Source organism: Lactuca virosa, chromosome 6 (genome assembly GCF_052849685.1).
Source record: "Lactuca virosa cultivar CGN04683 chromosome 6, Lactuca_virosa_CGN04683_v6, whole genome shotgun sequence".
Classification (NCBI taxonomy): Eukaryota; Viridiplantae; Streptophyta; class Magnoliopsida; order Asterales; family Asteraceae; genus Lactuca; species Lactuca virosa.
Genome location: NC_136431.1, coordinates 46427465 through 46567650, shown reverse-complemented (window position 1 = coordinate 46567650; position 140186 = coordinate 46427465). Strand labels below are relative to the sequence as shown.

The window sequence follows — 140186 nt, the reverse complement described above, 5'->3', positions numbered from 1 at the left end:
TATAACATCGAGTTACCAATGCGTTTTCGTGCAATCAATGCATAACCAACTTATAGGCAACAAATCATATCTCTAGGTTTGAAGACTTATATGATATTAACGTCTCACGATCACTCGAGATAAATTCCATGAAGTGATACAAGTGAGCGTGGGTTGAATCCAATACTCAGAACTTATGAGCACTCATGAGTGCTGTAGCCCCGCTTTGTCTAACATCTTAGACCTCTACAAGCCAACCCATGACAGTCTTGATTCATATCTACTTCCAACATATGACCGACTGTGGAGAGTTTGAATAATATGATATAAACCATAACATAATTATTCTGGAAGTCAAAACATGCAAAAAGAAATAATAGTAAACGATTGACAAGAGATAACAACACTTTACTCATAAATAACAGATTTTATTTATCATCAAATGTCAATTACATTTTACAAATTTCAAGATTATCTAACTACTAAAATTAATATCATCCTTCAGCCCTATGCTCCGAGCATGCTGGAGATGCTTAGCCCGAGTCAGTCCCTTCGTGAGGGGATCTGCTGGGTTCTCATCCGATGATACCCTCTTTTCCACGAGGATTCCTTCTTCTATTCGATGTCTGATGAAGTGATATTTTCTGTCAATGTGTCTGGATCTCCCATGATCTCTTGGTTCCTTGGCTAAGGCAACCGCACTATTGTTGTCACAGAAAATCTCCATTGGCTCCTTTATAGCTGGTACAACTCCAAGGTCTCCGATGAAGTTCTTTAGCCATATAGCCTCCTTTGCTGCCTCGCTTGCTGCTATATACTCTGATTCACAAGTGGAATCAGCCACTGTCTCCTGCTTGGAACTTTTCCAAGTAATTGCCCCTCCGTTTAGAGTAAAGACCCAGCCCGACTGAGAGCGGAAATTATCCATGTCAGTCTGAAAGCTAGCATCACTGTACCCTACAACTCTCAAGTCCTCACTGCCACCGAGGGTAAGGACCTAGTCCTTAGTCCTCCGTAGGTACTTGAGGATATTCTTTACCGAAGTCCAGTGTGCCTTGCCAGGGTTCCCCTGATACCTGCTAACCATGCTCAAAGCAAAGGCTACATCAGGTCGAGTACACGTCATAGCATACATGATCGATCCTACAGCTGAAGCATAAGGTATTCGACTCATTTCTGCTATCTCAGCCTCAGTACTAGGGCTTTGTGTCTTACTCAATCTGGCGTTACTCTGGATGGGTAACTCTCCTTTCTTGGAGTTATGCATGTTGAACCTTTTCAACACTTTGTCCACATAGGTGCTTTGACTAAGTCCAATTAGTCTTTTACTCCTGTTTCTCAAAATCCTTATCCCTAGGATATAGGCAGCTTCTCCAAGGTCCTTCATAGCGAAACACTTCCCAAGCCAGGACTTTACTTCCTGCAGGGTTGGGATGTCATTTCCTATGAGTAGTATGTCATCCACATACAGTACCAAAAAGCTGACTATACTCCCACTAGCCTTGATATAGACACAAGATTCATCTTCACTCCTTGAAAAGCCAAATTCTTTGATTTTCTCATCAAAGCAAAGATTCCATCTGCGAGGTGCCTGTTTTAATCCATAAATGGATTTCTCGAGCTTACATACTCTACTGGGGTACTCTGTACTGACAAAACCCTCTGGCTGAACCATGTAAACATCTTCAGGCAACTTTCCATTAAGGAAAGCGGTTTTGACATCCATTTGCCATATTTCATAATCATGAAATGCAGGAATGGCTAACAGAACCCTAATAGACTTAATCTTGGCCACTGGTGAAAAGGTCTCATCATAATCAACTCCCGGAGTTTGAGAATAACCCTTTGCAACCAGTCGTGCCTTATAAGTGTGTACATTACCATCCATGTCGGTCTTCTTCTTGAAGATCCATTTGCACCCAACTATCTTACGATCAGGTACATTGTCAACCAAGTTCCAAACTTGATTGTCATACATGGACTGTATCTCGCTATCCATAGCCTCTTTCCATTAAGCAGCCTCAGGGCCTGCCATGGCTTCCGTGTAGCTGTTAGGCTCATCCAGATTTATCAGTGTGTTATCACTGATAAGTGTCTCACCTTCTGCAGTAATATGAAAACCATAATAATGCTCAGGTGCATTCCTAACTCTGGTGGAACGCCTCAGAGGTATAGATTCTTTAGTCGGCTCAACAGGAGTTTCCTCCTCAGGTTGAGGGCTAGGGTTTGAGGTTCCTTCACCACTTGACTCTTGAATTTCCTCAAGGTCAATTTGCCTCCCACTGTCTCCTTGGCTCATGAATTCTCTCTCTCGAAAGAATCCTCTTCTTGCTACAAAGACCACATTATCACTGGGTCTATAGAAGATGTAACCAAAGGATTTCTGTGGGTAGCCGATGAAAATACACCTTTCGCTTCGGGGTTCGAGCTTATCGTGAGTCTCGCGTCTCACGAAAGCCTCGCAACCCCAAATCTTGATGTGGTCTAGATTGGGAACTTTTCCAGTCCACACCTCGTGAGGTGTTTTGGCAACCTTCTTTGTAGGGACTAGATTAAGGATATGGGCGGCAGTCTCTAAGGCATACCCCCAAAATGAGATTGGTAGCGAATCTCGACTCATCATGGAACGAACCATGTCCAACAAGGTCCGATTGCGTCTCTCAGCTACACCATTCAACTGTGGTGTCCTAGGAGGTGTCAATTGTGAGACAATCCCACATTCCTTAAGATAGTCAAGGAACTAAGTACTAAGATACTCACCACCACGATCGGATCGAAGCATCTTAATGTTCCTGCCCAACTGATTCTCCACTTCTTGCTTAAACTCTTTGAATTTCTCAAAGGTTTCTGACTTATGCTTGATTAGGTAGACATATCCATATCTACTAAAATCATCAGTAAAAGTCACATAGAACCGATTAGCATCTCTTGTGGCGGTTCTGAAGGGTCCACACACATCCGTGTGTATGAGGTCCAACAAACCTTCACCCCTAGCACAAGTGCCAGTAAAAGGTAACTTTGTCATTTTACCAAGCAAACAATATTCACAACTATCATCTGACTTTAGGTCAAATGACTCCAAGACTCCATCCTTTTGGAGTTGGCCTATGCGTTTCTTGCTTACATGTCCAAGACGACAATGCCATAAGGATGCTTTATCTAAGCTAGTGGAAGAGTTAATACACAATACATTATTTCCTAGATTATCTACAACAGATACAGTTTCATACACGCCATCACAAGGTAATGCTTTAAAATAAAGAACATTATTAAAGAAAGCATCAATACTACCATTATTATTATCAAAATAAAAGGTAAAACCTTGTTTATACAATGCATGAAAGGAAATAACATTTCTTGCCATTTCTGGCGAATAATAACATTTATTCAAATCTAATGTAAACCCACTATTTAGCACTAAGGAATAAACTCCTATCTTGGTGACAGGTGAAGCTTTCCTGTTTCCCATGATCAAGTTTATCTTTCCCTGCTCCACATTCTCACTTCTTTTTAGTCCCTGCAAATCACAACATATGTGAATACCACAACCTGTATCAAGGACCCAAGACTTAGAATGAGGTGGGTTATTAGACAATATAGTGTATATACCTGCATGGTTGGGTTTTACTTTCCCATCCTTCAAATCTTGCTGGTACTTTGGGCAGTTTCGCTTCCAGTGTGACTTTTCATGGCAATAGAAGCATTCAGCCTCATTAGGGTAAGCAGAAGGAGTGACAAAACCTTTCTTGGTTTTGCTTGAAGAGGAGCCTTCAAGGGTCTTACCCTTGGTACCCTTAGAAGGGTTCTTTCTCTTCTTCCCTTTGCCATGCCCGATTTCCAAGACATTGGGCGCAGTTGGAGTAGGAGTAGGAGTAGTAACAACCGACTTACCCTTTAGACCACTTTCGGCGGTCTTCAAGAGTCCTTGAAGTTTGCTGAGGGTGACTTCTTCCTTGTTCATGTGATATGTCATGCAGAATTGATCATAACACGATGGCAAGGAGTGAAAAATGATGTCTATTGCTAACTCCTCAGGGAAGTTCACATTCAGCTTCAGTAAACGATCCACATACCTTTGCATTTTCTGCATGTGGCCCGTGATGGGTTCACCATCCTTCATTCGGGTTGTTATCATGGAGGAGATTATTTCATATCGCTCTTGACGAGCACTTTGATGGTAGCGGTCCATCAAGTCCTGGTGCATCTCAAAAGGATAATAGTCCTCATAGGACTTTTGGAGCTTGGCTGTCATGGTGGCCATCATGATGCATGCCACTTTTGTAGCATCTCTTTCATGTACCTCGTATTCAGCAAGCTCTTTAGGAGTAGCAGTTGGCTCGGGTACCTTCAGCTCCTTGTCGAGAACATATTCTTTGTTCTCATACCGAGTGACCATCCTGATGTTTCTGATCCAATCTGTAAAGTTGGACCCATCAAAGATGACTCTCCCACAAAGATTCATGAGAGAGAAGGAGCTAGTAGGGTTTGAGCCTGAAGCATTGTTATTGGAAGACATCTGAAAAGAAGAGGGAATAGATTAGATTAGATATAGAGATAGTCCTTAACAAAACACCCAAATGTAATATTAAGGCTAGGACCCAACACAATATTTTATAACTTAGAAGAGGGATGTCGTAATCTAAGTTATAAGATATTTGAAGGTAGGTGAATGACGATTCACCAATTTCCACCATGAAAAACGAAATATTTAATTAGGTTTTAATTGGTTTAGAAACTCCTAGATTCTTTGAGATTCATTGAACTTTCTTCAATGGCATGTTTCAATCTCGAGTGTGCCCTTCAAGTTTTGTGACTGGGATGCCGAGGATCACAAAACAAGGTGTGAAGTAACCATGCAAATTACTTGGTACCCTTAATGTATTACCCCTCAATCGATGTGCCGGTTAACCACACACGCTCCATCGATACTATGATAAACATTAAGTCACCCTTTACCTACCTTGTTAAGTTCAAGTTAGTGTGCCGGTTAACCACACACGCTCCACTAACGACTTAAACAAAGTGTAAAGTGTAATTTCATGGATTAGCACCTTATTCACATTTTCCTAAAATAACTAAGATTGGGAATTCAATAAAGTTTAGTTACTTTAGTATTATCATTATACTTTTAATGAGAATTTATAAGTCCTTGTCCTACCCGTTCGGCTAACGACCCTCCACCGATCAAGGAAGCGGTGGGTGAGAGTGGACACCCATTAAGTTGCCATTTTATAGGCAACAACCTTATACCCCCCTTATAGACCGGCTTCGTGAATGAGGCGTACTAGCGGTAAGACGACTTGATCTTATACATATATAAATATTATTAAACTTATAATATTATAAAGTATAAGGGTTGAATTTTAACTTTTAAAATTCTAGGGGTTGGAACTAAAGTTTTTAATATGACTTTACATGTTCCAAAACTTGAGGGCAAGTTTTGTAAACTTTCAAAACTTTTCATTTCTCATAACTTATGAGTTAATGGTTATTAAAAATGAAGACTCTTCATTTTTTGTAACCTATGTGTTCTTTTAATGGTTATTTATAAATGTGACTTTTGGTTAACCATAACTTAAGAACTAGTTATGGACTCCATTAAAACACATAAAGATCAAGAATTAATCTAATCAATTGTTAGCACATAATTTCTATGATCTTCTAAACTCATATGTTTATGAATGTTCATATCAAAAATTTCAAGAATATCGTAAGTACATATACAAAACTTGAAATTTTGATACGAGCTTTTGAACAAAACTTCGATTTTCAAGTTTTTTTTTTTTTTTTTTTTGCATCAAGTATCAAATAAACAAACCAGGCTCTGATACCACTGATGGGTTTTCAGCATTCTAACACTCCTATGGTGTACATGCAACCCTAGAAAACCTTGGATCTATGTTTGACTAAGATACATGCAAATAATTATTTTTCCAAGGTTCTTATCCTAACTAGCATGGCATGGGGTACTTGAATCAAATAAAACTAGTAGAATTACTTACCTTGTAGTAGTAGTTGATTGCTTGGAGTTTGAGAGCCTAGCACCAATAATGTGGATGCCTCAAATGAAAGTCACAAATCACCACAAACTTGGAAACTTTAGAGAATAGTCAAAAACTTCTTGAAATCGGCCCTCTTAGTTTACACACATCAACTAGTGCAATTTCAAGAACCAAAGCCTCCTTTATATAGTGTGGTGGATTAGGGTTACATCCATGTAAACCCTAATACCCATGTCTTTTCATTACCATGAGATCCATGGGTTAAAGCTCCATAGAGTATCCATGGACTTTCCATGCAAGCCTAGCCCATTCCAAATAAGCATTAGCCTACACTATATAAATACAAGAGCCCATATTTAATTAGTCATACTTTTGATCTCTAAATTAATTCTAAATTAATTATAGATCAACACTAATTAAATAATATGATTTTATATTAATATATTAGAACTTATAATATATTAATAAATCATAACTTATACTATTCTCAAAAGATTATCCGTAAATTGTTCGGGTGAAGTGCAACCCAAATGGACCATGCCGGGTCGGGTCAAGTACATACCAAATATAGTTATGGACTTAGACACTATCTCCAACAAAAACACCTCCTAAACATGTGTGAGAACCTATACAAATGGTACAAAGTGATTTGGAAAAGGGTCTTCAAGAACTACGCAAAGTATAGTGTTATATTGAGAAAAAACGAGTTTTGTGTGTGGACAGACAAGGAAACACGACCAGTGTTAATGCAAGCTTAATTAACACGGCCCGTGTAATCCCCTGATTTTTGAGATTTTCTTGTTTTCTTCATAACTTTTGCATACGGACTCGAATTTATGCACGGTTTTCGCCTACATTCATATTTTGCATGAGGAATGATGTAAAACAATAAAATTTAGTATTTGAACCTTTGAGGGGTATTTTGGTCATTTTAATGACTTATCTCCATATATGGTGTAGGTAGTGTTTGAAGAGGATTGATCTAGGGAAAGGAACTACAAGAGCATTAGTTAACCTACGTGTGATTAAGGTGATTATGTGTTGGCATTTTCCCACTTTGGGGTACATGGAAAAATGATTTTTATGATAAAGAAATATTAATTATTTGATATACTAAATGTTTTTGAAATGAAAGTATTAAATGCTTTTGAAAAGAATGTTTTGAAAGAATGCCTTGAAGGCAAGGATGTTTTTGAAAGTAAAGAATGTTTTAGAAGATCTAATGTTTTGACAAAGTGTTTGAAATGTTTTGAAATATAAATGCTTTACTTTTGAAACGAGTTTATGATACTAATGCATGAAATGTGTAAAGCATGGAAAGTAATGACAAGAAATGTAAAGTAATGAAAATGAATGGAAAGTAATGAAAGGAATTGGAAAATAATGAAATGAAGACTGCCCGGGCCATGATACCTCGTAAGAGGCACTGGATGAATCTATCGGGGTGGCGCCTCCCCTTCGCGAGATAGATGTCCTAATGGAAATGATGCCTTGGTGGATTGATTTGTTCTTTCCACCTTGGTCTAGACTTGGGAGTGGTTCCTTTATTGGACGTACACCCTAAGTATAAAAATGGCAACGGTTTAATACCGAAATTAGCCCTTAATGATAAAAGAAAATGAAATATGGGAATATGGTTTTTGAAATGAAATGAAAGGAAATGAAATGATAAGATATGATATGATAAGATATGAAATGATATTTATGACATATATGAAACAAGTTTTCCTTGAAAATGTTTGAAAATGTTTTGGGGTCTAAAACTATATTGTGCAAAGATGAAATGTTTTTGGTATAAATGTGATAAATATTTTGGGTCACAAACCCACGTAGCTCACGAGACATTATTGTCTTACGTATCTATTTTTAATGTCATTTATTCCAGGTTGCAATTAAGGAGAAAAATGATAGATGGAAGTTAAAAGATTAAGAGATAGACAATGGAGTGTAACTTGTTAAGTTCCTTATTTAATGATATTGATGTAATTCATATTTGCTAGCTATGGTTGTATGATGCTTAATGGTAACACCCAAGGTTTTAACTGTAATTGTTTTGTGGGACCAATTTTATGTTAAATGGGAGTTAATACCCAAATGTTTTTATAACCATAGCATTTGAAAAAGTTTTTTAAAAATTTGGGGTGTTACAGTTGGTATCAGAGCCATAGTTTAAGCGAATTAGGATTGGATCATTCCACTCCTAGGCTTAGACTTTGGTTATGAAAAGTGTGAATGAGTATATGATTGCTATGCCTTAGATAGAATCTCTTGAAACATATGTTAAAAAGGAAATACCATGCTAGATGTTTATGAGACCCTAGATAAGTTAGATGTACTTGTAGAATGCTACATTGTGTTCTTTTAGAGTGACTAATGGACAACTTAAACCAATGGATCAAAATATCCCAAGTGGTGAAGTCAAGGTCGGTGATGTATGATGTGGTTATAATAGTATATGGCCCATACTATTATAAACACATGATACATACTCGAACTTGGTGGAACCATGAAAGGGTTTTATGAAATGTGGTAAAGATTCGAGTGTATTATTTCTTAATGAACACATATCTTGTGTCAAATAAGAGTGGTGAAGGATCTTAAAGCATGTTGATGGATAAAGGAAACAAATTTTGACAGCTTTGACTTTTCTGTCAAAGTCAAACAACTAGTATAAAATGAAAATTCATTGGTGTACATTTAAGACATGTTGGGAATTGAGCTTGTATCCATTAAGTACTACTGGTAGTGAGTTAGAAACACCAAGGAACGAAACAAATTAAGTTTTTTTAAAGTTGTTAGCAAACAGTTAGCTAAAAAGGAACATTGTTGACTCTTGGTAAAAGTCTAAAATAGGACAAGAATTGGAACTCCATAGATATGATTAAGATACTAGCTGAAGTTACTAATTTGGGACAAGTTTATGCTATTACATAAGAGTGATAACTTCAAATTACAAACAAGTTGATTGAGAAACGAATGGAGTGGAATCATGAATTCCATCTTTAGATGAAAGTAAATACTCGGATGTGATTGACGACACTAGAAGGTGAGCCAATGACCTAATTGGAAAAATTGGGATATGGTGATGAAAGCGAGATAGTACTAGAAAGCGCGGTTGAGACAACCTGGGAAGGAGTATGATGTTGTTGACTCAATGATATCTATTGGGGTCGTAAGGAGTTGACAACCAGATGACAACAATATTGAGTGTCGAGTCACGAGTGTGATGATAACCGTGGAAGAAGGGTGTCCTTGTGAAACCAAGACACTTGTAAAATGCGCGTAGCGGTGCATTAACCTAATGCACTAGTCTGGTGAGTGAAATCACTACAAGAAAAGGAGGATAGTGTGAAATACCTAAATCTATTTATTGAGCCTAAAAGAAGACAAACAATATGAAGACCGCCTTGAATGGTAAAAATAATGAAAACTAAAAGAAATGATGATATGTCCATGAGAGTACCTTACCTTAGGGTGCTAGACTATTATGATGAAAAGTTTAATGGAAGCAACTTTGTAAGCCCTACTTACAAGTTCTGTGACGTGTGATAAAATGTTAAGATTTCATAGAGAACATGACGAAGGCGACAAAAGAAACAAGACTCCAAAGTGTGATAGTTTGACGGTGAAAGAGCGGTATCTAGAAGGTGTTCCATGATCGATAAAGTAAGAAGACGTTTCCACATGATGGAATATCAAAGGATGCAAATTAAACATCAGAAGAATTTACAGTACTGAAGGTGTGGACAAGAATGAACACCTGAAGTTCATATAAAAGGGATGTCAAGGAGACGATGATGAGTAAGGAAATTTTGAAATTTCCATGGACAAGTTAGAGAAATGAATAACTACAGTGTAAGAATAAAAGAGTGACTTGGACCTTAAAAGAAATGCCCTCATTTCTTTTAAGGGTTAGATGGTAAGAAGGATAGAAAGTGTGATGATGTAATGTACAAGAGCTCACAATAATCTTTAGGTTGAGTAAGCTCAACACGTGATGCTTGGAATTATGAGTGTCATAAACGAGCCAAGGATACAAGATTTAGAGTTGCCAAATTATGCAACCTGATGATGCGGACTAAGCACACTCAAGTACAATTGAGTACTAGAGTTATGTATTGTTGCTGATCTGGGTTCGACAACCAGGAAAAGAGCGAAAGACTTATGATAACATGATTTTTTTTATGATGAGCCATTTAGGAGATAGAACATTGACTCATAGCATTATGGGTCACTCGACTGTTAACAAAAAGAACATGGAAATCAAGTGATATAATATTTGGTTGCGTATTCATAAAGAAGAGAGAAGAAGTAAAAAGAGGTAAAGTATGCCGATATTTGAGAAGTTAAACTAACAAAGTACAGCATGGAAGAACCAAGTACTCGAATATCAACGTTGAAGGACACCTGAATGATGAAATTTAGATAGAAGCTATGGGTGATTAATGGTGTAAAGCCAAGGTGGAACTTGAATACCATAAGGAGTAAATGTGAGGCAATGAGCTTTCTGCGAGGAAATAAATGAAACATCTTGCTACATGATGAGGATCATCTTGTGTTTTACCCTTAAAAGAAATGCCCTCATTTCTTTTAAGGGGTAGATATTTGGGAATAATCAAGTTACAAGTGATGAGATAATTTAGAACTAAAAGGACTTTGAAAATTGAAATGAAACAACACTATGTCTTTAGGGCTTCTGATCATGGTGTGCTTAGGTTTGCAGGCCCAAGAAATGCGTTAACCCATGAAATGAGATTTTAGGTTTGACACATCAGTCAAAATGAATGAAAATAGATAGTGACAAGGTTCAAGAAGTATTTATAGATTTTAATGGTATGGTACATGTTGGTTCAAAGGTAATAGACAAGGAAAGTTATACATGACTGGATCATCTTGTTGATAACGCTAAAGGAAAACATCGTTAGTATAAATTGACTTGCGAATCTTGTTGAGGGTAAAGCGTCTTTTTTATGAATTTAAAGTAATACATTTGAGAACAAAGGTACATGTATTAGTAAGAGTTAAAGTGATAAAATAGGATGGAGTGGAAGTTTAAAAGTAAACTTAGTTTGGAATGTGTGATGTACTAAGGTGTAAGCATCTTGTATTATGCTTAAGATCATAATAGAACACAAGGAATAGATGATGATTAGTATGGAAAATAAGGAAATAATATTGGCATGCTTGAGCACGAAAGGATGTAATTAAGCAACTTAGAATGCCTAAGTGTAGGAATGGTCGAATGATGACTTAAGGATTGGAAGGACCCGATAAAGTTTCATAAATGACTTAAAAATTATTGTTGCATGTTGGGATGTAATATTAAAGGTTGGATAACCTTATTGCATGATATTGTTTAAAAGTTCAAAAATAGATAAAGGGTAAACGTGTCCAAGAGGGTTAATAACCCATAGTAGCGTATTATTGATTATTAGGTGGTCGACAAGTGTGACAAAATGAACAAGGTGATATGGTTATCGAATAAATTGAAAAGTGATGGTATGATGTTCTAATGAGATGGCTTATGACATGATTCCGAGAACGGAATCCTTTTAAGGGGTAGATAATTGTAACATCCTAAAATTTAAGACCGGGTTCTTAAATTAATCAATTAAATAAATGAAAAATGATTTATATAGTTAAATCATCAAGGGATAATCATATCATTAGTTGATATGAAGTTTGGAAAGTTATAAGTGAAAATAGTAACATTTTAAAGTTAAAAGGGTAAAATTGTCAAATTTGTGAAGTTAATTGACCAAAGGGTTGACTCAGTTAGTGGAAAGGACTACTAAATTGATATAATGGATGGAGGAGGAGCTAGTATGTCAACCTTTTATATAAATGTTAAAATAATTGAAGTAATTCTAAATTTGACAAAAGTTGTAAAGTCGAGGGACTAGTTTCGACAAATAGAGAACTCTGTGACTAGTGTTAACATAGTCATTTGACTAATCAGATAAAATGAATTATTTTGAGGTCAAAGTGTGAAAGATGTAAGTTTCCTTTTATTTATTGATCAAGTGGTGTTAAATATGAAAAGAAGGAACGTTAGGGGTCATTTCTGCCAATTGTCGAAAGTAGTCACTAGTTAGATGGGGTTCTCTTCATTTGAAGAGAGAAGAAACAAGATTGAGTGAAAGGAACAAGGAAATGGGGATTTATATGACACAAAGGAAGATTTAGAGTAGTTATTGAGGAATCAAGCTAGGAATTGAAGATATGAAGCAACATCAAGCTTGAGAGGGATAATTTCTCATCCTCTAACTCTATATTTTGAATTCAAGGTTTGGGGAAAGCTCCAATGTCGAAATTCGTTTGATTCATGGATTAGAGTTTTGGTTTCTAACCTCCCTTTAGTTGTTTTGATGATCCCAATCTCAATCCAATCATCCCATTGGTGGATTTGAGGATTTGGGTGAAAACCCTTATGAACCCTAGAAACCCAAATTGGTGATGTTGCAATTTATGATGAAATGAGATTGTATTCTATGACCTAGATGATATTTGATAGCAATAAAACCAATTGGAAAGCTCAAATTCATCCATGATGGTAGAATCAAAGAATAAAGATGGTTTTAGATGGTTATGTGAGAAATTGTGACGAATACAATGAAATTCTTGGAATGTGAACATTTGATGAGTATATGATACTCATAATCATGAGTTGATACTAACAATATGATTAGAGTACAATAACATGAAGGCTTGAGTGATCTATAGTTGAATTTATGGAATAATTGGCCATAAGGGCATTTTGGGAAATCTATTGATAATTTCATAATGAATCTCATATAAGAAGTGATTGATATTCATGAACATGAATTGACACTCAAGAGGTGATAGTGAAACATAAACATGAAGGAATGTTAGCAAATATGCATCTCTAGTGATTGTTATGACCCAAGGGTAATTTTGGAACATGGAATGGAATTGAGAATTCCATAGTTAGATTGGGCATTTCCAATGAGATTAATGGGGGTTTTATATGCTTGACAACATTTATTTGAGTGTTCAATAAGTTGGGAACAAACCTTGTGAGTTTTGGAATTTTCAAGTGAAAAATGGACTAGTCTACTCTTCTTCTAAACACTTGAGGATCATCATGATCTTAAGGTTTCAATGAACACTTAATGGATTAAGTGGAGTGTTTTAAGATGATAAAACACCTCCTAAACATGTGTGAGAACCTATACAAATGGTACAAAGTGATTTGGAAAAGGGTCTTCAAGAACTACGCAAAGTATAGTGTTATATTGAGAAAAACGAGTTTTGTGTGTGTACAGAAAGGGAAACACGACCCGTGTTAATGCACGCTTAATTAACACGGCCCGTGTAATCCCCTGATTTGGAGATTTTCTTGTTTTCTTCATAACTTTTGCATACGAACTCGGATTTACGCACGGTTTTCGCCTACATTCATATTTTTGCATGAGGAATGATTTGAAATAATAAAATTTAGTATTTGAACCTTTGAGGGGTATTTTGGTCATTTTAATGACTTATGTCCATATATGGTGTAGGTAGTGTTTGAAGAGGATTGATCTAGGGAAAGGAACTAGAAGAGCATTAGCTAACCTACGTGTGATTGAGGTGAGTATGTGTTGGCATTTTCCCACTTTGGGGTACATGGCAAAATGATTTTTATGATGAAGAAATATTAATTATTTGATATACTAAATGTTTTTGAAATGAAAGTATTAAATGTTTTCGAAAAGAATGTTTTGAAAGAATGCCTTGAAGGCAAGGATGTTTTTGAAAGTAAAGAATGTTTTAGAAGATCTAATGTTTTGACAAAGTGTTTGAAATGTTTTGAAATATAAATGCTTTACTTTTGAAACGAGTTTATGATACTAATGCATGAAATGTGTAAAGCATGGAAAGTAATGACAAGAAATGTAAAGTAATGAAAATGAATGGAAAGTAATGAAAGGAATTGGAAAGTAATGAAATGAAGACTGCCATGGCCATGATACCTCGTAAGAGGCACTGGATGAATCTATCGGGGTGGTGCCTCTCCTTCGCGAGATAGATGTCCTAATGGAAATGATGCCTTGGTGGATTGATTTGTTCTTTCCACCTTGGTCTAGACTTGGGAGTGGTTCCTTTATTGGACGTACACCCTAAGTATAAAAATGGCAACGGTTTAATACCGAAATTAGCCCTTAATGTAAAAGAAAATGAAATATGGGAATATGGTTTTTGAAATGAAATGAAAGGAAATGAAATGATAAGATATGATATGATAAGATATGAAATGATATTTATGACATATATGAAACAAGTTTTCCTTGAAAATGTTTGAAAATGTTTTGGGGTCTAAAACTATATTGTGCAAATATGAAATGTTTTTGGTATAAATGTGATAAATATTTTGGGTCACAAACCCACGTAGCTCACGAGACATTATTGTCTTACGTATCTATTTTTAATGCCATGTATTCCAAGTTGCAATTAAGGAGAAAATTGATAGATGGAAGTTAAAAGATTAAGAGATAGACAATGGAATGTAACTTGTTAAGTTCCTTATTTAATGTTATTGATGTAATTCATATTTGCTGGCTATGATTATATGATGCTTAATGGTAACACCCAAGGTTTTAACTGTAATTGTTGTGTGGGACCAATTTTATGTTAAATGGGAGTTAATACCCAAATGTTTTTATAACCATAGCATTTGAAAATGTTTTTGAAAAATTTGGGGTGTTACATGCGCGTACACTGCCCGGTCCCCGATCATGGCTCGGTTGGTGGTAAGTTGGGTGTACCCAACTCGTACGCTGCACGTACTAGGAATCCTTGAAGAACGTCGGGCGTAAGCCTGAGTACTCCGGGCGTACTCAGTCGTCGTTGACTTCGGTTGGCTTTCTCGGTTTGGGCCACTTTTGGACTATAAGGGGTTTTGGGCCTTCTTGGATTCGGTCTATGATGGGTTTTGGGCCCAATTAGAAAGTTGGACCTTATTGGGCTTTTGGTGCTATTGGATTGGGCTTTGGTTTTAGGTCAAGTGAGGAAAGGATAAAATAGACTTTTACCCTGAGGGTTGGACATCAGACTTGGATTTCGGTTATGGGATGTGGACCAGTTATTAACTGGATATTATTTGATGGTGTTAGAGCGGGATTTTTCTGTATTAGCAGTCCGAGTTTTCATCTGAGATATTCAACAGCTAAAGGTGAGTCTTTTCACTATATTCATGGATCGAAGACACAAATGTTGGCCCATTACTTGTTGTGTGGAATGCTAGCTGTCTCCATAATACTTGCATAAAAGACCAGAATCTGACCTCTGGCTATTATATGAAAGACCAGGATCTGGCCCTAACATCTGTATGAAAGACCAAGATTTGGCCCCTGACAATCGCATAAAAGACCAGGATCTGGCCCCTGACACTCGTATGTAAAACTGGGATTCGGCCCTCGTCATTGCAAGGAAAGATCATGGGGGTAGTCCATGGCTCCTGTACGTTTTGGTATGCCGTATTTTAGGGAACTCACTAAGATTTGTGCTTACGGTTTTTAGTTTATGTTTCAGGTACTTCTGTTTTCAAAAGGAATTGTCCGTCTTGATCACAGCGCATCCACCAATGTTTCGACAATCAACGTGGTTATTCGTTTATTATTTAAATACTACAAATAAAGTACTTCATATTCAAAATTCACGTTTTTTAATATTGGAAGTCTGGAATGACCGACCGTGCTAAAAAAGCATGTATCACATAAATGTCGTTTAATCTATTTGCCTCGAAACTTTCTATCATTATGTTACTTTAATTTAGAGATAAAACTTAAAAGTAAAGAATATCAACAGACGTTAATTGAATTATTCTCTTTTCTAATTAAAATATTGTTTCTTGAAGTTTTTATTTAATTATAACAACATCGTACAAATATAAAATAGTTATCGTTCATATAACTACGTAGATTTAGCTCTTATGTCAAGATGTTAGCCATCTCATGGGCAGATGGACATTTTATTTACATTTCATGAAATGTTCAACTCTTTTATAAATATAAAAAAAAATATTATTATATAATTTTGTAATAGTAAAAAATTAATTGAAAATATTTTATTTTATTACCTTTTAAAATCAAACATCATCCAAGAAACATAGTAAAAAGATACAATAAAGAAAGAGATTTGTTGATCCGATAAACGAGTGGTCCCTTGCATCAGAACTAAACCGTGGTGTCCATGTGCTGCCTGGGCGTGGTGCTGTTTATTAATTTTACTTTTTTTCGTTATGATGCATACATGTTAGAAATTAGAATAAAAACAGTTTATTAAACGTAGTCATCATTTTATTATTAACACATAAAGAAGTTAGGAATATTTAATATATTTCTAAAAAGTTATTGGTTAATGTTATAAACTACCTCCTAAAACTCAAACGATTAGATTGAGGGAAAAAAAATAAAAGCTGGAGTTTGGTGATTCTAATTATATTTATCTGGTTTATAATACTTTTTATTACATTAACAACAATGAAAGAAAAATATTTTATGTATCATATCATATCATCATATCATCATTATCATTATTATTATATACTTATAAAGAAAACATTTTTCCTTTCACCACATTCATTTGAAACTCCCATTCATTTTTCCTTTCACCACATTCATTTGAAACTCCCATGACTTTTCAATTTCTTTCTAATAATGATATATGTTGTTTAATAAGGTTAAATAAATATCAAACTAAATGTGTAATCATATATAAACTAAATTTCAATATTAAAAAAATGTATTTTCTTCTACTTATAAAGTTATGTTTTTAACTATTAACATATTATACTTAATTTATTAGGTTGTATGTAAACCATTATCATTAAGCTACAATTTTTGAAAAAATTGTATAAAATACTTAAATTGTTAATTTAAATATGACCTTACAGGATCAACTTAAATATAAATTTTAGTTCAACTTAAACAACCCAAAAAATATTTTGTAAATAGTTAAAAGTGATAAATTGTAGTGTCTTTCTAATAATGATTATAAGTTGGTTAATAAGGTTAAATAAGTATCAAACCTAAAGTGTAATCATAAATAAACTAAATTTCAATATTAAAATAATATTTTTACTTTTACTTATAAAGTTATGTCTTTATTTTTTAATATGCATATTATACTTAATTTATTAGATTAAATATGTTATTGTATGTAAACTATTATCAGTTTAAAGCTGCAACTTTTGAACAGTTTGTACAAAATACTTAAATTGTTAATTTAAATGTAACATTATAGGGTCAACTTCAAATAAATTTCAATTCCACTTAAAAACTCAAAGAATATTTTGTGAATAGTTAAAAGTGATAAATTGTAGTGGTAAATTCAAAAACTAAATTGTAATATCAATTTAACTAAAATATTTCCTAAATATATTTTTATAATCGTTAAAAGTTTTCAAAGAAGTAGGTTAAAATAACTTACAATAACAATAGTTAAAAATAACTCTATATAAATAATTATATTGTTACTTTTAAAATAGAAAAAAATGTTTGATGTTTTAAATAATTATGATAGAAATTAAAACGTTAAGCAAATAAATTAAAAAAATTAATTAACAATAACAACAACTATAAATAACATTAAACCATATATTATATTTACTTTTATTCATGAGTAACCCACGGGTAGAGGTTATTCAAAAAATTGAGATTATGTAGTTTTAATAGATGTATATATTATCATATAGTTCAAAATAATGAATATATTATATCAACTTAGTATACGAATTATTATATCAAATTTAACAACAACATTATTGTTATATTTAAAAAAACATATGTTTGTAAAGATCTCAGCTTTATAGATATAAGGGTCGACGTTTTAAAAAATTTTGACAAAAAAATGGTAATTCATTTAAAAAAAATCCCTATACATACAAAAAAAATTATAAAAATGGTACTTATAAAAACAAATTACAAAACTCTCTACAAACCTCGAATTTCTAGGTCGGTGAAGTCAAAGATATCTGGAAACTCTTCGTCGGCTTCCAAAAATTAATCCTTGATTTCACGTTTTATGCAGATGTGTTCCTCCACCAACTCATGTTGGCTTATGAAGAGTCTCTGTTACGAGATTTTCCTCAGGAGCGTTGTGTTACAAATCAGTCTACCATTTCCATTGTTTTTAGGGTTTATGATTTGGACTTCGTCGTTTTGATGTATCGATGTGATTTCTACTAATTTCTATCTGAAAGAATTGCACTTGATCTTTAGATACCTCCAGTTGTTTCTTCTCGCATGTTTGTTTTTGCTTTGCCATTTGTCTCCGTCTGTGAACCTTTGTTTTTGCCTGTTTTCATCATCACCTTTGTCATATCTGTTGCGCTTCAGGAAACAGGTACCGACAGACAGAGAAAATTGAGAAAGGAAGCATATTATATGGATAGGAGAACCCGGGAGAAAGTTGAATTGGTTACGATCTCAAATATCAGGTGAAAATCGATCACACAAACCCCCTAAAATTCCCCTTCAGTCGATCTATATTTCACCATATTTGCCCTCCAAATTCTTACTCATTACATCAGCATTAACTCGAATTCTGAGTTTTGCTAACAGGCAGGATGTATTTCGGATGTGAAAGACGATACAGATCACACCAATTTCCTTGCTGGTACTCTCAATCTCAAAGAAGAAAATGAGGTTTGGAGTTGTTTATATGAGGGTTTTGATTTTCGTCAGTTATTATCTTTCTTTATTTCAGTCTCATCTGATTAGGCTTTCATCAGGTGGGACCTTCCTTTTAGACCTTTTGAACACCGAATCTTCTGTATCGTTTCTCTTCTGGTAAGTAATTGATTCTCTGCTTAGTTTTTATTATGATCGTAACTTTTATTCGATTTCATTGTGAGGTTAGTTGATTATATGCAACCTTTATACAAAAGAAAGGATTTATATATATTATTTAGTTTGATATTATTAATTATAAAGCTTTAAGGTTAATCCATTGTTGTTACCTGTCATACATACTTATAAAACTAACATTTTTTCTTGAATCTCACGCATTTGAAACCCTATTTTTTAACTTCCTCAAACCACATTCATTTGAAACCCCCTTTTTTAACTAATGCAACTCAAAAGTTTTCTTAATTATGATTTAACACTCAAAAGTTTTATAACTTATATTATGTTTAATTAGCATTTAGTGAAAAGTTTACTATAAAAAGGCCAATCTTTTGTGTCTTTTGTGTTATATAAAATCTTACATGTAAGAATGATTTGAAGATATTGTGATTCAAAAGTTTTCATATAGTTGTAGCATTCACGATCCAAATATGATGATTTGAAGAAATGGGTTATGTCACATCGATGCTAATTGTAATATGATTTTTCTTTCAACCAAAGCAAATGAAACTTTTCTATTCTTTCTTTATATTCAGTTTCTCATTTAATCTTTATATGTGATTTGTGTGTATTACTCAATCTTGAATGTGACTCTCCAAACATCAATGTTTTGCTTGGAACATCTTTCTGATTCTTCTTTTTCAAGAAAAAAAATTTGATTGCAGGTTAGTGAAGAATTGTCATCAAGTTTCTATGGCTGAATGGTGTTAAATGAAGAAAGAAGATTCATAAAATGGATATAGGTTTTCTTGTTTGAGCAAAGTTGACGAATGTTAGTTTTTTCTTTTGATTTAAATGTATGTTTATGTAACATCTTTATTTATATATTCAATCACTCAATGCTCTTATTTATTTGATTGTAGTTTTCCTATTTTGATTATGTTTATTTTCTATTATTTTTTTGTTGAGTTATCCTACACAACATATTTAAAAGACAATATTTAAAAGATAACATAATTTTGAACATTTGATATGTAATTATGATAGACTTATCATGATATGTTCTTCATATGAAAGTAATTTATCCATATTACTACGACAAGAATTACATATGACATTTACGAATATATATATATATATATATATATATATATATAATATATGATTTGTTTAACATGTATATGCACCTATATATGTTATAAATTTATAATTAAATATTTTTATGTTTAATAATTGAAGGGATTAAAATGATGCATCAAAACCAATTATTTAGACGAATATAATAATAATAATAATAATAATAATACATTTCCAAGTACCGCATTCATTTGAAACTCACACTACAACTCAAGAGTTTTCTAATTTATGTATATTTATTAGTTACAACTCAAGAATTTTTAACTTATGATTATTAATTAGTAATCACTAATAACTTTTTATTTTCCTTTCTTTTATAAGGTTGTAAAATTTTGCTCATTAAAAACATTAATGTATTTGAAGAGATTTGTGATTTAAATATAAAGAGTTAATATAAATGTTATAATAGATGTTTTAGTGTTTTTATGTTATTAAAAGTTATAGTGTTTATTTTTCATATTTTTTATTATTCGTTGTATATATATATATATATATTTTAATACAAATGTTATAATAGATGTTTTTCTATTTTTATGTTAGTAAAAGTTACAGTTCATATTTTTGTTCATACGTTTTTTTACCCGTTATATTATCATTCATTTGATATATAATTTACACAATTTTAAACGGTTTATAAAATTATCAAATAATTTTATATATCATAATGACTTAAAAATTAAACTATAACGTTTAATGAAACTAATATGTTAATTATATGTTTGCTTTACTACTAACATTTTGTTTCAAAGTAGAAATATTAAATAATAATTTGGTAAAAGTTATTATTTTAACTATATAATTCTATTCTCGCGCAACGCACGGGGATTCGCCTAGTACTATATTATAAATAAATCATTTTTCCTTTCACCACATTCATTTGAAACTCCCATGCATTTTTCCTTTCACCACATTCATTTGAAACTCCCATGACTTTTCAATTTCTTTATAATAATAATTATAAGTTGGTTAATAAGGTTAAAAAAAATATCAAATCTAAAGTGTAATCATATATAAACTAAATTTCAATATTAAAATTATATATTTACTTCTACTTATAAAGTTATGTTTTTTAACTTTTAACATATTATACTTAATTTATTAATTTTAATATATTGTTGGATGTAAACTATTATCATTTTAAAGATACAATTTTGGAACAATTTGTATAAAATATTTAAATTATTAATTTGAATATAACATTAGGGTCAACTTAAATATAAATTTTAGTTTAACTTAAACAACCCAAAGAATATTTTGTATATAGTTAAAAGTGATTAATTGTGGTGTCTTTTTAATAATGATTATAAGTTGGTTAATAAGGTTAAATAAATATCAAACCTAAAGTATAATCATAAATATACTAAATTTCAATTTCAAAATAATATCTTTACTTTTATTTATAAAGTTATGTCTTTAACTTTTAACATATTATACTTAATTTATTAGATTTAATATGTTGTTGTATATAAACAATTACCAGTTTAAAGCTACAACTTTTGAACAATTTGGACAAAATAGTTAAATTGTTAATTTAAATATAACATGACAATGTCAACTTAAATATAAATTTCAATTCTACTTAAAAAACTGAAGAATATTTTGTAAATAGTTAAAAGTGATAAATTGTAGTGATAAATGCAAAAACTAAATTGTAATCTCAATTTAACTAAAATATTTTCTAACGATATTTTATAATCAATAAAAGTTTTCAAATAAGTAGTTTAAAATAACTTACAATAACAATAGTTAAAATAATTTTATATAAATGATTATATTGTTACCTTTAAAATCAAAAAACAATGTTTGATGTTTTAAATAATTATAATGATAGAAATTAAAACATTAAGCAAATAAATTTTAAAAAATTAATGAAAAATAACAACAACTATAAATAACATTAAACCATATATTATATTTAATTTTATTCATGTGTAACTCGCGGATAGAAGTCATTCAAACGATTAAGATTATGCAGTTATAATAGATGTATATATTTTCATATAATTCAAAATAATCAATATATTATATCAATTTAGTATACGAATTATTATATCAAATTTAACAACAACGTTATTGCTATATTTAAAAAAACATATATTTGTAAAGACTTCAACTATATAGGTGTTTCTGCGCAACGCGCGGGCATTCGCCTAGTATACTTATAAAAAGTATGTTTGAATCGTCTATTGATTTTAAAGGGGTTTAATGAGATTAAAGATTGACATATCTCTTCAAATATAATATGGGATTAGACATGAAAGAAACAAGTGAGATGATCACATCAACAATCCATTTAACCCATAGAAACATGAGATGATCACTAGAATCTCCATTAAACCGTTCAATGGGGATTAAACTAAACACTCTATCTTCTATGTTATATTCAAGTTTATTCTATTGAACCCTCGTTGCGGATGCCCTTTATGGTGTAAGGATGAAGAAATATCCGAGAAGAAAGTGATGACAATGTTAGATATGAATGAGTAGTTGTTTTTTGCGACTTTTTTTTTGCTGAACGACCTTACACACCCTATAAATCTACATATTTATCTAAAACATGACTTAAACCCTTAATATGTTATTGTTGACTGAGAGACATATTTCTAACAATTCATGATATTGTCAGCCCATAAATGTTTGGTTGTTTTTAAGGGGACATTATCTTAGATAAAAAAAATATGAATGTTTAAAATCATGATGGTCGAGTAATACATGTTATTGTTTTATTTCATATGTTTGTGTTTTCTCTACAATATACACATTTTTATTCTTAACCCACTTTTGCTTTCGGTTTATATTTTGTATATACTTTTTTCTTTACCCCATATTCACAGGGGTAGTCCTAAGAGGATGCGAGAGGTGCGACCGCACAGGGTCCGATTCTAAACTAATTTAACTAGTTAATATAAAATATATATTAGTTTATGCAAACAAAAAACAAAAACAACTTCTAGTTAAGATGGCTGGAAAGCGTGTACTGAATCCAGTTTCTCTCTACTGATCCGTGTATAACTTCCAATTATTATATTTTTTAACTAGTCCCACTTTTTAGAAGGTTTTATTCCTCATTTTCTTTTCAATTTGAAGATTCATTAATGGTCCCTTAAATATTGATTTTTCATTTGTAATTGCCTGAATTTACAAATCACCTCCCTCAAGTCTCCAAATACACATTTAGATCATTGTATATTATTATTATGTAAACAATTCTCGTAGCATGTTCAAAGTTCAAAATGAATAACCCATCGTTCCTTTGTTTCGATTGTTTTTATAACATTTATAGATTTACCATGTTATTAGCAAATCTTATTTGTAAGAAAAAATTATACTTAGTGGCCCATTTTTATTTTTCGTATAAGGCCCTCAAAATTCACGGGACGCCCTTACATATTCATGGTTGTGGGCTCATATTTCATATAATCAGAAATAATTCATCGAAATAGTCACAAATGACATACGTGTTATCTCCCCAATACAACATTAATATTATGAGGCTTGGCTCTTATAGTTGTGTCTGTTCTTTAATGTGTTTTCTTTGGCGATAATTTTGTTAAGCTACAATCAAACATACTTTTAATATGTAATGTGGTGAAACCCCAATTTAATCATTTGGTTAATTCGATTCCATATGAATTGGACATCCGCCAAAAGTGTGTTTAAATAATTAGAAGTTTCAGTCTGTCGAACTAATGTGATTCATATTAAATGTTATATTCTTAAATAATCAGGTAACTTATATTAATTATTTACAAAGTTAAGAAACATATAAAATTTTACATCGATCAACCAATTGTTGTCAAAATCGCGATCCTGATCGTAGGACTGTACGATCCTACGATCCTAACTTGGTAATCGATCCCGATGTTACTGGGATCGTTTTTCGGTAAGATCGTGGTAGGATCGTAAGATCGTAAAATTGATCGTAAGATCGTAGGATCGTGATTATTTTTTTAAAACAAAATTGTAATATTTTTCATGGGCTAACTATGTAGACTACCAATTTTGAATTGTTTATCACTAAATGATGTATTTGATATGTCTTTTTTATGTTTTAAATAAATTATTGTTAACTGATTGGTTAACAGATGAGTGAAAATATATTTTTTATGAATTAAAATGCTTTTGGTAGGATCTTACGATCCGTTTCGGTCTTACGATCACGATCTTGCAAAGCAAAAAACGATCATATGAAAGATCTCGATCTTGATAATCTTGGATCAACCTAATCAATTAGTTTGATTACTGAAAACGTATTAGATATTTATTTTTATTTTTATAATAAATATATGCATTATAGTAGGGATGTTGAAAACTATCATCTTAAATTTGGATAGATTGGAATAGTGATTTTTCAATTGTGGCTGTTGAATGAAAACATATTTTTAATACTTTGATTTTTATTTGTGCTTCAACTATGAAAATGGATTAAGTTGGTTCCCTAAAAAAATAGGTTATGTTTTTTTAAAGAATCAATGCCTCTTAAGCAAATGTCTTTCATTTCATTTATCTTTAGATAAAAAATGTCACAAACTTTACCTAAAAAAAAGAGTGTTTTTTTTTTAGAATCAACATCTCAAAAGCAATGCAATGTCTATTTCTTTTGGGAAGAACATCCCATTTCCCAAAAAACTTTTATTTAAGGAAACTTTATAATTCAAGAACTTCTATTTCTATAAATCTTTATTAAACAAGAAATATAATTTAGCGTAAAAATGAAGCATCTTAATGAATCATCTAATCAGTTGTTCTTTAAGATTGCGGATCAAGCTACTCGGTATGCTTCTCACACCATCGACATGATGTTGAGGTGGAAACTCTTCTTAGACGTGGACATCAACCCCACATGCGAGGTGCCCCTGTGGTGTGGTGACCCGTGAACCCACTAACACCAGACTATCTTTTTTCTCTAAAATCAATTATATAAATATCAATACAATCAACCAATTTTATTTACAATTCATCAAACTTCTATATTTTTCTCTCTTAAACTTAGGTGTTGTTTGTTTTTCCGAAGCAAAAATTCATGAAGTGTGCGGACCACCTCTGCAACCATCTACAGCAGAAAAGGTGGACCGAACGACTGCAACCTGTAATAAGAAGTTTGTTTGTTTTTTAATATCTGCAGACTGCTGCAATAAACTGATTTTACAAACTGAAAATAGTTCTCAACATTGATATTTTAATAATTATAGTCTTAAAACATTGAAAGAATACTAAAAAAAATATAAAAAAAACAAAAGTATAAAATTTCTAAAAACAAATCTAAAAAATATATAAGAAAAAGCTATCAGTTATTTACTAGAAAAAACTAATTTTAAAGAACATAAAAAAATTATAAAAAAATTAAGAAAATATTACAAACAATGTATAGAAGATTTGTAAAAGAATCATACATGTTAAAAAAGATGCATCCGAAACTGAAAATATTATTAAACGAAAGGGTAAAAAAAATTTAAAAATCAAAGTTTTTTTTTAATCAAATTATAAAAAATTGTAGAAACTATAAGAGGAAATTGTATCCAAATCTGCAAATCAAAGTTTTTTAAAAAAAATCAAGTTATACCAAATTTCTAAGAAAAATCATTTGGAAAAAATGAAAGTTGAAGAGACAAGTCAAATGTTGCGTCACGCAAAACACGCACAGACGTTTTATAGTCTGAAGACTTCCAAAAATCAAACTGTTGCGAGAAGGTACGTGTTGTACGTGTGCTGTGTCGCGTAGTAAAAATGGTCTTAACAGTTTTTTCTAAGATAACAAACAACCTCTTACTTCCAATTTTCTTACTTTCACAATATGTATCCAAACTTCAACAACCTAACACCAAACGAAATTCATTCCACAAAATTCAACCACGACAAGATCTGATAACCTTTTTGCACTAAACAACTCATCACCACTCTTTTATTAGTATGACTAGGTGTGAGACCCATGTACTACACGGGGTTATTACAAGAAATGAATATTTGCATTTTTATCCCTTAATAGCATCATACTTTCATTTGTATCACATAATACATTATGTGATACAAATACATAATACATTATGTGATACAAATGAAACTATGATGCCATTAAGGGATAAAAAGGTAAATATGATGCTATTATGGTGTAAAAACGAAATATGAATTATGATGCTACATTACACAAATTCACAAACAAAAACAACAACAGCGGCAGGGGTAGGCATGGGTAAATAGGGCAATTCCATTGAACAATTGAATTTGCAATGTAACATAATAAAAAAATTACAATAGTAATGAAATGTCGAACATGGAAAAATATTTGTGGGTGTTTTTAGAAATGGAAGGGGAAATGTGGTAAGTCGATTATACAATTGGAGTAATTTGAGGTTTACATAAATATTAAATAATTATGTTATTTAAGAACTGCAAAATCATAAAACACCAATAAACAATTTGAAACATATTTACTGATTCCAATAAACTATAACTATTATGTTTTATCTTGAACAAAAAAAATACACAATCAAATTTATTTTGGCAAATGTAACAATTTTCTAATATTTTCCAAAACCGAATGTATACCAAAAGGTCCCTGCTTTTCGATCCACCATAGAACCATCATCACTTTTTATTTAAAGGATGAATTTGTTTAGATGAAGTGATCCTCACAGATACAGATGCATACTTGTATGCAAAATGAGATGAAGAAGAATAACAATGACAGACGTCTTTGCTGAACTTCTTTAGATGTTGCAGTCGACAAGGATGATAGGTTACATATGTCGTGATAGTATATGAGAAATCGTATATTTAGGAAATTACATCAGAAAGAAATCAATTTTAGAGTTGTCATTAATTATGGCATTTATTACATTACAAATATATCAATTCTTTTTCATCGAAGCATTTATTTCTTGCAATATTGTAACCGAAATAAGTTGTGAGTATGTGAACAAATCAGAAAATTACATTTGGAAATAAATAAATTCTAAAAATCTATTAAAATGCCATGTGTCCAAAAATCAATGAGGACATGACATGTGACAAAAAATGGGTTTTATTTATTAGTATAGATATAGATTCCATTGTATTCCTTTCACCATAGCTTACTTTACCAACTTACTTCACACCTTTAATCGACAGTGGCTATAAAAAAGTTAGTTAGAGATTAATATTTATAATTTTTTTATGAATAAATAAAACATCTTTAATTTTAATTAATCTTGTATTTAAATTTGTTTTATATATTATATGTATTAAAACTTAACAATTTTGAAGTGATAGAAAGTGGTGATAAGACTCGTGGGTGTGGTGTCACACTTGTCATGGTCCACATCAACGTCATCTAAGATTTGTCACACTCTCTAGTTTTTGTCATTTACATGACGTTGGTTGTCACATTTGGCATACCATTTTTTTTAATAATTAATATAAAAAATAAACATTTCAAATACTTTTTTAAAAAAAAAACTAAAATTTCATTTAACTAGAATAATAATTATGATTTATAAGTTAAGGGTTGATTTTGTAATTTCACAAAACTATTTTTATAGAGGGAATTTAGGGGGGGGGGGGGGGGGGGGAGGGGGGTATGTTTTGTTAGTTGACCTAACCCTAGGGTCCTTTATGTCAAATCTTGAAAAACTTGTTATCTCTCCCTAAATTTGGAATACGAGTTTCTTCCATTTTTGTTGACTACAGCCCCGGTAATCAAAAACAAATCCCTTCTTCCTATCTATTTTCCCCAAACCATACACTATCTCTCACCGACACATTTCCACCAAGTTGCCGAGCCGAGCTCGGAATGCCGAGGTATCCGAATGGTTTGCCAAGACCACTCTGAGAGTAATAGAAAGGGAAAATTGATGCACCTTTAAAATGACACGCTAATATGGAGTGATGAGGTATGACATATAACATAGCCTTATTGGTGACTTCTTGTTATGTAGACATTTTAATTTAAAATATACCATGTCTTTTTATTGTTTCTTAGGTCACATTAAAACATCAGTTTTTTTAATTTGCAAAATTACAAAGATGGTCATATTTAATGGTAAAATTACAAAAAAAAAAAATGACATTATGTAATAGCAGGAAACAAAAATTATAATAATAAAATTATAGAAATGATCTATATGCAATAACATGGAATATGGAATGGTCTATATGTTCGTAAAAATTTAAATATTACAAAAATGGTTCCATGTGTTTATAAATTGGTGTTTGTTGTGTTGACTTCATTACACCATTCAAAATACTCTCTAATTTCAAAAAATCGATTATTTTTGCAATAACACTATCTTGTTTTGTTTACCTCTCTGCGAAATATGTTGATGCTTTTAGCTCTAATTTTGAGGTATTCTCATTATGTTTTATATTGAAAATCTCGATTTTTTTACAATAAAAAAATGGCATATGATATTGGCCATTCGCAATATTTTTCATCAAGGGAGCTTTAACAACCATCACTTCAATTGTCAAAGTAGTGTAAGGAATGTTGTTGAAATGTATGAAAGAACATATTGTTCTCAAAACCAATCTCGATTCATATTTGCATCTTTATATTAACAACTATTTGCTTTTTTTTTTTTTATAAAACATACAGGGTTCGGAATTATGGTAAAAAAAAAAAAAGTTGGAAAGGACCATTTTTGAAACACGTAATGACTTCAAAATGAAACACGCAAATATGACAATATCTGGACTTGTGTGAAATTTCGTCAGAAGAAATTGTCAATGCAAGAAATATGATAAATTCTTTAAGGAATTGTGAAATTCCATATTGAAAACACACACACAAATATATTATGCGAAGACTATAAAATTTAGTCCCAAACACCACTTAAAATTTAGTCCCAAAGTTCCAAATACTACCTATTAAATTCCATTTGGATCTATGAGACAAAATTATAAAAGAAAATGATGATGAATTAATTCAATAAAGTCGTCGACATGGAAATGCAGTCTTGGACGACCCGCGGGCCACGGCCCACTTAAACCGACCATTAAAACCCAATGGAAAAATGTTGGGCTTAAAGTTGGGCCTTAGTCATTAAAATTAAAACAAAAAACGTACCATCTTTGATCTTTCTGCTTTCTAGAACTTCTAACAAAATCTCAAACGCATGGTTGGCTGGGTGAAGGCGTGAAGCTCTTCCAGTTTCCATCCATGGCCACTTATTGCTTAACCTCAACCTCATTACATTCGCATCCGTCTTCTTCCTCTCAATCCTTCTGTAAATCCAAATCCAATCCCACAGATTCTTTAATTTCTTCAAATCGCTGCACTTACAGGAAAGATACATACTTTCTGAACTCCCAATTGTCTTCTTCGTCTTCCTCTTTTACCCTCTGCCCCAAAAATCCGGCTACCAGTAGGGACGTTTTCACTGTTTCAGCAGTTGTTGAAGGTGAACAACAACATTTTTCTTCCGAACCCGCCATTACTGGAAATGGGTACAGCTTGCAAGAGGATTCCAACTTCAGAAACTCTTTTAAACCATATGAATTATACGTTTGTAATCTCCCCAGAAGCTGTGACATCCCTGAGCTGCTTAATCAGTTCAAAACCTTCGGTACAGTTCAGTCCGTTGAGGTACTTCTTTCTTCCTTGAGTCCTTCTTCAATCTCTTTAACATAGTCCTCCACCTGTTCGACGAAATTCCTCAACCAAACATGATATCAATTATTTACAAAACAAATCATGCTTGCTTCGTCCCACAAAACTCAATATAATTCCAACACTACTTTTCAATCTTCTTACTACATTCATATGTTTCTAGTTCCTTTTCGTTCAAAAATGTCATCTACGATGATAATAATCAGGAATGATCCAATTGTTTTTGGGTTTATTAAGGTGTCAAGAAATCCCGAGACTGGGGTAAGCAAGGGATGTGGGTATGTGACTATGAGCTCACTCCAAGAAGCCAAAGCTGCCATTGCTGCACTAGATGGATCTGTGAGTTTTCTTTTTCAAAAAATCTTTTACTTTTTACATGATAATTTTGTCGATTTTGAAGTGAATAAGTTGCATATCATTAGGATGTGGATGGACGTGAAATGCGAGTGAGGTTTTCATCTGACATGAATAGTAAATATGGAAGCAACGAGTCACTGAGTTCACGACCTCAAAAGAACTTAGTATTTGAGTCGCCCTACAAAGTTTATGCTGGGAATCTTTCATGGAGTGTGAAACCTGAGGATTTGAGAAATCATTTCAGTCGATTTGGTAATGTGATTAGTACAACAGTGTTGCATGATCGGAAAGGTGGAAAGAATCGTGTTTATGGGTTTCTTTCATTCTCAACACCTGAAGAACTTGAAGCTGCAATGTCTTTGAATGGCACAGTTTAGTCTATTTCCCCTTTATTTATTTATTTATTTATATCCAGTTTTATTGATTATAATTAATTGCTAGTATTCTCTTTGTTTATTGTAGGAATTTAGTGGTAGAATATTGAAACTCCGGGAAGTTATAAAGTGGCCTGAGCAAGAGCCTTGATTGGAGTTTGATGCATGATGATGATGATGATGATGGTGAGTTATTATTACATGAATTAAGCTTATTTTTGACAAAATGTTTACATACATGATACATGTACGTATTTTTCATATTATTTGAGTTGTTGATAACTTGCTATCAGTTTTGTAAATCACTATTAATTGATTTTTGTTTCTATAAAGCATGTCTTGGTTTTATTGAATTTTATTTTGGATATTTTACAAATAGTAAATAATCTCAAAAGTGCTTATGCTATGCTATGAATGTATTATATCTTATTAGAAAAGTTTTGATGATGATGTTAGATGAATTATATCCACATTGGTGACAAGGTGTTAGTTATTATTTAGTGAATTTGTTTCAAATATGATGTATAAATAGGTATTAGATGTGTTGGTTTCATAACATCACTCAAAAACGCTCTTTATAGTTTATTCTCTCAAAACATGATCCCACTTACTACACACAGTTTCTTTACTTCTCTTTGCAAGCAATGACATCATATTGCGGTCTCCATTAGAGTTGTAGCTTCATCAAACAATTATAAATGGTTGTCAAAGTTAATCCTACAACATAGAACCTTAAATTTTGACAAAATTACCGACTTGTTTGAAATGTCTTTCGGCCCAAAGAAAGCTCGATGCAAGAAATGCCATAACTTCTTTAAGATGGAAATACCACATTGAGAAACCACTTAAATTTATATTGCAATGTGCTGAATTTTAGTTTGAATCAAGGTTAAGCAACTATGGCGAATCAATAAACCATATGGGCATACAATCAAAGTTTAGTTGGGAAAAAGATGATAGTTTATGATTAAAAAAAAAATAAAAAAAATTTCGACTATTTCATCGCGGATCTAATGCTTTGGGAGTGGGGGGACATGCCCCAATTGGCTAAAAAAAAGTTTGCATATAAATAATCTAGTTATTTTAATTTTTCCTTGAAACCCCTTTATGTTTTTGAAGAAATTCAACAAGTGCCCCCAACAAAAAGAAATGTTGGAATCGCCACTGATCTCATCCAAAAACTCTTCAACCATGTTATCGTCGAGTAAGCCGATCGTGACACACAATACAAAAGCAAGAATAAATGAATATTGAAAAGTGATTATATTATTGAATTCAATAGGCTTACAAAATCCATTTATACAGACAGCGAAATGTAGCAAGTATTGTCAAATTTATAAAACTTAAACCGGCATAATTTTCCTCTAATTAAGCTCCTAAATAAATAACGGAAAAACATAATATTAAGGAGAATATATATCCTGTTATTGAAATAGAATAAAATAAAGGAAATAAGTTGACACTGTGGGAAGCTTAAAATTGAAGGCCTAAATAGATGTTATTCATGAAGATGGGTGTGCAAACCACCTTGGGCTAATAATATTTATTAGGAGCTTCAGAAGAGAGCGAGCTTTTAGGCGATATAAAGTGGGGCTCCAAACTCCCGACATATCAAAAGTTACGTCTATTCTATTTTATGTTGGAGATCAAAACGAAAAGAAAAAAGAGTATATGTGGTCAAGGTGGGTGGTGGGTGAAGAGTCCGGTGCAGACTTCAATGTGTTGAGCTAACATACTACTTGAAGTTACCTTACTTGACAAATTCGGTGGAGAAGACTGACAAAGTCCACGTCCATTCTCCATCACAAACTTAAGTGCTTCATCGGCGACCGATCATTTTTTCCTTTAGTGAAAAGTTAAGTGGCTAGAACACCACCGATTCTTGATCCTGCAACAACATTGAAGAAATCTGCAATGTGGGCATCTGGTTTCCAGTTTTACGATGGAGGGAGGGATGATTCTAGATGGAGAATTGATTTGGCGACTAAGATACCGTCGGTGGCTCCACCTCCATCAATGGAGAGAATTCTGATTTTCCCGGTGAGGGATTTGCTTTCTTGTCGTAACTGAATAAGAAATTGTTTTCGAGAATGGAGAACATATCGAAGGTGAGTTTTTCCATATGAGAGTTGGAATTGATCATGGAGAGTGACGCCATTTGAATGTAGGTGGAAGGAGATATTGGGACGGGGAGAATGAAGATGTAGGGGTGGCTATTGATGACACGACACAACAAAAATACACGACATGAAACGAAACTGAAATTCGAATTCGTGTTCGTGTCAAGTGTAAAAAACACGACGTCGTGTCGTGTTCGTGTTCAAAATTTGACACGAAATTGACATTTTTTTGTCGTGTTTTTCGTGTTATGTATGAATAAATATTAATTAAATACATTAATTGTTATTTCATGTTATCTTTGTCGTGTGGTGTTGTGTTTGTCGTTTTTTTTTGGGTTCGTTTTCGTGCCAGTTAAAAAAAACCCGAGATCGTGTCGTATTCGTGTTACATAAAACATTGTCGTGTCGTGTCAGACAAAAACACGACACGATGACCCGATTTGCCACCCCGAGGAAGATGTGAGGGTGTTATGTATTTAAGAGAGAGAGAGAGAGAGAGAGAGAGAGAGAGAGAGAAGTACGTCGGCCTATTTTTATATTTAATAATAATAAAATAATTTTAAAAAGTAAAAAAAATGAAAAATAAATTCATTAAAGATATAATAGTTTTTTTAGTTTGGACAGGGATCAAAACTTGCGCTCAAAATGAGATCAACCCAAAAAAGTTAAGGTTTGGACTAAAACCGGAAAGAATACATACCACAGAGACATTTTTGCAATTTTCTCATATAAATATATCTTTTCATCAAAGAAAAGAGATATACACCATCACAAATAGTTTGTTTGGAGATGTCTTTACCAACACTTTGTTCCTCTTGTCTATTTGGGTGGACAAAAAAAATCAATTTTCGTCCCATTAACAAGCGTATCAATCCAATGCATGTCAAACACAATACACATGCTCATGTGTTGTTGTGTCTTGTCATGTCCTGTCTGAAATATTGGCCTATGTGAGACGTCTCAATAGATTCTTTAAATTGAATACCACTCAAACCTTTCCCGTTCCTAATTTAAAATTTTCATTTACCCGAGCCTTCCTAAGTAAGTATTTTTGTAAATCAACACCCGCATCCACTATTCTTGTATTCGGCTGGATTTCAACCTTCAATACTTTGTCTAATCTTTCACTCTCCACCTCACAAACCCTATTAACAACATCCATCCATGTTTCAAAATGTGGAGCTTCACCACTCTTCAACATCCCCTCCAAAACACAACACGCATCCTCAATCTTCCCAACATTACATAACCCATTAATCAAAACATGCAAAACCGATACATGAGGAGAAAACCCCTTTGAAGTCATCAAATCCAAATAGCTTTTAGCCTCATTATACAAACCTTGATTACATAAACCACCAACTAAAGTCCTATAAGACACCAAATTCGGCAAGCAACCATTTGCAGGCATATCCTCGAGCACCTTACATGCATCATGTGCACGGTTTTCCCTACAGAACCCTAAAATAACAGTATTGTAATGGACGATATCAGGGTTGCATCCTTTCACTTTCATCCTACATAGAAGCTTATATGCCTCCCTAAGCTTCTTCTTTCTACACAAACTGTTTAACACAGTGGTGTAAGTTAGAGAATCGGGTACAAACCCTTTGTTCCACATGTCATCTAATAACTCCACAGCTCTATTCACTTGACTCTTTCTACACAAACCCTGCATTAGAATCCTGTAAGACTCAACATTTGGAACAATATCTCTCTTTGGCATTTGATTGAACAGGTTGTAGGCAATGCTAAGATCGTTGTTAGAACAAAAGGCACGCATCAAGATGTTATAGGATTCGACATTGGGAGAAACATCATACCGATGAGCAGACTTGAATAGATCAAACGCAGGGCGAAGATGGGTCCTCTGCGAAACTAAAATTTCGAGGATTACATTCAGTTGCTTCGTGTGTGGCTTAATGTTGAACTCGAGGATTGTGTAGAACGTTTTGAGCGCTTTATCTGGTAAATTTGCGTCGCCGTATATGCGAATGATATGCGTGAAAAGGGAAGGAGTAATCGTGTAGCCACGATCAGATTTAAGGCGGGATAGAAGGGAATTCATGAGGGTGAAATGGCGACAACGACCGAGTTTAAGGATGAGGGTCTGGTAAGTTGCGTAGGAATGGCGGAAACCTGGATGTGCATTTGAAGCTAAATCGAAAATCTCTTTAGCTACAAGTGGGTCTGATTGGGAAGCTATAAGTTTCTGGATTCGAGATGGAGATGGAACCCCAGTTGCTTGTTGATTATGGTTCAAGAGAAGGGTTGAAGAGGAGTGGAAGGATTCCACAGATTTTAGGGTTCTAACAGAACAATTGATGATCTTGTTGAAATGAGAGAAAAAAGACGGCATCACTAGGTAAAATTTGCTCTCGATTATTCAGAAATTTGATTGTTAGATGCTAGAAAAGTAAAGATTTCAACAACTGTGATTCTGCCTTAGAACCCTAGAATTGAATTGAAGACAAGTTTTGGGGCTTCAAACCTTCATGTTCATCACTTCCACTTAACAATTTTCGCTCTCAAAATCATCAGGCGAATGTTGTCAAAATTGAGATAGCTATTTGGATCGTTTTAGTATTTGTAAAATCGGGATCCTTTAATCGAATAGTAACCGTAAGATTTTATAAAACAATGTAATTATAAGTTTGACACATGAAAAATATATCTTCATCCATTGGTTGATTGTCTATGAGTTCTAAAAAATTCAAAACATTTGTGATAACAAATACATATCATTTCCAATCTAATCTAACATAACAAAGGATGCATCCACATGTTCTAAAACATTTAAAATTTTGTTTATGACATTAAAAGTTAAAATTTAATAGTTTTCAACCAAAGTAATATAAAAGAAAGTTGTCATTGACTCGAATACGAATTCATAGACATAAATTATAAAGATCATCAAAATTCAAGTACATATGAAGAATTTATGGTCATCTGAAGTTGGAAGGTAAAGTACATTGTTCAAATGAAAAAAAAAAGAGGCGCGTCGGAATTGAAAAAAAAAATTTGTTTCCTTCTTTTTTGCTGTAATATTCCGACGCCGACTTTCCCTTTTCTTTTTCTACTTCACACGACACCACTTGCTCCCTCCCACTGCCTCCTCGATTTGCAACCCTTCGTCATCAGTTGACCACCGCCTCTGCCAGCGTAGCCACTTCCACCATCGCCGCCCTCTAGCTCCCTCAAAGTCGTCAACAAAGACAACCTCTTGGTAAGGTTTTTTTATTGCCTTAAAACTCGATTATTTTCACTAGAACGGTTATTATGTTTGTTGAATCGTTTTTTATTTGTCTCTCGCTTTGGACAATGTTTTTTGCTTTACAATTCTTGATCTAAATTTATGATGTTGTTGGGATGATTTTTTGAGATAATGTTGGTGTAATGGTTTTTTTGAGATTAGTTGGAATGTTTGGTATTATTGAAATGTTTAGCATGTTATCGTGGATTTGGAAATATTTATGTTTGATTTGGATTTGTGTTTAATTTGGATTTATGTTTAGTTTAGATTTTGTATGATGTTTTAATTTTCCTTTTATAATTATTCAAAAAGTTGGTTAGGTTATTTTATAAAACAGAAATATTTAATTTAGTAATACATAAAAGTTAAATGATCATTTTTATCATTAAACTTAACAATTCACAAGTTCAAACAAATAATATTTTAAAAATGAGAAATTAAATATTTTTCTACTTTTTTTCCTACATATCATCATATCCAATTAAATGTTGACATGTATAATATTTAAAGCTAATTTAATGAAATTTAATGATATTTTAATGAGTATGACGATTGGTAGGAAGAAAATGTAGGAAAATATTTAATTTCTCTTTAAAAATTCAGATATTTAAAAATTCAAAACCTCTTAAAATTTAAATATTTTAAAATTTTAGATCTTAAAAAATAATATCATGCAATACCCTAACTCCCAAATTATATCTCACATTTCAACAAAAGATTTGTTGAATGGGATAAAAATAGGAATGTTTTGTAGTAGGTAAAATTACCTAACTTTAGAAAAATATTGCGAAATGAACTTATATTTAGATATTTGTCAAAAAGTGAAAAATGACTATTCTAGATTTGATGAAGTGTATAATAGGTATTTTTTTATTTGCAGAAAAAAAAATTTAGAATTTGGAATTTCTAATTTAACTGTATTTTTTTTTTCGGTCAAATGTCATATTTTATGTTTTCCTATTGCATCTATTTCTCATACGCTATTTTTCTTTTTCTATTTTTGTAGATTTTAGTAGGGATGAGTGTGGGAGGGAACCGATACCGTTCCCAATTTTTCCGAAAACCGAATTTGATCGAAAGTCAATCTCGAATACCAAACTGAATTTGCATTACCTGTATCAGTACTGGCAATGGTACCGGTTTTCGGTACTTTCACCATACCGATGGTACTAAATCTCGAATTTCATGATTTTAATGTATCGAGTACCATCTCATATAATTAAATTCGGTACGGTTCGGTATCAGTTCCGGTACGGTACCGATACGGGATCAGAATTTGGTAGTAACTATTCATCCCTATACTTTAGTAAAAATGATGCATATTTTCGAAATTCTAAATTTGTTTATCGAATTTTCAGACATATTTTGTGAAGTTTGTAAATATTTATATATTTTTATCCGGAATCTAGAATTTGAATCCAAAATGTAATTCTTTTTTCTTTAGAAAAAAATATTTTTAATATGACATAAAACTAGTTTATAATAAATTCCAAATTATTGATGGTCATTTTTCAAAAATAGCTAGTCATTTTTTGTTATTATTTCATTTCTATTAGTTATATTTGCAAATAGATACTACTTATTTTTTGATGTAAACATAAACATTTTTTCCGATCTAACTAAAAAGAATGTCTAATCTTTTTGTTTTGGCATTTGGTTGTCATGTTATCTATCAATAAAAAAAAGTTTTTTCAAACCAAATTTCACAAAACGTGTCCCATAACCAAAACCAAAACCAAAACCGGTAGTTTCAAAACCAATCACAATGATTCCTATATGTTCTCTAAAATTTGAACTATTTTAGTTAAACATTTAATAGAAACCCATAAAATTAGTTTTTAGATGCCTAGAAGGTTCGCATGGATTTATAGAGAAGAACTCATGAGTTCGTTCGCTTAATGAGACCATCTGTGATGAATTGTTTTCAATACTTGAGTTTTTACTTGCCTTCTAGCCTCCAAATAACATGTTGAAGAAAAAGTTCCAAAGCACTCAAATCGTAGCAAACACGACCATATCAAAACATAATGTCTGAGTTGAGTTTTATTTAGGGCACATGTCTCGACACAAATTAGTTTATCAATAGTCAAACCACATATGAGATTGTCAATATCCCGCCATCTAGCAATCTACTTACAAATTGATTCTGCAACAAAACAAAATTTTAGAAGTTGTTCTTGAGTATCGACGCTATCACGCTAACATCACATAACATACACAATAAAAAGCCAACCTCAACTTCTATACAAAACAAATGTCCAACCCAATATATTGGTCCTTATAGGAGGAGTTAGGGTTTTAATTATGAGTTGGTGATGTTTATGAATAAATAAAATTCCTAGTCGACCCAACCTAAAACAAACCATCATATCTAAGATACCAAATCCACGAGCTTGATTGATTGCACACATTTATATGTTGAATAACCACTTGCAACCCGTCCCATTGCAATGACCAAATCCCTTCTCGAAGAGATAACTCATATCACCATTTACCACCCGATCTTTGACAACACAACATTTTTCAACCTCCAACACATAAACTCTAGAAAAATGATTTTTAAGAGATATATCACCATATCATATGTCATCCCAAAAACTCGTAGAATCATCATTTCCCACATTTCTTTGAAAAAAAGAATTAAGATACATATCTTTGTCTTGAAGATTTTTAATTGAAGTAATAGCATTAGTGCATTACTACAAATGCCTGAAGTATTTACACGGAAACACACACCATCTAGACCTCCAACATCACTGTGAATAGCTTTCACAACTTTCATAACCAATCCCACAAAGATGTTGACTCGATATAAAATCTTCATAGTTCTTAACTTCATATCCACTTGAAAGAAGCGTCCATTTAAACACAAAAGTCTTACATCTTCTTTAGAGACTAGTGTCACAGGATGTTTCAATCACCGTGTGCCACTTAGTGTTTCTCCGACTAAGTCAGTCTAACTTCGATGGCTCAGATGTATTAACGATTAAAGGAAGCAAGAGGAACGACAAGAAACACTTCTAAGAAAAGTGCTTCTTTATACAACTTAACTTCTTACAATGGAACTTCTTCGATGGTTTGGACAAATGAGTCATCCCCCTATTTATAGGCATCCTACACCTCCTCAAAGGGAAGTTTCTAGGTTTCGAATATTCCTGAGTATTCTAGATCGTTCTAACAAGATCCTTATCTATATACAAATTTCTACACAATTCTATTATATACTTTTGTGTCCTAGAGAATTCTAGGTCGTTCTAGGGACTTATGGTAGATTATTACTTATTCTACCATCTTCTTGATCGGTCTGGAAAATTCTAGAACCCCAATTCGTGACACCCTCCCCCACTGAAATCCTTGACGTCCTCGTCAAGCCTGGGACTTGTATGCTTCGATCTTGTCTTTAAACAACCACAAATCTTGTTCTCGTTCCCAACTGGATTCAGTATCGGGTTGTCCCCTCCATCGAACATAGTACTCAATCCAGTTTGGTGATCCTCTTTTGCGGATTACTCTATCGGCTAGAATTTCGTCTACTTCTTTATCAAAGGAGATCACGTTTGCAACTGGAGCCCGATGGGATTCACTCCTAGAAGGGTCCTCTTCATCTCTATTGTAAGGTTTAAGGAGACTTACATGGAATACAGGGTGGACCTTCAAGTGTGATGGTAAGTTTAGCTTATATGATCTAGTCCCGACCTTTTGCATCACCTGATATGGTCCTTCATATCTTCGTGTTAAACCCTTTGTGCACTTTTCGGGTGGATTTAAACATTCTTTGTGGGAATTTGACCATTACCTCGTCGCCCACTATGAATTCTCGTGGTTGTCTTTTCGTATCTGCCCATTTCTTCATACGTTTAGCTGCCTTTGTTAAGTATGATATTGCTATATCACGTTCTTCGTTCCATCCTTTTACGAATTTATATGCGGGTGGGCTAGACCCTTTATAAGCTTTAGCCAACTCTTGAGGTGTCAATGGTTGTTGTCCCATTATGATTTGGAAGGGACTTTGCCCTGTAGCCTCGCTTTGCTGGAAGTTATACGAAAATTGGGCGACGTCTAGTAACTTCGCCCAATTCTTCTGATTAGCACTAACAAAGTGCCGAAGGTAAATTTCTAGAAGATGGTTCACCCTTTCCGTTTGGCCATCCGTTTGTGGGTGAAAGCTTGTTGAGAAGTGGAGCTCCGATCCCATGAGTTTGAATAACTCCTTCCAGAATTTCCCTGTGAATCTCGAGTCTCGATCACTGATAATGCTACGAGGAAGTCCCCAATACTTTACTACATGCTTGAAAAATAATCGACCGGCTTCTTCGGCGGTGCAATCTCGTGGAGCAGCAATGAAAGTCCCGTACTTTGAGAAGCGATCTACAACCACCATTATCGAGCCGCGTCCTTCTGATGTGGGTAGAGCCGAGATGAAATCCATGATGATACTATCCCAAGGATGTTCGGCGATCGGTAGTGGTTCTAACAAGCCGGCTGGCTTGCTTTGCTCTACCTTGTCTTGCTGACATATAAGACAAGTTCGTACATAAGCGTCAACATCATCTCGCATTCTTGGCCAGTAATAACTTTGTTCTATGATGGCCTTGGTTCGGTGTGTCCCTGGATGCCCTGCCCACTTTGAGTCGTGACATTCTCTTAAGACTTCCCTCCTTAAGCTTTTCCACCTGGGAACATACATACGATTTCCGACTGTGAGTAGAAGTCCGTCTTCAACCCAGAACTTCCTGGTTTTCCCTTGCGTAGCCATTTCCATCAAACTCTTGGTTAGTGGATCGTGGTTTAATCCTTCTCTAATTCGGTCAGAAAGATCACAAGTTATTCTGGTGATGTTTGCAAACTCCGCTTTGCGACTTAGTGCATCTGCGATCACGTTTGTCTTCCCTGGCTTGTACTCCATAACATAGTCGAATTCAGCCAGGAAATCTTGCCATCGAGCTTGTTTGGGACTAAGCTTCTTCTGATTCTGAAAGTAACTCGTGGCAACATTGTCGGTTTGGATTACGAATCGGCTTCCAAGTAAGTAATGTCTCCATACACGAAGGAAATGAATAATGGCTGTCATCTCCTTGTCATGAACTGGATATCTTCGTTCCGTCTCGTTTAGTTTTCGACTTTCATATGCCACAGGGTGATCGTCACATATTAATACCCCCCCCCCCCGGATAGCAAAGTCAGAAGCATCAGTTTGTACTTGGAATTGTTTGGAATAATCTGGCAGCTTCAAGATTGGTCCTTCCATAACAACTTTCTTCAGGTCTTCGAAAGTCTTTTGGCACTTTTCCGTCCACTGCCAAGTCATTTTTTTCTTTAGGAGCTCTGTCAACGGTGTTGCTCTAGCCGAGTAGCTGGATATGAACCTTCGATAATAATTAATTAGCCCTAAGAACGATCGTAGTTCAGACATGTTCTTTGGTGCTTCCCATTCTTTGATAGTGCGTATTTTGTCTTTCTCTATATGGATCCGTAATCTTATGCCCTAAAAAGGATACTTCAGGTTGGGCGAAGGAACACTTCTCCGCTTTTACATATAGTTGGTTTTCCTTGAGTACTTTGAAAACCGAGCGTAGGTGTTCGACGTGCTCCTCTAGCGACTCTGAGTACACTACGATGTCATCTAAGTACACTACCACAAATTTGTCCAAGAATGGGTGGAATATCTTATTCATCAAAGTGCAAAATGTGGCAGGTGCGTTAGTTAAACCGAAGGGCATTACTAAGAACTCGAATGATCCGTACCTTGTCACGCACGTCGTCTTCGGTTCGTCTCCAGCTGCTACATGCACTTGCCAATATCCTAATCGCAGATCTAACTTTGAAAACCAACGTGCCCTTACTAGTCGATCAAATAGATCGGCTACCAAAGGTATGGGGTATTTGTTTTTCACAGTGACTTTATTTAGTGCTTGATAGTCGATGCACATTCTCAAGCTACCGTCATGCTTCTTCTGGAATAACACCGACGCACCAAACGGGGCTTTGGAAGGTCTAATGAACCCAGCGTCTAGTAACTCTTTTAACTGTCGCCTTAGTTCTTCTAACTCTGGTGGAGCCATTCTATAAGGACACATCGCTGATGGCTTGGCTCCGGGTTCAAGTTCTATTTCGTGGTCAACCTCCCTTCTCGGTGGTAACTTCTTTGGCAACTCCGGTGGCATTACGTCTTTGAACTCTTCTAGTACCTTCTTGATTTCCTTTGGAACTTCCAACTTGGAGAGTTCAGGTTCTTCTTTTAATGTGGCTAAGAAGGTCGTTTCGCCCTTTCGGAGTCCTTTATTTAATTGCATGGCGGAGATAATTCGAGATTCCGTCTTACTTCTTTCCAAGGGTACGATGTGAATCGTAGAGCCCTTGGTGAGATGCATGGTTTGGTCTTCAAAGGAAAATGGGCGTACTTCGTCTAGAAACTCCATCCCTAGCACAATACGATAATCGTCCATAGGGAATACTGTTAATTCTATGGTGTCTTTCCATCCTCCTATCTCGATGGGCACGTTATGAGCAACTCCAAGGATTGGCTCGGATGGGGAGTTTACTGTTTTCAACCATCCTTTCTCTTTCGTATATTGAATATTCATTTTCTTTGCTTCGTCCTCAGCAAGAAAGTTGTGAGACGCACCTGTATCAACTAGGGCTCTTGTGGTTTCTCCATTTACTTTTGTCGTTACGAACATGAGGCTTCCTCCCTTCTTTGGTTTTGTCTCTTCCTTAGCCACCGAGTTGAGGAGACGCATCGAGCTTAGTTGCACTTCGTCCCTTTCTTCATTTTCATCTTCAAAGACCATGGCGTTGAAACTTTTCTTCTTGGGACAATCTCTTATTAGATGGGGACCGTCACATAAATAACACTTCACCTCCTTACGAGTCCCTCCTTCGATCGCCTTTCCTTTGAAAGTTGAGGGTTTGACAGCGGGTCTATCTTCCCTTGGTGACGGCCTTGTTGCGACTTTATCTCCCCCACTGGTCCTCCTAATCGGGGCATCTCTTCGGAAGTCCATAAGGTCTTCCGCTACAGCAATAGCTTCGTCAACGTCTTGGACACTCCTTCGCTTGAGCTCGTTATAAGCCCAAGATTGTAGTCCATCTTGGAAATAAAATAACTTGTCCTTTTCTTGTAATTCAGGCAACTCAAGCATTAAAGCAGTAAATTTTGCCACATAATCTTTAATCGACCCAACGTGTTTCAGTCCCCGAAGCTTCTTCATCGCTACATCTTCGACGTTATAGGGACAAAACTGCTTCTTGAGTTGCCTTTTGAACTCATCCCATGTCTCTATGGTGTATAACCCTTTTTCTATGTCGTTATGCTTCCGCCTCCACCATAGGGCGGCGTTCTCACATAGGTATAGGACGGCCGTGTCTATTTTAGGCTTATCGTCCTTTACCCCGATTGCATTGAAATAACATTCTATGGACCAGAAAAATTCTTCAAGAAGTTTAGGGTCACGCTTACCTCCGTACTTCAGGGGTTTAGGTGCATCGGCATGTGGCGTCATCTTTGTACTTGCTCCTCCAGCAATTGCGGCTTTGCACAAATTCACTTCGGCTTCTAGAGTAGCAATCTTCTCACGGAACTCATTCCGCAGGGTGTTAATAAGTCCAAGGACTTCTCCCTTGATGACACCGATGGTCTCTTTCAATCCATCGCTCGTGTCACTTATCTTGGCAACGAACTGATCGACGGTATCCTTCCATTCAATGATCTCACCGACATTAATCTCTATCCTTGTAAGCTTGTTCTCTAAGTTTGCCAAGGCATCTATCGATTGGTCCCTCTTCTTGGACTTTCTTCCTTTCTCCTCGACGACAGGAGGCACGTTTGCTACTTCACTACTTCCTCCTTCCGTAGCCATGATCTCTTGCTTGTACGAACTCTGGCTCTGATACCACGTGTCACGGGATGCTTCAATCACTGTGTGCCACTTAGTGTTTCCTCCGACTAAGTCAGGCTAACTTCGATGGCTCAGATGTATTAACGATTAAAGGAAGCAAGAGGAACGACAAGAAACACTTCTAAGAAAAGTGCTTCTTTATACAACTTAACTTCTTACAAGGGAACTTCTTCGATGGTTTGGACAAATGAGTCATCCCCCTATTTATAGGCATCCTACACCTCCTCAAAGGGAAGTTTCTAGGTTTCGAATATTCCTGAGTATTCTAGATCGTTCAAACAAGATCCTTATCTATATACAAATTTCTACACAATTCTATTCTATACTTTTGTGTCCTAGAGAATTCTAGGTCGTTCTAAGGACTTATGGTAGATTATTACTTATTCTACCATCCTCTTGATCGGTCTGGAAAATTCTAGAACCCCGATTCGTGACACTAGGGACTCATTCTCATCCAACGGAAAAACGTTTTCACTTTCCAATTAGACAACTTCTTCATGAAGCAATCAACAATAACTTTCCACCAATCAATCCTACTCATATCGGATCCTATTGGCAATCTAAGGTACGTAAGCCGAAATTTTCCCAAACACATGCAATGATGACGGCTAAACCGTCAACCTCATGACTCCCAACACCCATGCCTACTAAACTAATTTTGTGCATGTTAATCTTCAAGACGTCATATAAAAGGAAAGAATGTTGCCTTGACAAAACTCTTTTTTCAATTTTTTGATTGAGCGAGTCTTTGGAATTGTTTTTCTGAATTCCAAAAATATTTTTGGATAAAAGTGTTTATTGACTTATGACGGTGAGAACAAGATTTTTTTTAAATGTTTGAATTAGTTTTTACTATGACAAAAACCAATAAGTTGATAAGTTAAAAATGTGTTTAACTTAAAATCTCATCTTTGAAGCTATTGTAGTTAAAAAAAACTAAAAACATTTAAAAAAACAAGTTTTGGATTCTTTTGGAAATCTCGTTTTTGAAGTGTATTAAGAAGCTATCTTAAAAAGTGCTTTTGAAATTGTCAAACATTTTTTTTCACTTATTGGCTTTTCAAAAAGTCAATAAGTCAAATGTTTTCACTTATTGGCTTTTTAAAAAGTCAATAAGTCGATAAGATATTTTGAAAAACAATCATAAACATCCCTTGAAACTTAGTTGAAGGGCTTCCGTTAACTAACATTGAAACCATGAAGAAATGAGACAAACTTTAATCCATTCCCTCCATTTCATTTCGAAGCCGAGATTTGCAAGCATGTCATCCATGTAACCCCAACATACATAAAATTCGTAAGCTTTTTCAAAATCCACTTTAAGCCATTTTTTTTTTCTAATGACAATTTGGTCCTAAACCAAACCAAATGTTTGAACGTTTGAACAAACAACAATCCAATCTATTTCCTATTGTTTTTTTTTGCTTTCATTTCACTTAATTTTTATATAATACAATCTCTAAAACACCCTAATGTGATTTTCTACCATACTTGGGCAGCTATTGTCAATATCTACGTTCAAACATATTTTTAGTCAAAAAAAAATTATATTTCTGTCTTATGATATCGAAAAATAAATGAAGAAAACAAGTTTGGAATTCATGTTGATGGATTTGGTCATTTTATACCTTGCCCTTCATCATATCAAAACAGAAAGTTACATTACCTCTGGAGTGGATAAATAGACAACATCTTGTGTTTGTTTGTTTGTTTGTTCATCTTGTTTTTATTTCTACAAATTAAAATCTCAAACAAAAAGGAATCAATTCAAATGGCTTTCTCACCAACAAATCAGTATCCCCAATAATCATTTCTGATTTCATCATCAAATTTCTTCTTCAACTCTGGGTGTTTCTCAAAATATTCATCTGCTGTCATGGTGCTAAGTTTTTTCTGTTACAATCACATCAACAAACTCATTTCACACACAACCACTTATATAAATTACTTTATTCTTGAAAGAATATAAATATATTATTTATTACCTTCAGATCCTGGACATCTGCAATTTCTTTTTCCAATCTTTCAGATTCCTTGAGGGATTTCTGCTCAGCCTCTTTCAATTCCACCAACTGTAAATGTAATTCAATAGTTCATCTTTTCTTCAACCAATTGAACAATAATAGGAATTCTCAAAACCAAAAAAAAAAAATCAAAACTTTTTTTTATGTAAAGTAGGAATTCTGACCAGTGCATCAAATTTAGGTTTGTACTCAGGAGTGGTCTTGTCTACAAACTTGGGGATTTCAACACCTGTATGTGTAGAGAGAAAAAGGAACAAAGAATCACATTTCTTTCATATGAGTAAACATGATAACAGAACAAAATCTTGGTGAAGATAGATAACATACTGTCATAATATTCTTTGTAAGAATCAACTATACGAGATCCAAGTCCTTTTCTGTAGTACTCCCAATCAATAGGTTCTGGTTCCTGAAATACCAAATGGGATTGATATCAGATTATTGGATTGAATTGATAACAATGTTGATCATAAAAGCATACAAATTCAGGCATGGAAGCATTTAATAAAAGTTGTAACAGCTAAAGGAGTTTAGTCCAATGCAATAGAATTACCAATCGGAAAACATTCATCAAATCATCGCCAAAAGTAATCATCTTCTTTGTAATACATACAAATGAATCTGCTGGATTTATAACCGCGAATATAAAGGAATAATAATCATTTCGGCATCAAACCTAGTTCGAATCTTTTAAGTTCTCAGAAACCCTAAGCATCTAATGGAACGTAGATCTATTTCATCGAACACATAACAATCGATGCGCATACACACAATACACATCGAGATAGAGTAAAGTATTTCACACCTGACTGAATTTGGTCTGAAGAGTGGAATTGACTTCCTCAAAGGCACGGCGGAGGGAGGAGAACTCCTTGCGAGCCTCGTCGGTGACGATCATCTTCGCCATCCCATCCCAATCGATCGTCTTTGACGCCTTGAACGCCACATCGACAACCTTCTTCCCTACACCGCTCATCTTTCAATGGCTTTCTCTCTATAATCCAACCAAAAGAGGAACCTGTGCGAGAGAGCTTATACAAAGGCAAACCTTTCCCTTTTATCTCATTTTATACCAGGTGTAACGATCGATTTGAAGGGTAAAAATGGTAAGAAGAAAAAGAAAACAGAAACCCCATTTGCCCCCTGTATTTCTTAATTTTGACACTTTCTCCATGCTTGTGTCGTATCGTTTCAGTTTGCCTTACTTGTGTTGTGTTTCTTAAGGAAAAAGGTAAATATAGTTTTTATTTTGTACATGTTTAATCATCATTGTTTTTTTCTTATAAAATAAGACCTTGAACTTGTTGTTTTGTACACATTCAGTCATTAAGACCAATTACTCTAGGTTAAGTTCTTAGTTTCTACACATTTAGTCTATATTTTTTTGTTGCAAAATAAGTCTTTCTTGTTTTTGTACATATTCAATATTTATGGCAGATTTTTGTAGGTTTTTCTCACGTGACATCCTACGTAGGACAGTCATTAATGAGGTATTTCCATATATGGTTCGCTTAAGTACGTTGTGCGTACCTCACATACGCCTAGTGTACGGCTAAAATGTGAGACTTTTACCATAAAGGGCCAAATATGCAAACTTTAAATAGGCTAAGGACTAAAATGAAATGCCTGAAAATCGGATGTTACATTGGGCCAATGTGGTTTCTATGTTGTTCAAATGATAAGACAAAATGAACTGATCATAACAACTTGGCAAGGAGTTCAAGACCATGTCAATGGCCAACTCCTCATCGAAATGCACATTGAGCCTAACAAGACGTTCCACATATCTTTGCATTTTTTTCATGTGGTTGCACACAAACTCTCCCTCTTTCATCTTGCAAGCCATGGGAGCTTTTACCACTTCATATTTCTCGTGACGAGCTCTCTTGTGGTACTTTCCCACAAGGTTATTGTTCATCTCATATGACCAATAGTCCTCATAGAACCTCTGCAAATCGGGGGTCATAGTAGCGACCATGATGCAAACAACTTTTGTTGCATCGTTGTAGTGTTTCTTGTAGGAGGCTAGTTGCTCTGGAGTAGTAGTGCATTCATCAATTTCAACAAGTTTAACTTCAAATACATAATCTTTGCCCTCGAACCGAAGAGCCATCTTGATATTGCACATACAGTCATTGTAGTTGGTGCCATCAAATGTCACCTTGGACACGATCGAGAGCAGGGAGAAACCTGAGTGGTGGGTAGAGGACGAAGGAGCAGAAGTGTCACCAGGAGTAAACATCTATAGATAAAAAGTAGTTTTAGTTAGACGACAATAATCCTTAATATTATAACCCATAATAATTAAGGTTAGGACTCAACTATGCAATTCACAATCTAGAAGATGGATGTTGTAATCTAATTGTAAAATTTATAAAGATAGGTAAAGCAATTTACCAATTTCAATCAAAATGAAATTCCTAGATCTTTTGAGATTCATTGAATCTATCAATGACATGTTTAATCTCAGATTATGCTCTTCTGTTTGTGACTGGGATACCGCGGATCACAAACAAGATGTGAATAACCATGCAAATATGCTTGGCAACCTCGATGTCATTTATCATCTCGTATTGCTGTGCTGGTAAACACCACACACTCCATCAACAATTATAATTCTCAAGATGCCCATTGTTACTCTTTATAGTTCCTATTAGTGTGCTGGTTAACCACATACTATAACATCCCGTTTTGAATAGAGTAATTAAATAATAAATCAGGAACCCCGGGAAGTAATTATTTTGATTATTTTATATTATTAGAGCTTAAAATTTAATAATAATTATTGGAATGTAGTTCCAGGGGTTAAAGAATGATATTGGACTTAATTTGAAAGGATCTTGAATGATTGGGGTTAAAGGAGTAAATTCTGGACCTATGTTGAAAGGAATTGTTGAGTGAGGGGCTGTGGTGTAAATTACGGACTAGATTTGAAAAGATTCTTGAAGCCAGGGTAGAAATGGTAACATTTGGATTTAAATTGAAAGAAAGAATGATGGAGGGGCTGATCTTGTAATTATGGGGAAATGTCTATGAGGGGCGGGGTATTTAGCCGTTACCCATCCGGTAACCCTAACCCTAGTCACAACTTGTGCAGCCGCCACCCCACTCCCTCTCCACTCTCCTTCTCCAACCGCCGCCATCTGAAGAATCGTCGGACGTCGGGGTCGCCGGAAGAAGCCGCCACGACCGTTGTTGTTTCGGGGAGGACCGATCGAGGGTGCTGGTCGAGCCTCGTTGCTACCACTGCCGCCATACGGTTGTTTCACCGAGTTGTTGCCGCCGCTGCTGTTTCCTGTGTTGCTACCGCCGCCACCCATAGTGTTGGGTTTATTTTTCGGGCACGACGCGTGTACCGCTCCTATACTCGGTGGTTCGAACCACCTTCTCCTCTCCTCTCCGTTATGTTTATTGATACGTCGCCACCACCACTGTTGGAGCCTTAAGACCACCGGGGTAGTCGGGGACGTCTCTCTACCGTCGAAGACGAAACGCCGTCGCTGCGGACGTTAGTGCGGCTGCTGCCGTTATTTTCCGCCACGGGTGGGTGGCCACATCTGTTGTGGGTATGTAAGTCGGGTGCTGCTGTGATTATTGTTTTTGGAGCATTTCTGTTGGCCGGAGATTCGAGGAAAACCCCGCTGCCGCCATGCACCACCGTAGGTGGGTGGGTTTTAGTGGCTGTGTGTATGTATTAGTGTGTGTATATTATTAGTATGTGTGTGTTTGTTCTTGGATGGTATTGTAAATTGTACAAATGGAATAAAGGAAAGAAAGTCAAAACCACCACCTTGAGGTGGTGGCTGCCGCCAACGGCCGCCGTGTCGGGTGGCGGTGTGCCTTGTTTGGTTTATGACTCGTTTGGATGTTTGGACAAGGGACTACTAAACCCTAATGGGCCAAAAGAAACCCTAGTGGGCCCAATGAGACCTTAATGGGCCCAATAAAGCCCTAATGGACCTAAAAGCCCAACAAATTGATAATTGGCTAGTATTTGGGTTGGAAACCCTAATTAGGGTTTGGAAAACCCTAATGCCAATAAAACCCTAATTTTGAGAATTAATCGGGACACACACACGGGAATTATTTAATAGTTTGAAATATTAAATAATAATCATTGGCAAAGATTAATCTAAGCAATATTGAACTTAATGGATTAAGTCCTTAGTGGATTAAGTTCTTAATGGGTTAAGTAGGAAACTTAACCCTAGTCATCATTTTATGTGAAACCCTAATTTCACTTGGGCCTTGAGTTGAGCCTTTCCATTGGGCTTTGGTAATCAGATCATTAATGGGACACCCAAGAATGATCATATGGACTAGACTCTGTTGTTGGGCTTTAGGGTAAGGCCCATGTGAAGGTCTGGGCCCAATTGGGAAAATTGGGCCATAATTGGGCCTTTACGATTATGTGATATTGGGCCATGGGAATTGGACTGGACTAATTGGATGAGCATTAAGGAAAGACCATGTAGAGGTCTGGGCCCAATTTGGAAAATTGGGTCATATGTTGGGCCTTGGCCCATTACTTGACTTTTGAGCTTTTGGAGTGTGAGTTGGACTTTGAGCTTGGGACCTAATTATTAATTGGGTATTGTTTGATGTTGACAGTTCGGGAAGCTGTCAACCAGCAGCTGGAGTTTATTCTGCGGGACTTCAGCAGTGACAGGTGAGTTCTCCTCACTATATCAACAGGCTCTACGGCACCAAGGCCGGCCCTTTACGATTGTATCCTGGTTTTAGGATGTTGCTATGTTATGTGATCTGTTAGATCCGTATGATTATCTGTATATATGTTAGTGACCTGGTTAGGTCGGTATCCTGACTATAGGATGTTGCTATGCTATGTGATCTGTTAGATCCGTATGATTATCTGTACATATGTTGGTGACCTGGTTAGGTCAGCATCTTGGGCATAGGATGATGCTATGCTATGTGATCTGTTAGATTGGTTGACTGTTATATATGCTAGCGTATGATATGTATGTGCACATGTTTGTTTGATTGGGGGTTTGGGTTGAGGCGGTCCTGCTTTGTGCTGAAGGCCAACATACCCAAGGCGGTCCGGATAGACTACAGACCCAGGAGGGTATGATAGTCAGACCGAAGGCCCGACGAGCGGTCCAGATAGGCTGAAGGCCCTACGAGGCGGTCCAGACGTGCCGAAGGCTCGGAGAGCGGTCCAGATAGACTGAAGGCCTGCGAGGCGGTCCAGTCAGACTGAAGGCTCAATATGCATGTTGTTATGTAGTTGTTGATATGATATGATTATGGTTATTTGAGGTTGGTATTTTGGGGGTAACTCACTAAGCCTTCGAGCTTACATTTATCGATTATTGTTTCAGGTATTCGGATGACCGCGGGAAGGCAAAGGCGTGATCGTGCACCTCCTCATATTTTCATGATTGATTCTGGGGATACTCTGATGTCTAAACTATTTTGGAAACAAATTGTAATGACTTAATGGTTTTAAATGTTTTAAAAAGTTTTAAATTGGCTTGAATTTTTATGGGTGTTACACATACGCTCCACTAACGACATATAAAGCATAATGTGCAATTTCATGGATTGGCATACAAATTCACATTTTCCCTAAAGTAACTACATTGGGATTTAATAAAGAGTTATAGTACTTTAATAGCATTATACTTTTAATGAAGTTAATGTCCTATCAAATCCGTTCTGCTAAAGACCCTCCACCAAACAAAGAAGTGGTGGGTGAGAGTGGACACCCATTCAACTACCATTTTATAGGCAATTTCCTTATACCCCCTTTATAACTCAACTTCGTAAATGAGGCATACCAGTGATCCGACTAACTTAATCTTATACATGTAGTAATTAACTTATAATATTAGGAAGCATGGGATGCTATATTGGGTATAATTTGTATGTGTAAGGCAATCAGTAGCGGGAGTGAGATTTCCTAGTATGAGTTCTTGTATGTGGGATTGGATGCTCGTGGTTATTCTATAGATTGGGATGTTACTGCATGAATGTTGCTTGCTTTGTGCTTTGTGGAACTCTTAAGTGATGGGAGTTAGCTACTAAGTGAATTTGTCAAGTTATATGCGACAAAGGTTGAATAATCTCAGAGTAATGGATTTAACCCTTGCGTAGCTCTTGTTTGAGTCCAACCGTTGTAGGGATGAGTCTGTTACTCGAAGGATTATCTAAGCTTTGTTTCATATGATTGTATTCATGAGGTGGGTGACTGACATTATGGGGAGTTCTTCAGCAGTTTATGGCAGGGTGAGGTCGGGAACCTAGGAAATCCTATGGATTGCTTCAGTAGGTTGTTGCACTGGGTAGCGAGTGTTGGGTGTATAAATTTGAGAATGTGACTTAGTGGATTCGGGAGGATTCTTGAGGAAAGTATGGATAGGTGTGGAAGGTAGTATTGGACCCGTACTACTAAAAGCACAGGATCCATACTCGAATCGGGGAGAGTCTTGGAAAATCTAGGAAGCTTGTGGGATGAGGATTCTTGGGTATAATCGAATCTTTTACATGTTTTCTTCATTATGGTGTTGACCACTTAGGAATGGGGTTCGGGTTCTGGTTTCGGCTCAGGTGCAGGTACCGAGCCGATCGATGCACAGATGCATAATTTCATCTCATTGGAGGTTACTCGCGGTATTTGGGAATGGACCTCGGTGGTCATTGGTTCAGTCAAAGAATGGATTTTGGAACTCTTGGATGGTCATCGCGGGGCCTTTTGGGTCGAGTTTGTAGTAGGGAAGTTGGGGGCTCATCTGGAGCCCAAAGCTTGTGGATCTTTAGAATCCTTCAGGAAGGAGGATATTATTGTTAGTTCTTATCAGTTGGGATCGGAAGTGAGTTTTGCATCCTCAGGATGGACGAGTAACTCGGGAGGAGGAGGTCAGGATTTCTTCAGATGCTTTTGCGAGTATGTTATCTTCTGCTTTCTTCTAGGTTGTTATCAAGAATTTGTATTGCTTTGGAATTTTTTTCTTGGGTTTGAGTAAGTTATATATCGGGTTGGTTCTCTGCTTTTGTCTGGGTCATCAAAGATTACTATATGCCGTCCTGCATGTCGAGAGTCTTCAATGAATCTGTAGAGGGTCGTATCTCGTTGAGCGGGTTTCAGCGTGTTCAGTTGTCGATCTGGGTCTTTGTTGAGATCAATTCAGGGGTATTACTTGGAGGATCTTTGGTCAGGGTTAGCGGGTAAGTTCTCTAGTGAAGTCAGGGTTCAGTGGTATTATCATATGTTCTAGTATGATCGGCGGTTGCCTATGGAAGAACTTTTGGGTTCAAACACTACTGTTGCTAGGAGAGGAGCGGTAGTAGGAAGATGGTGGTTTCAGTTGCATGAGTTGTTTGGTCATTGGAAATGTCAGGGGAGTTTTATATCCGCATGGGTTGTAGATGGGTAAAATTTAATGATTCTTTGAGAATGGAAGTTGGGGTGAAGATTCGTCAGTTCAGGGCAAGGGTTATGGTATTTAGTCGCCAGCATAAGAACTCAAGGAATTTGTAAGGTATCATGGGAGGCAATTTGAATTATCAGACCGGTTAAGATTTCAAGAGTATCCTTCAGGATTTCAGAAGTTGCACGATCATTGAATTTGGCTAGTAATGGAACACTACTATTGATTAACGCAGGTCATAGGCGATTCATGCTATATGAGGTTAATGGGTTGGGAATCCATCGAATCTAAGAGACGAGAGAGCTTTGTCAAATCCAAGTGAGGGAGAATCTATCAGGATTTCCGGGAGTTAGGAAGGGTGTGTGTGACGCAATACATGTGGGACCTGGTAGAGATCGTTGGGTCAAGGTTTTGGATCTTGAGTTGCAGGAATTAAGTATGTGGTAAGTGTGTGACGCAGAGGGGATTATAGGTTGGGTAGCCTTGTTATTTGGACTCTTGGGAACCTAGTGGTTGGACCAGGTGCGAGATTGGTAGTCTCAGCGATGGTTTGGGAACCTTTATATCTCGGTCTAGTGAGGGTTTGTCATGAATCAGAAGGTTTTGGGTGAAATGTAAGTACAAATCTGTCACACCCCCAAACCGGAACGACGGAAACGTTCGGGGGTCGTTGACGTCATGCGTAGTATCACAACAGTTGTATCATAGCAAGCATAGTAAACACAACCAAACATTGAATACATATATGAAAAAGGTTTACATTGTCTTAATACATAGTTTGTTCATATCAAAAGTAAAATGGAAAGACGTGACTCTAACGCGCCGACTTCTCCAAAAGCCTGGAAGTACCTGTCTACTAAATCCCTGAGAATACAAGCAGTTTTGAAAGAATATCAGCATAAAGCTGGTGAGTTCATAAGCATTTAGTTTTGGTGGAAAATGTTTCTTTGATCCTTTTGAAAAGTGTTCCTCAAGAAAATCCTATATTTTCTTATGAAAAGCGTGTTTGAAAACTCATTCCTTCCATGACTTCCAGATTCATACAAGATATGTACAATCCAAGGTGTCGTGGAAGGAATGTGGATATCCATAGGTTACATGTTAAAAAATTCGTTTTTGAATAGCCGGGTTATCCCGGGAAAATCCTATATTTTCCCTAAAGGTTGATGATTGATTATCCGTTCTAAACTGAGGTGTACAAGTATCTACCATACTTATATCGATAAAAGCAGTTTTCTTTTAAAAACCCTAGTTACACCCAGTGGGGTATATTAACCTTATTACATAAATAAAACTAAATAAAAGAAAACTGGATGAACTAAATCCTGAAGGTATTATTAATACCTTCCAGTAATCCATCGGTTATTACTTTGAGGTTAGTTCACTTGATTCATTATTACAAAAGTAAATCCCTGCTATATAGGTTGTGAGTTTTATAACCATACATTAACTTGATATGGCACGTATCGGGGCCAGTATCCTTTATGACTTTGTCACCCGTAGACCTGCCGGTCCAACTGTAGCTAGCAGCGAGGTGCGGGATAGTCAGTCCCGTATAGATCTATACACAACAATCACGCTCTCCCTACAAGAGATTCTGGTTACAAGTGCTAGTCCTACACTCTGATTCTGTGGGAGTGTTACCAAGGACGTGTCTCCAACTTAGACTAACAAATTTACAAGTAATAATATAGAAAATCCTTTTGTGATTAACATGAATCCTTTATAAAACGATACATTTTACTACATGGTTCATAAGTTCATTGCTGTAGTTTTGAAAACTGTTTCTACGAGTTGATTTGTTAATCGTTTGGTAAAACTGTTTTCCGTGTTAAAAGCATTCTGAAAATATAATTATCTTAAACAAAATAATATATTTTGAGCACAGGTTTCCTTGTACTTTTGCTTGTATTCCCCCCCCCCCCCTGAAAACATGAAAAACTCGGAAAAGCGTAGGGGTATGAACTCACCTCGGGCGATTCGAATGAAGGATTGATACGAAATGCGGGATGTTTAAGTGAAGCCTTGAACACGATTTGATCCTAATTAACATGTAATGACACATAAAGGAGTCAATTGAAGGTATTTCACCACTAGATGTGATGGAGAACCACTCTAGGGACTTGGAGCTACTTGCACTAAGTGTTAGGACCTTAAAGGATTTCATGAGGGAGGTGTATGGCCACCTTGAAGGTGTGTGCGGCCATGGGTGTGCGGCTCAATGGGTGTGCGGTCGTACACTCATGTTGGAAAGGGTCTTTGAGGTGTTTCAAGGTCCATTCTTGCATCCATGAAGTGTTCTAGGTCCATACTAAGTTGTAGTACAAGTTTAGGGTCTTAGAAAGTGAGTTTGTGGTCCTAAGGTGTGTGTGTGGTTTCACACGGGAGTGTGTGTTCGCACACTTGGGTGTGTGGTCATACACTTGAGTGTGTGGCCGCACACTTGAGTGTGTGGTCGCACACTTGAGTGTGTGGTCGTACACCCAACAAGATAATGTCCAAAATGCCAAATCTAGGGTGTAGCAAAGCTAGGTTCATGTCCAACTCGAAGATGGAAGTCCAACTCTCACTTTGGAGGGTCTTTTAGGAGTGTGCGGCCACCTTAAGGGGGTGTGCGGCCGCACTCCTTCAAAGAGTGAAGAACATGATGAAACTTGATGAATCAAGGCTTAGATGAAGTGGTTCTTCAAGTACAACAAGCTAAGGGATGGATTACTCACGTTTTTGAAGCCTTGGGAGGGTTTGCGGTTGAAGAGTCTTGAGAGAAAAGGTGCTGTGTGCTGCCATGATGTTAAAGGAATGAAAGGAAAGGGTTCTACCCTTTATATAGGGTGGGTATGCTGCCATATGGGGGGTGTGCGGCCGCACACCCATGTGTATGGCCGTACACTCCTCTTGAAGGTGTGTATGGCCCAGTTTTGTCACCCTATGGTTTGCTGACTCATTCCTAACCTCAACCTTGGCTATACTCAAGCTTAGAACGCTTAAATGGACCCTTAAACAGTACAAGAAGTTATCAGAAACGAGATTAATGTAGATTAACTGACTAGATATACCAGGTGAAAGTTTCGGGTTGCCACAAAATCTGTGGATCTCGGGTTATGAGTTGAGTATCGGGTTGGTTTTTGGGTGAGATCTCGAGTTGGGAATCGTGAGTGTTTATGTGCAGGATTTTCTTTTCAGTGAGATAAGAATTGGGGTATCTATATGCCGATGGCATCAATCGAAGGTTTCAAGGGTAAGGAATGGATTCAGTTTTGATGATAGATCAAGCCATTGTGATTGTGTCTTGGAGTAGTTCTATCTGTGAATGGCATTAAGATAAGTCAAGACGGTATTATTAATTTGGAACTCGTGTGTGGAGTCGCTTGTTATTCAGAGAATATGTTAGGTCACTTGCAGTTTGGGTTAAATAATCTCAGAGTAAAAGATTTGACCCTGTTGCGTAGCTCTCGTCTGATTCTAACCGTTGCAGGGATGACTCTTCTACTCGAAGGATTATCTGAGTCTTCTATCAAGTAAAAGTGTTCTGCAACAATAATTGGTATGTGATTCTGTTTTCTAGTGGGAACCTCAAGTTATCAGAAGTTGAGTAGTCAGTTGGGAGATAAGTGGAATGGATTTAGAAATGGTTCAATATGGGAGGTCTGTCAAGGAGTCAAACAATCTCGAGACTTCAGATTTCAGAGTAAATAGACATGGTTATTTCGCAAGGGATTATCTTCAGGTGGAGAAAGGATTCGTTCATCTTCGGGTTGGAGAGCCCTGCTAGGGTTGGTTTCAATTTCCATGGAAAGGTTGTGGTATGCTCGAGATTGTGGTTGTGTTGCACAGGGTGCCGGGAGTGCCGGGAATGGTAAGGAATGATTTCGAGGACGAAATCTAATTTAAGTATGGGAGAGTTTTAAAGCCCTGCTTCGAATCGTTTCCCATTTCAGGGTGGTGATCAAGGAGTGGGTATTAGCAGACTTAGGACCCTTGAAGAATTGAGATTTGGACTCATTTGGGGGTGGATGATGTATTTTGGATGATCCAGGTATTCGGTTTGTGTTTTGGAGCCAAAGGGTATTTTGGTAGTATGCCAACTCGGGCTTTTATGGATATTGGATTTTTTTTGGGATATGGTAAGGCAGGCACGAGTTGATTAAAGTGTAGAGCATCTTATTACCTTTTCATGGATATAAAGATCGTCAGAATCGGATTTATAACGAAGAAGTTATGGCCTTCGGAGTGCTTTAGGGTTTAAGAGGAAACCCTAGCATGCGAGCGTACCTAGGGAGTACGCGGGGCGTATTGTGGCATACTCTTAGCATACTGCGAGGGATGGATTGAGGGTGCGAAACCTCGTACATTGGGCGTACGAGGGGTAAATGAAAACCCTAATTTATGATGGTGTACCCTATATAAGCACTTTAAGTCTTTAGGGTTGGCCTATTTACTAGTCCCTAAAACCCTATAAATCATCCCTTAGCCTCTTTGGTGGTGTTTTTGAGCTCATTGTGTGCATCTTGGTGTGTTTTGGTTCATATTCAAGAAGATGGAGTTTAGTGTAAGGTTGTGGATCAAGGAAGAGCTTGTGGATCCTGATTCTCTACTTCATTTCTAGCTTTTTTGAGGTAAAAAGCTATGAACTTGTTCATAAATGTCTTATATCTATTATAGATGAGTTTTGATTCATTTTTGGCCCCAAGAATGAGATCTAATGGTTTGATACCACTCCAGTAGCTATGAGTTGCCACTCTTGGTGTTTCTGAGGTTCTATATTCATAAAGTTGTCTCCTTTAGGGTTTGGAATCCCCCAGGCACGAGATTGTGTCCTTTTGGTGGAAGTATAATGCTATATCTTGAAGTTGGGTTCTTTTGGGGCATGCAAAGTCACTAAGTTAGTGGCTTTATGGTTCTCGACTCTTATTAGGACTCAAATATGTGGTTTGGACTTCTGGACTTAAGCATTAAGAGCTTAATGGAGATTTTTGGCCTAATGGATGAGTACGTTGGGCGTACAAGTCTGTACACGCAGCGTACAAGCCAAATAGCGTGTACGCTTAGCATATAGATGAGTACGCCCCGCGTACTCAGTCATGTGAGATTTTGCATTTTGGGCTTCAATTTTGGGCTTGGGTGTTTGAGTTCTTAATGGGCCATTTGGGTACAAGTGTTTTGGGCTAGGAAAATGGTTGGGCTTTAGGGTAAGGGCCATGTAAGGGGTTTGGGCCAAATTTAGAAAGTTGGGCCATAATTGGGCTTTGGTTGATTAATTGGCTTTTGGGTCTTTTAGATTGTGAGTTTGGGTATTAGTCTTGGACCAAACTAGGTTAGGCCTAATAAAAGAGGAATTTGAGTTTTGATTTCATTTTAAATGAAAGTGAACATTTATGTGAAAAAAACAAATGGTATTTTAGTCTTTTCACAAAAACACTTAACAAAAATTTGTTAAAAAAGTTAATTGTATGCAATGTTTGCGCATAGGGCTGTAAACGAAATGAATGTTCAACGAATTGTTCGTGAACCGTTCGACGGGAAGTTCGTTTATTTAATAAATGAACGAACATGAACACAAATTCTTATTCGTTTAGTTAAACGAACGAACATGAACAATGGTCTCGTTCGTTCAATTATGTCCGTGAACGTTCGTTTATGTTCATATATAATTAATTGTGTTTGATTACATTACTATATTATATATTTATTTATGTTCATATATGTTTGTTTATCATTGTTCGTTTAGCATGTTCACAAACATAAACGAACGAACATGAACAATGTAATTTGTTAAACGAACGAACATGAACAAGAAAACTCGTTCGTTTACCTGTTCGTATTCGTTCATTTGTTCGGTTAACTTAAACGAACGAACATGAACAAGTCTCGTTCGTGTTCGTTTGGTTCGTTTACAGTCTAATGTGGGCATATGTACCAGAAAGATTGAAAAGCAGTAGGACCATTTATGAAAATATGTAAAAAGATAATAACCATACGGTGATATTTAGGCTGTCATTTCGGTATATCATCTTTTTGAAACTCTATATTTGCAGCCAAAAGCCCACACGCCATGGATGTCGACGACGACAATGAACTTCTGATCCTCCTCTCCGACTCCGACGAACGCGGTTCCGACCTTGATTTGGCCTTCCAACTGCAAATGCAAGAGGCGATCAAAGTCTCTTCATCCTCTAAACCTTCTTCATCGTCGTCTTTCTACTTCCCCCTAAACGAAACTCAAGAGTCCCCTTCCGGCACTGCTCGAAATTCTGTCAAGCGTGAGCGCGAACGTTACTATCGGGAGTTGGTCAGCGCGGAATTGAAGAACATGAATGAGAATCCCAACCGACTGATACACGATCAGCCCTTCGCTCGCCAGATTCTTGACGTTCCGGATGTTGACTTGACGATGACCGGGGATTTCTTTCAGAAGCCGTACGCGTTGTTGCAGTCGTCGAACGAGGAGGTTTTTACGGTTTATTTCAGGGGTTTAGTGATCGATGAGTCGGTTATGAATGTTAAAATGTCGTTCGCTGGGATTGGGGTTGCGATTTATGATGAGTCCGATTGTTGTGTATTTGAGTCGAGGAAATCCTTTTTGGTTGGTGGAACTGAAGGTGAAGATGATGCTGTTTTAGAGCTTACAGCTTTGATTGAAGCGCTGAATTCTGCTGTTACTCTTGGGTTAAAACGAGTTCAAATTTCCTGCAACTGCCTTTCGATTTATCAGTATGTAAGTCTCCACATTCATGAAATCTGAATCGTTTTTCTCATGTAAGCTTCTATACATCCAATTTTAGGGTTTTTCTTTTTCCATCTTATGTTCGAAAATCTGCAGCTCATTGGTGAACGGAGACCAACAGACAACAAGGTTATGACATTGATCAATCATCTGAACCATATGGAGACAAAATTTGCTTATTGCTGCCCTATTCTCGTGAAGCAAAACAATTTGGCATTTGCTTATCATCTTGCAAAAGATGCAATTCTTTCTCACGCCACCAAATTAGCAGAAAACGAATCGAGGAAAACATTACTTGAACAATGCACAATCTGTTTTGAATCCACCTACATTGGCCAAATGTTTTCTGTCAACAAATGTCTACACAGATACTGTTTTTCCTGTATGAGAAAGCATGTAGAAGCAAAGTTACATCAAGGGAAGCTACCCGAATGTCCACATGAAGAATGCAAATCTGAGCTTGAAATTGAAACCTGCAAAAGTTTCTTGAATCCAAAACTATATGATATGATGAGCTCAATGATAAAAGAAGCTTCCATTCCTCCATCAGAGAAAGTTTATTGCCCAGTTTCTAGTTGCTCTGCTTTGATGTCAAAAACCGAGCTCCAACAACAAGCTCCCACCTCATCTTCTTCTTCTTCTTCTTCTTCTTCTTCTTCTTCTCAAGAATCTGGAAAGAGAAAATGTGTGAAATGTCATCGTCTTTTTTGCATGAATTGCAATGTAGCTTGGCATGATAATATGAGTTGCTGTGATTACATCGAGTCTTTTGAGTATAAATCTGCTAATGAGGCAAAACTGAAGTCGCTTGCATCAAGTAAAAGCTGGCGTCAGTGTGTCAAGTGCAAGAATCTGGTTGAATTAGCAGCAGGGTGCTTCCATATTTGTTGCAGGTATATATTATATTTATGCTACAAAGAAACCATATTATTAAATATAATTATTATATTTTCTTGTTTTATATTCATGAAATTAATTAACTATTGCAGATGTGGATATGAGTTTTGCTATACGTGTGGAGCTGAATGGATTGAGAAGAAACCTACATGCACATGTCCACTTTGGGATGAACGCTATATTATATATGTGGAGTAAATAGGTCACAAAATTGAGGTAAGTAATTTGACTCAAATTTTCCTTTTTATGTTCTTTTGGTGTTTTGAAAGCTATAAATGTTGATAATATTGGTGGTATTTTTGTATGGTTATTACAAAAGAGATTTCACCATTTTTAGGGGAAAAGATTTTGCTATTTGTTTGTGGTTTTGGAAAATTTGGAGTTGATAATTAACCATGGTTAAATTAAATATGAATGAACATATGGTTATAGCTATTTATTATGGTGAGGTGATATTTCTAACTTTTCACTTATGTTTTTGATTCATATGCTTAAAAACAAATTGATTTTATAAAAGTCAAATCACTACTATTCAATCTAACAAACTTATAATTTTTGTTATTTTATGTGAATAGTGTGCATGAAATGATAAAAGATAGTAAGTTCATTACGTTTAAATTTTATATAAAATTAATGATAGTTTGTTTCATTGAATGGTTAAAAAACATGTTGTATGGATTTTAAGTGTTATTTATTTATTTATTGCGTTGTAGATGTTTGTCGTTTTGTGATGACTATGAAGTGAATGAAACCAAGTACCTAGTACAAAAAGTGCATGCAGTTAACAACATATTATAAAATAAAATAAATTAAAGTAGCATTGTTCATAGTCCGACCCATATTAAAAACATTTAAATGCAAAGAACATAACATGAAAACACTTTACAATCATTTCACCCTAGCTTGAGGAAGAAGCTTTCATGTTTATCTTCCCAATTGCATTTTTTCTTCCCAACTTTATTAGAATTTGTCAATTTATTAACAACTGCATTTTTCAATTTATGGTTTCTGTTTTCAATTTATTATTTGTGGTAAAGTTCATCCAAGAAAATATTGTAACACGACAACAGAGACGTCGCAGCCTTGTCTTATAGAAATTTAAAAAGAACTTCAAAGAGTCTTGTACTTTCCAATATTCATTTGGATCCAATGAAATGTAATTCGTCATCATCTAGCTTTAGGCAATCTTCAACCTCAAAGATAGATCAGTTGTATGAATAACATATATCCCCGAGGCTCTAAAATTTTCATATCCCAACTAAATAATGTCACCACTAAAATTAACATAAAAAACTAATTAATTGTTATCAATCAATCTTCTATGATATATGAATATCAACTAAGCAATATTGTATAGGTTTATATTTGTAGGAGTACGTGAGACTAACATATGCTACCAGCCAACGACTAATAACATGCAAACCTATATAGTAGGTAAAATTATAAAGAACTTAAATACAAATAAGACTAACGAGTGTCTCTATTAGAATTAACATCCTATTTTGATGAACCAATTAAGTACCCATTAGTTAGAAAACGTTTTGAGTTGTCAGTATTCAAATGATAAAATTGAAAAATATGAAAGTTTCTAGTGAATATAATTTAAGATAAAAATATTTATGTTGAACAAACAATAACTCTATTATAATAGATATGAGGTGTATTCGGCAAAACTAACGGGTAGATGGTAGTTGATAGTGTTTTTTTAAACGCCACCGGATATAACTTTTAGATTTGAAACGTTTTGTTTAAATTAAATGTAGTGCAAAACATGGTTTTTTGTTCAAAACGGAACATTTTGTCAAACAATAGAAACTAAAAACTCTCAAACGTTTTGTGCCATACACGCCTATAGAAACATACCCGAAACATTTAAATATAATATTGTAATTTTTTCGTCATTTTATGTACATTTCTCATAGCATTATATCAATTAGTTAATAAATAAATATTAGATGGATTACATAATTGTATTAAAACGTTTAATTTTTTTTTTCTCGCTTTTCATTTAGCTCTTAGGTATCTCCAATTAAAGGTGGCGTGGTGGGGGTTTTTGACTAAAATCCCACAAAAACCGCATAGATCAATTTTTAGTTTGTTAAAAACGTATAGTTTGGTTTTTGTGTTTGGTGCAGTTTGCGATGTTACTTGCGGAATGCTTTCTATGTGTTTTGATTCACTTTATAAAAGGTATTATGCTGTTTTTACATTGGCGCCATTTAGAAATTACAAAACCAATAGACTATAGGCATATTTCTTTGAAATTATAATAAGTCGAACATAAATGTAAAACATCTTTGTGGGAGTTAGTGGTTAAGTTGCTAGTGATGAACAAAACATATTTAAGACGATTTAAAATAATAATTTGTTATATATATATATATATATATATATATATATATATATATATATATATATATATATATATATATATATATATATATATATATATATATATACACACTAGATGTGAAACCCGTGTATTATACGGGTTTATAAAAAAAAGTTTAGTATAAAATTATAAGCATTACATATTTTTTAAAGTAATAATTTTACATAAATACAAAGAATATAATAAATAAAGTAAATAATTTAATATATAATGTAAGATATTTGAAAGGTTGTAGAACATTTATTATGAAATTTAATAGAATGATCTACTTTCCATATATAAATCTCATTAAAATGTGGATTTTAAATTTAAGAAAATGAAAAATACAAGAAAATGACAAGTGGAAAAAAATAATTCAAAAACTCTTAGAAAATGACCTGTATCAAATTCAATGAAAACATGACATTTGACAAAATTGATTTTCATTTATTAGGTTATATATATATATATATATATATATATATATATATATATATATATATATATATATATATATATATATATATATATATATATATATATATATATATATATATATATATATATATATAGGGAAAAGTTCAATAGAGAACCATAATTATTGGTTCTTCAAGGAACCAAATCTTTTTTTTCAATTTCTAGAGCTTATTCTTTATCGAAAAAAAAATCTAAAAATATCTAAATTCATATATTAACATTGTGAATTTGAAAAATATTTTTCGGATTCACCGTGTGAATCCGGATTCACATTGTGAATTTTCAAAGATTCACATTGTGAATTTGACGTAAAAAAAAATCGAATTTGATATCATTGGAAAAAGGATAAAAAGTTATGAATTTCTGTATTTTTAGTTTTTTTTGATAAAAAATAAGTTCTAAAAGTTGAAAAAAAGATTGGTTCCTTGGTTAATTATGGTTCTCTGTTGAACCTCACCCTCTATATATATATATATATATATATATATATATATATATATATATATATATATATATATATATATATATATATATATTAGTTTGAAACCAAAATTTCAATAAATTTTGTGAATATCTCAAAATAATGACCAAAATAGATTGTTATTATAAATGTATTTTATAATAACTTCTAGAAGCTTGAAGATTTAAAAATGGGTTGTTTAAATGTATTCTTTAAATTTTAAAAACTAGGTATAAGACCCATGTATTATGTGAGTTAATTAAAAAAAATTAAATATAAAGGTCTAAATATTTAAGAACTTTAGATTTATAAAAAAATAATGAATTATTAAAATTGATTTTTTTTATCTTTTTAATTTAAATAAATAAACAAAATAAACTAATGAACTTTAATTTGGAAATGTTGAATAATAAGATAAATCAATTAATGAAATTGATATTCACTTATTATTACATTTATTGTATTATTACATTAAAGTATTATGTTCAATTTATTAAAAAAAAACCCATGAAATAACATGTGGAAAAAAAATTAATTCAAAATAACCACAAAATGACATTTGACAAATTGAATGAGAGTTTGACATGTGCAAAAAAAAAACTTTTATTTATTAGAGAGGCCTAGGTGTGATACTCGTGTATTACACGAGTTTATTAAAAATAAAAATTTAATATGAATATATATATAAACATTAAATAATTTATAAAATAATGTTTTTCCATAACAAAATGTAATCTTTTGGAACATTTATGAAAGAAATCAAATCGTTTGGAGCATTTATGAAAATTTATTATCAAATTAATAGAATGATAACCTTACATATATATAAACCCATTAGATTTTTTTGGAAATTTATTTTAAGAAAATTAAAATCCCCAAAAAATGACAAATGAAAAATAACAATTTTAAAATTCTTAAAAAATAACATGTGTTAAAATGAAGAAGATGACAAATAACAAAAATATTTTCATTTGTGAGGGGGATTGAGGCAAGTCATTAACTATAACCAAGCCATTTTTATATTGCCCACATTCCATTAATAAAGTTGTTCCTCTTAAAACTCAGAGCAAATGGCAATGCCATAGAAGGTTTTCTTTCTACAGATTTATTGTTATTTATAAACCTTTGCTTATGTTGCGGACTTAAAGTTGAAAATGAAATATTGCTTTTTATCTTCATTTTAGTTAAAAATAATTAATAAAGCACAAAAAGCAATATTTTTTATAAATATTAAATAGGTAATATAGATTTTTTTATATATTTAAAAAATTATATAGTGCCGTTTTTGGTATGTGGTTTTTACGAATGGTGTGGTCGATATATAATACAAAATCAAATTGTACCACAAATACTCGGTTTTTGTAAAATAAAAAATCACACCATCTTTTATTTGTTCGGTTTCGTTTTTTTCTCAATTTTTACGGTTCATAGTTAGTTTTTGCTTACCCTATCTCCTAGGGGTGTTCAAAAATATCTGTATCCGAAATTCCGGAATTCCGAATCCGAATTATCCGAAAAATCGGATATCCGAATTTTCGGATATCCGATTTTTCGGAATCGGAATTGGATAGTGTTTTTCAGATTTTTCGGATAATTCGAATATCCGATATCCGAAAATTTTGATTTTAGTTTATACATTATTTGTTATTTTAATCACATATGCATTATAATATGAATGTTAGTAACTAAAACATATTCATAATACCCTTAATTAAATAAATATATTACTTCATATGCCTTTCTTATTTAAAAATATGTCTTTCTAATATTAAACCTTTCAAATTTGAACAAAATTTCAAATTTTCGGATAGTTGGTTTTTGGTATCCGAATCCGTATCCGAAATTTCGGATATCCGAAACTTCGGATATCCGAAATTTCGGATACGGAATCGGATACCAAAAACCAACTATCCGAAATTCGGATATCCGAATTTTCGGATATCCGGTTATGAACACCCTGAGTATCTCCAACCCAACTACATTTTCGGTGTTAATACTATATTTTCATATAAAAATAATGTAAAACATCTCCTACCCTACTATATTTTTATGCAAAAAATAGTGTTATAATAGTTCTAATATTATATTAATATTAATCTAATAATTAGAAAAACCAGACCCAAATCCTCCAAGATAATTAAATATTGTCCAAACAATGATGAATGAATATACCCGATTTCATCAATTTTTTGTTCAATATAAACATATCAAAAGAAAAAACGACAATAGTCACCTAAGTCTACAAAATGTGTTAATTGATTGTTTGTAGAAAAAAGTTGATTTAACAAATACGTGTGTTGGGTCAAATAGAGATGGAGAAATTGACAAGAAATTTAGTTGGGTAAAATGAGACCATGTCATGAGATCGAAGGAGAAAGGTGTCGAAAGTAAGCGTTTAATTATGCTCTTTTAGAAGAATGGCGATGGATATTTCACACGACTAATGATTCTTTATGGATGAAGCTTATAAAAAGTATACATGGTCAATGTGGTTGTGCTCTTTTACAATAAATGCTTATAAAATTTTCATATCCAAAGACTTAAAACAACCACCATAAATCAATAAGCACTTCAAATAAACAATCCCAAACATTCTGTGAGTATAGAATATATCTAATTCACTTTACATATTAGACTTTAGAATGAAAAAATAACGATGATCAAACAAAAAAAATATAATATTAGACTTTTGAATATATACTTATATGCATATGCAAATTGAGCTATGCATATACAAAAAAGTACTCCCTTCGTCCCAAAATTATTGTCCACAGACAAAAAACACATAGATTAAGAAAAACAATCATTAGTTTTGTCTTTTTGAGTAAAATGACCCTCTTGCCCTTTTTTAAAACCAATGGGAAATGTGCGTTTGTAATTATTCAAGTTTACTTTATTAAATGTTAGGGGTAATATGATAAAAGTGTATATCTACTTTTGGTAGTGGACAATAATTTTGGGACAAACTAAAATAGTAAGGTGGACAATAATATTGGGACGGAGGGAGTATGTTTTTTGTATTTCTTTAAGCAAATCATCTAAATGGTCTTTGTGGTGTTTTTATTTAATAATATTGTAAAGATTCTACATTTTTGTCTTTTTCAGTTTTAAAAATTAAAGTCAAGACTTTTGGTAAGTAAGGCCCAAGTTTATGGAGTTTTCTGAAGAATTCCATATTTCCTAACATGTATGTGTGATGTTTTCTTTCAAAAATACGTATAAATTTCTATAAATGAATGGATAACATTTATTTTAATGTGTTATGCATGAAATTCTATTATTTAATAAAATGTTTGTTTTAAGAACGTCACAAGTAATTCGAATTATTAATATATGATTTACTTGTTTGGACATAGTCATTTAATAATATAATTTCCAAAGTTATTACAACAAAAGGATTTAACACAAATTGTAAAAAGACAATAGAACATACTTGGAATATATTCTTTTTAGTATAAAAACATATTAAATACGTAGACAAATAGCCTTTTGCACCATTTTTAGTTCAAAACATCGGTGATATGGTTTGGACATGGTCTTAAAAGTAACCAATATGTCAAAACCCAAAAAAATGGCAAAACATTTTTCCATAAAAGTTGTGGGATCTACATCTTACTCTAAACAAACCACCTATATATATATATATATATATATATATATATATATATATATATATATATATATATATATATTGAGTATTGACATCTGCAACAGTTAAATCCTTTCAGAAGCACCAAAAAGATGATTAAGAAGAAAAAACCTGATCCATCACATCATCGATATATGATGTTCCCCTCATCCCAAATTGGACATCTGCAAGTTGCTTTCTTCTGAATCCATTCAGCTCCACACGTATAGCAAAACTCATATCCACATCTGCAATTCCATTCTTCCAAATTAATTATGATAATTTAAAGTAGGTAAGGTAATTCCAGTTATATAGAAAATGATACCTGCAATAAATGTGATAGCAACCTGCTGCCAATTCAACCAAATTCCTGCACTTGACACACTGACGCCAACGTTTCCTTGTAGCAAGTGACTTGAGTTTTGCCTCATTTTCAGGTTGCTTGTAGTTAGAGCAATTAATGTTATAATGCCAAGGTGCATTGCAATTGATACAAAAGAGGCGAAGACATTTCCCACATCTTCTCATTCCAGCTTCTAGGGCAACACGTGAGAAATTAGCAGCAAGTTCTTGGACCTCTGTTTTAGACATTAAAGCAGAGCAACTAGAAATTGGGCAATACACTTTCTCTGATGGAGGAATAGAAGCTTCTTTTATCACTGAGCTCATTATATCATATAGTTTCGGTTCCAAGAACTTCTTGCAACTCTCGATTTCAAGCTCAGATTTGCAGCTTTCATGTGGACATTCGGGTAGCTTCCCTTGATGCAACTTTGCTTCTACATGCTTTCTCATACAGGAAAAACAGTATCTGTGCTCACACTTGTTGATAGAAAATATCTGAGCGATGTAGGTGGATTCGAAACAGATTGTACATTCTTCCAGTAATGTCTTCCCAGAATTGTTTTCTACAAATTTGTTGGCCTGAGAAACTATTGCATCTCTTGCAAGTTGACAAGCAAACTTTACATTGTTTTGAGTCACAAGGAATGGGCTGCAGTGAGCAAATTTTCTCTGAATAAGGTTCAGCTCATCAATCAATGTCACAATCTTGTTGTTTGTTGTGTGTCCTTTACCAGTGAGCTGTATTGCCAAACATAACATCAATTCCATAGTAAGTCAAGGAAAACAGTTTAATAATTTACACAAGCAGTGTTATTGTGGAAAACATAGACACTTACATGTCGATAAACAGAATTGCTATCGCAGAAGATATGAACTCGTTTTATCCCAAGTGTAACAGCAGCATTCAGCGCTTCAATCAAAGCTTTAAGCTCTACCAGATCACCGTCACCTTCGTTTCCACCAAGCAAATAGGGTTTCCGCAACTCAAATACACAACAATCGCTTGTATCACAAATCGCGACTCCAATCCCAGCAAACGGCATTTTCACATTCATAACCGTCTCATCACTCACCAAACCCTTGACATATATCCTAAAAACCTCCTCATTCGACGAAGGCAACAATCCGTAGGGTTTCTCAATGTAATCTCCAGTTCTTATCCACTCAGCCTCAGGAACGTCAAGTATCTGGCGAGCGAAGACCTGATCGTGTATCAGACGGTTGAGATTCTCCTTCATGTTTCTCGTTTCCGCTTCGACTAACTCCCGGTCGTTGCGTTCGAGCTCAAACTTGTCGATTTCTTCCGCGATGAGATGAGCGATGCCGGCAGGGGAATCTGTGACTTCGCTTAGGAGGAGCAAAGGTTGGTGAGAAGAAGACGAGGAGGAGGAGGAAGAAGGTTGAGAGGCCGAAGAGACTTTGATCGCCTCTTGCATTTGCAGCTGGAAGGCGAAATCAAGGTCGAAATCGGCGGCAATAGCGGCCGTGAGTTCACGGCGTTGCTCGGATAGGAGGATCAGAAGTTCAGTGTCGTCGTCGACGTCCTCCATGCTGTGGTGTGGGTTATCGTATTGGCTCCAAAACGAGAGTTTCAAAGAGATGATAATGAAATATCTCTGCTCCTAAAAAATCACCGCCGCCATTGTACGGTTACTTTTCCCTTCTTCTATACATTTTTTTTACCGTGGATTTCCGGCCCAATGCAAACGGACCGGTCGTGGGTTGGGTCACGACTCACGAAGACCAGGTCAAAGTTGTGTTAAAAATAAAAAGGACGAGTGGTCCGAATGTATTTATATTTTATAAATAATATTAATTGAAAATGATTTTATTATTTAGAAATTGATTCATATATATAAAATATAATACACAGATATATAGGTAGTTGTACAAATCATTGAATGAAGTATATATTTTATTGTATACTTTTATAAAGCATCAATTATTATGTATCAATGTTATGTACAAATAAGCTTCTCATCTAAAAAACCACTAAAAATCTACTTGACTAGTTTACATGTTTATGCACTTACCATTTGAATGTAAATTAACTGGATATTGATGGGTGTTTGAATTTACATTTAATTGTTTAGTGAGAATTGATTTTAATTTTGATTATTTTTTATTTTAGAGAATGGTAATTAGACGTGAAAAAAATATCAACTTAATCGTTTAGAAAAGTTCATTTAATCATAAATAAGAAATAATTTTAGTTCTTCAAAATAAGAATTAATTAATTATATATATATATATATATATATATATATATATATATATATATATATATATATATATCTTATATTATGATTTTTTCTAAAAAACATTTCCAAAAAAAAAAAATTATATCATATTTTATTTTAAAAGTTTTTAAATAAATATTGTTAAAAATGATATAATATAAATAAGATGATTTAAACTATTTATTATAAAAATATATTACGACTCAACGTATTTATGGTCTTTAATTTATTATGGTTTAAAAATGTTATGATATATGATCTTGAGTCAAAATTCCATGATTTAAAGAATGTTATTGTCCAAATTATGTTACGAGACGAAAAATTGATTTTGTTGAAAATGCTATGATCCTAAATTATAGGGTTAATGTCATTTTTTCACAAAAAGTGTATGTTTTGTAGTATAGGTGCTTAAATTTGGTATTTACGTTTTAAAAAAAAGGGAGAATTTCGTATATGCCATTCCTAAACACCTAAATATCGTATTTGCCCGGCCTAAACTACAAATATCGTATTTGCCCTTCCTAATGTTTTTTAATATCATATGTACCCAAATCAATTATTTTGGTAATTTTTTTTATTTATAATTGTTTTTCACAATATTAAATCATTATAATTAAAATACAATTTGGATGGACAATATTACCCTTGCTACTTGGTAACAGATCACAGTTTCCCCAAATCAACACCTTATCGCGATCGAGCCTGATCGACCCTTCCCTCCCTGATACTTCCGATCTTTGCGGTCATTCTCTGCTTACAATCACTCGCTAGTCCAATCGACTGCTTCCCCAGTTGTAGCACAAACACACACGCATATCATTGCGTCCAATATCTGCTTCAAATAAGTCGCTGCTTTCAATCAGTGCTTCCGTTGTTGTTGCCCAAACACACGCATCAGGTAAATAAAATGCTAATCCATTCCCTTTCCTCAATTTCGATTCTGTTGTTGTTTGATTTGTTCATACGAGCAGTCTAGCTTAGTTACTTTACAAAAATTCTGTCATCTTTGACTATCAAATTCCAAGGAACAGATTAATATTTCCCCTTTCTCCAGCTCGAAATCAGCCAATTGGGTGCATTTGTTTGGTACCTGAAAGATCTTGATAAATTGATTAATTGAACCATTTTGGATACACAGGCCTTTGAGGTCTTTTGTTTAGGTCAGTTTCTACTTTCTAACCTTAGAGGGTATGTAATAACTGAGCCAGGTTAGGTAATGGGTCAAGATTATCCTGGTAAAATACAATTACAAAAGCTAATATTAAAAAAATGAACCATTTTTATCAAAAAATACTTTTGGGCAACTTTCAAACTCATCTAAAATTTCTGTTTCAGGAGTTATATCAGGTGCTCTTCTATACATTCGTGACGAAATTGAAGCATCAGTTGGAGAAATGATTGGAGTTGCAGAGAATGGTCGATGATCGGAAGTATCAGGCAGGGCTCGATCGTCGATCGTGATTTTGTGATAGATGGGGGAAAACGTGATCTGTTACCAAGTAGCAAGGGTAATATTGTCCATCCAAATTGTATTTTAATTATAATGATTTAATATTGTGAAAAACAATTATAAATAAAAAAAATTACCAAAATAATTGATTTGGGTACATATGATATTAAAAAACATTAGGAAGGGCAAATACGATATTTGTAGTTTAGGCCGGGCAAATACGATATTTAGGTGTTTAGGAAGGGCATATACGAAATTCTCCCTAAAAAAGACACCGGTACGAGGAAAATAAAGGGGTGAATCGGTCACCCTTCATACATGGTCTCCTAGTTGGCTTGTTTTTGCCATGTTTGTAAGTCAAAACCTTATTAATTAACATCACAATTGAACTGCTCAACAAAAAAAAAAAAAAAAAAATCCTCTCAAACCATTCAATACGTGCTTGAAACTACGGACGAGAACAACAAATTCTAGGTATAATTTTGATGCTCTTGTACCTACAAGTAGAACATCACTACCAATGAGTATTTATTCGATACCCTTTTGCATATACTGAAGACAAAAATCCATCTTCCAAAAGATGTAGACTTTGATGGTTTGGATTTCAATGAATGTTTAACTTTTCTTGAAAGGCTAAACAAGAAAGTTGTTTAAAGCTTTATTATTATATGCCTAATATTTGTTTGAGAACAGGTTTAAGATTAATTAAAAATGAACATGATTATACCGACTTTATCGCGATTATGTAATAGTAGTGAGGAATGTAACATTTCTATGTATATGGCCCACTTTAGGACATATTTAGAAGAATGGTTTTGTTGAAAAAGAAACCAAACTAATATTTTTGCAACTCCAAATGACCACCAATATGGTGTTGTGGGTGATTATTATGAAAACATGAGGTTTTTTTTCCTCTCCCTGATGTTGAAGTGCATGATGAAACAACTTGTATGAACAAGACAAACAACGACTCATTTCTAAGTAAACTTTGTCAGAAAAATTCATTGATTAGTAAGAATAATTATGGTAGGAATTCCAAGTTAGGGTTCAATAGTGAACTATGCATGGATTGAGAGTCATTACATTACACTAAACAAATATTGCACAAGAAGAAGATGAGTGTAAGAAAAAAACATGTTTTGATAACCATTTGCATAGTTCACTATTGGTGTAGGGATGGGGAAACTATGCTTATCAACTAAAAATACTTCCAAACCTAAAAAAACGACAATAACTTATTCCAATTACTTCTCATACTTACTAGGTTAACCTAAAAAAACGTTCCTTAAAAGCAAACACACAAAAAGGAAACACAATATCAACATCGACAACCTGTAAATCCTTGTGGAAACGAAACACCAAACAAATAAAAAAAAAAGTGAGTTGGATACTTAGATTAGTGGATCCATTATTATCGACGTTGCCTCTGTCTATTGGCATATATAATGTTGCACTCATCCCATAATGGACATTTGCACGTGGGTTTCTTGTTAATCCACTCAGCTCCACACGTGTAGCAAAACTCATGTCCACATCTACAATAATCACACATTTTAATTCAACGACATACAACTAAATATATATATCTTCATATGTTTTGTATAAGAAGATAATACAATACCTGCAATAGATATGGTAGCACCCTGTTGTGAGTTCAACCATATTCTTGCACTTGATACACTGACGCCAATGCTTCCTTTTTGCAAGCGACTTCAGTTTTGCCTCATCAGAAGGTTGACTGTAGTCAGAGCAGGTGACTTTCTCATGCCAAGGAACATTGCAATTGATACAGAAAAGACGATGACATTTGATGCATTTTCTCTTTCCAGTTTCTCTAACACCATGTTCTTTGATCTCACTTTTTGACATTAAAGCAGAGCAACAAGAAAATGGGCAATAAACTTTCTCTGATGGAGGAATGGAAGCTTCTTTTATCATTGAGCTCATCATATCATATAGTTTTGGTTCCAAGAACTTCTTGCAACTCTCGAGTTGAAGCTCAGATTTGCAGCCTTCATGTGGACATTCGGGTAGCTTCCCTTGGTGTAACTTTGCTTCTACATGCTTTCTCATACAGGAAAAACAGTATTTGTGTAGACATTTGTTGATAGGAAACATTTGGGCGATGTAGGTCTGTTCGAAACAGATTGTACATTGTTCCAGTAATGTCTTCCCAGAAGTGTTTTCTGCAGATTTCTTGGCCTGAGAAAGTATTGCATCTTTTGCAAATTGAAAAGCAAACTTTACATTGTTTTGAGTCACAAGGAATGGACTGCAGGAAACAAATTTTCTCTGAATGAGGTTCAGCTGATTAATCAATAACGCAATCCTGTTGTCTGATGAACGCCCTTTACCAGTGAGCTTCATTGCCAAATAGCAGAAAGCATAAGCAGTGTGATTGAGACAAGACAAGATGATACATAGTTCAACAATTCAGATTATAAGCAGTGAAATTCAGACTTACACATTGATAAACCGAATTGCTGTCGCAGAAAACATTAACTCGTTTTAACCCAAGAGTAACAGCAGTATTCAGCGCTTCAATCAAAGCTTTAAGCTCTATCAGATTACCTTCACCTTCGTTTCCACCGAGCAAATAGGGTTTCCGCAACTCAAATACACAACAATCGCTTGTATCACAAATTGCGATTCCAATTCCAGCAAACCGCATTTTGAAATTCATAACCGTTTCATCCCTCACCAAACCCTTGAAATAGATCCTAAAAGCCTCCTCATTTGACGACGGCGACAATCCGTACGGTTTCTGAATGTAATCTCCGGTTCTTCTCCACTCATCATCTGGAACTCCTTTAATCTGGCGAGCGAAGATCTGATCGTGTATCAGACGGTTGAGATTCTCCTGCATGTTCCTCGTTTCCGCTTCGACCAACTCCCGATCACTGCGTTCGCGCTCGAACTTGTCGATTTCTTCAGCGATGAGATGAGAGATGCCGGAAGGGGATTCTGTGACTTCGTTTAGGAGGAGGAATGGCTGGTGTGAGGAAGACGACGACGAAGAGGGTTGAGAGATTGAAGAGACTTTTATCGCCTCTTCCATTTGCAGTTGGAAGGCGAAATCAAGGTCGGAATCGGCCGCGATGGCGTCCGTGAGGTCGCGGCGTTGCTCGGAGAACAGAATGAGAAGTTCATCGTCTTCGACGTCCAAATTTCTCTTCCGGGAAACGGCTGTCGCCATCAGGAGTCCGGAACTTTTTGCAAACGGAACGACAGGTTTGTATTATCTACTTTTGCTTTTTGTACACACTACTATACTATCATATTCTTTAAACAAAATTACATAAATGATCCTTATACTTTTCCAATTATGTATTTTTCTCATATGTTAGACAAGAGTTTGTTATAGGTAATTAAGCGCCAATTGGGGTATTTGTTCCAAGTTGTAATTAAGAGAAATGTATTTTTCTCATTTCCTAATTAGCTATGCAAAAAAAAAAAAAAAGAGTCTTAAATCCATGCTGTCAAACTATATTGCCATTTTGGCATTTGATCATCTGAAATCATTGAAAATAGAACTTGTTCCTCGTGTGCATTAGTAGTATATATGTTCATGATCTTCTCTTTGCTTTGCTCCTTGTTGACACTTTCTTTTGGTTGTCGTTACATAACTGCCGATAGCTAATGCTTTTTGCTCACAAATTCAACATCTGATGTCATCAACACATGAATCGAGCAATAAAACACATATTTGGTTCAGATTCAATGAAACACAATTAGAAACATCAAAGTCGACATTCCAAGGCTTTAACACAAAAATTAAAAAATTTAATCATTTTAAGCTTAAGAGTGATTTAAAAGTTAAAATTAAGGGATAAAAGTAAGCATTTTAAAGTAATTTAGTGATAAAAAAATTAAGCATTAAACACTAAGTTTTAAATTGAAGTATTTATTGACTTATTCACAAATCATTTACTTATTTGTTATTTGTACTTAGCTATATGATGTTATAGGATCATAACTATTATGAGTATCACTAGGTTTTCCAACATAACACATTATTTTGATGTGTGTCTTAAATAACAAGGATTCTAATTGCTTCCGGTTAAAGACATAGCATAACGAGAAATATATTTCGGCTTTTGTTATTTTACCCTATAAATTTATTATACATTATTATGTTATTATGGTTTGGTTATTAATTGTATATCTCTTGTTATTGATAAGCCTTTTTGGAGTTTCACAAATGTTTAATTTATTTGTAAGTTTTTGCTTCCATTTTAAAGACAATATTTTCTTTTAAAGTAAAATGATATTTCTAAATAGACCCAGGGTGTTAGATGTTACTAGAAAACATAAAGAATGATTCATCATGATAGTCCAATATTTGTATTTCTAAAACTAGTTTTTGGTTCAAATTTATTCTAAAATTGCTTCTCGGTTCATTCAAATAGTAACTATGACCTTCCTTAGGGTATCCCAAAACACCAATTTTGATACAAAACTCATTAAATCCAACATGGATTTCAACACCAAATTTGGTGTGACGAGCAATATAACACCAAATTTGATGTTATATTATTCATTAATAACAAATGGTGTTGGAGTTTCATGTGTCATTTTTAGCGATTCAAAAATGATGTTTATACATTTCTAGTTTATCTCAGTTGTTCCAAGTTTAAGTATATATATATATATATATATATATATATATATATATATATATTTCGTGTTAATTTAATTATATAGTTATATTTTAAAAATAATTCTAACATCCTCAAATTTATGTTATAAGATTATACAATAATTAATTTATGATCTAATTCGGATATCAAAAGGGTAAAACGGTTGCCTTTACCGCTACACTTTGTTTGTAGGAATGTACTTCTGGCCCTCCACAATGATACACACAATACAATGATACACACAATGATTGTGTCGATCAATAAATTCTATATACCTTGATTGTCTTCATTAGAACAGTAACCTTACTTCACCTAATTGCAAATTATTCAACTTGGATCATGTTTTATTTGACATTAGAATGTAACCGTACTTCACCTAATTGCAAATTATTCAATTTGGATCATGTTTTATTTGACAAATCAAATAAAACGAAAAGAACTACAAAAAAGAAACATTAATCAAATTACTAAAATAAAAAAAAGCAAAAAAGAGACAAGTCAAAGAGGTCGGAAGTGTTCAAACTTCAAAGTATATTTGGTAACACTTATAAATATCTAAATTACTTTAAAAAAAAAAAGATTAGAAGCTATTATGATAAAGATCATCACGAAAATGACCACCCATTCATGTGCTATAATATATACACAATCATCACGAGAATGACCATTCATTGATGTGCTACAATACACAATGACGTTAATTTTAACCATAGTACATATAACTATTAATTTCAATTAGTTGCAAATTACAAAATTATATTATAAATGATATATAGTACAAAAACTCTAAAAAGAAATTCAAAGAAATTATATTACAAATGATTTTATAGTACACAACCTATATTGATTTTGTGTCTATTCAAACTCTCACTGTTGTTTGTTTTTTTAGAAAAACCTATTCAAACCACATTTTGCTGCGCGTCGCAGCACACGCGCATCACTTTCCCTCTCGCAGCAGTTTGTTTTTTAAAAGGCTTCAGACTACAAAACATCTGCGCGTGTGCTGCGTAGCGCAACACTTGACTTGCATCTTCAAACCTCTTCAGCCTTCACTTTTTTCCAAGTGTTTTTTTTTAGAATTTTGGTATAATTTTTTTTTTAACTTTCATTTTATTTTTTAAAAAAAAAAACTTTGATTTTTTTAAACTTTTATTTACGGATTTGATACAATTTCTTTTTATAGTTTCCACAAATTTTTTTAACTTGATTTATAAAAAAAACTTTGATTTTTTAAATTTTTTTACGTTTTCTGTTAATGATATTTTCAGTTTCGGTTGTATCTTTTTTAACGTGTGTAATTTTTTTTATGAATTTTATAGACATCGTTTGCAATACTTTCTTAATTTTGTTTTATTATTTTCGTTTTTTGTGTGTTTTACAATTAGTTTTTTTCTAGAATAAAACTGTTAGCTTCTTTTATATTTTTTAAGTTTTTTTTTAAAAGTTTTATATTTTTATTTTTTTACATGTTCTTTTTAGCATTCTTTCAATGTTTTAAGACTAAAATTATTAAAATTTCGGTGTTGATAACTATTTTCAGTTTATAAAGTTAGTTTATTTAAATTTCAGCTTACTGCAGCAGTCTGCAGATATTAAAAAACAAACGCACTTCTTATTATAGGCTGTAGTCGTTTGTTCCACCTCTTCTGCTACAGAGAATTGCAGAGGTGATCCGCAGACTCAATGAATTTTCTCGTCGAAAAAACAAACAACACCTTAATTTCACTACATATTAATTAATCTAATAACATCTAAAATATAGAGTTTTAATAGGGACACAATTAATGATCATTTCCTAATTATTAATAAAAATATGACTGATTTGTTAAATAACACAACATATTTTTTGTTAAATAATAAATATATATCCCGTCACATGTAATATTATTTTTATTATCCCTTGTAATACTATACAATCATGTTTAACACAACTTATTTATCAAAAACATTAAAAAAAGAAAAAACATGTCAAGTCGACCAAACCCGACTTTTATCGATTTATTTTGTTGTGACCCGACCCGTTTCATGCTGATACACAACCTCCTCCATATAGGTAGTTAAAGGAGCTTTATTACTCCATTATTAGTCATTAACATCATCCCCTACCCTTCATCATTTCATTCATCCCTTCTCAACACACACAAACATACTCTCTCTCTCTCTCTCATCGGAGAAATATGAGTTCTGTTTGCATATCAAATTGCGTTGATGATGCGAGAATCCCGATCAGAGCCACCTACAAAAACCTCTACAAGTGGCCGGAATCCGACGCCGAGTTCATGAAGAAGACAATGGTAGGATCTAATCAGCACCGTCGAGATGGGCCAGGAGTCGTCGATAGCATCTCATGTAGGCAGTTATATCTCAGGAGTTATACTTTCTCGAAAAAGGAGACTGCCGGAAAAACCAAAAAGTGCTTGGATCGGGTGAGGCAGAAAGTGGTGGCGCATCAGCGGAATAAGAGGAAAGGAGCGGAAGTAGGCCGAGGAAGGCGACGGTGCGTGGTGGTGATGAGGAGAGTGAAGGCCGTCTCGCGCAACGCTTTGTCTGCGGTTTTCAAGAGGCTGTTGTTATTTTGCACTGTTGATAGTAGAATCCGTTAAGAGAATTATTTTGTGAGTGAACATAAAACATTACTTTTTAAATTTGTATTTAGAGATTGACTTTTAAATTAGTACTATTTGATTTGATTTGAGTAAAATGAAAATTAAGAAAATTTAATGAAATAAACCAATGTTAATTAAAGATCATCATTTTATGTATTCGTTCGTGTAGATACAAAAAGAAACAAACATAAAAATAAAAAAATCTTAAACGGAAAAAGAAACAAGATGTTGTCCATGTATATAGAGCTACAAACACAAGATCACAAAGGGACTAATGTTCATGTTTATCTAATTTGAGATGAAAGATGAATTTATGATGTTGTATGATACTTTCAATGACTTGTAATACTGGGTTTTGAATTTATGGGACGAACTTTTTATGCTCGATTTCAAACTTTTGAACATAATAATGAATTTTACAGAGTTTAAAATAGTAAACAGTTGGTATAAATCTTACTTTAGAGTTAGTTCTCGTGTCGAAAAATATTACATAACAATTTTTTGTATTTTTTAAACAGTTACTAATATAACACATTTAATGTTTTGAGGTAGGCACCACCTATTTATTTACCTATTCCCGCCCATGACCTTAAACTTGATATTGAAGCATGCTCGACCAACATAGACCCACGTTAAAGCCCTACCTTCAACGAACACAGGCTTAACCATGAGTGCTTAAAGAGAAAATTTGAAATTTAAAAAACGTGGAGTTTGTATATGAAATCGGACAAACAATCGAAATAATTTGCTTTATTTGAATGAAAACTTTTGTTTATTTTATTTAATGAAGTAGATCTAACCATTATCGAAAAATAGTTTCCAATTATTTGTTTTTTAAATTGTCATACGTGTTTGACAAAACTAACTGGTAGTTGGAAGTTGAAAGCGGGTAACTTCTAGCAGTAATTTTATTGTTTCAAAGCATTCCTTATGTTCATCGAAGAACGTATGAGAAAACAAAGAGTGATTTGGATACCATATGCAAAAGTTATGGAAAAAAAAGAGACAATTTGTTGACAAAATTGAGTTGAGTTTTGCCTAAGACTCGACTCGACCGAGTCGAGTCTGCACAACTGAAAAACGAGCAAAATTGACTCTTAAGCTGTCTAAATTCATCCAAACTTGTTTTATGCATATCCAAATTATTTTGATGATTCAACATGACTACTAACACATAGACATTTCATTGTTATCATTCTAAATCTTGATTTCAACAAGATCCAAATTACATATATGTTGATTCAAAATGTTTAATAATACTTACAAGTTGTTTATTCTCAAGTAAATCACTAATAATTACAAAATGACATAAGAATCTTAATAGTTATGGATCATCAACCCTTGTTTTCATTTTGTGTTAATGGGTTAACATAATTGTAACACCATTTAAAGGGATACTTCTTTTAAGACTTGGTCATTTTGGGACCTCCTAAAGGTGGAATTTGGTAGTGCCCACAACGTGGTGGAGGAAGCACCACGATGTGGCAAGGCTATATAAAACGCGTTGTTTATTGAGCACCACAACATAGCATGGTCTTGGCCACGACGTGGTGGCGTCCAGAGTGCAAACCCAAATTTCTCGTGTTTAAAGCCCTAATTAAGGGATATGATGGCTAGAATTTGCTCACCCTCGACCTCCATCACTCTCCCTTAACCCTAAGAAAACCCTAACCTCCATTAGGGAGACCTCCACCGATGTCTTTAACATCGGGAGGCGAGTTCAATCGAGGCGCAACTTTACTCGCTTATTAAACTCGATCTCCTCTACGCCCGAGGCGGTTGTTGTGATCCCTGATGACGACGCGCAACAGTCCGAGGGGGATCAAGGGGCGATTAAACAGGCCATTGTTTCTGTTCAACCTATCCTGCAACCTTCTTCTGATCTTTCTCCCCCCGAGGGTCCCGGGGGTGCTGAGTTGCATCAAACTCCGCTTAGCGGGGGGGGGGGGGGGATTCCTGGGGGTGATCATGGATCTAACGTTTTTGTTCCTGCTTGGAGTTTGTAGAATGAGTCTTGTTTGTCTGTCAACAACAATGTTGTAGAATTTGTTCGCCATGCATTTCCGCCTGTTGTCGTCGCCGATATGGAGGCCATGGGCAGCGCCGTCTGGGCTCATAACATGTCATATGCTGTTGTCGAAGCCATGTTTTATCTGGTCGTTGGTGCCCGTCGTATCCAACCGCTTAATGAGATGGAAATCGCCCATATGGGTTGTGGTGTTCGGGAGGTCGAACTGAAATGTCGGATTGTTGAGCTTGAAAAGGATGTTCATGGCTTTGACCAAAGGTGTGCCCTACTTGCTTTGGAGAAAACCGATGCGGAAGAAATTCGATCTGCCCTGGAAGCGAAAGTAGAATCCTTGACCCAGGCTAATGAGGGGCTCGTGATTCAAAATGAGAGCCTGAAGCATGATGTATGTGACTGTGATAAGCTCCTCGAGGAGGCTCGAGCTGAGGCAGAGGTTATTCGACGCGATAATGACTGGCTCTTACAGGTGGGAGTTGAGCACATTATGGACAAGCTAATTGAGCATCCGGAGTTAACCAATGTTGTTAGTCGAATCAGGTATGTTGCGTTTGTCGCCGGTGAGGAGTCTGGCCGCAGCGGGTTGAAAGCTGAGGTGGATTCCGGTCGTATGATCCCAATGTCAGTGATTCCAGATCCAACCACACTACTAGTGTCAATGATACCCTGCTCACTTTTGCCACTATGGATCATGCTTCTCTCCTGGGCTTGGGGAATTTGGACATGGTGGGTATGCGGCAACTTGGCGCTCTGGATGAAGTTGATGAAGTTCCTGACGGCATGCTAATTGAGGGAGTTAGTGGAGATGGCGGTGATAGTGATGGCAACAACAGTGGCGGCGGCGACAATGGTGATGATGGTGTTGATGGCGATGTTGGTGGTGGTGCGGTGGTGGGAGGTGATGGTGGTGATGACCCAGTTGATTCTTAAGGTACTTTTGTACCGTGTACTGCCCCTCAGGGTGTGAAGGAAATGTATGAAGCTTTTGTTACTTGTTATCGTATGGTTCGGTAGTATTTGATAGTGGTGGCCTTCTTGGCCTTGTTTGTAATAACTCTTTAGTGTTTGGTAATATGAATGGTGTTTGCTTATGCTCGTTGCTGTTATTTTCGCTTGCGATCTGTTGTATCTTATGCACATGGTTTTGTTTTGAACCCCTATTATCGTTTCTTTTCGCTATTCTAGCGTGAGATTTGTAATGTAGCGATGGGCGATTGATTTTAATCGTTGGGCGCAGGGGATACGCCGACTGTTATGCCTGCGGGAGCATTGGATACTGATGTAAACCGTCCCAATGTATTTGGTATAATGTGGCTTGTTCTTAGCCTCGTAAATACACTAAGTATTTTAACTTGATGGCTATTCTAAGCCTTGTAAATACACTAAGTATTTTAATTTGATGGCTATTCTAAGCCTTGTAAATACACTAAGTATTTTAATTTGATGGCTATTATGAGCCTTGTAAATACACTAAGTATTTTAATTTGATGGCTATTCTGAGCCTTGTAAATACACTAAGTATTTTAATTTGATGGCTATTATGAGCATTGTAAATACACTAAGTATTTTTAATTTGAATACATTGAGTATTTTAATAGGATGGCCATTCAAATACACTGAGTATTTTAATGAAACGGCTGTGTTTAGCCTTGTAGATACACCGACTACTTTGTAAAAAGAAAGGTAAAGTCGTATGCCTAAGTGCATTGAGCTTTCGGCGTTGAACGTCCCCCGGGTAATCAGTCCGAGCGGCAGATTAGAAATAGAAATTCCTCATATTTTTGGCGTTCCATGTTCTTGGGATTTGTCTTCCTTCCATCGTTTCGAACGCATATGCGCCACTGTGGTGGGCCTCAATGACCTTGTATGTGATGGGTTTTATACAAACAATCATATGTGTGCATGCAACCCTAGAGTTGGATCTATGTTATCACTATTAGTTATACAACATTATGAACACATAAGGAAACCTAGCATGCTCCTAGTAATTTCGAAATTCACATAGGATAATAGAATACATACTTTTTGTTGTTATATATTAATAACAACAAATTCCTTGAGTTTCCTTAGCTCTTGAAAGCAAGTACCACAAGTGTAGTACCTCTAATGGCTCACAAACACACTTTAGGTGAGAGGATGAATATGAAAGAGAGGAGGAAAATTACTAAGCTCCAAAATTCGTCCCTAGTAGGGTTTTCCCAAGGAGTGGTCGAATTCTAGTGCCTTAGGGTGCTATTTATACTTGAGGCTAGCTAGGGTTTCAAGGTGGAAACCCTAATCCCTTAGCTTAGGGCCTAAGCAAGTCCATAGACTCCTTTCCTTAAGCCCTTGGACGAAAACTCCTAGATCCTTCTAGGATTTTCGTTCAAGCCTTAATAAAGGTGATCCAATAGCCAAAAGTCTCAACTATCAAATAATTACAAAACAGCCCTTGTACTTTTAATTAATTCCTTTAATCCCGAAATTAATTCCTAATTAATTTCTGATTAAATACTAATTAATAATATGATTCCAAATTATTATATTAATCATATAATATAATAAATAAATCATATTTATGCCCTAACCAACCTCTCTCCTCAACTGTCATCCTGTCTAGTCACCCGTGTGAAGGCAACCCAAAAGGACCATGCTCACAATCGGGTCAAGTACATACCAAAATAGTTATGGACTTAGACACTAATCCAACAGTCTCCCACTTGGATAAGTCTAATAACTATTCTGCGTATGACTTCAGAACCTGATCAGCAATCGTAGCTTTCAAAAGCCGCTGTCAACTCTGATCAATAACTTGTCCTTTAGATAAGGGATCGTATATTCCTCCATTCTCAAGATATCGTATAGACACGAGACATGGATTTAAATCATTCTCTCTGTCTATGTATTGTTTCCCGACTTCTGATTCATGACGACTGACAACAGACTACAATTGAACACATCAACTTAGTCCCGGCTTGGCCAAGCGCTTAGGTGTCATCACTAAATCATCGAGGGGCCCACAGATATCGCTTTTATCCCACTTTGGGTGAAAGGAATGGATAAACTTTGACTCAAATGCTTGCTTGCACCTACTAATCGAATCACACACAACAATAAGTTTTATAACACCAAGTTACTGGTGCGTTTACTTATCATCAATGTGCAACCGACCAGCAAATAACAACTCACACGTCTCAGTTTCAAGAATATACAATGTTATCGTCTCACTAATCACCCGTGATAAATCCATGAAGTGATTCAAGTGACCGTGGGTTTAATCCAATACTTTAATCTTACCAAAGCACTCATGAACTCTGCAGCAAACTTGTTCTATGTCTAAACACTTTAGACAATCTGCAGACAGATTCATGACAGTCTTCCTTCATACCTACTTCCAACGTATGACCGACTGTGGAGGTTCGAATAACCCAGTTATTCTGGAAGTCAAAACATGCAAAGTGAAACGCAATAATAATATTAATTCTATATGGCCCCAAAACTTTTGAGCGTAAATAAAAACACTTTTATTTAAACACCATATTGATTACTCATTATTCATTGCTTACTGTTTCAGAAAATCAACTTATTACTCGAATTATAACCACAATTGTCCCATGCTCCAAGCATGCACACTTTGGTTTCCTATGGTCCATACTTTGTGAGATAGATCAATTGAAAAACTTTTCCAATGAAACTCATTTCATAATCCCCAATCCTTATTATTAGTATAAGAATACCAAATTCTTGCCACTTTTAGAATATGTCAGATTCTAACATTTTATGCAATGATTCTTTCGTAATGTCATAGCACAAAAGTCACCAAGACCCGGCTAATGAAATTACAAGGTATTCTATCGGAAATTGTTACAAGACAATTCCATAGACGTGAAGTCTCACATTCAAAGTACATTCCTTTGAACATCCTTCTCGCATAAAAGTTTCTAATCTAGACATATTTCTTAATATCCAACTCCCATTAATGGAAACATTTCCATATTTGCCATATGACAAATCATTCTTAATAGAATCTTATCTATTCATAATAATGTCAATATAGTCCATCCAGTACTATACTTCAAACTACTCACAGGAGACAAATCCTCAGTGAACCTCAGATCGTCCTTTGATAGTTGTTTAATTATTTTAGTCAAAACCGATTCTAGTCCTTTTTCCCTCTTAATGCCCTAGGCATTTGGAAAATTTTAGAAATGTCAAATATTACAGCATATGCAATCGATCCTATACCCGAAGCGTATTGGACACGATGCATAATGTCTCACATAAAGACATGATACTTTATCAGTCTTTTGCCATAATATTTTGTTAGCCATGTTCTCACAATTCGAACTATGAAGAGGGATGCCGTAATCATAATCGAATTTTGAGAACGTGCTATGTATCCTTGACTAAATTTTACTAACATTTCTTGATCTAAGCTTTTAGATTTTGAAACGAAGTATAATATTCTCTCCCTTAATTATAGCAAAACAACTTTTCAACCCCTACAACTTTGCAAAGTTAATCTTTGTTTTCTATAATTAATATTGCTAACTCGCAATACTTGAAATAATAATCATGCTCCCACTAACACAATGATTATTTCCATACAAGCATAACACTTATGCCCCCACTAGCTTTGACATGTATTCAGAAAACACTTGAACTTCTAGAAAACAATGCTTATTGAATTCCTTAAGTTCATATTTCTAATACCTAATGCTGTGATAAGCCTTTATCTACGCTTTTTAAGCTCATACACCTTTCCTTAGATAGCTCGCATGTGTGTCTAAACAATTCAGAATTTATGTTACTAAGTCCCAGATGTTCAGACTAATTGCCAAATCTCACAATTCGAACTATGAAGAGGGATGTCGTAATCATAATCGAATTTGAGAATACAATTATCACAATTGCTATCTTCTTTAAAATTTATCTTAGTGAAAGCATTTCCTCACAATCATTTTCATGAAGGAGGAAGACCTTATGACACTTAGATTTTAAAGTGTATATGTTCCTATCCATTTGAATTTGTCATAACAATAATCGTAAGACAATGTTCGTGACAAATATAACTCATATGGACTGAACTTGTTCAATCTCGATTTCCTGCCTCATGGTAGCACGAATGCCCACCATTGCTTCCAGGTCGTTGAGTAGTTCACCATTTCCTATCAATGTACTTTCCATTGATTAGGGTGCCATGCCTTTATGCACTCAATTCATAGAACTCATATTGCATAGTTGACTTCATCTGGAATGGCGCAGAAACAAAATTATGTCAACACGATAGGTCGCCAACCTCAAGTCGTGTGCTAGTGATTAACTATCGGTTTATTCTTGATTTGTTCTTGAAACTTTTCAAGGCAATTGAGACTCCCACTGACCTCTTGACATATATGATTCTCTTGTCAGGAACCTTTCCTAGACAAAACAAATATTCAAGAGTTAGTGTAGTTCTTATCAAGACAAAACACTTCACATAATTGGTCCTAGTTGGTCTTTGTCTTATCCAAGACAACACAACTTACCAATTTCAAATGTGAAAGAATAAGAAAACCTTTTCCAAACTCCACATTTGATGAGTGTTATAAACCTACTTAAGACTTGTCACTCAATTCACAATCTTAGAATATAACTCTAAGACTTGATATTGGAACGAAGTATGATTGACTTCTAGATTTTAACCATTTCTACAATTCTCGATTCCTCTTCTTAGACATACAAATGCACTAAGACTCACTTGGAGGATCAATTGAGATATGGTTCTTAATCATTAAGACTTATCATAAAACACAATAAAAGGTACTCTCCCTTCTTCTTAGAATAGAGAAACTTTTATCTTTCTGCCTACTTGATTCTTCTTGTTCGTTCTGCTATTGATTGAAACTCTTTCAATCAACTCAGAATTATAGTTAATCTTATAAGTATAACCATATTTACTAAACTTTAGTAAATCATGACGAATATCTTTATCACTCTTGTGGTGGACTTGATCAATGCACAACCTAGTGTACTCGATCTCCTAGTCCTTCTCTTGACACTTTGTCAAAGAATTAGTCTAATTTCCAAATATGAAGTTTCTCATTCATCATGCAACCAAGTTGCATGACTCTAAGTTTCTGTCCAACTGAAACTTGGGCGATGAGAATCTTCCCTTATTTGGCAAATTCTCGACATTTCCACAAATAACATAATTAAGAATCAAATCCATTATTGCTAACAATAGAAACAATCAAACATCAATTTTTCATACACACCATTGCAAGGATAAATAAATAAGACAAAATCAAAATTTATATTATTGCGGAAAAAATTTGTCCTTACAATGCAATTCAACTGAAAAACTATGCTATTACATATTTCTTATCAATCTATCCTAACTCTAGAGTAGCAGCTCAAAAATCTGATCCTCGAGTCCATGCGATCGAAATCCATTTCTTCATGATCAGATTCAGTACGCTTCTTCCTTAAGCTTCCTCTCTTTTCTTCGATCCTGCAAAAACATCAAAATGTAATCTTATCACATCATGTATTAAGAATAAAAGAATAGGAACTTATAGAGTTGGTTAATAGATTTTACCTGAAGTAGAGCCATACGTCTTGACTCTCCCATCTCTTAGATCTCTCAGGTAAACAGGGCAGCTTCGTCTCCAATGCCCCTTCTCTTGGCAGTAGAAGCAGATGGACTCTTTTGGAATGGCACAAGGAACTATCTCAGAATTTACCTTTTCTGGATTTCCAATGTCACCATTTTCAATGTCCATTGAAGTTTGGGAGTTTGATTCACCAGACAAATTTGCTTGATCAGCATGCCAAATCATTGCTGATTCAGCAGCTATAAGCAAATAGGTTAAATCAATGAGGGTCACGTCATGGTTCATCATATAGTACTCTCTAACGAACTCACTATATGATTCAGGAAGCGACTGAAGAACCCAGTCAACAGCCAACTCACCTGAAATCTTGACACCCAACATCCTTAACCTGTCAATGTGTGACTTTATCTCCAAGACGTGTGCACACACAGGTTTCCCATCTTCGTGTTTACTTGCCAATAGGGCTTGAGTGAGCTTGAACTTTTCAAGCCTTTGAACTTGTGGGCTAGGGAGAATAATTGAAGGAGGTGGAGGAAGTGAAGCATGACTCTCATTTCCTTAATCGTATCGTGGAACGTCATCTTCATTTGGAAAGCTTGTTCCAAGGGACTTGGGAAGACCATTGTAAGATTTAGACATCTACAAAACGGGAGAAAATTCAAGTTAATTGATAAGAATCCTTGATGTAACACCCAAATGAAACATCAAGGCTAGGATCCAACACAACATTCTACAACCTAGAAGAGGGATGCCGTAATCTAGTTGCAAAATATTTGAAGGTAGGTAAATGACGATTTACCAATTCCCACCATGAAAAACAAAAATGAAGTTTAAGTTTTAAATGAATTGAAACTCCTAGATCTTTTGAGATTCATTGAAATTTTCAATGGCATGTTTAATCTCGATTATGCCCTTCAAATTTGCGACTGGGATACCGAGGATCACAAACAAGGTGTGAATAACCATACGAATCTACGTGATGCACTCAATGATACTATCACCTAATCAATGTGCCGGTTAACCACACACGCTCCATTGATCTATGATAAACATCGAGCCACCCTTCGCCACCAATGTTAATCCCAAATTAGTGTGCCGGTTAACCACACACGCTCCACTAACGTTTGACAAGGGTACGAAGTGTAATTCCATGGATTAGCATACAATTTCACATTTTGCCTAAAGTAACTAGAATTTGGGAATTTGTAAAAGCATGTAGTTACTTTGTACTTCATTATACTTATAATGGAAGGTTTCGTCCTATCCTACCCGTTCGGCTAACGACCCTCCACTAGTCAAGAGTGCGGTGGGTAAGAGTGGATACCCATTCAATCGCCATTTTATAGGCAATTTCCTTAAACACCCCTTATAGACCAGCTTCGTGAATGAGGCCTACTAACGGTAAGACTGACTGTTTACTCATAGATATATATAATATTAGACTTTTAATGTCATATATAAATATATATATATATATATATATATATAGTATAGGGTGTATTTTTTACACTTTTAAAATACTAGGTGGTTTTATTAACTTTCTCTTTTAATTAAACTTTTAATTAACTTAACAAAACCATAAGGATGTAATTTGAACTTTTCAAAATACGAGGGTTTTAGAATTTAACATTTCAAAATTAAACTTTTAATCAACTTTTAAATTCCAAAACTTGAGGGCAAGTTTTGAACTTTTCAAAACAATTAGGTTTAAAAAATTTTCGAAAAATTAAAACCTTTTAATCTGAAATATTAAAAATTGATTTAATAATTATCCAAAATTAAACAATTAATTTGAATTATTAAATCTTGGAGGATATCTATTAAATTAAACACTTAATTTAACCTAATCCCTTAAATCCCCTAAAATTCGAAATTATGGGATGGGATAATTCAAAATCTTTAATTACCAAATTTAAACACTTAAAAGATAATTACAAGATATGGCATTATCCAAATCCCTAAAAATTAGGATCTAATCTTGGGGAGGAGGCCAATTTCGAAATCCTAGGGTTGGATAACCCTAGAATTCGAAATCTTGTAGGCTAAGGAAAGGATTTGGGAAACCCTAACCAAATTTCGAAATTTAGGGTTTATGAACCCTAATTTCGAAAATCATGCCTTTAGGGTTTATTGGCTATAAACCCTAATATGTCAAATTCATACTTTTGTATAGAATCTAATTGAAAACAAAAACCAATGGCTCTGATACCACTGATGGGTTTTATACAAACAATCCTATGTGTGCATGCAACCCTAGAGTTAGATCTATGTTATCACTATTAGTTATACAACATTATGAACACATAAGGAAACCTAGCATGCTCCTAGTAATTTCGAAATTCACATAGGATAATAGAATACATACCTTTTTGTTGTTATATATTAATAACAACAAATTCCTTGAGTTTCCTTAGCTCTTGAAAACAAGTACCACAAGTGTAGTACCTCTAATGGCTCACAAACACACTTTAGGTGAGAGGATGAATATGAGAGAGAGGAGGAAAAGTACTAAGCTCCAAAATTCGTCCCTAGTAGGGTTTTCCCAAGGAGTGGTCGAATTCTAGTGCCTTAGGGTGCTATTTATACTTGAGGCTAGCTAGGGTTTCAAGGTGGAAACCCTAATCCCTTAGCTTAGGGCCTAAGCAAGTCCATGGACTCCTTTCCTTAAGCCCTTGGACAAAAACTCCTAGATCCTTCTAGGATTTTCGTTCAAGCCTTAATAAAGGTGATCCAATAGCCCAAAGTCTCAACTATCAAATAATTACAAAACAGCCCCTGTACTTTTAATTAATTCCTTTAATCCCGAAATTAATTCCTAATTAATTTCTGATTAAATACTAATTAATAATATGATTCCAAATTATTATATTAATCATATAATATAATAAATAAATCATATTTATGCCCTAATCAACCTCTCTCCTCAACTGTCATCCTGTCTAGTCACCCGTGTGAAGGCAACCCAAAAGGACCATGCTCACAATCGGGTCAAGTACATACCAAAATAGTTATGGACTTAGACACTAATCTAACACGTGAAAGGTAAATGGATCGTGCCTAGGGGCCATAGGTTGTGCCACGTGAAACCTGTTAGTCTCCCTGTTGCGGGTTTGAGGCTCTCCTTCCACCTGTCAGGCAGGAGGCTGAAACAATGCTCGTAGATGATGTCCGCTGAACTACCTGTATTGATGTACACCCGATGGATCGTAACATTTTTGATGGACCCTTGGATTATGAGTGGTTCGTCGCCTCACTAGCCCATCGGTCGAGGGTCCTTTGCTGAAAACGTCAATCCTTGCATGGATCTAGTGAGATTGTCCGCATTAGCATGTTCGTCCTGCCTTCCTCATTTAGACTGTATCATCAGAATTTTGTGAGGTTGATCTCGCTCCCTCGCTATGTTTTTCGCATTCTCGGCATCAAACTTTGCACGGAGGTTTCGTGCCACCTCGACGAGGTTCCCTTTTAATTGTTTTTCTTCCATCTCCCTTTTTAACACTGATAGGTTGACGGTGTCATGTCTTTTATTCTTGTGGCACTCACAGTACTGTCCCCTTCCTCCTTTCACCGGTTGCTTGTCAGAAACTGCATAGACGTCTGGTTGCCTGCCTCGTCTTTCGTCTTTTTGGAATGGTCTAAAGCGTCCCTGCGAGCGCTTACTTCGCCCAAAGTGTCTGCCCCCGCCTTAGGTCTCGGGGTGAGACGGTGGTGAGTCATGGCGCTTTGTGGTCGAGGCGGTCATGGCGTTCAGGTATGCTTGCTTTGTTGCCTCCCCTTCCTCTTGTCTCAGGTAGCGTTCTACTTTCTCTTTTAGCTCTGCCCGCATATTCTGTTTTTTCCCCATGAGCTTTTGAGACAGCGATCCTGGGAGGAGTCCCCAAGTAAAGGCGCCTGCTAATAATCCTTTGTCACACCCCCAAACCGGAACGGCGGAAACGTTCGGGGGCGGAGGACGTCATGTTTAGTATCACAACACATGCATCATAGTAATCAAAGTAACAAAAAACCATTGCATTAATATGAAAGTGTTTACAAAGTATAGGATTCACATAAGTTAGACTCCAAAAGTAAATAACAAAACAAGACATGAAGCTACTATGCTCCATCTTCGAAATCCCAGTGCGCGTACCTGTCTACTATTCTCCTGAGAATACAAGTTATTTTGAAAGAGTAGATCAACATTTAAGCTGGTAAGTTCATAAGCATTTAGGTGATGAAAAGTAAGATGTAAATTCCTTTTTGAAAAGTTCGCCAGTTCCTCCAGAAAATCCTATATTTTCTGATATGATGATTGAAAGTAAAAATGACTCTACAATTCCTTATATGAGTACTAAATGGATACAAGTTATATACAATTTAGAGTAAACAGACAATCGATTGTGTGAATCTGCCCTAAGCCCACAACCAAACAAGGAACAGGGAATGAGGCGGAAGTCACACATCCCATTGTTTGTTAGATCCTCTCTGTATATAACCTTGGTGTATTCATTTGGTACTTACGAAGTTAACTGTAATAGTTCTTTATATTTGATGAAAACATTCTTTAAGAAAATCATATATTTCCTTTAGTAAAAATGGTAACCACAATAGTTCCTTCTATAATCACTTAGTTTATACCATGTTATATATAATATAATATAATATCGAACAGACAGTTAAATGGGTGAATATGCCCTAAGCTCACAACCAAACAAGGAACAGGAAGTAAGGCGGAAAGCACACATCCAACTGCCTATCGAATATTAATTATATATAACCCTGATGTACAAACTAAGGTATTATAGAATTAACCACTAAAGGTCCTTTAAGTTATACTGGTTTAATAAAATGAATTAAACCCCTTTTACTGATAAGTTTCTAGTTTAGCCTACTAAATGTTCTATCTGGAAAGTATGTTTTTGTACTAGAAAACGGTGTATTGAATTGTATACTAGAACTGACCCATACCTGGTACTCCTTATGATTACTTGGTGCATACGGAATATATATACAACTAAAATCGAATAGATAGTAGACTGGGTGCATCTGCTCTAAGCCCACAACCAAACAAGGAACAGGAAATGAAGCGGAAAGCATACATTCTACTGTCTACCGGACCCGATTTATATATATCCCTGATGTATCTACCAAGGAATCATAAAGTTAGCATTATAGGCCCCCTTCTATCTAAGTGTACTAAGACTCGACTATTTTTTTTGTCTTTTGGAATGATGTAAGTTTTCCCAAGTTTAAGACTATCTTTACTAGAAAATAGTTTGCATTACCTTTTATGTGAGAAGATCACTATATGAATGTAATGGGAAAATGAAAGTATCCAGTAATGTTGTATAAAGTAATTACTGAAGCACTAACTACCTTAAAACCAGTTTGTTAATTAAGGTTAAGATGTGATGTGGTTATAACCATACTGATCGACAAGGGTTCAACACGACGACCTGCTGGCGTCGAAACTGATGTGACATTTATCACCCCTTGGCCTTCCGGCCAAACTGTAGCGAACAGTCGGGATGCGGGCTTGTCAGTCCCGTATAGATCTATACACACAATGTTTGTTCTCCCTCCAGGAGACTCTGGTTACAAAACGCGACCTAGCAAGTATATTGCTAAGCCGTGAAGTAGTCTCACATAAATGTTATCTTGTTCTTGTTATCGTATGTTCCTTTTTGTTCTTGTTAATGTATGTTCTGAACCCCTAAACTATACCTATTATAGTTTACTAGTATGTTTGTTTTGAACTGTCCCTGATTTGTAGAAAAGACTCGGTTATCTACTGAGTTATAATTTTACTTTAAAAACAGAGTTTTATAAATAACTAAGTAACATAACTTTAAAAGAGTTTTTGAAATGATTTGATCACTTATAAAAGCATAAGAAATCCTTTATCGTGATGGTTATCACAATAACATTTACACAATATTATTGTGTTCAACTTGTATTCCCCCCCTTAAAAGCATTTAAAACATTTAAAAGATTGATTATAGGGGTATGAACTCACCTTAAGTGGGTGATTCAATTGAAGATTTGTGTAAGGATGAGAAGTTCCACGAATGAATTCCTGAGACACAAAGAGTCCTAAATGACATATAATGGCATATATAGGTATGTAATTAGTGTTTAAAACAACTAATATGCAAGGAAACAACCTTAGGGACTAGGAAACACTTGGAATGAAGTGTTACAATCACATGTGATTGTATGAAAGGAGTTCACGGCCCAAGCATGATCATATGAAGGGTTTACGGCCAAGGAAGGATGGTTCACGGTCCTATCAAGCATCTTTGAAGGGTTCACGGCCACATTAAGGGTTCACGGCCGTGAACTCTTGAAGATCTTGCATTTGATGCTTGTTTCATGTGTGGAAATCAAGTGTTTCTAGGTATGAACAAGTAGATGAATGAGCTACTTACGATTTGGAAGCCTCTAAGGTGTTCATGGCCACCAAGAATGTCACACCCCCAAACCAGAATGACGGAAACATTCGGGGGTGGATGACTTCATGTAGTATCATAACAGTTGAATATTCGTAAAGAAAGTAAACACAACCGTCATAAATATAATTGAAAAGTTACATTGTTGCATGTAATACATGTCTCAAAAATAAGTTACAATGTGATGATTTAATAAGTTTGAAAACTGACGCCTTAGCGTCCCTTCTCCAAAAGCTGGTGTTTTACCTGTATTACTGAATCCCTGAGAAATACAAGTAGTTTCGAAAAAGTGTCAACAATTAAATTGGTGAGTTCATAAGCGTTTTTGTATTTGAATTGTATGCCTTTCTGAATAAAATAACTGAGTTTGTTTCTAGAAAATCCAATATTTTCCATAAATATGTGGTAGTTGAAAAGTTTCAAAGACTGGGATGAGTAAGTATCTTTCATACATAAAATAGCGTAAGTAGGTTTATATATATGTATATATATATATATATATATATATATATATATATATATATATAATCACTAATGCATTTGATAGCCCCGTAAATCAAAATGTTTTGATACTCCATGTGAGTTTTATAACCATGCTGTTGATCCAGACTGCCTATGACAACGTTCTTCAGGCGTTGCACTGTTATGACATTTGTCACCCCAGACCTGCCGGTCTAACTGTAGCTAACAGTTTAGGTGCGGGATTGTCAATCCCGTATAGATCTATACACAAGTATAACGCTCTCCCTACAAGAGATTATTGTTTATAGTACAGGACTTGAAATGCGTACTTGAAAGCACGGTGAAGCCAAATGTCTCACAAAATTTAGTATCAATAGATTTACGAAATGAAAAGTCCGTTTTCATGTAAATGCAAAGAATTCCTCTTTATAGTGTTTATAGTATGTAAAAAGTCATGAATAACTCGTAAACTATACCTATTATAGTTTTTCGAAAATGTATCCCATTAAAATGATAAAACTTGGTTAACTTCGCATGTAAAGTGTGACATTGGTAGTAATATTGTTTAACATTTGTAAACAAAATGTAGATAAAGCATCTGAAATCCTATGTAACGATTTGTATTTTCGCATAAGTTTTCTTGTGTTTCGCTTGTATTCCCCCCCTAAAGTATAGTAAAACCGTGAAAATAAAGGGGTATGAACTCACCTGGAAAGTGTGGTGATTTGAAGAAAACGAGATTTTTCTCGGGCAGCACTTCGACCGGAGAGTGGTAAGTTTTTCGGGAATCTCGGAGCTTCGGACCTTCGTCGGAACTTGGGTACGGAACCGGGGCGTCGGGGTAGTCTCGAGGGGCTCGGAAGTGAAAAAGTGAGAGAGAAATGGAGTGAATTAGCAATAGAATCCGGAACTCTCGCATCTTATTTATAGGGGTGGAAGCTGCCTCGTACGCGGGGCGTACCTCGTCCGCAGCTCGTACGCTGGGCGTTCTTCGCGTACGCGGGGCGTACGTCATGCATGATGTCATCGGTCGCCGGTCTTCGGATGGGACGGGAGTAGAGGGCATAGGGGCGACGTGGTCGATCCGAGGCCCTGCATTCGCGTACGCTGGGCGTACCCTCGTACGCGGGGCGTAACCCTTCGGATAAGCCTCGAAGTGTGTGCCCAAATCTTTGAAAATCCGTAACTTTCGCATACGAGCTCCGTTTTCGACGGTCTTTTTACCGGTGTATTCAGGTCCTCGCTTGGAAATCCAACGAACCTTCACAATGGGTATGCGACTTTGTTTTGTTCTTTTAATTTCACGTTCCATGATTTCTACTGGCTTTTCTACAAAGTGGAGACTCTCGTTGATTTCAATTTCGTCCAGAGGGATGACGAGGGTCTCATCGGACAGGCATTTCTTTAGGTTTGACACGTGAAAGGTAGGATGTACGTTATTGAGTTCCTGCGGTAATCGAAGTTTGTATGCTACCGGGCCAATCCTGGCAAGGATCTCGAAGGTTCCGATATACCTTGGGTTTAGTTTCCCCCGTTTTCCAAAGCGTATTAATCCCTTCCAGGGGGAGACTTTCAATAGTACCCGATCCCCAACCTGGAATTCCAAGGGTTTCCGTCTTTTGTCCGCATAACTCTTTTGTCTATCTCTTGAAGCTTTTAATCGTTCTCGGATTTGGACAATCTTCTCGGTAGTTTCCCTTATGATTTCTGGGCCAGTGAGAGTGTTGTCAGGTACTTGTCCCCTAGCTAGTTGCGTGTCTCCCACTTTAGCCCAGCACAGAGGTGATCTGCACTTACGGCCATAGAGGGCTTCGAATGGAGCAACCTTGATGCTAGTGTGATAGCTATTGTTGTACGAGAACTCAACCAATGGTAAATGGGTATCCCATGCCTTACCAAAATCGATCACACAAGCTCTTAGCATATCTTCTAAGGTTTGAATGGTCCTCTCACTCCGTCCGTCGGTTTGTGGGTGGTAGGCGGTACTCATGTCTAGTCTCGTCCCTAGAGATTTTTGTAGTGACTGCCAGAACCTCGAGGTGAATCTACTATCTCGGTCCAAGATAATGGATATTGGCATACCATGCAGTTGTACAATCTCCCTGATGTATGTTCTAGTTAGTTTCTCCAGTTTGTCTGTTTCCTTTATTGGTAGGAAGTGTGCGGATTTGGTTAACCTGTCGACGATTACCCAGATGGTGTCAAGTCCCTTCGCTGTATTGGGTAACTTGGTTATGAAATCCATGGTTATCCGCTCCACTTCCACTTGGGTATTTCCGGCTGTTGCAACAATCCCGAGGGCTTTTGGTACTCTACCTTGACTTTGGCGCAAGTCAGACATTTGCCTACATAGGTAGCGATTTCGGCTTTCATGTTTGGCCACCAATACAGTTTCCTGAGATCCAGATAGATCTTGTCTGAACCGGGATGTACGGAGTATCGAGTCTTATGGGCCTCATTCATGAAAACATCTCTGAACCCGCCAAACTTCGGCGTCCAGATCCGATTCATGAAGTAACGAACTCCGTCATCCTTGACTTCAAGATTCTTATCCATTCCTCTAGGCTTCACCCGCCACATTTTCAGGTTTTAAAGCTTCCATCTGAGCTTCTTTGATTTGTGTGGATAGGTGTGAATGGATCGTCATGGTTAAGGATTTCACTCGGCGGCCTGAGTATTCCTTTCGGCTGAGGGCATCAGCTACTACATTAGCTTTTCCGGGATGATAACGAACTTCGCATTCGTAATCGTTCAGTAGCTCTACCCACCGTCTTTGCCTCATGTTGAGTTCCTTTTGATTGAGGATTTGCTGAAGACTCTTATGATCGGTGAAGATTGTACATTTCGTGCCGTAGAGATAATGTCTCCAGATCTTTAGAGCGAAAACGACTGCTCCAAGTTCGAGGTCGTGCGTAGTGTAGTTGACCTTGTGCGTCTTGAGTTGTCTCAAGGCGTATGCGATGACCTTTCCTCGTTGCATCAGGACATATCCAAGGCCCTGGTTTGACGCATCGCAGTAGACTACAAAGTCTTCTGTTCCTTCCGGCAAAGATAATATAAGTGCGCTGCATAGAGCTTGCTTCAGCGTTTGGAACGCATCGTCTTGTTTTTCTCCCCAACTGAAGGTTACGCCCTTCTGAGTCAGGGTGGTAAGTGGTTTAGCAATCTTTGAAAAGTTTTGTATGAACCTTCGGTAATACCCAGCAAGACCCAAGAATTTCCAGATTTCCGTTGGAGTCCTTGGAGTTGACCAGTTCTCGATTGCCTTGATTTTGGATGGGTCCACGTGTATCCCTTCTTTGCTGACCACGTGACCCAGGAAATCTACTTTCCGAATCCAAAATTCGCACTTTGAGAATTTCGCGTATAGCTTTTCTGCCCTTAATGTTTCCAAGACCTGTCGGAGGTGTTGGTTATGTTCCTCTTTGCTCCTTGAATAAATGAGTATATCATCTATGAACACGATCACAAATTTGTCCAAGAAAGGACGACATACTCGGTTCATCAAGTCCATGAACACTGTTAGTGCATTTGTCAATCCGAAGGGCATTACTACAAACTCGTAGTGACCATAGCGAGTTCGGAATGTTGTTTTGGGAACGTCTCCTTCCAGGACTCGCAGCCGGTGATACCCAGATCTCAAATCGATATTTGAGAAGTAGCTCGCTCCTTGTAGTTGGTCGAACAGATCGTCTATACGTGGTAAGGGATATCGGTTCTTGATCGTGAGCTTGTTCAGTTCTCGGTAATCGATGTACATGCGAAAAGATCCATCCTTCTTCTTTACGAACAGAACCGGTGCTCCCCAAGGTGAGAAGGTCGGTCTGATGAATCCTTTGCTGAGAAGTTCGTTCAGCTGGCTGGATAATTCCTGCATCTCTGTCGGTGCTAGACGGTACGACGACGTTGCTACTGGGGTAGCTCCGGGAATCAAGTCGATTCTGAACTCGACTTGACGTTCTGGTGGGACTCCTGGAAGATCTTCAGGTAAAATGTCGGGGAAGTTACAGACTTCCGGGATGTCTTTAATGTCTTTAGTTTCTTGCTTCTTATCTACTACGTGTGCTAGGAAGGCATGATATTCCTTGCGTAAATATTTTTGGGCTTTGACGCATGAGATGATTTGTAAATTGGTACTAGGTTTGTCACCATAAATGACAAGAGTTTCACCACTTGGCAGATTAAGGCGAACGGCCCTTTCGTGACACAGAATATCGGCATGGTGAAGGCTTAACCAATCCATACCGATGATGACATCAAAGCTTCTTATAGTGATCAACATCAGATCGATTTGGAAAAAGTGTTCATTTAGAGCTAGTGTGCAGCCTACATATAAATCGTTTGTACTTTCTGTTTTATCGTTTGCCATTTCTACTGTAAATATCTTATTGAGTGATTAGGGTTTTTGATTAAGTAAGTGTTTGAATTTATGGCCCACGAAACATCTCTCCGCACCACAGTCAAAGAGTATGCATGCATAAGTGTTGTTGAGGAGGAACGTACCCGTAACCACCATGGGGTCGGCTATTGCTTCGTTCTGCCCTATTTCCAGCACTCTTCCTACGCCGCCAGCATTCTTTGCCTTAAGGCAATCCCTTTTTTAGTGCACAGTTTCCCTACACCCATAACACGCCTGGCTCACTCCGGCACCAGGAACTTGGGTGATTGGTCGCGTCGGTGCCCTACAGAAGCGGGCAGTGTGCCCTTTCAATGGATTTGAAATTCCTAGATCTTTTGAGATACACTGAACTTTCAATGACATGTTTGAATCTCGATTGTGCCCTCTCAAGTTTGTGACTGGGATGCCGAGGATCACAAACAAGGTGTGAATAACCATGCAAATTGACTTCGTACCCTTAACTTTTTACCACCTAATCGATGTGCCGGTTAACCACACGCGCTCCATCGATATATGATAAAATTAATTTACCCTTTGTCACTCTTACTAGTCCTTGTTAGTGTGCCGGTTAACCACACGCGCTCCACTAACGACTTGGTAAGGTACAAAGTGTAATTTCATGGGTTAGCACCTATTTCACATTTTCCTAAAGTAACTAAGATTGGGAATTATTAAAGTGTAGTTACTTTATAATTTCATTATACTTTTTAATGAAGATTAAAGTCCTTGTCCTACCCGTTCGGCTAACGACCCTCCACCAGTCAATGAAGCGGTGGGTGAGAGTGGACACCCATTAAGCTGCCATTTTATAGGCAACAACCTTATACCCCCCTTATAGACCGACTTCGTGAATGAAGCCTACTCACGGTAAGACTGACTTATTCTTATACATATCTATATATTTAAACTTTTAATATAGTAATAGTATAAGGGTTGAATTTTAAACTTTTTAAAATTCTAAGGTTCAATTTGGAAATTAAAGTATTAGGGTGTAAGACTTTACAAATTCCAAAACTTGAGGGCAAGTATTGAAACTATTCAAGACTTTTCATTTCATAACTTATGAGCTTAATGGTTCATTAAAATGAAGACTCTTCATTTATGTAACCTCTTATTCTTTAATGACACTTTTAAAGAAGTGACTTTTGGTAATCCATAACTTGAGGACAAGTTATGAACTCCATGATTAACCATTAAGATCAAGAATCATACTTACAAGCAAGTTACACATAATTCCTATGATCTTCTAAAACTCATAAGAACATGAATATCAAAATTTCAAGAAGCATATTAACATATATATGTAGGAATTTTGATATTAGTCATTGTAAATGGATTAGCATAAGCATTACACCATCTAAAACAGGTTTTAAAACACCAAAACAGTTTAGGGTAATGTTTCTAGTCCATTTCCAGCAGCAAAACTCGAAAATCTGCATTCTGAGGCTCCTACTCGTCGAGTGCACGGACCTACTCGACGAGTAGGATGAATTTACTCATGGACTCATCGAGTCCCCTCATGGACTCGGCGAGTTCATGCTGCAGAATGCAAAAAACTTGAGTTTTTCAACAAGCTTGCATCAAGTATCACACAAACAAGCCTAGGCTCTAATACCACTGTTGGGTTTTGAGCATTCTAACACTCCTATGGTGTACATGCAACCCTAGAAACCTTGGATCTATGTTTGACTAAGATACATGCAAAATGATTTTTCCAAGGTTCATAATAACTTGTAATACAAAAACAAGTAGAATAACATACCTCTTAGAAGCTTGGATTCCTTGATGACTTTGTGAGCCTAGCACCCCAAATGTGATGCCTCAAATGCTTCACACAACACCACAATTCTTGGAATAACCTTGAGAGAATTACACTAAACTCAAAATTGGCTAGCCCTCTTACTTGCTTGTAGTAGCGCCAATTTTGCTAGACAAGGAGCCTTTATATAGTTGTGACACAATTAGGGTTACACCATGTAAACCCTAATTGTCATGGCTTTCCACATTCCATGATCCATGGGTTTGTAACCCCATGGACTATCCATGGAGCATCGTATGGGTTTTAACCTAATCCATACAAACCATGGATCATAAGCCCACTATACAAGAATAGATTATTTACATAATCAACCCCATATATTTAATTAGTCTCTTTTTGATCACTTAATTAATTCAAGATTAATTCTTTGATTAATACTAATTAAATAATATTATTAATATATTAGTACTTATAATATATTAATACACCTAAAGTGTCCTTTCTCTCATTTTGGTCTATCCAATTATTGCAATGCCATGCAACCCAAATGGACCATGCCGGGTCGGGTCAAGTACATACCAAATATAGTTATGGGCTTAGACACTATATCCAACAGTCACCCACTTGGATAAGTCTAATAACTATAGTTGCAAATATGACTTCAGAATCTGACTAGCAATCGTAGCTCTTTCAAAGTCTCTTGGAACTAAGATGATGATGATGATACGCCATTTAAGATAAGTAATCATATAATCCTCTGTTCTCAAGATATCAGCCGGACAAACACATGGAACATGATCTTACTTATTGTCCAACATTTGTTTCTTGATCTCTGACTTGTTTGACATAGAACTAAATTGAACACATCAATTAGGTTCTGACCGGGCCCGGTACATAGGTCAAAACAAAATCATCGAGGGGCCCAGATATCGCTTCTAATCCTAGAAGGAACAGATAAACTTTGACTCATATGCTTCTACTGACTACTTATTGAATTATGCACAAAAGCACGTTTTATAACATCGAGTTACTAATGCGTTTTCGTACAATCAATGTATAACCAATTCATAGTCAACAACTCATATCTCTAGGTTTGAATATTTATATGATATTACCGTCTCACGATCACTCGAGATAAATTCCATGAAGTGATACAAGTGAGCGTGGGTTGAGTCCAACACTCAGAACTTATGAGCACTCATGAATGTTGCAGCAACCATTGATATGTCTAATACACCTTAGACAGTCTACAAACCCAATTCATGACAGTCTTAATTCAATACCTACTTCCAAAGTATGACTGACTGTGGAGAGTTTGAATAATATAATTATCCTAGAAGTCAAAACATGCAAAATTGAAACAATAGTAAACGATTAACATAATATAGTAACACTTTACTCATAAATAAATAACAACTTTTATTTAATCATCAAATGTCAATTACATTTTACAAGTTTCACAACTATCTAATTATTAAAACTAATATCATCCCTCAGCCCGATGCGCCTTGCATGCTGTAAATGCTTAACCCTACTCAGTCCCTTCGTGAGGGGATCTGCTGGGTTCTCATATGATGATACCCTCTTTGCTACGAGGAGTCCTTCTTCTATTTGATGTCTGATGAAATGGTATTTTCTGTCAATGTGCCTAGATCTTCCATGATCTCTTGGTTCCTTAGCCAAAGCAACCGCACTTTCGCTGTCACAGAAAATTTCCATTAGCTCCTTTATAGCTGGTACAACTCCAAGGTCTCCGATGAAGTTCTTTAGCCATATCGCCTCCTTTGCTGCCTCGCTTGCTGCTATATACTCTGATTCACAAGTAGAATCAACTACTGTCTCCTGCTTGGAACTTTTCCAAGTAATTGCTCCTCCATTTAGGATAAAGACCCAGCCTGACTGAGAGCGGAAATTATCCCTATCAGTCTGAAAGCTAGCATCGTTGTATCCTACCACTCTCAAGTCATCACTGCCACCAAGGTTAAGGACCCAGTCCTTAGTCCTTCGCAGATACTTGAGAATGTTCTTTACCGCGGTCCAGTGAGCCTTGTCAGGGTTCCCTTGATATCTACTGACCATGCTCAAGGCAAAGGACACATCAGGGCGAGTACAAGTCATATCATACATGATTGAGCCCACAGCGGAAGCATATGGTACATGACTCATCTCAGCTATCTCGGTCTCTGTACTCGGACTCTGAGTCTTAGTCAGTTTGGCGTTACTCTGGATTGGTAATTCCCATTTCTTGGAATCCTGCATACTGAACCTCTTCAGTACCTTATCCAAGTAAGTCCTCTGACTAAGTCCAATTAGTCTCTTACTCCTGTCTCTCAATATCCTTATCCCTAGGATATAGGCAGCTTCCCCAAGGTCCTTCATAGCGAAACACTTCCCAAGCCAGGACTTAATCTCCTGTAAGGTTGGGATGTCATTCCCTATGAGTAGTATGTCATCCACATACAACACCAAGAAGCTAACTATACTCCCACTAGCCCTAACATATACACAGGACTCATCTTCACTCCTCGAAAAACCAAACTCCTTGACTTTCTCATCGAAGCAAAGATTCCATCTGCGAGGTGCTTGTTTTAATCCATAAATGGATTTCTCAAGCTTACACACTCTATTAGGATACTTTGTATTGACAAAACCCTCTGGCTGAGCCATGTAAACATCCTCAGCCAACTTCCCATTAAGGAAAGCGGTTTTGACATCCATTTGCCATATTTCATAATCATGAAATGCAGCAATGGCTAGCATAACCCTAATAGACTTAATCTTTGCTACTGGTGAAAAGGTCTCATCATAATCAACTCCCAGAGTTTGAGAATAGCCCTTTGCAACTAGTCGCGCCTTATAAGTGTGTATATTACCATCCATGTTGGTCTTCTTCTTGAAGATCCATCTGCACCCAACTGTCTTACGACCTGGTACATTGTCAACCAAGTTCCAAACTTGATTGTCATACATGGACTGTATCTCGCTGTCCATAGCCTCTTTCCATTTAGCAGCCTCAGGGCCTGCCATGGCTTCCGTGTAGCTGTTAGGTTCATCCAAACTTACTAGTGTACCGTATCACCTTCCGCAGTAATATGGAAACCATAGTAATGCTCAGGTGCACTCCTAACTCTCGTGGAATGCCTTAGAGGTATGGGCTCATCTATCGGATCAACAGGAGTTTCCTCCTCAGGTTGGTCACTAGTGTTTGAGGTTCCTTCACCGCTTGACTGTTGAAGCTCTTCAAGGTCAATTTGCCTCCCACTGTCTCCTTGGCTTATAAATTCTCTCTCCCGAAAGACTCCTCTTCTAGCCACAAAGACCACATTCTCCTTGGGTCTGTAGAAGAGATAACCAAAGGATTTCTGTGGGTAGCCGATGAAAATACATCTCTCGCTTCGAGGTTCGAGCTTGTCATGAGACTCGCGCCTCACGAAAGCCTCGCAACCCCAAATCTTGATGTGGTCCAAGTTGGGAACTTTGCTAGTCCACATCTCATGAGGTGTTTTGGCAACCTTCTTTGTAGGGACTAGGTTAAGGATGTGGGCGGCAGTCTCTAAGGCATACCCCCAGAATGAGATTGGTAACGAAGCTCGACTCATCATGGAACGAACCATATCAAATAAGGTTCGATTACACCTCTCTGATACACCATTCAATTGTGGTGTCATAGGAGGTGTCAATTGTGAGGCAATCCCACATTCCTTAAGATAGTCAAGGAACTCAATACTAAGATACTCTCATCCCCGATCGGATCGGAGCATCTTGATGTTCGTGCTCAGTTGATTCTTTACTTCCTGCTTAAACTCTTTGAATTTCTCAAAGGTCTCTGACTTATGCTTGATTAAATAGATATATCCATATCTACTATAATCATCAGTAAAAGTCACATAATATCGATTAGCATCTCTTGTGGCACTCTTGAAGGGTCCACACACATCAGTGTGTATGAGGTCCAACAAGCCCTCACCCCTCTTACAAGTACCAGTGAAGGGTGACTTTGTCATTTTTCCAAGTAAACAAGATTCGCAACTATCATCCGACTTTAGATCAAATGATTCCAGGACTCTAGCCTTTTGGAGTTGGCCTATGCGCTTCTTGTTGACATGTCCAAGACGACAATGCCACAAAGATGCTTTGTCTAAGCTATATGAAGAATCAATACACAACACATCATTTCCTAGATTATCTACAACATTCACAGCTTCATATACACCATCACAAGGTAATGCTTTAAAGTAAAATACATCATTGTAATAAACATTAATAGCACCATTATCATTATCAAATGAAAAGGAAAACCCTTGTTTGTACAAGCCATGAAAGGAAATAATATTTCTCGCCATTTCAGACGAGTAACAACATTTATTCAAATCTAACATTAACCCATTATTAAGCAATAAAGAATAAACTCCTATCTTGGTAAAAGGTGATGCTTTCCTATTCCCCATGATTAAGTTTATCTTCCCGTGCTCCACTTTCTCACTTCTTCTTAGGCCCTGCAAATCAGTACAAATGTGAATACCACAACCTGTGTCAAGCACCCAAGAGTTAGTTTTCAATGAGTTATTAGACAATATAGTGTAAATACCTGCATGGGTGTGTTTAACTTTCCCATCCTTTACATCCTGCAAGTATTTGGGGCAGCTTCGTTTCCAGTGCCCCTTTTCCTGGCAGTAGAAGCATTGTGCTTCCTTTGGGTTTGAAGAAGGAGGAATGGAACCTTTCTTGGTTCCACTTGAAGAGGAACCATCAAGAGACTTTCCCTTGGTACCCTTCGAAGGGGTCTTTCTCTTCTTCCCCTTTCCTTGCCCAATTGCCAAGACAGGGGCGGTAGTAGGGGTAGGAGTAACAGCTGATTTAAGGCCACTTTCAGCGGTCCTTAAAAGTCCTTGAAGTTTACTCAGTGTGACTTCCTCCTTGTTCATATGATAAGTCATACGAAACTGATCATAACTTGGAGGTAAGGAATGGAGAATGATGTCAATCGCCATTTCTTTAGGAAAGTCCACATTAAGCTTCAATAACCGGTCCACAAACCTTTGCATCTTCTGCAAGTGACCGGTGAGGGATTCTCCCTGCTTCATCCTAGTTGTTATCATGGAGGAAATGATTTCATACCTCTCCTGACGTGCACTCTGATGGTACCTATCCATCAGATCTTGGTGCATTTCAAAAGAGTAGAAATCTTCATAGGATTTCTAGAGTTCTGCTGTCATTGTGGCCAACATGATACAAGACACCTTAGTGGCATCTTTCTCATGGGTAGTGTACTCAGCAATCTCCTCAGGAGTAGCAGTTGATTCATCGATAACCTTTAGCTCCTTATCTAGGACATACTCTTTGCCCTCATAGCGAGTAATCATTCTGATGTTCCTAATCCATTCATTGAAATTTGAACCATCAAAAATGATTTTCCCACACAAGTTCATTAGGGAAAAGGAGCCTGTAGGGTTTGAGCCACTAGCAATGTTTGAAGACATCTGAAAAGAAAGAAAGACAAGTTTTATTAGATGAAGAGTCCTTAATAAGTCACCCAAATGAAGTATTAAGGCTAGGACCCAACAAACTATTTATAGTTGGAAGAGGGATGCCGTAATCCAAGCTATAAAATATTTGAAGGTAGGTAAATGACGATCTACCAATTTCCACCACGAAAACGAAATAAATTTTTAAGTTTTATTGGATTTGAAATTCCTAGATCTTTTGAGATACACTGAACTTTCAATGACATGTTTGAATCTCGATTGTGCCCTCTCAAGTTTGTGACTGGGATGCCGAGGATCACAAACAAGGTGTGAATAACCATGCAAATTGACTTCGTACCCTTAACTTTTTACCACCTAATCGATGTGCCGGTTAACCACACGCGCTCCATCGATATATGATAAAATTAATTTACCCTTTGTCACTCTTACTAGTCCTTGTTAGTGTGCCGGTTAACCACACGCGCTCCACTAACGACTTGGTAAGGTACAAAGTGTAATTTCATGGGTTAGCACCTATTTCACATTTTCCTAAAGTAACTAAGATTGGGAATTATTAAAGTGTAGTTACTTTATAATTTCATTATACTTTTTAATGAAGATTAAAGTCCTTGTCCTACCCGTTCGGCTAACGACCCTCCACCAGTCAATGAAGCGGTGGGTGAGAGTGGACACCCATTAAGCTGCCATTTTATAGGCAACAACCTTATACCCCCCTTATAGACCGACTTCGTGAATGAAGCCTACTCACGGTAAGACTGACTTATTCTTATACATATCTATATATTTAAACTTTTAATATAGTAATAGTATAAGGGTTGAATTTTAAACTTTTTAAAATTCTAAGGTTCAATTTGGAAATTAAAGTATTAGGGTGTAAGACTTTACAAATTCCAAAACTTGAGGGCAAGTATTGAAACTATTCAAGACTTTTCATTTCATAACTTATGAGCTTAATGGTTCATTAAAATGAAGACTCTTCATTTATGTAACCTCTTATTCTTTAATGACACTTTTAAAGAAGTGACTTTTGGTAATCCATAACTTGAGGACAAGTTATGAACTCCATGATTAACCATTAAGATCAAGAATCATACTTACAAGCAAGTTACACATAATTCCTATGATCTTCTAAAACTCATAAGAACATGAATATCAAAATTTCAAGAAGCATATTAACATATATATGTAGGAATTTTGATATTAGTCATTGTAAATGGATTAGCATAAGCATTACACCATCTAAAACAGGTTTTAAAACACCAAAACAGTTTAGGGTAATGTTTCTAGTCCATTTCCAGCAGCAAAACTCGAAAATCTGCATTCTGAGGCTCCTACTCGTCGAGTGCACGGACCTACTCGACGAGTAGGATGAATTTACTCATGGACTCATCGAGTCCCCTCATGGACTCGGCGAGTTCATGCTGCAGAATGCAAAAAACTTGAGTTTTTCAACAAGCTTGCATCAAGTATCACACAAACAAGCCTAGGCTCTAATACCACTGTTGGGTTTTGAGCATTCTAACACTCCTATGGTGTACATGCAACCCTAGAAACCTTGGATCTATGTTTGACTAAGATACATGCAAAATGATTTTTCCAAGGTTCATAATAACTTGTAATACAAAAACAAGTAGAATAACATACCTCTTAGAAGCTTGGATTCCTTGATGACTTTGTGAGCCTAGCACCCCAAATGTGATGCCTCAAATGCTTCACACAACACCACAATTCTTGGAATAACCTTGAGAGAATTACACTAAACTCAAAATTGGCTAGCCCTCTTACTTGCTTGTAGTAGCGCCAATTTTGCTAGACAAGGAGCCTTTATATAGTTGTGACACAATTAGGGTTACACCATGTAAACCCTAATTGTCATGGCTTTCCACATTCCATGATCCATGGGTTTGTAACCCCATGGACTATCCATGGAGCATCGTATGGGTTTTAACCTAATCCATACAAACCATGGATCATAAGCCCACTATACAAGAATAGATTATTTACATAATCAACCCCATATATTTAATTAGTCTCTTTTTGATCACTTAATTAATTCAAGATTAATTCTTTGATTAATACTAATTAAATAATATTATTAATATATTAGTACTTATAATATATTAATACACCTAAAGTGTCCTTTCTCTCATTTTGGTCTATCCAATTATTGCAATGCCATGCAACCCAAATGGACCATGCCGGGTCGGGTCAAGTACATACCAAATATAGTTATGGGCTTAGACACTATATCCAACAGTCACCCACTTGGATAAGTCTAATAACTATAGTTGCAAATATGACTTCAGAATCTGACTAGCAATCGTAGCTCTTTCAAAGTCTCTTGGAACTAAGATGATGATGATGATACGCCATTTAAGATAAGTAATCATATAATCCTCTGTTCTCAAGATATCAGCCGGACAAACACATGGAACATGATCTTACTTATTGTCCAACATTTGTTTCTTGATCTCTGACTTGTTTGACATAGAACTAAATTGAACACATCAATTAGGTTCTGACCGGGCCCGGTACATAGGTCAAAACAAAATCATCGAGGGGCCCAGATATCGCTTCTAATCCTAGAAGGAACAGATAAACTTTGACTCATATGCTTCTACTGACTACTTATTGAATTATGCACAAAAGCACGTTTTATAACATCGAGTTACTAATGCGTTTTCGTACAATCAATGTATAACCAATTCATAGTCAACAACTCATATCTCTAGGTTTGAATATTTATATGATATTACCGTCTCACGATCACTCGAGATAAATTCCATGAAGTGATACAAGTGAGCGTGGGTTGAGTCCAACACTCAGAACTTATGAGCACTCATGAATGTTGCAGCAACCATTGATATGTCTAATACACCTTAGACAGTCTACAAACCCAATTCATGACAGTCTTAACCTAATCCATACAAACCATGGATCATAAGCCCACTATACAAGAATAGATTATTTACATAATCAACCCCATATATTTAATTAGTCTCTTTTGGATCACTTAATTAATTCAAGATTAATTCTTTGATTAATACTAATTAAATAATATTATTAATATATTAGTACTTATAATATATTAATACACCTAAAGTGTCCTTTCTCTCATTTTGGTCTATCCAATTATTGCAATGCCATGCAACCCAAATGGACCATGCCGGGTCGGGTCAAGTACATACCAAATATAGTTATGGGCTTAGACACTATATCCAACAGCACTTTGGTAGGTTCCCAACATATTGCTTTGCCGGTGCAGGGGTAACGGGAACAACAGTGGGGGCAGTAGCGGCATGGACTGCCACTATCTGTTGTTTCTTGGAAGCTTCTTGTGAAGATTGACCCTTCCTCTTATTCCAAAACTTCTTGTTGTTGTTGTTGTTGGCATTGCTGTTATTGTTGTTGTTTCCTCTGATTAGTTCTGGGGCGATGGTCGTGACGTCTTGGCAGATTCCATGGTCAACCAGGGACTGTGCCAGTTGTTTGGCAGTATTGAACGTAACGGGCTTGGAAGCTAGCACACTTCCTCGAAGTTGGGGCGACAGTCCCCAGATATACATTTCTATCTTCTTGCTCTCTAGTGCCAACATCCCCGGACAAAGTATCGTCAAGTCACTGAACCTATTTGTATAGTTGTCATGTCCGAGCCCACCATAGTAAGGCCCCAAAGCTCCGGTTCGAGCTTTTTAATCTCGCCCGTAGGGCAGTACTCTTGCATTAGCATTTTCTTCAGGTTCTCCCAACCCATGAAGTTAGCTACCACCAGAGTCAGTGACTTAACATGGCCATTCCACCATGTTAGGGCTCGTTCGGAGAAAGTGCGGGCAGCAAATTTCACTTTGCTCCCTTTTGGACATGAGCAGATCTCAAAAACTGCTTCAGTTTTCTCTATCCATTGAGATAGAGCCATTACTCCACCGGTCCCATTAAAGGGTATGGGTTTGCTGTTGGTGAAGTCCTTGTAAGTACATTCCCCGGAACGACCTTGGTTTTGGCCATTAGTAGAGCTATTTATTCCTTCTCCTGATCCGTTGTTACTCATTTGTGCCATTGTTGCGGTTACGTCAGCCGTTACAGCAGCCTGAAAGGTAGCAACATCCATTGATGGAGGTGGTGGTGGTGGAGGAGGTGTTCCTGTAGTATTGACGCGTCGTGGATTTCTCCTTGGCGGCATGATTCTACCATAAGAGAAAAGTCGAATCCTTGATAAGTCTTCAGAAATGATTATAGAGAGTTCTTATGTGTTTTATGTTGTGAATATTATTGCATTTGTAAGTTAATTGCCAAGATGAAAAACTTACAAAATAAGCACGTGATTTCTTATTAATGAAAATACTCAAGGAATTTGATAATGCGTGTCAATTTCATTGATATTAATATTAGATACAACAATCAGGAAAATTTGACCTTACATAGGTCTAGGGTACATCAATGAAAGCGGGAAAATTTGACAGCATTAAGACCCCCGAATTGTGTACTCACAATCCATCGGGTTTACATTCATAAAAAAAAGAGTAGCACCAACACTCACTCGATAATTCTAATCTATAACATAGTGCAAGAAGTACGCGTTCTACTCCGAACGGGTGGTACGCTGCGGACCATGGTATGTGGTTGCGGAAGCCTGAGCTCGGGCTACTCGATTTTCAGCCTCGATGATGCGCCTTTCCATTGCGGCTTGGAACTCCCTTACTTCGGCTCTAGCAGCAGTAATGTCCTTATGAAGGGAAAAGGTGTGCTCTATTGTTCGCTCATGCTCTTCGTCCAGACGACGAGGACGTACTGCAGTGACAGTAGCGGTGGCGCCAATGTCCAGGAGTCGGTCGGCGTTCGCTCTTGCTTGCTCGCCTTGGTTGGCGATGCGACAAACCATGACAGGGAATGCCCTGTCAGCCGAACCTCCGTTGCTGAGGTTATAAAAGCATCGTGCCATGCCGTAGGCTGGGCGTTGTCCTTGTTCCCTGATCCATCACTTCAGATCCACAGCCCAGCGGGGCGCCGGGCCCTGAAAGTTCCTTCGTGGATTTGCTGCTCCTCGGGAAGGATTGTAGACCTCTGGTTCAGAGTCAGTGCTCCCACTATCTCCTTCCTCTTCTGAATCCTCGTCTGGGTCTTCCTCGGGATCCTCTTCGGAATCCTCTTCTGGCTCTTCCTTGGGAATTTCTTCGGGATCTTCTTCTGGGTCCTCCTCGATCCATCCTCCATTTCCCTGGTTAGGGTAGTAGGGATCCCCGGGAATGTGAAATCCTGCCATTTCGTCTGATCGAGAATAGAGGTAAGAGAATTTTAAATAAAACTTGAGAGTAAAAAGGGTAATTTCTGATAAATATAATTCTACTTATTTGACGATTCCTAGTTCTAACGAAATATCGAGGTTCGCACGACTATTACAGTTCTTAAAATACTCCTATAGTATTTCAAATTTGTAAGTTTGATTCTAGTATTTTCTTTGGTAAGTTTTTGACTTGTTGATCACTATTACTATTCCTCGACATACGTTGGTCACATCTTTGATAAATATAGTTGATCAGCCTATATTCATCCTCGATCTGATTACGTACCCCGAGGCCTAATTGTAGTGTCCAACTTGTCTTAATACTTTTGTATAGTTTTGACTATGATACTTGACCGATGCATGCATGTACTTATACTTTTATAATATATATATATATATATATATATATATATATATCATTTTAATTTATTAAAAGTATAGTTTTTGAAAACGTTTTGTCAGAGGGTTTTGGTCCCTTTGCATTTATAGTTTGTATATCTTATGTGGTTCGATATACTTAGTTCACTATAAACAACAGCTCTGATACCAATCTGTCACACCCCCAAACCAGAATGGCGGAAACATTCGGGGGTGGATGACTTCATGTAGTATCATAACAGTTGAATATTCGTAAAGAAAGTAAACACAACCATCATAAATATAAGAGATTATTGTTTATAATACAGGACTTGAAAAGTTTTACGAAATGAAAAGTCTGTTTCTTGTAAATGTAAAGAATTCCTCTTTATAGTGTTTATAGTATGTAAAAAGTCATGAATAACTCGTAAACTATACCTATTATAGTTTTTCGAAAATGTATCCCATTAAAATGATAAAACTTGGTTAACTTCGCATGTAAAGTGTAACATTGGTAGTAATATTGTTAACATTTGTAAACAAAATGTAGATAAAGCATCTGAAATCCTATGTAACGATTTGTATTTTCGCATAAGTTTTCTTGTGTTTCGCTTGTATTCCCCCCCCCCCCCCCTAAAGTATAGTAAAACCGTGAAAATAAAGGGGTATAAACTCACCTGGAAAGTGTGGTGATTTGAAGAAAACGAGATTTTTCTCGGGCAGCACTTCGACCAGAGAGTGGTAAGTTTTTCGGGAATCTCGGAGCTTCGGACCTTCATCGGAACTTGGGTACGGAACCGGGGCGTCGGGGTAGTCTCGAGGGGCTCGGAAGTGAAAAAGTGAGAGAGAAATGGAGTGAATTAGCAATAGAATCTGGAACTCTCGCATCTTATTTATAGGGATGGAAGCTGCCTCGTACGCTGGGCGTACGCCGAAGTACGCGGGGTGTACCTCGTCCGCAGCTCGTACGTTGGGCGTTCTTCGTGTACGATGTCCGTTAAAAATTCATAACTTCTTCATCCGATGTCCGTTCTCGTCTGTCTTTTTACCGTTGTATTACTATTGTCGAGACCTTCAATTCTCGTTTAGGTTGCGTCGGCTAAAAATCGTTCGCTCTTTATTTCGATTTTTTAGCTGTCTATTGTTGTTCTGAAACTTAGAAAATCATAACTTCCTCATACGAAGTCAGATTCGGACGTTCTTTTTATGTACGCTCACGGTTTCTTATTATTTACGACTTTCGTTTTGATACTTAAGGCTAAAAAGTATTTTATTGAAATTTCATTTTGTACGCTTAGCAGTGTTTTACCGGTTTTGTCGCGGATCTTTGATTGGTCATAATTTCTTCGTTATAACTCGGATTTGAGTGTTCTTTATATTTTTGAAAACCTTGACACGATATCTAACATTTTATGTATCCCAATTGAGACTATTGAACACTTCATTTTTACGCTATTTTCATTGGTTCCAAAAATAGATTATAATATTTGACTTTTTGAACATTACATTGACTTGGAAAATCGGGTTGTCACAAAGAACAGGTGTGTGTTCTTGGTGTTCTTGGTGAAAGATGATGATCTTGAAGATCTTGAAGGAAAAGTGATGAATCAATATGGAATCAAAGGGGTTTCTAAGTATACACAAGTAAAGGGATGAGATACTTACGATTTTGAGGTGAAAAGAGAGCCTTTGTTGGATGATACTTGAGAGAGAATGGGGTGATTGCGGCCAAGAGAAGAAGAAGTGAAGAAAAGTGGCAAGAATTCATCCATATAGGAGGGGTTCACGGCCTAACAAGGGTTCACGGTCGTGAACATGGACCTTGGCCGTGAACCTCACTTGTTGGGGTTTTATGGCTCAAATGTTGTTCTAGGCTCTTGGTTCTTACTTGGTTCACTTCCTAACACACAGTCCTTGAGTGTACTAGGCTTAGAACTCATAGAATGACCCTTAACAAAGCTAAAAGATAGAAGAAACAAGTTTGACTCTCGATTGATTAGATGGGCTTACAAGATAAAAAACTTCGGGTTGTCACATCCTTCGTCGTGGCCTGGGACGTCCAGTGTGGCGTTAGTGAACCTGGTGAAGTATTCTCGCACTGTCTCTCCTTCCTTCTGCTTACAGCCGATAATCGAGTGTGAATCTTCCTTGTATTTACGCAATTGCATGAAATCTGTCAAGAAGAGATACTTTAACTGCCCGAAGTTATAGATGATCCCTGGTCGCAGCGTCTTGAACCACGTTCATGCGTTGCCGTCTAGGGTTATCGGGAAGTACGTACACCAGAATCGCTCGTCTAGCTTGAGTGAGGTCATCGTCCACTCATAAGTGTCGATGTGGCTATCGGGATCTGTGGTTCCATTGTAGGTATTGAGATGTGGGAACTTTGTTGTGTTTGGGATTTCGTAATCTAAGAGCTCCTTGGCAAACGGAGATGTTACGCTGCATGACAGACAATCTTGGTTTGGGATGTGAGCATGCTGTTGTATGTCGGGGAGCGGCCAGGGTTTGGTCCATAGAATGCTTGTTGTGGAAATTGGAAGGTTAACGTTTGGATGGGCAAGAGGGGTGAGTTTTGTGCAAGAGGATTATTGGGCACAAGTTGGTGATAATGTTGGATTGTGGTGTTGAAAGGTATGTTTGTTACAAACGAAGGTATTTTGAAAGCCATTGTTTAGTTTCTCACCATCTGGTTCAGCGGCGATGTTTGGAAAACCACCGATTGTTTACCTACCATCTGGTGTAGTGCTGGCGGTTGCGAGAAAGTCGGTGTGGCGTTGACGTTTTCCACCGTTGGCGGTGTTGTACTGCTTGATATCACCATTAGTTGTGGTGTTTGCATTGGAGTGCTTTGTGTTGATACGGCGACGGAGGAAGTTGGTCCTCCGACGACCAATCTCTATGACTCGGTTGTTGGGCGGTGGTTACCGTCGAGCCGCCCTTTTGTGACGCTTCACCGGCGAGCGTTGTGGGAATCGGGGTGGTGGTTTGTTCCAACGACATCATAGGTTTGATGGGGCTGTTTGGTGTTCCACCAGTTACCCCGGTGTCGCCGGACGTCATTCTTTCACCGATGAGGAGTGTGCTTTTTGCTTGTTTTTTGTCACATTACGGATGCCGACAAATGATGTGACCTGGTTCCCGGACGATGGTGTCGTACGTCTGTGGTGATTCCGATGAACCTGCGAGGTCACAACGAGAAAGGATCGGCAGCTGTTCTCCGGGAGGAGACTCCCGGGAAAACGCTCAGACGGTCAAGTCAGTGGATAGACTTGGGGTTGTATTGTGTGTAAACTGAGAGAAGACGACTTACTTTACAAGGCACCTGGGGTGGCTTTTATACCGAGTCTTTCTGTTAGTCCGTACGGGACAAGGGTGTCAGACCCGACAGGATCTGGGACGCTGATTGGGTGATCGTGCTCCTTAATCTGTCAGAGCCAACGATTGGTTCAGGCGGTAATGCTATGAACATCTGCCTTGTCGCCTGAGGCCGTTACATTTGTCCTGGAGTGGAAGGCGCCCCTGGCGGGGCCGAGCCTTTCTCCGCAAGCGCCCTGCTCTTAAGGGCGCTAGGTTCCGTCGGACTTAGTCTGCTGGGCGCGGCATGCCTTGGGGCATTCTCTGACGCGTCTATTCCGCGACTTCTTTGTGCGTGCTAGGGCACGTCATCAGATCATTTGGAGTGTTTGGGGTGGTTTGAGACTTGGAGTGAGTGAGGTATTTTGAGTTGAATCCATATTTTAAAGAAAAAATGAGAACGTAGAAGAATGTTGTGTGTTTCTGTAGTGTAAAATGTATATAAAATGGTTGGTATATATAAGTATAAGATGTAAGGTTTAAATTTGGAAATTAAATAATTTTTTTATTTCCAACGTATACAACAACGGTCAATGTTTGCGAGATTTGCAAGCCTGTTGCATTTTCATTGGTTGTCTTCGTACATCTCCGCTATCACGTCACAAGCCACCCACGCTCCACTGCAGTGGTGTTCACACGTAGGTTACCATGGCACGTAGGCCATCACACGTGGGTTGGTCATCCATACCGGTTAGCCTTACTACATGATGCAGTGGGATATACGGTCCGACCTTAGTGAGTATGTGTGGCAGAGTCATGGTTATGGACACCAAATATCGGTTTAGTGAGATTATGTGCAAGGTAAGTGGAGCCCCGAACCCACAGTGGAAGGTTTAAGTTGGCCCCAACTCCCATGGTCACGTACGAGTGTTACACTATTATAAATCACTTTTATTTATTTAGATCTAATTTCATGAACGTCTCTAAAGAAGAACAAAACGTTAACATCAACAATTTCCATAGTTCAAACTTCAAAACATTCTTTCTCAAACAATCCTTTTATTTTTCAAAATAAATTTTCAAATATGAAATCAAATTTAATGTGGGTATATATTTGTTTTGAAGATTGTGAATTTTATATTAGATAATACATCTAATAAACCATGATATTGAGAAACAAATAAACAAGCAGACACCAAAAACACCATTTATTTTTACCCATTCCATCTAACCAACCATCCCTACAATCAAAAAGTTATCCAGTAAATAACTATCCATCTTCAGAAATAATATTCATCATCATCAGAATCAAATTCATCAAATTCTTCATCATCGTCAAATTCATCATCATCATCATCATCAAATTCATCATCATCATCATCATCAGTGTCCACAATGTTTTCTTCATCCCAAAGGGGACACGTGCATGTCGCCTTCTTATTCTTCCACTCAGCCCCACACGTGTAGCAAAATTCATATCCACACCTGCTCGATTTTGATGTTTGCCCAAATTAGGGTTCTTGAGGAATTTGGGAATTTAATGGGTTAGACCCTAAATGAAAAAAAATAAAATAAATACCTGCATGTCATATGGTAGCAACCAGTTGCAAGCTCTATCATATGTTTGCATTTAATACACTGACGCCATAGATTTCTTGCAGCAAGACTCTTAAGCTTTGATTCTTCCACAAGGGGTGTAGGATTTCTTCTCTTGTACTCTGCACAATTCATATTTCTATGCCAAGGAACCCTACAATTGACACAGAAGTCACCATGACATTTGCAGCATGTTCTAGCTCCATTCTCATATATAAATCTTGGAAGCTTTGAAAGTTCAGTTTTTGACATTAATGCTGAACATTTTGGATAAGGGCAATAAACTTTTTCTGTCACGGGAATTGAAGCTTCCTTTATTCGATGTTTCATCATCTCAATTAACTTTGGTGTCATAAATATCTCACAGCTTTCAACTTTTAGTTCCAATTCACAACCTTCATGTGGACATTTAGGCACTATTCCATTGAGTAATTTCACCTCTACATGTTGCTTCATGCAAGAAAAGCAGTATCTGTGGTTACAATTTCCGGCTGAAAAGAACTGGTCTGTTGATTTATCATCCAAACATATAACACAGTGTTCCAGCTTCTTGCCATGATTTGATTCCGGTGGCTTGTTTATTTGAGAATCTATTGCTTCTCTTGCGAGTTTGAATGCAAATTTGACATCTTTTCGAGCAACAAAGGAGGGGGAAAAGAATGTGAAACTTTTTTGAAGGAGTTTTATCTGATTCACAAACGCTTTGATCTTTGCTTGTTTTGGCTGCCATCTCCCACTAACCTGCAGTCGTGAAAACACTGATATGAAGCATGAAGTATGAAGATGAAATCAACATACAGAGCTTTAGACGAAAATCAACTCACGTATTGATACAGTGTGTAATAATCACAATAGAACCTGATTCTCTTGAGATCCAAAGCAATGGCAGCATTCAAAGCCTCAATCAACGCCTTCCCCTCAACACTCTGCCTGCTAATACGATCATCTTCAATCAAGTCTAGAGGTTTCCTCATCTCGAAAATTAACTCATCCCTCGAATCGCATATTGCCACGCCAATTCCAGCGAATGTCGTTGTTTTCTGTGAAGAACTAGTACCATGAACTCTCTCCTCGCTCAACAAACCCTTGAAATAAACCCTAAAAAGCTCTAAATTGTCTTTGCTTGTGGAAGAAGAAGAACCCTCGCCGTAAGGACGCTCGAAATTGTGGCCGACCTCTTCCCACTCATCCTCTGGCATACGCAAAATCTCTCGAGCTAGTTTCTGATCGTGGATTCGACGGTGTAGATCTTCCTTAAGTTTCATCTTCTCTGTTTCAATGACCATGCGGTCGCGGATTTCAGCCTCGTAATTGTCAATCTCTAGGGTTTGGAGGTCGACGAGGTTTACAGCATCTGAGTCGTCCGAGACCAGGATTGGTGGTTGTTGAGATTTCATCGGTGAAGTGGAGGAGGAGGGCTGAAATGCGAGAGAGGCAGTCATGGCTTCTTCAAGTTGGAGGCGGAACGCCAGGTCCAAGTCGGACACGAAGATTCGGGCCGCCGCTAACTCCCGGTGTTGTTCGGCAGCGACTATGTTCAGTTCCTCTTTGTCCTCGTTCATCTTCGTCGCCATTAAGAGCGAATTCTACGATCCGTAACTGGTGTATGCAATTCTTTAGGGTTAATCGCCAAATTATCCCTTTTTGCCTAGTGAATCCTAGCAATCCATAAACTTCCAGCTGAAGCAACTGAAGATTTCTTTTTGCTACATTTCTTTTTGCTACGAAGGACCCCTTATTCCCCTCCGTAGCAACTCAATGCTACTCGATTGGCTCGCTCTTCAGCCTTCAATGGTGTATTCAACTCTCAAGTGGCCAAGCTAACGAGTTCAATCCAATATACCGTCTTTTGGAAGTGTTTTTACTTTTTATGGTTTAGAGTCGTATATAATTTAAATACAATTCTATAGATAAATACCAAATCTTTTTGTATAAATCATTACACTATCTAAATGATAAACAGTTATTTATTTATTTTATTTTTTTTTCACTTTTTGATGATATCTATTAGATGGGTCGGTATGGGCAACGACATCAGCCGTTTTGGTGACGTGGAAGGCGCGCAACGTCGTGGTAACACGGGTACACCGCCCCGACATAGCCGTTAAGGAGGGTTATGTGGTCTCCATTTGCGATGATTACGAGAGGCAATGCCTCTTGTTTCAAAGGTAATGGTCATTTGACGGTTTGGAAAGGTCAAAAGTAATTAATTTTTTTTTACTTATTTACTTTTTCAATATAAATACACACATACATACCTAATTTTTTATTCTCTTTCTCTCATTTTACTCAACCAACTATACACACAAAAATCAACCACTTTTTTCATTCAATCAAATATAGAGCAAAACTCAAACACCCCTCCTCCAAACACAACACATCCACTCCGAGGGGGTTCACACAATACGGAAGTTATATGAACCTACTTAATACAAACTCACTACAAATATCATTTCAAGGAAATCTTTTTAATCCCAACTCACCCAATGCAATTTCCTACATTGTCCCACATGCAACAAAACTCAAATCTTCAACAAAACATTTTCCATACTTTCGTTTCCATGCCACAAACAACCACACAACCACCACTCATACAACCAACACAAGAAACTGTTCCCGAAATGCAAGTGGGAGACAGTCGGAAAGGGAGAGGGAAAGGGAAATGGTGAAGAAGAACCCCCATTATGGTGGACACCAGAGGAAGAGTACGCGTTGGTGGTGGCGTGGTACAGGACTTCCAAAAATCCAACCGTAGGAAATGATATGCAAGGAATTGGGTTTTGGGAAGTCGTGCTCGGAAAATTCCATGCGATTTTGAAGAAACAATCATATCGTAATATTGATATGCTTAGTAGCAAGTGGGCTTTGATCAGTCGCCGGTGTACCAAGTTTAATGGGATTTTCATGAGGCTAGATTCGCAAAAGCAAAGTGGTGTGAATGATTTTGATGTGTTCAAAACTGCAAGGGAACAATGTCACGTCAAAATGAGGCACTCTTTCGAGTTTGAAAAAATATGGGAGATTGTCAGAAAACATAAAACATCCAAAATGGATTAAGACACAAACATCGTCGGAGGCACAATAAAAAAGGTTTCACAATTCTAGTTCGTTTGACGTTTTCGGCGCACGAACTAACATCGTCATCAATGTCGACACGTATGACATCCTCGAAGACATTGAAGAGATCCCCCCCGGTTGACCGATCGAGCGCAACAAAGCGAAGCACGCTCAACGACACGTGAATGAAGCTTAGAGAAGGACACAAGTGTTGGTGGAAATGAAAGCAAAGTTCGACCAACACGATCTAATCGCACAACAAAAGGTTGATGTGCAACGTGAGCACTTGGAGTTTCGTCTTAAGCAAGCGGAGGAAAATCAAATAACGAATGATTTAGCAATTTTCCAGACTAGTGATGAAAATATGGAACCATGACAAGTGCAATTGCCCTGAAAGATGAAGAAGATGATCAAAAAGAAATATTTGGATGACTAATGTATCGTTTTTATGTTTTTAGGACTAAAATTTTTTTATTTTTTTTTGCGTTCAAATTTTTTTTTTTTGTAATGTTATTTTTAGTTTTTAAATTTTATGGATAATTTATGATTTAATTAAATTGCAATGTTTTTTAAATAATCTAACGTGAATAAAAAACAAATTGGAAAAATAAAAAATAAATAAATTGAAAAAAGAAAAAAAAAATGATGACATAGATAATTGAGGGTGTTATTGTATGTTGCTAATTTCCTCCACTTGATGTTATAACATCATGTGATGTGACAACTTTTGGATGTGATAACACTCATTAAATAGTTGCTCATACAAATTAATCTTACAAATAACAGTCAATATAAGACTAACTTACTTGGTCTATATGAAAATCTTTTAAATTGAAGGTCTCGAATTCAAATCCGAACGTAGATGATTTAACTAAGTTGATCAATTTAACTTCTATAAATAACCGGTTCTTTTCCTAAAAAAAGAAAAAAAAAATCTATAACAAATAATAGATAATCACAAAAGACCATATACATTTTAGGTCCTTGGTAAAATGACTGCTTATTCCAAATTTTTTTTTTTTTCACTTTACACTTTCAAAAATCCTTCCTCATAGACAAGTATCATCGGTTTAAATGAAATGATATACTTTCATGCCTTATATCGGAATACATGAGACTTTGATTAGTTATTTGAGTTTTGTAATGTTATAGTTTGCGTTTTGGGTTTATTCTTCGGATTTCAGAATCCGAAATCCTACACTTTAACCTTACTACTACAAAAACATCATACATGTTTATGTGTTTGTTATATTTCATGGGGTTTAAACAAAAGGCTTTATTCTTGAATTTCAAATATGTTATTTGGATTTCGGAGCTTGGAGTGCTAACTTTAAACATATATACTATAAATTTCATAACATGTTTATCTAATTGTTATATTTCATGGGATATAAGACTACTATCATCAACAATCAATCAATGTTTGATCACGTAACTTGGAGCTTTCTGTACAGACTACAAACATAAACTCATATTGATATTTTTTGTTATTATATTTTATTGTTTTATAATGTTAAAAAGTTAGCTTGAGATTGGTTGTTAACATGGGCGGCTCAACCATTTTAAGGGCTCTAAGCAAGTCAAAAATTTGGGGCCCTTTGGGCTTTACTATACTTGGAAATCAAAAACAGAGGAGATGAATATGTCGTAGAAAATAGAATCGGTAGAAGAATGCAATGTCGTTTCGGTTTCATGAATGCAGCGATGGTTGTTCTGCTTCATTTATTTTTTGGTTACCGGATTGGATTTTTTAATGGATTAAACTTTTGGATTTTTGAAAATATGGGGCCTCTTAGAATTGGGGGCCCTAAGCCCTAGCTTAAAAAACCTTTACATAGAGCCGGCCCTGGTTGTTAACCAAGTTGATAAAAATGTTTTGTTTGGTTAGTTGTGTCATGAATGAGTGTGGTCTAAGCCAAAAGGCATTCTTAAGTCGAATGTCATTGGATGTAATAATCAGAGAAGTTCTTCATGTTTCATATTTTGATATTCACAGTACTATGTTTTAATCTATGTATTTCTTTCATTGTGAAGATATATGCCAGTAAAAAGTTGAAGAAGAGATCTAAAAGTCACCGCTTACTAGGAAACAATCTACAAAAGTTGTCATGTCAATGATTTTTTTCTAAAATTTCCCGAATTTAAACAAGTGCGCCTAGTAAGAAACCTAGGTGAGCCGCTATGGTTTAGGGTAAAATGTGCCCTTAGGCTATGCGGAGTCGAAAGTGCCAAGCCAAGTGCCAAGCTCGCCAACTACATTGAAACACCGCCCCCTAGCTCTCGCTAGGGGGATCGCCATTTTTGAGTCGTCATGGTATTAGCGAGCTGAAAGAAAAAGTCTGATTGGTTGCATGCAATGTTACAGCTTTATTTGCATGAGAATAAAAAACAAAACTCATATCTCTCACAAACAATATATATATATATATATATATATATATATATATATATATATATATACACTCAACTAATATAAATCAAATACACTCTCACCAATTTACACAGCCACTAGAATATGGTGGTCAAGAATGGATGCAAAGATTAAGGATAATTCGGAGTGCAGTAATCCATACCGATCTTCGCCGCCATTTGACCGATCATCTTTGGACGATGGACAATCTTGATCTAAATATACCACCAGAAGACGAATTGGAAGGCCAGTATTCGGAGGAAGACCCGTTGTTGTAGTGTGTGGGTTTTTTATGAAGTGAGTTTTTAATAATGAAGTGTGTTTTTTTATGTATTAACTCATGTTTTAATAATGAAGTGTGTTTTTTTGTGTATTAAATAAAAATTATTTGTTTATTAAAATAAAGTAATTAAATTAAATTACATAAAATAAATAGAAAAAATATATTTATTAAAATATAGTAATTAAATTAAATTAGAAAAAAGAAAATACAAAAAGTTGAGTGCTAAGAGTGTTACCATTCCTTACAAAATGTTAAGTGTAAGTGTTAAACAAAGAAAAATGATGTGACATTAAAAATACTTATGTGGCAAGGTGCCAAGAGTGTCACCACTCCTCTTAGTCTTATAAAAGCATTAATAACACATACTAACCACAAATGTGAACACCATCCCATGTGTTTGTGGTGGTTAGTGGTGGAGCATTTTCGTGATAAATTGTGATGGGGAAAACGGGCAACCACACCCAATCAATTTCTCTCTCTCTATCTCTCTCTACATTTCTCCATCTCTCTCTATATTTTAATTAATTAAAAAAAATATTTTTTATTTTAATAATAAAAAAATAAGAGGGATATAGTGGTGAGTATCCCAACCTTTTAGTGGTTGAATGTGGTGATGAGTTAGCACCCATCACTATAGTGGTTAGTGGTGCGTATAACGGATGCCTTATATGCCAATAAATGTTCCATTATGGTTTAGTAGATGTGCATCAATAATGGCTATTATAACTCTTAATTAGGGTTTGGGGCTAGTATTTTAGAGTGTATTGTATTTTGTTACAATTTATATTTTATGTCTTTGAGTGTATTGTATTCAGCTATATATATATATATATATATATATATATATATATATATATATATATATATATATATATATATATATATATATATATATATATATATATATATGGAAATAATAGTATTAGGTTTTTCATATTTATCTGTGTAGTACTCCCTCCGTTCCAAAATTATTGTCCACCTTACTATTTTAGTTTATCCCAAAATTATTGTCTACTACCAAAAATAGATATACATTGTTACTATATTATCCCTAACATTTAATAAAGTAAACTTGAATAATTACAAACGTACATTTCTCATTGGTTTTAGAAAATGGCAAAATGGTCGTTTTACTAAAAAAACAAAACTAATGATTGCTTTTCTTAATCTATGTGTTTTTTGTCTGTGGACAATAATTTTGGGACGGAAGGAGTATTATATTATTATGCTATTATGTCTTATTTAAGCGAAATATATGAATTTGTAGAATAATAACATATATAATTGGATTAAATGAAAAGGAAATAGCACACCACTCTTTACGGGAATACAAAAGTACAAGAAAACCAAAAGAAATTTAATACAAAAAAAATATTATCGATGACTTATAATGGTAATAAACTTTATCCTCTATGTATATTATTTAGACACTTGTTTTATTTATTTATTTTTTGTACGTATATGACCATTAAACTTGTTTATCATGTTTACAAAATATCATTATAACGTGTTATTATAGTTTCAATGGTCATATGTGTATAAAAACATAAGAATGAGTACACAAAATAAATTTTACATTTTTGTCCAAATCTTTAAATTTTGTTACGATTTTGGTCCAAACATCCCACTCATTTTTCTTTTACACAATCATCCAGGACTTAGTTACACAATCACCTTGGAATTAGATTTTGTTTAGAAACTAATTTATTTGAACTTTTAATAGAAAAATTACAACTTTTTGTACAACCTTTTTAATCATCCTTTACAACTTTATATATATATATATATATATATATATATATATATATATATATATTACACTTTTTGCAACTTTTTTTACAATATTCTTTTAATGTTTTTACAATTTTTTATAACGTTTTTTACATGAGTTATTACAATTGTGTATAAAACAACGTTTTTCAAATAGTTTTGCAACCAGCACAAACTATAGACCGAATATGGGAATAAATCAAAACACATAGAATCAACCAACATAAAAGATTGATCGAAACTCATAAACAGACTTTGTCACGAATATGAAAAGAGAAATTACACATTGATTCGTTCTCTTTCTATAAGTTCCGATATGTGTAAGTGTGTTGGTTCGTTCTATGTGTTTTAATTTGTGTAATTTCTCTTTCTACACTCGTAACAAAGTTGATTTTATGGTTTTCAATCTAATTTTTGTGTTGGATGGTCCTATGTATTCCGGTTTATTTCCATATTTGATCTATATTTTATGTTGGTTGTAAAAAACATTATAGAAAATGTTGAAAAAAATTGTAGAAAGTGCAAAAAAAAAAGATTTTTAAAAAGTTGTAAAAGAAGATAAAAAGTTTGCATTGCATTTTTTCATAAAAAGTTCAAGAAAAAGTTATAAAATGTTAATTTGTAAATAATTATTAATTTCAAGTCGATTTTGTAAAAAAAAAAAACAAATGGAAAGTGTGGACCAAAATCGTAACAAAATTGAAAACTTAGGCCGAAAGTGTAAAAATTATTATATACTAATGTATTACCAAGGTTGTAAATAACGTAAGGCGTGACTTGGCGGCAATGTCAAGCCTCAAGCTTTTCTGAGGCTTGGTGAGTCACGTCGTTTATAAGGCGTGACTTAAGGCGGCAACTTTGTATATAATTCATATTTTTAAATGTATTTTCTACTATTATTCATTTTTATACACATATATGAGTCATGACGGAGTTTTGGTAAAGCTTGGCGGCACATACAAGCATCGGAGCCATGACGAGTTTTTTAGAACCTTGTGTATTACATTGGTTAATTTAAAAAAAAAATAAAAAAGACAAAACTGCAAATTTAGTCTTTGTGGTTTGCAAAATTTTTTGGATAGGGTCCAAAAAGTTTTCGACTTGCATGGAAGGTCCAAAATCAAAACTTTTATGTGGTTTTGGTCAAAATAAATATGAAAATACTAGTTTACCCTTATTATTTCTTTTTTACATTTTTTATTTATTTTAGAATTTAAATAATTATAAAAAGAATAAAACAACACCCCCATCCCTCTCCATCATACCCCTTCCGCCTTTCTCTCTCATTTTCTTTTTTTACTCTCTCTCTCTCTCACTCTCTCTCTCTCTCTCCTATCTTCTTCTTCCTCCCGACATTTCAAGTGCAATTTCTAGATGAAAAAACCAGACCAGATCCATCATCACCCACATCCAGCAACCTCGCCAATCTCCAGCCACCTCTCCCATCGTCGATATCCACAGCCCACTCGACCCCACCTAAACCCACCGTAGCCTCTTTATCTCTCTAGATTTCTGGGTATGAAAATACAAATTCATATGAAATCATTTCTGGTTCTGTGTACCAAATACTCTTCTGTAATCTCCCTATTCAACGGAACCCACAAATCAACTTGTCTCCCCAATGCTCTGTCCTAATCACCAATAACCACCATCCCTAAATTTGAAGCTCTAGCCCTTCTCATCATATCCAAGAAATCAGAATCATCAAAAAACTCGATTTCTCAAAAACCAACCTGCAATAACAACAAAATCCTTTGAAAACTCCCACTTGAAGTGCTTCAATAACGACATCGATTCAGTCTCCTTTGGTTCAGAGTAGGGGTGGCAATTGTTGACACGACACGACAAAAATACACGGTACGAAACTGAAATTCGAATTTGTGTTTGTGTCGTGTTTGTGTCAAGTATAAAAAGCATGATGTCGTGCCGTCTCGTGCTCGTGTTCAAATTTTGACAAGAAATTGACACGATTAAGCATTTGTTTGTCGTGTTTTTGTGTTTGCCGTGTTATGTATGATTAAATATTAAGTAAATAAACTAATTTTTATATTATGTTATCTTTGTCGTGTCGTGTCGTGTTTTTCGTTTTTTAATTGGTTCATTTTCGTGTTAGTTAAAAAAAACACGACATCGTGTCGTGTCGTGTTCGTGTCACATAAAAGCTTGTCGTGTCGTGTCGTGTCAGACAAAAACACTACACGATGGTCCGATTTGCCACCCCTAATTCAGAGTAAGAGGAGAAGTGGATATGAGAGATAGGAGGTGGGTGTTGACTTCGATTTCAGTTTCAGAAAGAGGCATACAAAGCTTTTTGATTTGGATCTTATGGGGGATCCGATGAACTTTAGGGATGAGCATACAGAAAACAATTTCCAGAAGGAAACCAACACATACACACATACATAAATCGATTGTAGATTGGATTTTGTGGGTTTTCTTATGTGAGAGAGATTTTCGTGTGTATGTATGTTCATCTGAAAACGGTGGAGTAACTAGTGAAATGAGAGATAAAGAGTCAAAGAGAGAGAGGGGGGTAGAGAGAGAGAGAGAGTACGGTGGGGGTGGGGGTGGAAATTTTTTTTTTTTTTTAAATCAAAATAACATTAAAATACTTATAGAAAAAGGAAAAAAGAAATCAAAAGGGCATAACCATCTTTTTAAGTTTTTTTGGACCAAAAACCCAGAAAAACCTTGATTTTGAACCTTCCATGTAAGTTGAAAACTTTTTGGACTCTATCCAAAGTTTTTTGAATACCACAGGGACCAAATTTGCAGTTTTGCCAAAAAAAAGTTAAATATAAATGTCAAAATATTTGAGATCTTTGAATTTATAAGAAAATAAAAAAATAATGAATTATTATAATGAAAATGTTTTTTATCTTTTAAATTTAAACAAATAATTTAAATAAATAAAAGAATTAATGAGCTTTAATTTTGGAAATTTTGAAATTAAAAAGCAAGTTAATTAATGAAATTGATATTCATTTATTACTACATTTATTGCAATTATTACATTAAAATATTATGTGGAATTTAATAAAATAGAAAAAAACTAATAAAATGACATTTGAAAAAAAAAAAATTAATTCAAAATAACTAAAAAATGACATTTGACAAATTGAATGAGAATGTGACAAGTAGCAAAAAAAATATTCATTTATTAGAGATGATGCATATTTAATCACTTATATTTTTTATATAAATAATACCATTAATCAGTCATGATAATATTTTGTAAACAAAACAAAGAAATTTAATAGCCAAATATATAAAAATAAACATAACAGTGTTGTTTTTTACCCTATCATTAATTCTACAAAGAGACATTCCTCTAGAAACTATAACATGGGCTGGACTAGACCCAAGTGGCTTTATGTATTTGGGCAGTTTCATGGATTTGGACGATATCGTGATAACACTATGCTTGCCTTGCTCATCCAAGATGAGTCATCTTGGCCTTTGATATATCACTTATCAGCAAGGGCTAAATGACATACTTTTTTCTACAACCCCTCAAAATTTTGAATATAAAGTACTTTTGTTGAGATACATACTAGCAAATAAATAATAAACTGGTTATCAATAAGTCTAATCATATTCTAGGTTACAAGATCCTCTTCAAAAAAACTTAAACCACCTTTAGACTTTAAAACTTTTCTTCAAACTAAGAACAAATCTACCATATCTACACGAATCCAACCTCCAAAAAACATAAACTTCAAAACATATCCGAAAGTAACAACATTTCACCATCAAATGAACAAAAATAATTTGAAATCCAAACAAGAACAAAATACACTAGAAATGTATCCGAGTGGGTCGTGCCTTCTCCATCCTTGTAGCACCATAAGGTTCATCATTATCAATCCTCTTATTGTTCCTAAATGCAGCACAAGCAATCACATATGCAATAACAAGGATGATCAAAACAACAATATTGATCACTGACACCTTCCTCCAACTCTTCTTCAAGCTCGCAAGCACCCCGGCTTTACACGAGTCACAGTTGTAACACAGTTGTTCTTGGTCATTAGTCCACCGGTTGCAGTCTAGATTGGTGGCCATGGTGGCGGCGTTCACTGGGTTCCACACGGTCTCGTTTATGTAGATGTACCCGCACTCTGTTGGTGGCTTGCAGCATCCAGACTGTAAAACCAGCGTTTCAAAAATTGCAATTTTTATTCCATAAAAAATAAGATGACCGTTAAATCTCATTTCATCTTGGCTAACCTAATCATGTCATGTCACACGTGATGATATAAAAAGTTATACTTTTTCTTGTTGAAATAATTGGCTACCCCTTTTTTTTTTTGTATATTTTCAAATATTGCACTTTATATTTAAAGTGAGACACTCTGTTCTATGCATGTGAATTGTCCCATAAGCGTGACAGACAATGGCGCTAACAAATGTTTCGGGTGTGGCAATTTCGTCTTTTTGTGTTTATTAAAGAGTAAACAAGTTTTTTTAGTGGTAACAAGAAAATGGTTGTTTATTAATCAAATATATAGAACAATAAAGGATTCGTATTGATTAAAATGAAAATCAATAATATATCAACTATCAAGTGGTAGTTTTGTCTTTTCGCATCTGTCACCTAAAAAACACTCGTCCTACTTGAAAAGCGTTTTGAAAATGTAGAATGGAATAAGCTTTTCTTACTTTTATATTTTCATAATGGAATTTAAATAATTAAAGAATCTTCAAATTTTAAAATATTGTTTAACTAATTTTATCATGTCCACTATGTCTTGACTCTTGAATACAACAGCTTTTTTTATTATTATTTGAATCGTAACCCAAAACTTATGCAAAATTGCCCTTCACATAAATACATAAATAAAAAAAAATGTAAATATTTTTCGTTATAAAAAGAATATGAATTTTAAACTTAGGGCATTTAAGCTCCTTATTTCTAGATATAACTACCCAAACTGCTTTGTATAACCGTTTGGGTTAATTAATTTGGCAACTAGACAGTTGACACCGACCTTCTGAATTTTAAATGCTAGTACTTGTAATAGAACCAGGTTTCCACGAAATTCAATATTTGGAAATATTTATAATAAATAAAATAATAACAAATACATTGCTTATTCGATACAGTTTATAGTTAGTTTATCTTTAAATAAATAAAGTTACATATCATAATACATGTTTACATCAATGTTTTAAAAACCGGTTTTTTAGTTGAACCGGTATGGCGACCGGTTCCCGGTTCAAACCGGTTCAACCGCCGGGTCAACCGGTTTTTATAATTTTCATCTTTTTTTCTTATTTTTCTACACATACATACATACATAAAGCATTAATTTGACGTCTACACATGCATACATACATAAAACATTAATTTGACGTCTACAAGTTCAAACATTAAAAATACGCATAAAAATAAGTTATAAATCAATCTAAATACATTAAAACAACACATAAGTATAACTTTTACATTAAATCACATACGTCAAAAAGAAAATAAAATATAATACCAAAACAAAATATAGTTTTAGATGAATACAAGTGCATCAAAAAACATCATAACATTTACTATATGTTTTTATTTAGGAAAATCTAAAAAGATGTGAAAAAGTTCACCAAAGTTTATTATTGAAAATGGCTTTTTTTCCATGTATTTTTATTTAGTTTAACCGGTTTATTTTGACCGGTTCAACCGGTTTTTTTAAAAAACCGGTCGGTTAAATCCGGTTCAGAAATTGGTGTAAAACCGGTGATAGTTGAACCGTTCCCTTCCCCGGTTCCCGGTCCAACCGGCCGGTTCAAATCAGTTTTTAAAACACTGGTTTACATATAATAAACCGGATTTCCATTCGTATTTAACTTTTTAATAATTTTTTTAAGTAAATACTTTTATTTGAAAAACACACTAACCTGAATGGGGTTAAGCTTTCGAAGGTAGTACATGTCTGCAGTTTCCGGGTACCCACCAATGACCCGACCCGTTTTCGCACACGCTTTAGAATCATGAATACATGATCTGATTTTACCCCAGTAGCTATCACTAGCGACACGATCCTTGAGCCAACCCGAATAGTCCTGAAGGTAGTAATCCGGGTAAACCCGGTTCATTACGGGTCGACCAGATCCTTTATCGGTGACGGCGTAGGCGAAGATGATGAACCCGATTAGGACAGCAATAATGATGAACATAGCCCAGAGGTAAAGGTACATGAGGAAGGTGTTGCGGTAGCACGCGCCGGCGAATCCGGCGAGTGAGACGACCATGATGGAGACGCCGATGACGATTATGGGCCATTGGAGGAAGCTCATGCAGTCGGAGTTGTTGGCGCGGGTGCTCAGCCATATGCCGCCGGCGAGAATGGGGATTGAGAGCAAGAAGGTGAGAAAGTTTAGTAAGCCAATCAGGTGGTTGCTTGTCCTCATGATTTTCTCTCTTTAGTTTTGAAGTATCTGTTTCTTTCTGAGTTTCGAATGATGTTTGAATCTGAGCTTCCAGGTGTTTGAATATTATATACAAGGGGAAAAGAGGGATGAGGGAGAGTATTGGGAGGAACGTGAGTGTGACGAAATCACGAAAATGCCCTTAAGGTGGATGATTAACAACTCTAAAAGAAAATTACATTTAGAAAAGACAAAACTGCAGAATTGGTGGTATTCAAAAAAATATGGATAAGGTCCAAAAAGTTTTTAACTTGCATGGAAGGTCTAAAATCAAGATTTTTTTGTGATTTTGGTCTCTTATACACTTGAAAGGTCAATTTTACCCTTTTTATTTCTTTTTTGTATTTTGTTTATTTATCTTAGTATTTAAAAAAATAAAAAATAGAAAAATAAATCTCACCCCACCCTATCCCTCTTCACCGGTACCGTCTCTCTCTCTCTCTCTCTCTCTCTCTCTCTCTCTCTCTCTCTCTCTCTCTCTCTCTCTCATCATGTAATTCATAGAGAACTTCTGATTCTCTCTATATCTTCAAAACTTATCTCCTCAAGAACACACAATCACAAAATTATATATACACATAAAGAAAATTAAACACACAGTGAAAAAAACCAATCGTTCCAAACAAATCGTCATTCCCATCTCTCATCTCTATGTTCCTCGGTCCCTCTTCCACAATCCCCTTTGCTTCAGGAAATTGAAGGCATTAAATCCAAGCATTTCAGGAAATCGAAGTTTTTAAAGCATATGAAATTAAAACCCAGTCCCCTTTGTTTTGTTTCTTGGTTTGATTTCTGAAAAAGAAAAAAACCTTACCGGAGAAATCGAGAAGAATATATTAGAGAGGGAGATAAAGACAGTGGTGGTGAACATGATATTTAAAAATAGAAGATGCGATGGAGATGAACCAATGATGAACTGATGAAATCCGAATTTATAGATGTTGAAATCTCGATTTACTGGAAAAGCCCCACCTTCAAGAACCAAACTTTTGTTCTTCTTCAGAGAGAAAACACAAACACCCTACCTTTGAATCTAGGGCTTTTGAATCTAGGGCTTCACTCGTTCGTTGGATGTCGAAAATGCTTGGAGTCGTGGATTGAATCGATCACTACAAAATATTGTCCAAATGAGAGATGAGGACAGATCGGAGAGGGTATGATCCAACTTCAGATTCCAAGGAGTTGTGGCATTCAAGGGGAAATCAGATGAGTCCAAACCATATTTCTTGAAAAAGGGATTGGTTTGGGATGGAAAGCTCGAGGATGAGCGAAGGTCTCATTTTCAGACGGTCGTGTTGGATTGCCAACCAGACATGGCGGCGACGATGGGTGAAGATGGTGTCATGACCATGGTTTTAAAGGATTGTGGTGGTGTCATTGGGTTGTGGGATGAGTATACGAAGGGGGAGGAAGATTTTGAGTCGTGATGGATGCCATCAGAAAGAGAGAGAGAGAGAGAGAGAGAGAGAGAGAGTACAGGTGGAATGATGGGGTGGGCCAACATAATTCTTTTTTTTTTCATTAATATTTACAAATTAAAAAATATAAAAAATACAAAAGGAAATTAAAAGGGCATAACAGTCAATTCAAGTGCTCCATGGATCAAAACTACAAAAATTTCTTAATTTTAGGACCAAAATCACGGAAAAATCTTGATTTTGTACCTTCTATGCAAGTCAGAAACTTTTTGGACCTTATCCACATTTTTTCGAATACCACAAGGACCAATTTTGCGATTTTGTCTTCAGAAAAGTTACAATATTTACGGAAAAGTTACAATTTAGTCACAGTACTTTTTTTAACGAAAAAATCCTAAAAACCGGCAAAAATTTGCATTTTGACCATTTTTGACCGGTTAAGATTGTTCTGTAAAACAAAATTATTGGGATTGTTCTGTAAAACAAATATATTATGACTTTCTGCAAACAAAACCATTATTATTATTATTATTATTATTATTATTATTATTAAAAATATAAATAAGAATACTATTTTTTGAACTTGTATTATTAATATTGTTACTTGTAACAACCCAAATTTTTACAGAAAATTTTTAACTTTTAATTTCATAAATACCAACCACAAGGTGTCCAAAAATCTCATTACATATCCAAATTATTTTAAAATTCAGAGTACAAAAATTAAATGTGAAAACACTGGAGAATGCATGCCGCGCTATCAAATCGGGCCCTTGCCCTTATCAATAGAGGTACTTGAAACATGCAATCAAACTGTAAGCACAAGCTTAGTGAGTTTCTCAACACACACGAATCATATAATCACATAATACTATGCACACATATACACATATAAGTTTGCCATGGAATCCCTCCATGGTCTTCATTGGAATGTCATGGCTACCCCCATGGTCTTATATCCCTGCGCCATGGGCTCCCCCCATGGTCTTGCCAAATGTCATGGGCTCCTCCCATGGTCTACACATAAGTCCACATATAAAACCAATAGCAAAAAATTACATATCCCAATATAAATCATCTCATAACCATTAATGGTTCGGCCTTGGTGCCTTCGACCCATGAGTGTGGTGAGAAGACTCACCTCAAAGATAGCCAAATCCTACAAATCTTGCGGCTACTGCGAATCGGCTCCTACCACTGGGCCAAACCCAAGACTAAACTCAATAAATAACTATGGCTAAATTCAAACACTAAGCCCACAAATACCCAACTAACCAGACCCACCTATGGTCCAAGTCTAATGGGCCCACTAAGGCCCAAACACGATCCTAGGCCCAACCAGGCAAGTCCAAAAGACAAGACGTCCAACACTAAAAGGAAACCTTCAGTCCAAGCCTAACAACAACACCTAACTCAAGCCCAAAGCTCAAGAGTCAAAAAGATGGCCCAAGGAAAAGTCCACTGATGAGCCGAACATTGGGTGTTCCCGCGTGGAACGCTGGGCGTTCATCACCAGCCATAGATTGCGACCCTAAGTCGGAACGCAGGGCGTTCCTCGACCCTACACAGGGCGTTCGCACTCTGTCTTCCAAAAATGGCCATTAAGCACTTAATGCGTAAAGCCACACGTCCCAAACATAGATCCAAGTTCTAAAGGACATCTAGAACCATAAAGTCATTGAATTGGTGACTTTGCATGCCCCAAAAAGTCCCAACTTCAAGATATATCATTCAACTTCCATAAAAGGGCTTAATCTCATGCATGGGGCTTTCTCAACTCTAAAGATGAAACATTTATGGATCTAAAACCTCAGAAGGACCAAGAGGTTCAACTCAAAGCTTCTGGAGAGAATACAAACTAAAAGACCTCACTAAGGGACCAAAAGGGACTAAAATCCATTAAGACTTAGATCTAAGCTTCTAATGAGCAAGGTTAGAGCTTTATACCTCAAATGAACTGGAAATGGAGCAGATGACCAAGATCTATAAGCTCCTACTTGAACCACCACCTTGCACCAAGCTTCTCTTTCTTGAATGGGCTTCAAACACACACCAAAACACACATAATGGGCTCACGACACTCTTGGAGGCTCTAGGGTTTCGAGATTAGGGTTTGGAGACTATGGAGGTAGGAAATTAGGCCAACACTTGGGACTTAAGGTGTTTAAATAGGTCACAAACCCCAAAAATTAGGGTTTACACTTCACACGTTAACGATATGCGTTCCCCAAGGGAACGCCCCGCGTTCGAGCTCCGCTTCCAGAAATCCGAACTTGGCAGAAATGGTCCCTCATCCCCCTCAAACTCGCAAAACAAGGCCAAAAGCGACAACTGTTGGGTCAAAAATATGGTTTATACTTTGCTTTTCTTAGATATTGTAGTTTTTGGTCTATAACTGAAAACAGCCTTGTATTTACGGTTGTAAACGCGTTTATGGTTGTAAACGCGTTTACAGTCTCTGTTCCCTATAAATAGTGTCAGTAGATGCCAGATGCAAAGCGGAGTTTACGGTCAAGTGTGTGTGTAAATCAAGGTGTTCTAAAGAGAGAAACTAGAGAGAAGAAGAGAGTGTGTGTGTGGATCTTATGTGTATGGAACATCATTCATATTATTGAATAAACCATAGATTCATCTTATTCTTCTTCTTCTTCTACTCCATTCTATCTTGCATCATCCACTTGATTGGGATTCCGCACCATCAAGTGGATCGGATTAATACATCAAGCTAATTTTGGGACTTACAACAACTTAATATATAAGGGGCCAAAATGAATAATACCTGGATCGCGCGTTACAAATCACCCCCACTAGACTTAGACTTCGTCCTTGAAGTCTCTCGCAGCAAACAATTACAGGTAATGCATCCACATCTCAGCCTCAGTCTCCCACGTCCACTCTAAACCCTTCCGATGCTGCCATTGAACCTTAACCAATTCAACCACCTTGTTCCTCAAGGCTTTTGTCTTCCTATCCAAAATCGTAACCGGTCGCTCCACATAATTCAGACGCTCATCCACCTGAATGTCATCTAGTGGTACCACCACAGACTCGTCAACCACACACTTACGCAACTGCGAAACATGGAATGTGCTATGAATCTAACCAAGCTCCTCAAGCAGATCCAGCTGATACGCGACCTTGACCACCCAGACGATAATCCAGAAAGGGCCAATATTTCTAGGACCCAACTTTCCCCCTTTACGAAACCGAATGACACCCTTCCAAGGTGACACTTTTAGCAAAACAAAGTCTCCCACCTGAAACTCAAGATCCAAACGACGCCGATCAGCATAACTTATTTGACGGTTCTACGCGACTCACAGCCTGTCGCGCGCCTACTGAATCAACTTGGTGGTCTTAAGCACCACTTAGGTGCTTCACATGACCCGATGTCCAATCTCTCCCTAAAAAACTGGAGTCCTGCACCTCCGACCATACAACATCTCGAATGGGGGTCGGTCAATACTAGCATGGTAACTATTGTTGTATGAGAATTCTGCTAATGGAAGATAAGTATCCCAACTCCCTCTGAAGTCTAATACACATGCCCGAAGCATATCCTCGAGCGTCTGAATCGTCCGCTCGCTCCGACCATCAGTTTGGGGGTGGTCAGCAGTGCTGAAATGCAACTGAGTACCCAACTCCTCATGGAACTTCCTCCGAAATCTGGAGGTGAATCGAACATCGCGGTCCGAGACCACATATACCAGCACCCCGTGCCTGACCACTACCTTCGCACATAAATATCTACTAATTTCATGACGATCTCCTCCCATTTCCACATGGGTATGGGTAGCGGCTGAACCTTACCGTGAGGCCTCTGATGCTCGGCTTTGACCTTCCTGCAGGTCAAACACTTCTCGACAAACCACACAACATTCCGCTTCATTCAAGGCCACCAATAGCTCAACCTCAGGTCTCGGTACATTTTCGTGGCCCCCGGGTGAATAGAAAACTTGGACTTATGCGCCTCATCCAAGATCTTTTGCCTTACTCCCCTGAATGTCGGAAGCCAAACCGTGCCACACTGGGTCAAAAACCCCCGACTGTCTCTGACAAACAAAGGAATTTGCCCTCGAATCTGCTCAGTTTTCCAGTTCTCCTTTTTCAATCCCTCCACCTGTGCCTGCTTGATCATATCCAATAAAGGTGAGATCACCGTCATCCTCAAGCAGACATCTCGGATCGGAGCATTCGTCGTTTTACAGCTCAAAGCATCGGCCACCATATTGGCCTTCCCTGGATAATACAAAATCTCACAGTCATAATCTTTTACCACGTCTAACCATCTCCTCTACCTCATATTCAGATTCTGCTGATCCATTAAATACTTCAAACTTTTATGATCAGTGAAAATGGTGTATCGAACTCCATATAAATAATGCCTCCAAATCTTGAGGGAAAACACCACCGCCCCCAATTCCAAATCGTGAGTGGGGTAATTCGCCTCATGAGGCTTCAGCTGCCTCGAAGCGTAAGCAATCATATGCCCTCGCTGCATCAGTACAGCTCCCAAACCCGAATTGGAAGCGTCGCAATATACCATAAAATCGTCCAATCCCTCGGGTATCGCCAAAATCGGGGCCTCGCATAATTTACGTCTCAAGGTCTTGAATGCCAATTGCTGATCTGGACCCCACCGAAACGTCACACTCTTCTTGGTCAAGCGGATCAAAGGTACGACAATTTTGGAGAAATCCTTAGACGCTTCGCTCGCTGCTATGTACTCTGATTTGCACATTGAATCAGCTACGATCTCCTGCTTGGAACTTGTCCATGTCACTGGTCCTCCATTCAAGGTAAAGACCCAGCCCGACTGCCAGCGGAAATTATCTCGGTCGGTCTGAAAACTAGCGTCACTATACCCTTGCACTCTCAAGTCATCACTCCCACCGAGGATAAGAAACCATTCCTTAGTCCTCCGAAGGAACTTAAGAATATTCTTTACTGCGTTCCAATGTGCTCTACAAGGATTCCCTTGATATCTGCTGACCATGCTCAAAGCGAAGGCCACATCAGGGCGAGTACATGTCATAGCATACATGATTGAGCAAACTGCGGAAGCATAAGCTACTCTGCTCCTCTCTGCTATCTCAGCATCGGTACTCGGGCTTTGAGTCTTACGCAACTTGGTATTGCTTTGGATTGGTAACTCCCCTTTCTTGGAATTTTCCATGCTAAAACGTTTTAACACTTTATCCAAGTAAGTACTTTGACTAAGTCCTATTAGTCTTTTACTCCTATTTCTCAATATACTTATCCCTAGAATATAAGCAGCTTCTCCGAGGTCCTTCATAGCGAAGCACTTCCCAAGCCAGGACTTAACCTCCTGCAAGGTTGGGACGTCGTTTCCTATGAGCAGTATGTCATCCACATACAAGACGAGAAAGCTAACTATACTCCCACTGGCTTTGACATATACAAAGGACTCATCCTCGCTTCTCGAAAAGCCAGACTCTTTGACTTTCTCATCGAAACAAAGATTCCATCTGCGAGACGCTTGTTTCAATCTATAAATGGATTTATCAAGCTTACACACTCTATTAGGGTGCTCTGCATTGACAAAACCCTCTGGCTGACTCATGTAAACACCTTCAGCCAACTTCCCATTAAGGAAAGCGGTTTTGACATCCATTTGCCATATTTCATAGTCATGAAATGCAGCTATGGCTAGCATAACCCTTATAGATTTAATCTTCGCAACCGGTGAGAATGTCTCATCATATTCAACTCCGGGAGTTTGAGTAAAGCCCTTCGCAACCAATCGCGCCTTATACGTGTGTACTTTCCCATCCATGTCGGTCTTCTTATTGAAGATCCATTTGCACCCGAACGTCTTATGACCTGGCACATTGTCAACCAAGTTCCAAACTTAATTGTCATACATTGAATAAATCTCGCTGTCTATAGCCTCTTTCCATTTTGCAGACTCCGGGCCTGCCATGGCTTCCTTGTAGTTGTTCGGTTCATCCAAATTTACTAGTGTACTATCACTAATAAACGTATCACCCTCAGCAGTTATATGGAAACCATATAATACGGGTGGAACATTAACTCTACTGGAACGTCTAAGAGGTAGGGACTCGTCAATCGGTTCAACAGGAGTTTCATCCTCGGGTTAAGAACCAGTGTTAGAGGTTCCTTCATCGTTTGATTCTTGAAGCTCTTCAAGATCAATTTGCCTCCCACTGTCCTCTTGGTATATGAGTTCTCGCTCTCGGAAAACCCCTCTCCTCGCAACGAAGACAACATTGTCACTCGGTTTATAGAAAAGATATCCAAAGGACTTCTGCGGATAGCCGATGAAAATACACCGCTCACTACGAGGTTCGAGCTTGTCGTGAGTCTCTCATCTTACAAAAGCCTCGCAACCCCAAACCTTGATATGTGCCAACGAGGAAACCTTCCCTGTCCACATCTCGTGAGATGTTTTGGCAACCTTCTTAGTTGGGACTAGATTAAGGATATGGGCGGCAGTCTCTAAGGCATACCCCCAAAATGAGATAGGCAACGAAGCACGAGTCATCATGGAACGAACCATGTCCAACAAGGTTCGATTGCGCCTCTCAGCCACACCATTCAACTGCGGTGTCCTAGGTGGCGTCAACTGCGAAATAATTCCGCATTCCTTGAGGTAGTCGTGGAATTCAATACTAAGGTACTCACCTCCTCGATCAGATCGAAGCATCTTAATTTTCCTGCCCAGCTGATTCTCCACTTCATGCTTAAACTCTTTGAACTTTTCAAAGGTTTCTGACTTGTGCTTGATTAAGTAGATATACCCATATCCGCTATACTCATCGGTGAAAGTAACATAGAAGCGATTTGCATCCCTTGTGGTAGATCTAAAGGGCCCACATACATCAGTATGTATGAGATCCAATAAACCCTCACCCCTTTCACAAGTACCAGTGAAGGGTGAATTGGTCATCTTTCCAAGTAAACAAGACTCGCGCGTGTCATCGTCCCTAAGGTCGAATGACTCCAACACTCCATCCTTTTGGAGTTGGGCTATGCGCTTCTTGTTGACATGTCCAAGATGACAATGCCACAAGCATGCTTTATCCACACTGTTAGAAGAATCGATATGCAACACATCATTTCCTAAGTTGTCTACAACCATCACAGTTTCATATATACCATTACAAGGCAATGCTTCAAAATAGAAAGTACCATTAAAGAAAGCATTAATAGAACCATTTTCATTATTAAATGAAAATCTAAAACCTTGTTTATACAAACCATGAAAAGAAATAATGTTTTGTGTCATTTCTGACGAATAGCAACAATTTTTCAAATGTATACCTAACGCACTACTAAGCACTAAAGAGTAAACTCCAATCTTGGTGACAGGCGACGCTTTCCTATTCCCCATGATAAAGTTTATCTTCCCATGATCCACATCCCTACTTCTTCTTAGACCCTGCAAATCAGAACAAATGTGAAAACCACATCCTATATCGAGGACCCAAGACATAGCATGTGATGAGTTATTAGATTGAATAGTATAAATACCTGCGAAGGATGGCTTTATCTTCCCATCCTTGATATCTTGCAGATACTTCGGGCAGCTTCGTTTCCAATGCCCTTTGTCGTGACAGTAGAAACACTCTGTTTCTTTTGGGTTGGAAGAGGGGGTAGCAGAACCAGATTTGGTCCCACTAGAAGAGGATCCATCGTGGGGTTTACCTTTGTGGCTCTTAGAAGGAGCCTTCCTCTTCTTTCCTCTCCCTTGCCCAATAGCTAAGATAGGGGCAACATCAGTAGGAGTAGATGCAGTAGATTTGCCTTTTAGACCACTCTCAGAAGTCCTTAGCAGGCCTTGAAGCTTGCTCAGAGTAACCTCCTCCTTGTTCATATGATAGGTCATACGAAACTAGTCGTAACAAGGAGGCAACGAGTATAGAATGATATCTATGGCCATCTCCTCGTTGAAGTTCACGTTCAACTTTAGCAAGCGGTCCACAAACCTTTGCATTTTCTGCAAGTGGGACGTGATGGACTCTCCATCCTTCATTTTGGTAGTGATCATCGAAGCGATGATCTCGTACCTCTCCTGCCTAGCACTTTGATGGTACCATTCCATCAAATCTTGGTGCATATCGTAGGGATAGTAGTCCTCGTAGGACTTTTGGAGTTCAATAGTCATTGTTGCGAGCATGATGCAATGAACCTTCGTAGCATCTCGCTCATGAGTTTCGTAAGTAGCAATTTCTTCAGGAGTAGCAGTGTTCACGTTGACCTCCTTCTGCTCCTTGTCGAGAACATACTCTTTGTCCTCGTAGCGGGTGACCATGCGAATGTTGCGGATCTAATCATTGAAATTGGTCCCATCGAATATCACCCTCCCACACAAGTTCATGAGTGAGAATGAGCTAGAAGGGGTCGAGCCAGAAGCGTTGTTGTTTTGAGCAG

General features: G+C 36.2%; 8 protein-coding genes across 8 annotated transcripts; 2 read left to right on the top strand and 6 right to left on the bottom strand.

Annotated features, from left to right (window-relative positions):
• Nucleotides 1-28955: 28955 nt before the first annotated feature.
• Nucleotides 28956-30571, top strand: LOC145118680 (RNA-binding (RRM/RBD/RNP motifs) family protein). Its single transcript, XM_079054372.1, has 4 exons — nt 28956-29468; nt 29730-29831; nt 29915-30220; nt 30312-30571. The coding sequence occupies exons 1-4, from the start codon at nt 29043-29045 to the stop codon at nt 30372-30374; spliced, it is 897 nt and encodes a 298-aa protein (XP_078910498.1). The 5' UTR covers nt 28956-29042; the 3' UTR covers nt 30375-30571.
• A 2339-nt stretch (nt 30572-32910) lies between these two features.
• LOC145122830 (oligomeric golgi complex subunit-like protein) lies at nt 32911-34935 on the bottom strand. The gene has a single exon (XM_079058398.1). It carries the CDS (start codon nt 34700-34702, stop codon nt 33332-33334), a length of 1371 nt encoding a protein of 456 aa, XP_078914524.1. The 5' UTR covers nt 34703-34935; the 3' UTR covers nt 32911-33331.
• A 10201-nt stretch (nt 34936-45136) lies between these two features.
• Nucleotides 45137-46575, bottom strand: LOC145122653 (ATP synthase subunit d, mitochondrial). The gene is made up of 5 exons (XM_079058215.1): nt 46324-46575; nt 45846-45927; nt 45683-45747; nt 45480-45566; nt 45137-45387 (listed from the first exon to the last, which is right to left on the bottom strand). The coding sequence occupies exons 1-5, from the start codon at nt 46492-46494 to the stop codon at nt 45286-45288; spliced, it is 507 nt and encodes a 168-aa protein (XP_078914341.1). The 5' UTR covers nt 46495-46575; the 3' UTR covers nt 45137-45285.
• A 12352-nt stretch (nt 46576-58927) lies between these two features.
• LOC145119030 (E3 ubiquitin-protein ligase RSL1-like) lies at nt 58928-60889 on the top strand. Its single transcript, XM_079054677.1, has 3 exons — nt 58928-59627; nt 59733-60529; nt 60626-60889. The coding sequence occupies exons 1-3, from the start codon at nt 58965-58967 to the stop codon at nt 60729-60731; spliced, it is 1566 nt and encodes a 521-aa protein (XP_078910803.1). The 5' UTR covers nt 58928-58964; the 3' UTR covers nt 60732-60889.
• Nucleotides 60890-67550: 6661 nt separating this feature from the next.
• Nucleotides 67551-69487, bottom strand: LOC145120558 (E3 ubiquitin-protein ligase RSL1-like). The gene is made up of 3 exons (XM_079056364.1): nt 68651-69487; nt 67795-68552; nt 67551-67717 (listed from the first exon to the last, which is right to left on the bottom strand). The coding sequence occupies exons 1-3, from the start codon at nt 69362-69364 to the stop codon at nt 67615-67617; spliced, it is 1575 nt and encodes a 524-aa protein (XP_078912490.1). The 5' UTR covers nt 69365-69487; the 3' UTR covers nt 67551-67614.
• A 3234-nt stretch (nt 69488-72721) lies between these two features.
• LOC145121014 (E3 ubiquitin-protein ligase RSL1-like) lies at nt 72722-74759 on the bottom strand. The gene is made up of 3 exons (XM_079056801.1): nt 73969-74759; nt 73126-73865; nt 72722-73039 (listed from the first exon to the last, which is right to left on the bottom strand). The coding sequence occupies exons 1-3, from the start codon at nt 74698-74700 to the stop codon at nt 72916-72918; spliced, it is 1596 nt and encodes a 531-aa protein (XP_078912927.1). The 5' UTR covers nt 74701-74759; the 3' UTR covers nt 72722-72915.
• Nucleotides 74760-115933: 41174 nt separating this feature from the next.
• LOC145119685 (E3 ubiquitin-protein ligase RSL1-like) lies at nt 115934-118232 on the bottom strand. The gene is made up of 3 exons (XM_079055387.1): nt 117241-118232; nt 116400-117157; nt 115934-116305 (listed from the first exon to the last, which is right to left on the bottom strand). The coding sequence occupies exons 1-3, from the start codon at nt 117988-117990 to the stop codon at nt 116101-116103; spliced, it is 1713 nt and encodes a 570-aa protein (XP_078911513.1). The 5' UTR covers nt 117991-118232; the 3' UTR covers nt 115934-116100.
• A 9258-nt stretch (nt 118233-127490) lies between these two features.
• LOC145122476 (tetraspanin-3-like) lies at nt 127491-130423 on the bottom strand. Its single transcript, XM_079058077.1, has 2 exons — nt 129823-130423; nt 127491-128082 (listed from the first exon to the last, which is right to left on the bottom strand). Exons 1-2 carry the CDS (start codon nt 130333-130335, stop codon nt 127735-127737), a joined length of 861 nt encoding a protein of 286 aa, XP_078914203.1. The 5' UTR covers nt 130336-130423; the 3' UTR covers nt 127491-127734.
• Between the last annotated feature and the right edge of the window lie 9763 nt (nt 130424-140186).

Excerpts from the sequence above, each read along its gene's own strand:
- LOC145119685 (XM_079055387.1), bottom strand. The coding sequence starts at position 117,990 with ATGGCGACGAAGATGAACGAGGACAAAGAGGAACTGAACATAGTCGCT. Across the intron at positions 117,158-117,240 it reads ATTACACACTGTATCAATAC|GTTAGTGGGAGATGGCAGCC; the intron begins GTGAGTTGATTT and ends TCACGACTGCAG. Across the intron at positions 116,306-116,399 it reads TGCTACCATATGACATGCAG|GTGTGGATATGAATTTTGCT; the intron begins GTATTTATTTTA and ends AAAATCGAGCAG.
- LOC145121014 (XM_079056801.1), bottom strand. The coding sequence starts at position 74,700 with ATGGCGACAGCCGTTTCCCGGAAGAGAAATTTGGACGTCGAAGACGAT. Across the intron at positions 73,866-73,968 it reads GCAATTCGGTTTATCAATGT|CTCACTGGTAAAGGGCGTTC; the intron begins GTAAGTCTGAAT and ends TTGGCAATGAAG. Across the intron at positions 73,040-73,125 it reads TGCTACCATATCTATTGCAG|ATGTGGACATGAGTTTTGCT; the intron begins GTATTGTATTAT and ends TGATTATTGTAG.
- LOC145122653 (XM_079058215.1), bottom strand. The coding sequence starts at position 46,494 with ATGAGCGGTGTAGGGAAGAAGGTTGTCGATGTGGCGTTCAAGGCGTCA. Across the intron at positions 45,748-45,845 it reads TTACAAAGAATATTATGACA|GTGTTGAAATCCCCAAGTTT; the intron begins GTATGTTATCTA and ends CTACACATACAG. Across the intron at positions 45,388-45,479 it reads CAGATGTCCAGGATCTGAAG|AAAAAACTTAGCACCATGAC; the intron begins GTAATAAATAAT and ends TGATTGTAACAG.
- LOC145120558 (XM_079056364.1), bottom strand. The coding sequence starts at position 69,364 with ATGGAGGACGTCGACGACGACACTGAACTTCTGATCCTCCTATCCGAG. Across the intron at positions 68,553-68,650 it reads GCAATTCTGTTTATCGACAT|CTCACTGGTAAAGGACACAC; the intron begins GTAAGTGTCTAT and ends TTGGCAATACAG. Across the intron at positions 67,718-67,794 it reads TGCTATCACATTTATTGCAG|ATGTGGATATGAGTTTTGCT; the intron begins GTATCATTTTCT and ends ATGGAATTGCAG.
- LOC145118680 (XM_079054372.1), top strand. The coding sequence starts at position 29,043 with ATGGCCACTTATTGCTTAACCTCAACCTCATTACATTCGCATCCGTCT. Across the intron at positions 29,832-29,914 it reads TTGCTGCACTAGATGGATCT|GATGTGGATGGACGTGAAAT; the intron begins GTGAGTTTTCTT and ends GCATATCATTAG. Across the intron at positions 30,221-30,311 it reads CAATGTCTTTGAATGGCACA|GAATTTAGTGGTAGAATATT; the intron begins GTTTAGTCTATT and ends TGTTTATTGTAG.
- LOC145119030 (XM_079054677.1), top strand. The coding sequence starts at position 58,965 with ATGGATGTCGACGACGACAATGAACTTCTGATCCTCCTCTCCGACTCC. Across the intron at positions 59,628-59,732 it reads GCCTTTCGATTTATCAGTAT|CTCATTGGTGAACGGAGACC; the intron begins GTAAGTCTCCAC and ends GAAAATCTGCAG. Across the intron at positions 60,530-60,625 it reads TGCTTCCATATTTGTTGCAG|ATGTGGATATGAGTTTTGCT; the intron begins GTATATATTATA and ends TAACTATTGCAG.
- LOC145122830 (XM_079058398.1), bottom strand. The coding sequence starts at position 34,702 with ATGCCGTCTTTTTTCTCTCATTTCAACAAGATCATCAATTGTTCTGTT.
- LOC145122476 (XM_079058077.1), bottom strand. The coding sequence starts at position 130,335 with ATGAGGACAAGCAACCACCTGATTGGCTTACTAAACTTTCTCACCTTC. Across the intron at positions 128,083-129,822 it reads GAAAGCTTAACCCCATTCAG|TCTGGATGCTGCAAGCCACC; the intron begins GTTAGTGTGTTT and ends CTGGTTTTACAG.